The 144,179-nt window shown below is 38.5% G+C and overlaps 1 protein-coding gene and 1 long non-coding RNA gene across 2 annotated transcripts; one reads left to right on the forward strand and one right to left on the reverse strand.

Annotated features, from left to right (window-relative positions):
• Positions 1-12,779: 12,779 nt before the first annotated feature.
• On the forward strand, positions 12,780-88,158 carry LOC139128380 (uncharacterized). Its single transcript, XR_011551276.1, has 3 exons — positions 12,780-12,996; positions 22,325-22,452; positions 87,572-88,158. It is a non-coding gene; the product is annotated as an uncharacterized lncRNA (long non-coding RNA).
• On the reverse strand, positions 46,078-47,943 carry LOC139128392 (glycosylphosphatidylinositol-anchored high density lipoprotein-binding protein 1-like). The gene is made up of 4 exons (XM_070694169.1): positions 47,906-47,943; positions 47,667-47,790; positions 47,293-47,386; positions 46,078-47,045 (listed from the first exon to the last, which is right to left on the reverse strand). Exons 1-4 carry the CDS (start codon positions 47,941-47,943, stop codon positions 46,912-46,914), a joined length of 390 nt encoding a protein of 129 aa, XP_070550270.1. The 3' UTR covers positions 46,078-46,911.
• Positions 88,159-144,179: the final 56,021 nt, after the last annotated feature.

A 144,179-nucleotide genomic window follows, 5' to 3' on the forward strand; every position in this document is an offset into this window, starting at 1 on the left:
TTTACCCCATTTAAGGTGGAGTTGCATGCTGCCAACACAGTTTTTTTCAAAGCAATATTTCTCATCAAAGATGACAAGAAAACCCCCTTATACTATATATTTTCAAAAAGCAGAGACTCTAAAGTTTAGTATGGTAGCAGTAATTTACTCGAAAGATGAAGTGGGTGTATATTTGGGCAACAAACTTAATTTAAGTAAAAAAATGGACACTATTTCCTGAAATGTAATATTCAACTTGAAAGAAAAGTATATGTAGTAAAAAACGACTGTTTTATTTTGCATTATCTATGCTCATTCAAAACTGGCAAGGGTTGAAAAACTGACACTAAGAAAAAGTGATTAAAACGGTGATTAGTAAAATTCAAATGCCTCTTATTTAAAATGTAAGAACTCTATTGCCAAACAAAATAGTCGTTTTTTAAAGAACATTTAAAAGACACACTTTAAAAAAATCAGAAAATTTGACCCAGCCGGAGTGGAGTTAAATTCTTTGGAAGTTTTGAAATCAAGGGGAAAAAGAAGCCAGGAAATCGGGTGATTTGCATCGATTTGCATAAATTAACACTTCTTTATCACGAAACTGACGACTGCTTGACAAGCTAAAAGGTGAACCCCACCACATTTTAATCCCTGGTTAAGGTGGTTGGAAAGGCTAGAGCGTCAGTTATAAACTTCAAAAAAAACTATTAAATAAAAGCAGTCAACATTTTCTGTGGAATAAAAAAAACTTGACATTTGGGCACAAAGGCATTGCAGAGTTACAGCCTGTTGAAACTTCTGAAAAAACTGACCAAATAGAAGAAGTTGGGGAGTCCTTAGTGTATTAACTATGGTAGAGGTCCCCTAGCTTTTAATAAAATGTTTAAAAAGGGAAAGTCATTATTTGCTGTTTTTCAGGAAAGTTTGACAAGGCGGTGCTTGCATTCAGAGTGAGTAACTGCTATTGTAAATGCATTTTTAGATTCTTTGAGTGTCAAAGAGGTGTCAAAAGTGAGATTTACCAAAAAGACTGCTCTGTGACTTCAAAAGAGGGGTGCAAATATGGCTTGTTTTCAACATTTTTGACAGAATAACAGTTTTCCTACATAATTATATACCAATTTAATCCAACCTCTGAAATGAGATATGGACATGGAATTTTTACAGCCTATTAACAGGGTTACAGATAAGATATGTATGGCACAATTTTCCTGTATTTGAAGTACTTTTTGAAAAATCATATTTTGAAATTTGAAAGAATTTTTAATAATTTTTTGATATGTAAACCCATGTAAAATCATAAAAACAAATTTTATTTACAAATCCTGCCATACAAATCTTACAATTAATAGTGTCAACATATTTATAACTAATTTGGTAATATTAATACTATCCAATTATTATAAAATTCAAATATGTAAAAAAATATGAAAATTAAATTTTAATATTTACTGGTGTCATATTTCAAAATCATGGCTGCAAATATACAATTTTTATATTCTTTGGAGAAAGTATTAACTAAGAGAGTTATCCTGAAAATTTGAACTAAATATCTTGATTCTAACACTTGAAACTTGACATTAACTCTGAGAAAAGGATTGGTGCGAAAATAGCCTTTCGAGCCACCTTAACATATCATTAAAATTGAATGAATATTTGCAAAAACGTGATTTTTGAGCAAAATATGCTGTGTTGGGTGCGGCGCCCCCTTAAATACTTTCGATGTGAACATATCAATGTGAAGAAAATCACACAATGCTCCACCTACACAAACATACACACACACACACACACACACATATACATACATACATACATACATACATACATACATACATACATACATACATACATACATACATACATACATACATACATACATACATACATACATACATACATACACGCACACACACACATACATACATACATACATACATACATACATATATACATAAAGACAGACAGACAGACAGACAGACAGACAGACAGACATAAAGGCAGATATAAAGGCACACAGAGAGATGACATACATGTTTCTAGCCTGTAAGAATAGCTTCCATTGGCATAATTACACATGGTATATGGGAGCTAAAAAGATAGCGCATCACCCAGTATCTTCAGACATTTGTGCACTAACAGAATAATGCAGACCCCACACTCATAGGATCGCTCAGGTTTTCTGTTTATAAAAGTAAAAGCTTTAGAATTAAAAGGTTTAAGCATGGTATTTGGTAACTGCGGATGTCTTTCTTTCGGATAGGTTATGACTGTCCAAGTATATTTTTTACCAAAAAAGAGGTACGAGGTGTCCTTCTCATCTGCACCGAGTGTCATGGACGCACATAGGCAAGCGTCTAAGCAATCCAACTGTTGCCGGCTATTTTAACGGTTGAAGACTTCAGCTGGGAAATTAGCTCGCTGAGAGGTATCACTTGGATACAACTACACAGTGACGCCGCAAGTTGAAGTGGACGATGTTTATTGCAAACGCTGTCAGCTTGACCGACCAGAAAGTCATGCTCTTACATCAGAAAGTCATGCCGAGGCCAGGGGAAGCCTAGACCGACAAAAGTCTAAGCCTCCCCCCACAAAGTCTTGAATCTAAAGTCTAGAGTCCAAAAGCCTCCTCCAATAGTCTCCAATCTGATATACTCCGAAAATCGGAAACTCTGCAAATCTGAAGATCTGAAAATCTACCTATACACATGAAAACTTGACATTAAATAGACAATTTTTCAAGGCGTAACCTGAACATGTAAAATACATCACAGGAAGTTACTGTACATTGGCTAAAAAGTATGACAAGTACAATGATTGGATAAGAAATAAAATCCCAAATACTTGATTGGAAGAATGTTTCTAAAATATTCAGAATTATTCTGCTGAGTTGGCATCTCAACTAACGCTTTTAATATTTATAATGTTCTTTTGACAAATGCCGACTTCTAAAAATAATAGTTACTACCGTTCCATGGTCAAGATCTGTGGAGCCAGAATTTGATTATGTATGTATGAGCCATTGTTTCATGCCGAAGTCAATTAAATGATGACCACCGTGATGTAGCCATATCGGTGTCATACTTCATTGTTTTAGCTTAATTGTCCATTCGAGTACCAGTATCAATGTCAATGTCAGTAAACATCTTTTGTTCGTATTCATCTGACTGGTAGTGGCATTGTATGTTCATTAACACATTGGCAATGACACTTGAGTTAATAAAAGAACTACCGGTAGTAATACTCCAGTAAACAAAAGAAAAGACCCTCCACGTTGTACCGTGTGAAATTGTTTATCGTAGTGAACGTTCGTTATGAGTTCAACAAAATTGTACATATTCCCTGTAATACTTTTACTTTGAAAATTACAATCGTAACACTCCCCTTCTTTAAAGAAATCGTCCCGATTTTCAATAACCACTTCAAGTTTTTTTGTTTTGTTGTTTTTTTGTATGTTTTTTTTTTCATTTGTAAAACTCTTTGTGAAAATGAAAGAAAATAATGAAATAAAAAGCTTAAAGTGAATGTAAAATACAATAAAACGAAATAATAAAATGCTTAGCTAAAAACCCATACTAACTGTAAAATACAATAAAGTGGACGTAAAATGTCAAAATACACTCAAAAGCTTTAACTACTCCATTGCCAAAATACAGTAAATTCAAAACAACTGTAACTCTATAACTTTTCAAAACTGAAAATGCGAAGTCTGTAAAAATTGCGGAATGATAAAAGTGTGAGCTATACCTTTAAAACCCTCCAAAAATACCATCACACAAATAAAACACTCCCCTCTTCTTATGGGGTAGTACCATAATTTAAATGCATAAACTCGTACTCTTCACGAAAGGTATCTATGTTACCACTTTGTAAATCTTCATCCTTATTATGGCCTCCCGTGGCCTTCATCAACATATTATCATCTTTGATAGCGCTATCGTTTACTATTTCTCCTTTCTCTATTTCAATATCTTTTATTATTTCTCCTTTCTCTATTTCAATATCTCAATATCTTTTATTATTTTTCCTTACTATATTTCAATATCTCTTATATCATCATTCACAAACAGACGTATTGTCTTTGGTTTTGCTGACTTTGATAAAGTCATAGGCTTAACTGCAGTATCCTTAAATCTAACTCTTATTTTCAGCTATAAATCTAACTTTATTACCTTTATCATCCCTTGTTCAAGAGACGGAAATAGTGATTTGCCCCAATCGATAACATTTGAGTACCTTTGTGGATTCTTTCTGTTTCTTCAAATATATTACTTAGACTTTGAAAATTAAGGACCCGAACGAGGAAGGGCGGAACATCATAATCTACCGAAGTTCTCATAGGAGAGGGGGAACATCATAATCTCCGATAGTTTACTAAAGAAGGGAAAGGAACTAATCGTACCCCATAAGTAAATCACTTAATTAAGTGATTATGAATCAAGCTTAATTTGAATCGAATTGATCAACAATTTTCTATTCATGTCAACATTCACACACACTTACATTGTACTTCCTCACACTCTTCACATTCACACGTGCATTAGATGCTAAAACATTAAATGTTGAATTGCTGGTTAACTCGATGCAACAAATTATGAGTTGATCATTAAATTACGTAAGGCTTTTAGGAGAACGTCTTCCAATTATCCGCACTGGATTTTTCCTTAAATAATCTTTAGCTACTTCATTTAAATTATCTTCATCCTCCCAGGTGTTATGTTTGCTAGCAAAGTTTTTCCACTTTACCAAGAATTGTAATTTCCCATTTCTATAACGCCCTTTCATAATTTTTTCTACTTCGTAATATTCATTTGCGTCTGATTCACCTTCGCTTGTTTCATCAGTCTGATTAGTCAGAGTCGTCCTAGGAGTAAAATATTTTGAGTTCAAACTATTTTCTGTCAGTCTATGGTATGAACTCTCAGGTCGATTATCATCGGAATTTTCGGAATTTTGGAGATCTACATTTTGGTCTACATCAGGGCTGGTATTAGCCGTTTCATCTTCATTGACAGTTGTATGTCCATCATTGATTAATTCATTTTCACTATTCGATTCAGAGGTTTTAGAATCGAATTCGGGGCGACTTGCAGCGATTTCGAAGCTGTTATCCTATTGTTGGCTGAATCTTACCAATATAATTAAAACAATACAAATAAACTCCCTAAGTTGCTGTGAATAGTGACAATCGACCAATCAGATATAACCTTGCAAACACGCTGCGAGTCAGCCGTCGAATTCAGATGGCCGTAAATGAGTCTCTCTTAAGCCGGTTAAAATGAACAATCCTTTTGTAGTTCCTATCACTATTGTAAAATCGGAGCTTATAATTAACTGGACCTATTCTCTCTGTGATAATGTATGGGCCGGTCCATTTATGAACAAATTTCCGATTAACTCCAGGTTTAATTGATGGTTTATATAGATAAACTGGGTCGCCAACTTCGAAATTTTGTTTTGCAGTGGCTCTTCGATCATATCTTTTCTTCATTGCTTTCTGATACTGAGTAATATTTTTCTTAGCTATCTTAAATGCTATATTACGTTTTGCCGCCATTACTTTCAAATGAGTATCAATATTACGTGTTCTACCTTCTACAGGCTGAATTTCAACATCTAAAGGGAGCACTGCTTCTCTGCCAAAGAGTAAAAAGTATGGACTGTACCCAGTTGATTCCTGGGGACTCACTCTATATGCAAATAATACTGAACTTATAAATCTATCCCAATCTCTCTGTTTTGCATCAACAAACATTGATAACATGTTAACTAACGTCCCGTTAAACTTTTCAGTAAGGCCCGACGTCTGGAGGCCTGTACGGACTGCTTGTTCTTCTTTCAACATTAAAATATCGACAAGTTTCTTGAACAACTTGAGATAAGAAATTAGATCCCATGTCGCTCATTAAGACCCTGGGACTCCCATACACGGCTATGACCTCATCAAATAGTATCCTCGCTACTGTTTCAGCTCTAGCATTTCTTAAGGGATAAGCAAGGGGAAACTTAGAAAAGTAATCAGTAAAAACCAGTATAAATTTGTGACCATCATAAGTACGAGGGAGTGGCCCAACTATGTCACAACCAACTCTTTCCCATGGTCCCGATACTGCAATTGGCAACAACTTCGCTTTCATGGCGATGTTCGGACGTTTTCGAGTGTGACAATGAGCGCAAGTTTTAACATATGTATTTACATCCCTAGCTATCCTTTCCAAATAATACCTTGCTCGTAAAACTCCTAAAGAATACCCTAAATGACCTCCTAAAACACAGTCATGTGCCCTTTTAATTACATAATTCCTTAAAGATTTAGGAATTACTACTTGTCTTACACAATCTCCTTTAAATGTAGTTTTCCCAGTTGGTTTCCAAAATATGAAATAAAATCCCATCGACTATGTCAAAGTTTGGAGCTATACTGGTAATTTTACGCGCTAATTTAGTGTCATCTGGTATATTTCCATGCTCTAGGTAATTAAACAATTTAATTAAATAAGCGTCTTGTCTTTGTTTCTCACCATCATTATTATTTATAACAGTCTCATCTATCTCAACATTACTATTATCGTTACTTTCATTTTCAGTACTACTAATAAAACTTTCATCGTTAGTCTCAACAGAATTATTTTCCTGTGTCTCACTTTGAATAGATTGACTATCTGTGCTCGGCTGATTGACATTACCTTCAGAGATTGAATTGGGCTCAATTAACATAAGATCTGTATTGACTGATTTGTCAATTAAGGTTTCCCTATTGTTTAACGTTTTACTCATTTCAGGGGTATTGTCTAAGTCAGTAACATCAGACTTGTGTCCCTGACGTGATGAATATGGGCGTCTAGACAAAGCGTCAGCATTCATGTGTTTTCTTCTTAATCGTGCAACATGCATGCAAATAATGAACAGGGAAACGAAATTTCTCCACGTCTCTCGTGTACAAACATAGCCATTGACATCGGGCTATTATCATATCATTCTCCAATATACATCACACTTTATAATTAAAAACGCCGGAATCTCCGTATAAACTTAAATACTTAAAAACTTAAATAAAAACTTAAAAACTTACCCATCAATATCGGGATATTGATACTATTCCTTCTGGTCATTCAGAAATGACGGAATGCAAAATACTCTTTAAAATATACAAAACAATACTTAACTTTATCAACTTTTTTCTTCTTACTCAAAAAAAATCAGTTACACAAAACAGAAAGAAACCCTTGCAGTGTGTTTACAATTACCGTTGAATAAAGACATTCTTCTAAATCACTAATAAATGATGATTTCTTTCGTTGCGGACACACGCTATCAGAGAAATGACATCATATTCGAGTATTGGCCAATTTTAACGGTAATATGTCAGTTTAACAGCCTGACATGAAAGGATAATATACTGCGGAGTCAATTTTTTTTTTCAGTTCATTAAAGTACATGTACAGTGTTATCTTCTATCTTGATTTTACTTTTTCCATCTCCAATGATTTAACAGTCGCTTCGCCAACAATGTCATTGTAAATTGTCTCACCTTTCATCTGTGGAGCTGTCTTGCAGCCGGATGCCACGGTGTCTCTCTCTGCAACCATGTCAACATCACGCTCAATGGACGGCTCAGGCTGCTCCTGGTGCGTGGAAGTACTAATATCAAAACCAGCAAACTGTTGAATCATCATCTTACATACTCCTCTCGAAACCATGGTCAGAAATTCTTCGTTAAGTTACCCATCATCTTCTGCTTTCGCAGGACGCAATTCAGCCTCTTCGGGTGATGACATCAGTGCGTTGTTGTATGGCCATCATTCTGTCTTTGTTTGTTGAGCAAGCCATACCGTATACACTGTTTCTTGGTGTCGTTTACCAGAACTTCCGACGTTTGAGTAGTGCCCGAACAGTTTCTCCACCACGTGTTGCCGGCTATTTTAACGGTTGAAGACTTCAGCTGGGAAATTAACTCGCTGAGAGGTACCACTAGGATACAACTACACAGTGACGCCGCAAGTTGAAGTGGATGTTGTTTATTGCAAACGCTGTCAGCTTGGCCGACCAGAAAGTCATGCTCTTACATCAGAAAGTCATGCCGAGGCCAGGGGAAGCCTAGACCGACAAAAGTCTAAGCCTCCCCCACAAAGTCTTGAATCTAAAGTCTAGAGTCCAAAAGCCTCCTCCAAAAGTCTCCAATCTGATATACTCCGAAAATCGGAAACTCTGCAAATCTGAAGATCTGAAAATCCTACCTATACACATGAAAACTTGACATTAAATAGACAATTTTTCAAGGCGTAACCTGAACATGTAAAATACATCACAGGAAGTTACGTGCATTGGCTAAAAAGTATGACAAGTACAATGATTGGATAAGAAATAAAATCCCAAATACTTGATTGGAAGAATGTTTCTAAATATTCAGAATTATTCTGCTGAGTTGGCATCTCAACTAACGCTTTTAATATTTATAATGTTCTTTTGACAAATGCCGACTTCTAAAAATAATAGTTACTACCGTTCCATGGTCAAGATCTGTGGAGCCAGAATTTGATTATGTATGTATGAGCCATTGTTTCATGCCAAAGTCAATTAAATGATGACCACCGTGATGTAGCCATATCGGTGTCACACTCATTGTTTTAGCTTAATTGTCCATTCGAGTACCAGTATCAATGTCAATGTCAGTAAACATCTTTTGTTCGTATTCATCTGACCGGTAGTGGCATTGTATGTTCATTAACACATTGGCAATGACACTTGAGTTAATAAAAGAACTACCAGTAGTAATACTCCAGTAAACAAAAGAAAAGACCCTCCACGTTGTACCGTGTGACATCCGTGAACGTTCGTTATGAGTTCAACAAAATTGTACATATTTCCTACAATACTTTTACTTTGCAAATTACAATCGTAACACAACACTATCATACTTCATGGGATCCTCACAAAATATGGGCGTAAATATCTGTGGCCATTTCATATGAGCGTCAAGTCCAAAAGAAAAAGACTGATATAGTTAGTGCCTAGGCGTCTTTGTGAAATAACCCGGGTCATGATGAGACAGCTGCTGTCGCCATTTCCAAAGTACAAAGATGATACACGACATTGCAGTACGACGACATGGAATTCTTCGACCGCATCGTCACTGTCATTGCAATCCCATAGCATAGTACTCGTATGAGCGTCATCGCATGCCATGGCCAAGCGCAATTTTGTTTACTTCGATAAAAAGATTGGCAAGCGATAAAGCCAATCGTTTGAGAGCAGCCGTCATAACTCGCGTCAGGGATCACCGACATAGCGGAAAGTTAGGTGGCATACAGGTGCCTGGAAATGCCAGTATGCAACACTGACAATTCCAGGCACCTGTGAGCTGGCGTACGCATAGCTAGTAAGGCCATAAACGCATGCGGACATAAAAACTGAATATCTTTTAACGTACTTTAAAGAAACACTCATCTAGTATAAACAGTGACATGCAACTTTCAATTGAAATTACTTTTCCGATCCTTCTCTGTCCAGCTGCTCAGCCCTAATGTTATATCAATTGTCTTCATGTATACTAATAATTACCATGATATGTTCTATTCTATTTTGTGCTAACATCAATCAAGAGGATCTGAGATTGCATTTAATGACATGGATGGATGGAGTTCGCCCGTACTCGGAGAGTTCTTGGACTCACTATGATGAAACACCACTAAGATACCTACCATGGGCTAGTGGACATCCAACGCACAGTGCGAGAGGTGCACGATGCATAAGGACCAGCATGTGAGCATCAACCCTCGTTTTAACAATCGCTAGATCACTTTCCACATCAAATGTCTTTCCCATTTCTTCTATTGAATACCCATAGAAGAATGGAATGTTCTGTCATTTGTAAACTGACATTCACTGTGTTATGGGGTAACATTATACAATAATTACAATGAGAAAGTGAGTATCTCTTGACATCATTTTGGTTAGATTTCTTTTGTGTGAGCTACTATTCTGTTGATTCGCTCACTGAATCATGCCAATTTTCCTCACAAGGTTTCTACTCCCTTCCTGCTTGTCGATATAAAATCATATGCTTTGATGACGGAATTCAAAAATAACAAATAACGGGCAGACCATTAAGGTTTGTGTATGGGCAAGGGCAAGAGCAAAGCAAAAAATAAGGGGCGAGGCTTGCCGAGCCCGTTAATTTTGGCTCCCCCAGAGCCCGCGCCCATGAATTAACGTTAATGGTCAGGGCGCAGTCTGTTATTTCCATTATATTATCAACGAACCAAAGAAAACCGTCAAAATTTGAGAAAATTTCCCAAGCGAACGACAACTGGGCCCCAGAACTGTTTGGCTCCCCCAGAGCCCGCGCCCATAAATTAACGTTAATGGTGAGGGCGCAGTCTGTTATTTCCATTATATTATCAACGAACCAAAGAAAACCGTCAAAATTTGAGAAAATTTCCAAAGTGAACGACAAGTGGGCCCAAGAACTGAACAATACGCGACGCACTGTCACGCGCGCTGTAAAAATTTGGCAAATCCGGAGATGTTTTCAGAAAAAAAGTATCTCAACGTGGCCCACAAGTGTTCCATTTTATTTTGTGATTGATTTTGATTTACGTTTAAGCTGTAAAGTTACGAAACTTTGAGTTTTTGATTTTATTATTCATATTCACGGGTATGTAAACAAACCATTACTGTGTATTTGTGGTCAGTCACATGGTTCAGCTAGACCAATCAAAATGCGGCGGGCAGGGCATGGTAATGTAATATATCATACGCATACTTTCAGGTAATTTGTAAACGCAAGGTGTGAGTGGACCCCTGGTGGTTGATAATCATGTTTCAGTGATCATAACAACGTATGATATGTCTAACATGAAATAAAGGTAACCGAAATACAGATCGCGACTTGACCCTGCCCTGTAGTCAACATATAACTTATCGAATAGTCTCTCGGTTTTGCACATGACTCATGTCGGCTTATCAGGGCATTGCCAGAAATATGACCCGTCGAGGATTTATAGCCTATTAATACTATACTGATTTCTGTCTGGCAGGCTTACGCCATATGAGTTCCATGATGTCTACTGCGGACACCAAGCATTCTTTATATGTCAGTTCAGTAAGTGATCAACTTCAAAGTTAGCTGTTTCTGACTCACAAGCATTATTTGATGTTTTGGTTGCTTCTAACACACAAGAGCTTACATGTTTATTTCGCTATAAAGCAATTGATGACAAATGGAAAGAGTGGATATGTGTATTTTAGTGGTTGGCTTAAAAGTACATCGTAACAACCAAAAATCGTCTATTTTCAGACTCATCGTATGAACCTCAATTGCCTTCAGTGAGTTCAGTTGTACACGACTTGGTGCATGGTGATGCCCAGGGATGCCAAAGAGATGTCAATATGACACACTCTTCAACAGAAAAGACGGAACCTGAAGGAAAGACATCACTGGCCCAAAGGAACAGTATTGAGATGGTTAAATCAGATGACAGCACTACAGTATTTAATTCGAAAGACAGCACTGGAACAGTTGGTTCGGACGGCACCACTACAACAGTTAATTCGGACGACACCACTAGAACAAGTGTACTTGAGCTTACATCAACGACGAAGACAAAGGAGAATGCAGAAAGTACATTCGACGCCGAAATTCTATCGAAATTTTCTCTATCAAAGGACGGAGGTTTGTCCAGTACACTTAATTCAAAATCGCACCGAACGTTTTACCATTTGATATAAGTGATCATGTTTGGCTATTTTTACAGAACGTTTGTCTTGTGGTTTCCTTACACCTTCTATATCGATTCCATAAATTGTAATTTAATGCCAAGTATTTAGCATATCAACACAACCTATATGAGTGTTATGTACAATGTTATTGTTGCAAATAGTATTCAAGTCAGGACTAGAATTCATTTGTAAACAATAAAATATGATCACTGCACACATACAAGCTGTGTTGACAAAAAGGAATACTCGAAATTTCGGCATGACAAATGGGATTAGAGCCAGACACAGTAGTTGAAATACAGAAGCAGAATACTGAAAAACTTGCCACAAGTTACAGCTTATGTTCATTTAAAAAAGTTCCGAGTCATCCCACAAAATTTACCGTAAATCAGTATCATTTTCAATTTGGTAGCTCTACCAGTCAATCTTGACCAGACATTATGATACTTAGTTAGCGCCTCGATTGGTAAATTTACCGATATATTAATCTTAATTTGCTATATTTTTTAAAAATTAATGCGTATGTAGTCGGAATGTGATGTGTGTGATAGTGATGAGTGCCGTAGTCTCTGCAGCCTATGGCTATGACTCATCTTGTAATTTAGTCGGATTTTAAGGCCAATAACGAGCTTTAACTGGATATAATCTACCATATTTCAATGATCCTTGTGTACTACCTTCCATGTGCAAGGCTAGTGACTTACCTGACTTTATCTTTTACTGACCTTTAAATTCGGCCCTCATTCGGAAAAAATGAATATATCCTCATTAAATACGACATTTGTGGCTGATATCTAGATATTATTTCATAGAACATGAATAGATGTAAAACAAATTTATAAATTGACATGGTATCTTTACTTTATGTACAAATATGAATTTGAAACATATATAGATATATATATATATATATATATATATATAAGTAGTAAAGAAAACGTGGTCAACTAGGATTAATAAGAATTTTTACACCCATTTTATTCATTTATCTACATGGAGCGAAGGAAAATTTAACCATCCATGTAACTAAAGTGTGACCCTGACCTATATATGAACTCACGCGCAGCAGCTTGCGCAGCAGTGCATTGTCCTGTACTAAGCGGGGAAATTCCCTGCTGAGTCATTCACATTCCAAATGGAACTTGCGCAATACACTAGCTATGACTCACTATCAGTACATCTGTCGGAACAACATTATCGGATCATTTGTTAGATAGATTCCGACTGTGCTGCAGCTCTGTACAGCTCCTTAAGGGTTCCAGTGCCCGTTCCAGTGCTGATTTTTGTCTTCTGGATGTAAGTATATACTCGTTTACTATGTTTTTCCTACGCCTATCGGAACGAGATTTTCACCTATTTTAATCCCTACCGAACCAATGTTGCGCAATACCTTTTCAGCAGGGACTTTTCGCAATACCGCTTTCGCAATACCGGACTTCAGTTGCTTAGCAACTTGTCACGTGGTTTCAGAGGTCTGAAAGTCTACAGTTTTCAGAAACATTTTATTCAGAATTTTTTCTGAACGACTCTAGTTCCTATCGGTACGAACTTGTTCACCCGATAGATAAAATTTTAGAATTTTCCTCCGAACTTAAAATATGTCTGAAGACCATTACTTCAAACAATATGAGACGTTTTAGATAAATGGTACTGATATCTAAAGTGTAAGTAGTTGTATCTTTTTTAACAAATGAAATGTTGCCGGAACTACTTTCTTCCGGAGTACGAGTAAAAATATCTAAATCTTTTTTATCTTTATCAATAGTTATGAAAATAGTGCAAGGTGTTCTTGAATCTGTTTTTAAAGCAATATTTCCAACTAAATCATCAAACTCGTCTCCTGTACCTAATTTTATACATTTGATAACAACTGTACCATGCTCAATTACTTTCATATTATCAGTCATCTGTTGATTGGACTGTCTGTAAATTTAATTCAGCCACCTCCTCCCCACACTTTTCAGCCCAGTTTCTTTAAAGTTGTGTCCCAAAATAATCTTACTGGAACTCCGCTAGCTGTATACGAGCAATAATTCTCCCCCTCGTTTATCCACCTTCTTAGTGTATTATCTGCCTTCATTATTGTATTAAGAGGACTAATTTTAAGGTGAATCGGTATACCAAGAAGTGCAATGTATGGATTCTTAGGAGTAAGCCAAAGACGAAAATCTAGCAACTTGTACTTGTTAACATTGCTATCGAAATAAATAACATTTGGAGTTCCTGGCAGTTCAGCAACTCCACCACTAATTTCACTATCCAATATATCTAAGATGTTACGCGGCACATTATAAGGCATGAATTTCTGACTAGCCGAATCCCATGTCAGAGCAAAAGGAGTAGGATCATTCGAAGCCTTTGTGGCGTCAATTACAGTTTCATCAATGTCTTTAAGTTCGGAAAATTCTACAGCATGTTCGTGGGGTGGCGCCGCGGCATTGGCTAAAACGAAATATTTTTCGCGGTCTTTATAACGAAGGACTAATCCTTATTATGATTAGCAGCCATCTTAGTATTATTGTTAACTTTAACATCACTCAGATCTTCAAGCTCAAGATTTTGTACACGAATTGCACCTAGACCTGGACCAGACATACGAACCTATATACAGTGAAAATTAAAATAATACCTTGTAATATACACAACCATGGCTTCAGCATAGGAATGACAGTTCTCGGTGCTGTATTAAATGCAACGGCATTCACAGGAGGAAATATTATCGGACAAAAGCTTTCTGGGAATGGTGAGGCTCTTATTGAAGAGAAAATTAGACATGATAAAGCATTAGAAAATTTGAACATGATCGCAACGTCTGGTCAGAAAAAAGATTACTACAGGCTGACTGGGAAAGAGAAAATCAAGCAAAGGATGCGCATGCTGCGGTAGAATTAAGAGATACAGATGCAGAAATCCTGGAAGAAGCAGAAGCGGTGCAAAGCAACTCTACGTCAAGTCCAGTTCAATTCTCAGATTATTATCAGCCCAGTCCTGAGCAAAAGAAATATGAAATGATTTATATTGCTAGAGGATTGGTTGTGGGATGGTTTATCTTCCGGTAGGCCCCCCTTCGGAACCGTTCCGACAGGGCTTTGGAACGGCTACAATAATTCAATACAAAAGGTGACGGGCCAGTTATTGAAATCGATCATCTTCCCATCCTGATCTGTTATCCAAATACGCATTGAATCCATCGTCCCCCCTCCCCCCCTTTCTCAGTGGCACGGAAATTGAGCCGTTTTTAAATCATAGGTGAACCTTTTCACTTATTCGTTTTGTTTCCCGAATGGGAAGTATTTGTAAACGGTCCGATACTTTCCCCTGTATGTATTCGCCAGAGCCAAATGAAACATAATTTCCAGTAACATCAACGACATCTGAATGAACTATATATTTAGTGACTGTTAAGAAATCCGCTTGACCTGGACTATAGTACTTTTTTCCACTGGGTTGTCCTCATTTTTTTCTGAAAAGCCGACGAGGTTAGCGAAGTTACCTGTGGCATTAAAAAATACTCTAACATCTTTAGCCAAAGTTAGAAGAACGCGGTTTGTCGGCAGATGTTCTTCAAAATTAATTTTTTGCTTCAACCCAATGGCTTTGTTGAGTGTATTGATATTGTAGTTACCTGGACGTATTGTTATAGACTTCTTCGGTTGTCCACCTTCTTGATATTTTAATATACTATTCGTCCTCGTTATGTTATACCATGAGTAAAAGAGTGAACACTCGAGCAGTCTTATCTTCGTAAACTTTGATATGTCAATACAAGGGTTAAAATACATAGTAACCGGTTTGCCTGTTTCGCTTTCAATCCAAATGATCATCGTTGTACGTTGTATGTATATATTACTAAGTATAAGTGTTCGATGAATATTATTATTATTCCGAAGGTACCCATTACATAGTATAAGGTTCTGCAGGAATAATATTTTTCTGTTCAAGGAGATCTTTGGTTGCTACCGCGGCGGCAGTAGCACCGCCTAATTTTGCCAATCGAGTCAAATTTGGTCGACTTGGATCGCCAACCTCTATTTTCAGAAATTTGCTGGAGATCATTAGATATCCCATCGCAAGTCCTGCGATTACAATACCATCGTACATTGTGTTTACAATTGTTTTAATATCCATGATTGCTGACTAGTATATAAAATAAAAATAAAAATAAAAAATATGGGGAGTTAATCCATCTCATACAATGTAGAGGAGCTGGCCCCCGGAAGCCGCTACTGGCTCTGTTTTTTCCGCTTTCTTATTTTGGGGAGGATCTTTCCGATCTGGACTCGATCGATTAACGGGACAGGGGGTATGCCGAGCACGCCCCCAATATAGTCCTAATGCAGTCAATGAAACTCCCACAATTCCTAAAACAAGATAACATTTATTATACCAGCGTGAATTATTATCACACTGTTCTTTCATTGTAGGCGGTAGGTCTGCTTCAGTCGCTACCGCATCGCTATCATGAATCATTGCTTTTAGTTTCTTCTCCTTGTTTTTGCCTGTTCCATTCCGCTAATTTCTTGCCCGCAGCAACTCTCCCTGGATGCTTCGTCGGTAACGACACTTTCTCTATGTTGCGCTGTGTCGGAATCGTTTCCGTTTGCGGTGTGGGGGTCGTCGGCGGGGCTTCTGACGGAGTCGTTTGCTGAGTCGGCGAAGTTGAATCCATTTATTTCAGGTACTATATTAAACCCGATTTTTTTAAAATTTAAATGTTTACCCGTAATTAAACCGGTGGAAACTAGAGCAAGTATGGGGCCCCACGTGTACGCTATCCGTCCTGATAATCTTTTTATTTCACTGTTTAGAATAAAATCTTTTTTAAGATCAGTGGCATAGTTTGTTCGATCATCGATTGGAACTACCTGACTTATTGCGCGGGCTCCTAGATCTATGAAACTTTGAGTGATATTATCACTTATAAGAGAACTGTATTTCGCTTCATAGACTTTAAATGCTTTATTCACCGTTTCATCTCCCCATTTTTCTCTACGTCAACACTGTAATCTCCTTACCAAAAATAACTTGCTTTGACCACTTGCGATGACACAGAGTATTTTTTCACGTTTCGTCTCTATTATGGATCGATTATTGTCCACGCTGCGGTTGGTAGTGCCACAGTTGTATTTGCCGATGTCTTTATTAAATTCTCCATTGTTTGCAGTATATTATCTATTCTTAGTAAAATAAAAAATTCGTTTAAACCTGAATCCGAAATAAAGTATTAACATAGTCTGGAATGTTAGTACCCCTAACGAAATCGTTCCGACAGGGATTCCGGGAAAATTCTCCTCCATTTAAATCTATATGTATATAGAAACACGAATAATGAGTACAGACTTATTCCCAGTTGCTTTTCAATTGAATAAGACGAGCATACCAACAGTACAGCATTCTGATACCCCCCTTCCAACCGAACGGAGGAATAAAACCTATTCTCATGGACTTAGAAATATATGTAACGCCGACAGAAAAATTTACTTTTCATCCACGGGATATATTTAAAGATAACGTAATCACTCATCGATCAGCAAAAGAAAGTAATATATGGCTGGGCGGCCCCAAAGATGAAATACTGGGACCAGCAATTAAATTTCGCCGTATGGTGCAGCACTACTGGTTGCGGTATATCATTCGCCCATCTCGTCGATAAGAAATTTCCTCCGCAAATACGATCATTCTGCCGTTTCCATGTATATTTTACAATACGTAGGATCCTTCACGAAATGGGCGTTGCACTTCCAGACGATACCCCCACCTTCAAAGCGGGGGACAATCCGTACAATCTCGTCCAATATGAACTCTCTGTACAGAATTTGGAAATATAAGCCCAACGAAGTCCGACTTTCGTTATCGAAAAGGTCAAAATAAAGGTCTTGGTTATGGATATGAATATTACACTAATCGGGGCCCTGTTCGACAGCCAAAAGCGATATACAACGGTCGGACTTTTTCCTCTCCGCCGACGGAGGCGTTTTCTATACACATACCATTTTTGGAAAGAAAAAACATGTACTACCCGACAAAGACGACCACACTACTATTTCTTCCGAAATGATGGATCGGAGGGACAATATAATAGTTTCATTCCTCTGACAGGAGACTCGGGACTAACAAAGGCCGGTCTCGCTCGCCTCAATGAAAGCCTTGAAGCCTACGTATATTGCATACTCGGCGCACAAGCAAATATTCGCAGTACCATAGTGGGTGATACTGGCAGTGCAGAGCAAGTCCGAAAAGAATTCGGTGTTCTCCTCGAAGATGAAATTCGTAATACCGACAAAGTAATTAGTTATAGGCGATATCAAGACACAATAATGAATACTGGTGTCAAACTTGATATGGCAGTTTCACCCAATTTACTTCTCTTACCGTCTGAGATGGTCATCCTTTCGGGCCCGGCGATCTCGGGTTATAATAATGAATTGCAATACGCAACAGAATCTATGGTCTTCGGGGTGAACGGTGATATAAACACGGAAGTTCGAGAAAGTGCTATACATGAGATGGAAGGAGGGGGTCCGGATCCTGTGAAGTGGCAGGACGAAGCCGGAGAGTCACCTCACAATGACACGACTCGGATTCCTAAGGCAGCAGCCGGCGCAGACCCTATTCACGAATATGGTAAAATTGGTTTGTTATCTTTAGCAATATTCATTACTATTGTAGGTACTGGAATAAAGTCACTAACTATATAGTTCATTCAGATGCTGTCGATGTGACTGGTTGTTTCATCTAACTCGACCAGTAACTTAAAAGAACTAGAAGAGATTCATTAATGTACAGTATATAGATCCGATCCAGATGGCAATGTTACGAACCCCACCATTCAACATGATTATAACTGGACCGACATATTCTGGCAAAACAGAATTTATGTTGGACCTCCTCACCGGTCCGTACTTAAGGAAATTCGAATATGTGATATTCATTTGCCCAACATTCATGAATAATAAAGCGTATAATAGAAGATTCATTTTCACCGATGACAACGTGTTTATATTTCCAGTCGGACTCGATGCTGTGGATGATACACTAGCCTACGTGCATAAAGAATGGGCCGGTCAAACACTTTAATAGTACTCGACGACTGCGCCTCGTCCAAAGATATGAAGAAGCGCAGTAACGTTTTAGTCCAACTTGGTTTCAGCGCAAGACATGACGGATTATCTGTCTGGGTTCTGACTCAACAATATACTAGTATTAGTAAACCATTTAGGGAAACATACAGATGTTAGTACTATTTTACACACCGAACAAGATAGACAACAAAACTATTATAAAAGAATATGGAATGGAGGTGTCAGAACGGGAAGCCGTGGGCCTAATCAAGCAATTGAAAAGTAGGCCATTCAGTAAACTAGTATTTCGTTTACGGAATCCGTACGACATAAATTATTCGTATAATATAGCAATTATGGAAGCTGAAGCCGAAGGTACTCTTAGAGAATTATATTACAACCCGAAAACTGTTTTGGAGGTGTACAAAAATTATATGACGCAGCGCGCGCCAGCGGACTGAAAGTGACCAAGAAAGAGGTGCAGGAGTGGTTAAAAACTCAGCTAACCTATAATCTACATAAACCGGTCCCTCGTACTCGTGGCGGCCGGCGCGTTTTTGTAACATCGATAGACTCTCAATGGCAAGCGGATCTCGTGGAATTCCCTCCCCCATTCGCAAAAGAGAACCGTAACATTCGATACATGCTAACAGTAATCGATGTGCTAAGCAAATACGCATGGGCCAGGCCTATACAGTCAAAAACGGCTGATGATACGTTGCAGGCGCTACAAGACGTGATTAAGAAATCCGGGAGAAGGCCCGACAAACTTCAGACAGATGAGGGGCGGGAATTTACTAATCGAAAAATGCAGGGGTGGCTCCAGGAGGTGGGAATTCACTGGTTTCACACCTACAGTGACAAAAAAGCTAGCGTCGTTGAACGTTTTAATCGAACCCTCAAGACGATGATGTGGAAATACTTTACATATAAACAGACACGTTCCTGGCTCCCCATTCTACCCCACCTTCTCGAGAATTACAATAACACCGTTCATGGAAGTATCAAAATGAAACCCAGGGACGTAACAGAGGAGAACGATTGGCAGGCATTTTATACACTATTCGGTCCTGAGTTGGCAGCCGGGGGAGCCAACCCTGAATTCAAGCCGGGAGAACGAGTCCGAATTACAAAATACAAGACCACTTTCAAGAAAGGATATTTACCAAATTGGACAGAGGAGATTTTCGTGGTTTCAAAAGTTGTGTACGCAGCTGGCTTGGGAACGCCACCAGTTTACAAAATAAAAGATCTGAATGGAGAGGAAATACTCGGCACTTTCTACTCCGATGAACTTCAGAGCGCCCTTTCGGACGAGCTGTACAGAGTAGAACGAATTTTGAAGACGAAAAAAATTAGAGGAAAGAAATATTATCTGATAAAATGGAAAGGTTATCCAGAAAGTTTCAATAGTTGGGAGCCAGAGGAAAATGTTATTAGAACTTCGTAAGTTCCTGTGCTGGTACTTGTCAAGTACTACGTAAGTTCCTGTGCTGGTACTTGTCAAGTACTAACGTAAGTATTTACGAAAGTTATTCAATAAGTACCATGGAAAAAGTCTTAATTTCTTGAAAGCCGAAAGTGTCAGTTTACCACCCCACTTCCACCCCCCACCTGGCCAAGTATTTATCATGTACTGTCGTAAGTAATGTTCACTTACTGCATCTTTTCGGCAGTATGTGGATGAGGTGGTACCCCCTCAGTTCCTGAACATATTAAGTTTGCAAGATCTTCAAAACGACTTCTCATGTTACCACAGTCCGTTCTTTCGAGTCCCCTTTTTCAGCTTTATCGATAAGTTCTGGTTGAAGTATAATGTACACAACTGACATGAGCCATAGACAAGTAACTTCAAAGTCCGGTGTTACAGAACCGTAGGGTTTCATAATGTCAAGTGCTCGTAGGTCAAACGAAGCATTATAAGCACACACAGATTCACAAGCGTTAAGAAGTTTGTGTAGGTTCTTTAGTGACACTCGAGGTTGTTCTAGTTGTTCTTGACCAGGTGGGAAGTACGCTTTTTCAAGTTCCTCCTCCTTGAAACCGTCTATTAAAAATCCTTGGCTGCCGCCGCTCCATGCAATTCCAAAGTCAAAAGCTCGTGGATATTCTACTGGTCCGACTGTCTCGGTATCAATTGTTGGATTAAGTATATTCTTGAGAACGAGGGGGGTAAGAGCGTTCCGAATTACCAAACATGGAAGCCTATAGTCGTGGCAAATTTCTAAGAAAGTCTGTTTGAACTTGTTGTGAATCTCTTCTAGTTCTTCTAAGGCGCCTATTTCGTACGACCTGGCTCGAGTCAACACATTCCGCCTGCAATAATCCCAAGGCATATCTTTGAATATGATAATGAAACTATGTAAATGGTCAAATGCTCTAGAAACAATCTTTTTTTCTTCCGACTCCGTGGAAACGCCCCGGATTCGAGAAAAAGTCAGATGTTGAATTATGGAAGAGTCACAAATAATGTATTGTTCTGAAGGGAGGGCCCCTCCTCCCTCCTCCTCCCAGCCTGACATTGTAAACTAAGCGTATGTTCTATAAACTGGTTCTGAAAATCGGCAATCGAAACGGGGGAGCGCCCATTATAAAAGTCGGCAATGTTGCTGGAAAAACTAGTGTCAAATTCTGGTACGTGATACGGATCCAAATTTATTGCATCGTAACTCTTACCACTTCCAGTTGGTCCATTTATGAATATGTATGACATTTAGGATACTATATCATAGAAAAAATTTTTTTAAATTATTTTTTATTAAGATATATACGATAAGACAATGACAATCCTTTCTATTTCAACTGCAATAAAAATACTTGAAACCGGAGAAGAGAATATTCAAATCAGTGACGGCAAACTCATATTTGGTGAATCTTTGGTAGATCCTATTATATATCGTAGACAGTGAGCTAGAAGTGGTTTTCAACATCGGACCTAAATATGGATCCAACGATCCTGCTACATGCGATGAAATGTGTGTTCGTTGGCAACCGAGTCTTCAAAAGTTTACTGATTTAATAATATTCCGTACCCTAGGTGAAAGTTTCGATGCAAGCACTGCTAAAAGTTATGCTGCAAGCCTGGCCGCTAACTCCAAGAATACTACCGGATTTTACAATCCATCTAAAGTTTATCAGAAGCGAGGGAGCGAGGGGCCTCAGCCAGTGGCGTATTTTAAATTTCAGTTTAAAAGAGGGAGAAATCACGATTTCGCTACATGTATTGATATGGTTCAAGAAATTGACTGCGGTTTTAAAACAGTGAGCCCGTTACTACCAGTCCGAGAAAATCCTGCTATTGTACCTCGTAATATCAGGAAAGGTAGTAAGATAGAATTCTTAGCATTTAAACCGCGCTTAAGTAAGCGTGCTCTTTCTTTCACTGTTGAGAGATTAATATTTTGTGCTGCGCCTAATAAACCAGAAATTCAAGATGCGGAAGAACTAGTCGACTTAGAAAGATTAGGTGAGATATATAAACAAATAAATGCTGACAAAAATATTATAGTGGATTTTGATGACCTATCATAGAATAATTATTTTTTCATTTTAAAAATTTTTAGGATAGTATATATCATAAAGATTATTATGGCCCGTCGATTACATACAGCATTCAAGGGAGCAGTTTTACGAAAAGAATTTCCTGAAGTCAAGCGAGTCAAGGATATCGGGGAGCTGGTGGATATTGAAGGTATGGTCAAAGGGGAAAGATGTACTCTGTTTATACCGAAATGGAAGTCAAATTATCGGATCCGAAAACTGGTAATACACAACCGCGTACATTGTATGTAAATTAAATGAACATACACAAAAGATGTAAGAGGATCGGGATTGGATGTGGGGCAACAATTAATAGATCGCTACGATCGTATGCTTGATACAATTGAAAATGTTGAGGGTTCTGGTCTCGTTCTCGAGGAGATACTTAATTTTGAAGTAATTCTAGTAGAAGTTTTACTCGGGGCTGGGGACTGGCGCAGTCCAACTTCCCGGATGGTTAAAAAATAAGCATTGTGTTAGCGATCTGGTGCTACCTTCGGGCAGCGAGAACTGTTTTCAATACGCCATCGTAGCAAGTTTAAAGTTGGCCGACCCCGAGTTTCGTGAAAAGAAATGTGGTCAGGTAAGGAGAAAATGGAATACGTACGCCCCATTTATGGCTGACTACTGTTGGGAAGGTATTCCCTTTCCTACGCCCGCCGATCTGACTGTATTCAGGCGCTTCGAGCAGCAAAATCCGAGCACGAAACTTCAAGTGTTTCAGATCCACGAGTCGATACCGCCCCGTCCGACATAACTGTGTTATATAGTGGTTCCGAAGGTGGAACGGATCAAATAGCCAATATATTACTGATAGTTGGTGGGGAGGGTGGGGGTCACTTCGTGCCAATTACTTCGTTAAATCGCCTTTAATTCTCGTACTAATCGAAAGAATGAGCGCAGACAGAAGTGTATTTGCTGGTTTGTAAAAGAGGTTTTAAGTCAACAGAAGAATTAGAAATACATCAGGTGTACTGTGGAACAGACGACGCCCAGCCAGTTTTTCCTAAGGAAGTGTGTCAATTCGAAGGACATCGGAAGAAGGTCCCCGCCCCCTACGTCGTCTATGCAGATACTGAGGCAATTATTGAGAAGGGGACCGGTCGACACATTCCAATTTGTCTTTCGTATGTTATGGTGGAACGGGGGTGGGGCCCGGGCCGACCCACTGTTTATGGTAAAAGAACATTCACAGGTCTCTCCTGTGTTAACAGACTTTCTAAAGGATATGAAGAACGGGCCGAGTATTATTCGAAATCGTATTATTGGAAAATAATACCGATGAAAGATAGATCTAATTACCAGCGTGACGGATGTGATCCAGTCTGTATTGCATGTGGAGAGCCGGCAGGATACCGAGTAGTGAAGGAGGGCGCCCGTCGAGAACCATTCCTATCTACTTTCACAATCTCAAGGGATACGATGGTTCTTTTATTTTGAAAAAGTTACATGAAATAGATGGAGGGGTTCCGGACAAGAGCCAAATTTAATAGCTAAGACGAGCAATGGTGGAATTATGGGTCTCTCGAAAACATTTATTTTTAGTGGCTCAATTGTTGTCGATGGGAAGAGGGAGATAAAGAGACGTTATTTTCTATAAAGTTTATGGACAGTGCTCAGTTGATGATGGGGTCATTGGCGAAGTTGGCAAAAACTGTGCCGGAGACCCACGGGTGGACGGCGGCCCCACTTTCGTACCCGGACATTCAAAGGGCGAAAGGTTTCTTCCCCTACGAATATTTAGACTCGGTTGACAGACTGGGAGAGAACCAGCTCCCGGAGAGGGGGGAATTTTATAGCGAATTGACGGAAGAGGGGATTTCAGAGTCCGATTACGAACATGCTTTGCGAGTATGGAACGAAGTTGGATGTAAGACGATTCGTGATTATATGGAATTCTATTGTGAGACGGATGTTCTCCTTCTTGCTAATATATTCGAAAATTTTCGCGACACATGTTTAGAAGCATATAAGTTAGATCCGGCCCATTACATGTCAGCGCCTGGCTTGACATGGGATGCTATGTTACTTTACACGGGTAATAAGTTTGGGCTCATTCAAGATGCTGAGCAGATGAATTTCGTACAGAGGGGGATTCGAGGCGGCATCAGCCAGTGTAATATTCATTATTTACAGACAAATCATCCTGCTTACGCTGGCCCCGCCGGCGGGAATTACGATCCGGAGAAACCGGTGACCGAAATAAAATATCTCGATGCAAACAATCTCTACGGCTGGGCAATGAGTCAGGCAATGCCTACGGGCGGACTTCATTGGATGACGATGGAAGAGTGGGAGGAATGGGAAGAAGGGGGAGCCGAGGGGGGAGCGGGTTCCGGAGGGTGGGGACCTGGTTCCACCTTTCCACCAAGTTTTCTAGAAGTAGACTTAGAATATCCAGCCGAATTACATGAAGAACACAGCGATTTGCCATTAGCGCCGCATCACTATGAATTTCCGAGGCAGGGCGGTCGACTGATTACAAGTGTGATGGATAGAGAGAGATACGTCTTACACTACAAGTTGCTGGAATTCTATCTTCGGATGGGAATGAGATTGAAAAAGATTTATCGGGTGCTTGCTTTCGATGAGGCTCCATGTCTCGCGAAATATATTGACTTTAACACTAAAATGAGAACAAAGGGAAAGACAGATTTTGAAAAGAATTTCTATAAGCTGATGAATAATGCAATGTTCGGTAAGACAATAGAGGATGTTCGAAAGTACAGAGACTTTAGATTTGTTTCGGACTGGAACGGTCACGGATAGCGGCCGTAAAAAGATTCAGAAGTATAATCCAAAGATGAAACATATAACTTTCATAACTTCCGAAGAGGATGGCGATTCCTGCGACAGTGCCCTACTGGAACTGAAAACGGATGAGCATAGATATGTAAAACCAGTTTCATCGGCGCCGCAGTACTGGAACTTTCTAAGCTGCTAATGTATGAGACGCATTACAATTACTTTCGGGCCCAGTTCCCTGGAATACGATTAGCCTACATGGATACTGATAGTTTTGTTTACAGTGTGCCGATCCCGGATCCGGACGTAACTTTCAATGATATAGTCCGAGAAGATGTTGAAAAGAATGGTGAGAAGTCTATATATGATACTAGTGGGATGAGCGGTGTGATAGCCCCCAACTTTCCGAAGATTAATAAAAAAGTGATAGGTAAATTTAAAGATGAGTTGAATGGTGAACCTATTCTTGATTTTGTCGGCATACGCTCGAAAGTGTATGCTTTTCGAACTCCAACTTCGGAGACGAAAAAAATAAAGGGGTGAAAGATGTTTGTGTTAGAAAACATTTGAACTTTGAAGATTATAAAGATCTGTTTGAAACTGGGAAGAAGCCGGAGCCGGCACAGTTTGTACAGTTTGTACGGAAAAAGGCTGGAGAAATCCGTAGTGAAAAGCGTAGTAAAATTATGATGGCGCCAAATGATATCAAACGTGTGCAGTTATACAATCTGGACACGGGCGAATGGCTGGCAGAAACATGGCCGATAGGACGGACGACGGGTCATGGTTAAAATTGTAAAGACATTAATCTACTATTTTCAACAGAGACCTGGGCATCGCTAATAACATAAACGTGGGCAAATATATTATCATTGTGAGCGTCATCGCCACCCCACGAGGCATCTTTCTTCAGGATCTCAAGCTGTATTCCGTCCTTTGTGTTCATTACTCTAAGACCATTTCCATGAAATTCAATATCTTTAAAACTACGCAGATCGATAAACAGACAGAATTTATTCTTCAAATAATCAACTTCATCTATATCAATTTCACACCAATCTTTATCTTCAGCAAAATACCGTCGCACCTCTCGCCAAAATTGTCTTGGTATCATCTTCTGAGCGTACACTTTATTTGCAATGCCTTCAATCATTACAGACACAGATTCAATGGATGGGTTAAAGAAAAGTTCACTGTTCAGTTCTGACTGATTCTGATTTTTAGTGAAGAGTATAAGATACCTCTAATGCTACGTCGTGGTACATTTATATTTTCATTGATAACCGTGTCCGATTCTTTGAATGGGATTGTTCTAAAATAATGTATATGCTCGTAAAGGTAACTTTTTCCACCGTTGTAATAACCAGCAGTTGACCCCGCGAGTTTGGGGTCAGAAATTGTTTCGTATTCCATTTGAATGTTTTTTAATTTATAATTGGCTTGTAACAACCTGATTACTGACAAGTAATTGGGAGGCGGGTGCAAGCGTAATTTCCCATTCGATATGACTCCCTAACGCTGATGGATATGCAACTCCATGGCCTGTTATGAGGGGATGAGTGAGACGAATAGCATATTTTGTTTTATATGTGTCGAAAAGTAACTTATCGCCCACGACGGCGGCATCTGCATCGGTCGCGCCACTTCTCAATTTTCTTAGATTTTCGTTCTGAATTCCGTACAGTGTCATGTTCGTTCTCTCCTTTTTATGTTTGAAGAGATCGCGATAACATTCAATGAGGTTATATTTATTCAAATTGAAAAGTTGCTGCCCCTCAAATGTGAGAACCATACGCTCCACCAAATTTTTTGCAACATTTTGTACTACTCGGTTATATTCATCTCCCATTACTTCGAGATCAAAAACCAGGTCGAAAGTATCTGGAACTAAGAGTACTCCGCTTTCTAACTTCGGACATCGTATGATAAGTGTCTGGCCTGGATCTGCCTCACTTGGATTATGAGCAATCACATGATGAGTTCTATATGACTTCGTTCCATTCGGTATTCGGTTGCTGAAATTCGGTAATAATGTTCTATCGTACCCCATTTTCGTGTAATGTATATAGTAGAAGAAAAAAAAGAAAATTAATCACATCTTAAGTTTCACTTCGTGTATATAATGACTTAGAAGAAAAAAAAAATCACATCTTTACGTAAATATTTCCGTCTGCCTGAAAGATAAATCGATTGCCTGTGTCGCGAATCAATCGAAGAACCCAATATTCTTGGAGATGTTGGACTTCCATTTCATCATTGTCAATATCCTGAAATACGTTTATGAATTCTAGTCGCTTAAAGAAGTTGGTCTTTTGACATTCCTTCACGAAAGCTAATATGTTATGATACAGATTATCATCCTTTAGTCGGACACCTGGATTTGCTCGAAGGATATGGCGATTTACCCGCCGAAGTTTGCACCATTCCAATTCGACAGAGAAACCAAACAGGTCTTTATTTTTAGAAAGAAACTTTGCAATATTCTTTTCACCAAACATGTCGATGCCATAGGGGGCCATATATTAATACATAATTTTATTTATAATGACTAATGTTAACCAGTTAAAAATATCCATAGCTGTTCTCCGAAAATCCGACCACCGATCCTGCTGTTTTAATAGAAAACTGACAAGGGAGCCGATTAAACCTGGTATTGCAGCAGCACTTTTTGCGGCCAATGTTTTTAACCATTCGCCAAATTGCTTTACAATTTCTTTCGCTTTTGTATAGCTATCGTTGAGCCTTTGGGCGGACCTGAACCAGACCCGCCAGTTCCTGCTCCTGCTCCCCCTCCTCCTCCTCCTCCCCCTCCTCTAGTCACAGCCAGGGCAATTGTTGATATTGTCATTCCAAGGGCAGTCAGTATTGCAGCGATTGTAATACCATTTCGTTTAAATAACTCTGTCAGCTTCAGTCTCAGTGATAATTCTGGATCAGAAATTACATCACGAAGAGACCTAGTCGACGCCAGTCTTTCACGTGCCCCACTGATCATATCATGTTGTACTTCAATTCGATTATTAATTTTAGCTAGTCTTGTTCTGAGTTCGGGTGTAAGAGCTTCCGCAGGCTCTGACATAATTTTATCTCTTTCGTTTTTAAGCTCATCAAGACGCATATTTGCCATCTTTAATTCATCAACAAAAGCTCTATATTCAGGGTTTAGATTGTTCCATTGTTCGATTTTATTTTCAAAAGCTTGTATTTTATCTGCATTACCAGAAGCATCTTGCCGTAACTCTGTCAGTTCATCTTTGTATACACCCATGTCTTCTGGCGTCATCTTCTCAGCCGGTATTTTATCAGCTATCACATCTTTAGAATGTGATGTATGACTCACATTTTCGGGCTCTGCTCTTTCGACTCCACTCCATGTGTATACTTTATTTATAAATTCAGGTCCTCCTTTCCTCTTTCTTAATGTGGATTTCTCTAAAAATCTACTTCCTTTATCTGTTGTAACTCTGATGTCTTTATAATACAGTTCACCATCTTCAATATTAGCATATAAAATCAATTCGGTTCGTGCATCCGTATTAGTAATCCTATATTTGTCTAAGAGTCCTTCAGTCATATATTTTGTAAGTTCTCTTCTCTGTTTAATTAAAATATCCGCCTGTGGGCTATCCACTGAAGGATCTGGGTTTGTAAAAGTATCATCGGTAAAAGATGTTTCAGCAGTAACATCGTCATCATTAAAATATGATTCATCGAAATCCTGGAGTGGTATATCTTCTCCTCCTTCTGCCATATTGTCTTTCTATATTACTACAATTATTTTTTATCCCCCTTACATATACAGTAAAAATGCACATCTCAGTTGTTGAAAGCGTTGAACAATTGGCCGACTATATAGAAAGAACAAGTGCTGCATATCGACGAAGTTATAAATTAATGGGTCGAATTGATATGGCTCTCAATATTACTAAGGGAATTCTTGTAAGCTCTGCTGTAATAGCAGCAATTCCAACAGTTCCGGTACTATAGCCTTAACTCCTATACCAGGTGTTTTATTGATGTAATACAAGGAAAAACGGGTGTAGCAAAGAGACGAGAGAAATATAAACATTATTATGTTCAATATAAACAGCTGCTTACACAAATACAAGAAAAAGGTGCAACAACAGAGGCTCCGGGGTCAGAACTTATTCAGAACATATTTCATCAGGCGCTAGAAATACAAAAACAAGAAGGATTTAGTCCGCCGCTGGAGCGATATCTACGATATTATGGATTGAATGGATATGAAAGTTAGTTAACTAGAGTCATTCAGAAAAAATTCCACAGAAAATTTTCTGAAAACTGTAGAGTTTCAGACCTCTGAAACCACGTGACAAGTTGCTAAGCAACTGAAGTCCGGTATTGCGAAAGCGGTATTGCGAAAGTCCCTGCTGGAAAAGAGGGTTGCGCAACATCCCTATGGTTCCGGTAGGGATTAAAATAGGTGAAAATCTCGCTCCGATAGGCGTAGTAAAAACATAGTAAACGAGTATATACTTACATCCAGAAGACAAAAATCAGCACTGGAACGGGCACTGGAACCCTTAAGGAGCTGTACAGAGCTGCAGCACAGTCGGAATCTATCTAACAAATGATCCGATAATGTTGTTCCGACAGATGTACTGATAGTGAGTCATAGCTAGTGTATTGCGCAAGTTCCATTTGGAATGTGAATGACTCAGCAGGGAATTTCCCCGCTTAGTACAGGACAATGCACTGCTGCGCAAGCTGCTGCGCGTGAGTTCATATATAGGTCAGGGTCACACTTTAGTTACATGGATGGTTAAATTTTCCTTCGCTCCATGTAGATAAATGAATAAAATGGGTGTAAAAATTCTTATTAATCCTAGTTGACCACGTTTTCTTTACTACTATCCCCGGTCATATATATATATATATATATATATATATATATATATTATATAATATATATATATATATATATATATATATATATACATACATACATACTATCTTAATCATCAAGTCAACTGATGTCAATCTTTGCGGATTTGCCGTCAGTCGGTCGTACAAGATTCAAAAGTGTTTTTATTGGACTCATTACTTTATTTGTTATTTTTAGATACAACAATCTCTCTACAAATGAAACAAACCGACAACACTTTGACATTTTGATGCACTTCTCCATCATGATAAATAATAAATAAATATTCTCTTCATTGTGTTCTTTTTGACAGATGGAGAAAACAACTCGTTTGGTAAACCAGGACAGTACGCTCTGATAGGTGGCTTAGTAGGAGTTCTATCTTTAGTGTTGGCCTTTATCTTGGCATCTTGCAGAAACCGTAGTACACTGCATGATACCAGTTCCATCGATGGCACCTTCACTGTGCCCAGCCTGTTTGACTAGTTATGTTTACCCAAACATGCATGATGTAGGGTCAATCATACCAAGCGGCAAGCTATGTTTGTTAAAATGTGTTTAGAAAGCGGTATACTAGTAATGTAATGACAACTTTTGTGTTAAATGATTGAACCCCTGCAACGTTTTTTCTTTACAATATAGCATAGCACTTTGATCAGAATATGTCATCATAAATCACACCTTGACTGTCTCATAGGTGCAACTGATCGTTGTGTGAGATAGCTTTGTAAAATCGTATCGAAACCAATGGTATAACAGTTTCGCCTACACTAATCCTAAACATCGACCTTCTCAAGCTAGTTTAAAAATCATTTAATTTAATTGTAGTTTTTGAGTATAGTTTATAGCACGTTTTAAGTAAGTCCTCATTTATGACACAACTTGCTAGGCAGCTTCAGAGTCTTGTTTATGTATTGCAGAATCGCAAGCCTTGTTTAAATTCTACTTGAACGAACAAAAGTTACAAGACATTGGATACAAATATCGTCAACTCTATTAAGCAATGGAACAGTATGTGTAGAATAGGTTTGTCATGTGTATTGCTCATTTCCATAAATAGTCAGATTTCCATTTGTTCGAAATTCATGTTATCGTCTATGAAATGATGATGCACTAAAATGAATAAACCTTCGGTTGTACATGCACAAAGAACCAGATGTGAACTGAATGAGCTCCTGCAGTTTACAACAGGTTCATTACATGATAGTACGCTTCACAGAACAATCAGATATCTGTCAAATCATTTTATGTAGCAGGTTTTATCAACTTTCGCACAGTACTCTCAAAGTTAAATCACTATTACAAAACTTTATTATTCAAATGAGCTGTTCATTAACTTGACACTGCTTAATGCTTTTTGGGACAATTAGATATCAGATCAACTTCTACAGCACGTTCCATCAAATTTAATGCTGTAATTTTGGTGTAATGTCACTAATTGCAAAGTTCATTCAATGTGCAAATTAACATTTAGTTAACTTGACACTACTCAATGTTTCATAGGACAATATGAAATTTATCAGATCATATCTAAAGCAGGTTTCATTAACTTTTGTGCGGCGTAATTTCAGAGTTATATACCTAATTACAACGTTCATTAGAAAAGCAAATGAACCCCTTAATTAACAACACACTATACTAAATGCTTTACAATACAGTCAATATTTGTCGGATCAGTATCTGAAGCAGATATCATCAAAGTTGGTGCAGTTATTTCGGAGTTATATGACTAATTACAAAACTAAATAAAATGCGAAAATGGGCTATTTATTATCTTGACACTGCCCAATGCTTCTCAGTAAATTAAATATATATCAGATCAATATTTGTTGCGGGAATCATCAAATTTGGTGTAGCAATTTCAGAGTTATATCACTAATTACAAAAGTCCATTCAACATGTAAATAAGCATGTATTTGACATAGCAATAACAGCATCATCATAATGTTTTGTGATTGGCATCTGTGAAAAGTTTCATCATATTTTGTGCAGTATTTCTTGATATATGTCGAAACTGTCATTACTGTCTCAATAGGAAACCATTATAAGGAAAAATGATATTTCATAACTTCATTAATATGACAGCCACACTGAGCGAAATCTAATCAATTCTTGCAATTAGAGTATGGTACCTGTCTACTTAATCGGACTTTAATACGTTAAGAAGTTTTTGAGTTATCGTGTTAACAGACACACACACGGACAGACAGACAGACATCGCTATGACATTAGCTCACGTGTGTGAACACAAGAGCTAAAAAAGATGAGAATATACTAAATATTGAAGTGTCATTTATATAAAACACGATTGGAACTAATTGGGAAAATTGGATGACAGTAATTATAAGGAAAGTGTAGCGGAATCGAACTTTTTACAGCTGAAATTTTATAAAATGATTGAAAAGTGTAAATAATGAAATATAGTTCTCATCGAACAAAACAACGAAAACACAACAATTATTTCATACCTCTTTCATCGGATTCATTTTTATGAAAAAAACTTTATTTTTGTGTAAATGTATGAAGAAACGAGATAAAATTTATAAAATTTCCCTAATTGATGACTTTTGAGTCAGGGCACTTTCGAAGTGTCCCTGACTTTTTTGTGAATTTAGGGCTTCATAAACACTAAATTGAATCAGAGCACATTTCTAATGACCCTGACTGATTTAATTGTAAATCAATCGAAAAACTTTATTTTGGTGACAAACTGAGATTATAAATAGTGTTTCAGTACTGGAGTGACAACAGACAAGCTAACACATTTTCATTCAAATATAAATATTGTTCATATGTTTTGGACATATTCCATTAGATATACACTGATTCTTACCCGTAACATTTCAACAGCATCGTAAATTTTGAAGAAAATGTTAAAAATAATAAGCAAATATGCTATATTTTAAGATGAATTCCTAAAATGCTTCAGAAATTGTGCCAATCCAATTATCCCAATTTAGTTCCAATCATGTTATAAATAAATGATGTAAAGATATACGCTATAAAGCGGAGAGGAAAAGTAAATATATTCTAGCTTGTAGACGAATGGACGCAGTTGCATAAGTCAACAAACAATATAAACGAAAGAATAATAACACACATATAAAGGTACGCAATTCGTGGAATGTTCTGGGTACACGATGAGAAGGCGTTTTTTCGAAAACCCTGCACTTCATCTGCTATATATGCTGTGTAATGTATTAGAAGATTACAAATATTCTTAATTATGTTGTGGCCAGTCATATCGATCTAGGTATCATGATTGTGATTATCGTCATCATCATCATCAGGTATTGTCTATGTATAGCTAAGATATGTCACTTTCATTCTTTTATGCAAAACGATGCATGTGTTGGCACTTCAAGTGAAAGGATGCGCTCTTTATCTGTTGTCCGTTTCTGCATTGTCCCCAGTAAACCTCATGCACTTGTTTTATATGAGTTTTTGTTCCATTTTCCGTTTATTGTCGTCTGATTCTTACACATTCATTGAACGCTGTACTGAATTGCCATAGAGTCAAACTTTAAGCAAAACTTCGGGTATTCTGACTCCTGTATTGTGATACCGCTAAAATATATGTACTCGTTTAAAAATAGTTACAGTAAAAGCATATACTTTTCTTGCTCGTCCTGTTACAATATCATATGATATCATAGAAAGCCCTCAGCTCCACTGTCTATGAATATATAAATGTCAAATACAGTGATCAAAACAAAGTCCCAAGATAATTCTCATTTATATTCATGTTTTGGTTTGTTTGCTCACACTATTTGTGATAACGTATGCTTTTTAAAAATACGACAATCCATATCCCATGCACGCCTATTAAACCAGTTTAAGCTGAATAAATCCAGAATGTGGTCAATGATTTAAGTAAGACGAAGAAATAGTACTTACGCAGGGCTCGAAATTAACCTTTTCCCTGGTAGTCAACTTTGGCTACCATTTTCCTAAGTTGGTAACCCAGTGACAATGGCTGGTAGCCCATGCAAATTTTAGTTCAGGGAACTCTATTTTCGTTCACCAGACAAGAAAAGGCTATTTTCAAGATTCTGCCGATTAAGTGAATTTTCTAGACATTTGATGTGAATATTGCACACCATTAATACCCAAGGAAACAGGTATAATGGACGTTATGCAAATTTTAATATTCGTCATGAGAACGACAAGACCCGCTCAGCACTGAGAAATACTATAAAAGCAGGGCTAAAATAGACCATGGGCTTTCCGTAGAGACCAGGCAAAATTTCTATGAAATTGTGATTGATACATTATGATGAAAAGGCGACAAAAATACATTTTCATTGGCTATCATTTCCTGTGCCTGTCATTCAAGTACGGCAGTTCAGATATAGAAACCTTGTTGCAAAGTTCCACTGCACGGTGGTCTTCGTTATTTGCATAACAAAGTCATAATCTAGCGTTTCTGTGTCTCGCTGGGTTTGACTGCATTTAACTGGTCCCAAAGTGACAGGCCGGACATGGTCATGCCAAGTACTGATTGAATTAAAAAAAATGAATTGAAAAAAAATTGTCAAGCGATTACTCATAGGCATAGCATCTGGGATAAATTGAGATATGGAGTGTTTACGACAAGCGTTTACATTACTTTGGAAGGTGGACAAATGACAAACTTTATAACCAGAGGTATTCTTTGACAAACATAATCCAGAGTAGACAGTAAATTGTTAATTTTATGCTTATGTATATGGTTGTAATGAAGTCAGTTTCAGATATGATATCATTATTTCAGAAAAAATGCAGTGCTTGGTTCTACTTTTATGTTCAGATTTCTTTTCTCTAAAGACAATACGATCGTTCTTTCAAACAGATCATTTTAGTCACCAAAGATAGCAATATTGACTGACAATGTTTATTTGCTTTGACAACTAGAACAACTGGATGTTAGAGTCGATATATTGTCAGGTGTAGCTACAAAGGATGGGACAATGGAGAAGCCACATTTACCAGATTCAAGGTCAATAAAAATCATTATATATGTAAATCAAGAACGCTTTCTGGACGAATTCTTCGGAATATGGGAATGTCTTCTGAAATACCTCCTTCTGCAGCCATTTTTGGAAAGTGCTGGCCAAGGAGAATAACACGTAGAAAACTTCCAAAATTTGGAGTTAATTCCCACGTCATGTAAAGTTTGTGAATAGCCCATGTTTGTGGATGTCCTAACTGCACATAAAATCTTGCCAAGGCGAACAAAATAATGATAAATGGTTCTTCAGTACACAATGCTGTTGTAATATTGCCCAGTCGGCTGTTTTGAGGAATGGAAAATCTGTCTTTAAAGCGAAGATTACAAGCGTTGAAATGTGCATAGTTCGATGAATTTCTGTAAAGTCGGCATTAGTGAGATGCCTCAGAATTAGGTACATTCAGATATTTTTTTTTATTATCGCCTTTAAAGACTTTTGTGAGATAAACACATTTAAAGCTTCACGGGGCATATTGAACATCTATAATTGGACTGCATAGGCGTGCAAGATATTATGCAGCGCTGGTTCACAAAAGGTAACATGTTCGTACGAAATTAATCCTGGACCGCAGGCTTTTCCACGCTTTAATTTGAGTACAGCGGAGAAATTTCATTTGGAATATTGGTTGACAAATGTGTTCAGGGGTAAGTAACTACAAACAGTAATTGTTAACAATTATTTTGAATTCATGAGAAAAGGCGTGGTCTTCCAAATGTTCATATAGTTGCCTGAAGAAATCTGCAAAGAAAGATCTACAACGTCTTAAGGATCGGTGATGTTTTGATTATGAATTTAAGAACTGGATGATTGACGTAACCCCGGGATGCAACTTGATTATCAAGCTGAAGAGCCATTTGGACAATCAGCAGGAATGTATGTAAGAAAAATTTTTCAGCAAACTATCCTCAAGGTATAAATCCATCGTGACATTCATGGGAGCAAATTTATTCAAATTATCGGTACAGCTAATTTTCAGGCCATTGATACGATCATCGTTCAAGATACAGTAAAAATTGGCCGACTAGCGGGAAATACAATACTTGTTAAGATAAAAACTGCAAAGTTAAAACAAATACAGTAAAATACTAACCGACCAGCGGGAAATAAAACACTTGCAAAGCAGAGACTAAAATGCGCAGACGTTTCGGGTGCAACCCTTCGTCAGTACTAAAACTCGCTAGAGAAACGTGAAAACACAAGAAAGAAAAACAGCCAATCAAACAAGAGAACGATCAAACGCGTTAAAATAAGCATTGTCCTCCTTGCATCCTGATGTCACTTCCCGTGGCTTCAGATTGGCCAAATACACATTTGCTAAAACCCATTTCTGTAGTCAAGTCTCCTTTCTTTCTACCTGCCATCGTAACCGTTGCTTGCCCTCTGGTTTCAATATTCACGTACATTCGTCCATTTTTCAACCAGGTGATTCTCACTATCGACAACGTATCCAATTCCTGTCAAAAAAATTTATTGGCAGTATTTTAGAGTTACTCTCAATCACATGCGTCAACGTGTTTCATTTTTTACAACTTCTATTTGTCAAACGAAACGCACTCTTTCCTCTCTTGTAGCACCCACCACTTACAGGAATATCATACAATACATAAGTAAGGAAAATGAGTCCCTTCACAACTTTTAACATCTCTAAAGTTAAAAAAGATGCAAAACTTAGTTGACAAGTTTCCGACAATTACTCGACAAAACACCACGCCGAATTCATCGCAAATCACACGTGTTATCACCATTCCTCCCGACCTGCCCCTTCCTGATCCTGAACGTTTTGTTCTTTCTATAGGGTTGAAATTAATTCCTCTCCAATTCAACCGACGAATTCACTTCACGTCACGATGTGCATTCTTTCTTTCGCGGTTTACGCTTGAAGGATTTTTTTCATGAACGTCAACAAGATACTACTAATGATTCAACAGTTAATGGTTCCGATAATGGACCCAACCCATACTCTACCAACATCAAACGCGAGTCTTTTTGGACTACCCCTTCAGGACGTAACCCCACACTCGATCTCTACATTAACATTTGTCAACACAGAATTAATCGCTTGATCCACAACACCAGTAAATCAAAAACACAATAACTCTGAGGCTGAATACAAGGCTCTGCGCGATTTATCTCGCAACAATAACATAGTTATTAAGCCTGCTGATAAGGGAAGGGGCTGTGGTAGTATGGCATAAAGATTTGTACTTTGCTGAGGCACAAAGGCAGCTTTCTGACACATCCTTCTATAAACATCTCGACACCGACATCACCAATAAACACAGTAATATCGTCAAACGTACTATCAGTGACCTAGTTTCTTCTGCCCGACAATGCAAAATCATTGATCATCTCACATCCACGCACGTCTCGCTCTTACTTAATTATTACCCCAAATCCATAAAACCGGTAATCCTGGCCGCCCTTATTGTCTCTGCTTGTTCCTGCCCTGTCGAACTCATCTCAACATTTCTCGACAATATTTTCGCCGGCATCGTTAATAAACTCCCCACTTTTGTCAAAGACACATCTCATGCCATCAAGATCTTCAACAGCTTTAAGTTTACGGGTACCCATAGATATATATTTACACTTAATGTTAAGGCCCTCTATATTTCCATCCGTCACAAGGATGGTCTCCAGGCACTCGCATATTTTCTTGACCAACGCGACGTTATGGATCCACCCACAAACGTTTTAATTCGGTTAGCTGAATTAGTGTTAACTTTAAATTGCTTCTCCTTTAATAGTGAATTCTACACACAAGTTCGCGGTGTTGCCATGGTACACGCATGGGACCTTCTTACGCTTGTTTATTTGTTGGTTACATCGAAAAACAGATAATACAAACATATACCGGTCACATTCCCGAGCTCTTTAAACGGTATATTGATGACTGCTTTGGTGCAGCATCTTGTTCATGCACAGAATTGGATAATTTTATTGATTTCATTTCACACTTTAACCCCACAGTGGAATTTACTGCCACTGTTTCAGACACATCGGTTGCATTTCTTGACATATCAGTTTATATCAATGGGGACTCGCTGTCTACTTCCATAGATTATAAATCCACAGACTCTCATGCATACGTTCTATTCAGCTCATCTCTCCCCGTCGGTGCAAGGAATCCATTCCATTTTCACAGTTTCTATACGCGCTCGGCGCATTTGCTCCAACTAAAAGGATGTTGAGCAGCAGCTAGACACTACTAGCACTTGCTTCTCTGCTCGGGGTTATCACCGCTCTGCAGTGGACAAAGCCAAAGAGCGCATTGAACCACTAACACAGGAGGATGCGTTAACGTCAACCACCCGTTCTCAATGCGATCGCATTCCTCTTGTGTTAACATCACCATTCTTTTAACTATAGAATCCGCAAATCATCTTTGAGGAGTTTTCCATCTCAACCAACTCCCCCATTACACAGCATATTTTTTCCGCACCTCCCATTATGCATTTCGACGTGACACGAATATCAAAGACCGGCTGATGCGTTCCAGTTTACCTAATCGCGTCGACAGCGTGCGAAAATCACGCTAACCCGATGGCCCGAGACCAGCAGTTTTCATGCCGGACCAGTAACTCTCGAAAGATGTCCTGCTGTTCCTAAAGACGCTGGCCAGTAACTTTCCCTATATAAACAAAAGTTTATCAGAATGTTTTGCTAAGCTAAATACCTGACAAAACTATTCAAAGATACAAAATTTATTCTTTCAAGAGATTTGCAATAATTGCAAATAAAAAGTGAACAGACTAATCGGTACTGCATCAAAGCGAAACTTAGACCTTGCCCCACGTTTTCTCGCGAGAGTATAGTTGTGGTATTCAATATGCTCCGCATTTGTTAAGCATGTGTTAGGTTAGAGATCTCGTCGTGGTCATAAAAGAGTGATTGTTCAGGGTCCCGACCGTATTGCATGTGTCGAGGTAAACTGGATTTCGAGGACACTTCAACATTGACTTTTATATGATATCGGATAATTTACAGCTACTGGACAACACAATATCGACATGAGAGAAAATGCGAGAGAGTTTGAACGGTTGACCTCGCTGTTAATTTTATGCAGGAAATTACAATAACAATGCTTGGTCGAAATGACGCAGTGCCTTGAGGGTGGGATCGCCAGTGGTATAGGGGGAGGAGTACCTTCCCGATGGTGATAAGTGGTGAGATTACCGTCGCCTAGGTGACTGGCGTTGCAAATACCTGGACTGAACCCACGCGTGGACTGAACCATTTGGTTTTTTTTGGGTGTCGATGGTACTTTGACAATAAAAGTAAAGATGCACAGATATCGAGTTTATTGTCTTGTTTATGAGCGGCCAGTATTTCCAACAGCATGAATTACGTGCATTTGCCCTAGAAGAAATAAATAATTTCGAATAAAAACATCGCGAATATAACCACATTCCTTAAGCTCGACGTACCCCAAAGAACCATGAAATCGCCCGACTTTCGATTGAAGAGATGAGTTTTGCCAAACCGCGTATACAGAAAAAGTGGCAGATGACTTTATTTTTAGAATCATAGACAGTATAGCGAGATGTAAAAAATGTGAAAGAGGCTCCCCATCTAACTATCCTAAATGTTTTTGTGTCGAGTTTGTGTTTGATTCGTTTCGAAAATGTGTTCCTACATTCTTATCCGATTGTGTGTGTTAATAAAAATGTTTGTTTCGCTTTGGATATTTGTAGAGAAGTTTGGATTAGTGTGTACGGTAATGTTTTGTTTGTGTGTGGGAAAGCTTATGGCGAGACGCAGCCGGACCTATGTTGTTACAAAAGTTGATAGAGTCGCCCTTTGACGCTTGCGTTTCGAAACCCGGTTGTGGTTTCTCATCAGTCGCGGTGTAGATTCTTTCCTTAGTTTGTGTTTGTGAAATTTATTTTAATGCATTTTAGTGGTCTTGCTTTTCGATTAGTGGGGCAAGTATATTAATTTTTGGTCACGTTGTGAGTCCGTTTGGTGGTTCAGTTTGTTTGTTCTATGTTTCTGTACTTCGGTAAATTTTGTTTTGACTGGTGTGTCTTTTAGATTTTTGCGGAGGTTTGTGAATTTTTAGGCAATAAGTACCACTGGGGGTACGGATTTTATGTTTATTGGATCAAGATACTCACAAGTATCCTGGTTGATGTGCTTGTTCTCGTACATTTTGATTCATAGTTCGTTACTTTGTTTACTGTTTGTTCTGGCTTGTTGTGTATAATACTGAGTGTTGCGTAATTGCCTTTCGCATTCGAGTACGTAATCGTTTGTGTTGACAATGACGAAAACCCGACCCTTGTCGAGGGTTTTTTTTCCCCGAAATTTGTCTATTGTTTGCAAGCTGGTTTATCGCGATTCTTTTAGCACGCGACATGTTTTGTTTCCTTGTTTGAAAGGGTATCTCTAGAAGTGCGAGTTTAGCAGCTTCAGATAGCTTTCAAGTTTTTGGTGTTTGTTGTTTGTGGAGCCCAATTTGACTTTTCTTTGAATTTGTGTTGTTGCGATTGTTTGTGTCTCACGATGTAGCGTAGTCACATTTTACGACTTTATTTGTTGAAATCCTGAGGTGGTTTTATTCTGTTTGGTTTTGTTGGCGTCCGAATTAATTTTAAGGCCTTTGCCTAGTACTATTTTTCGGAGTTTCATAGTTTGAGCGATGATAGGTTGTTGTTGAATTTCATGTTGTTGTCGGCTTTTCTTTGGAAATAGCTGATTTATTTCCACGGCCATTTTTTCTGTCACGTTATTTTTATGTGTACGATTTTTGTTATTTCTTTTAAGTGTTTGTGTGTTCTATGTCATTTTATGTTTTTTTGGGGTAGTTCTCTTTTTGGAGTGTTTGGTGGCCCTGAAAAGGGCCGCTTGGTATGGGTTTTTGTTAGCGCTTGGCGCGTTTGTTTTGGCGATGAGCCTATAGCTTTTTTATGCTTCTTTTCGCCGATTCGATGTGCTTGGTAAGTAGGTGTTTGCCGCCTTCTTGTCACTGTGTGTGCGTACATGGACAGTCTGCATAGCCCTTGAATGTGGTCTCGATTTTGATCAAACCATGGAGGTACCTCCATGATCAAACTTACAATTTAGGAGTATATATCAAAACTGATAAATGATTTATGTTTTCACATGGGTTCACAAAAAGTTTCGCCCCGGTGTTCATTTTTGGCCCAGGAATTCCATCTACCCACTCTTTACAGAGTAGTAAGCTTAGTGGGCAAGTAAATATGGATGCGCCGGTGCGATTCAACGATCAACCTGTATATCGCATCGAAAGTCAACAATTTTACGGCACGGACTATGATTTTATAAGTTTATACACAGTCCCTCGTGGATAGAGAGACTGTGGTTTATATAAAAATTATAAGGCGCGGGGTATTATATATTGACTGATTACTGTAGCTATAGATAGGCTACATTCAGGACGGGCAGCGACGGGCAGTAATTAGTAGGCAAAACCACGGTCCCTCCACAGAGGGACCGTGGCAAAACAGGTGGTTTTCACCGTGGGCAGAACTCGGTGCAATGATACTGAACATTAATAGTTAGCCTGTCACCTTGAAGGTAATGCTGTAGGTGAAACAAGTAAGCTTACTTCAAACGCACGATGGTACAAACATTCCTACCTCCATGGTACAAACAACACCACAAGTTAAACGTACACATAGAAATACACGCGTTCCTACGTTGTGCCCACCCGGGCCACGCGATTAAAATATGACTGACACTGCTGGATAGTGTTAATTGGGTCGGTAAACAGTCAACTAATAGTTAATTGACTACCTGGGTGATTGGCAGGTCGTGTCCAACGACGCATATGCAAAACAGGCCAAAAGACAAAAGCCCCCAAAGTTATTGACAGCTGGCCAGGGGTCACCATGAATACGTAGTGAAGCTTCACTACGCAGAAAACTGCGTAGTCAAGCCCTTCTTAACCGGTCAAACTCTCTCGGCATTTTCCGGCATGGAAATTGTTTGGTCATATCGTAGACCCTCGAAAAAAACTATGGTCATGTGAGGTGGTGAAATCTCCGATATTGGATATTTACCCATCGTTTTAGATAAGTTTAGTATCGTATAATTTAAATTAGACTCGGATTCCCAGATATACATCGATTATTTGCTCGTGATTTGACAAGTATAGTATCGTCTAGTATCGAAGTCAGAGCCGAAATGATGAAGTCGGCATGGCAAGATCTGTGAGTTCGCAAATCTCCGACATAAAGATCGGACATTTGTCTCGAAATCGCTGATAAAAATCTGTGATTTTACATGGACCAGACGTGCTCGAGACACGAGGCGAGTCATTCTAGTAACGATATTAGGGTCCCCAACGCCGATAAATATTGAGTAAATATCTGTGATTTCACAGATCCAGCGTGTCGAGACGTAAGGTAAGTCACTCCAGAATTGCTAGGTATCGTTTACCATAAATACATGTAGTCTCCAAATCGCCGACATATATATCAGCCTGAGGTAAAATATCAGCAATTTCTCAAACACGGCGTGCCACAACAGAAGGCAAGTCATTCTTGTATCATCTAGTATCGATATTAGACCCGATATATAGATTGTTATGTATGACGGAAATATGTTGGACGTCAAACTTCGATACTAGAATGTTAATGTCCGATATTTAAACATTGTGCAAAGTACCGTCATCATTGTATTTTGACCTTGATGGTCATTTGCCTTGGTCACTGTAAAGATTACGCTTACATTTTAAATTTGTGAATCGTCTTTTAACGTGGGTTTCGACACTTCAGTATTATTTCTGTTCATCACTGAGTTGCCCTAATTTTTGTATTCCCATTCTTGAATTTGGTGGGTCCCTCACAGAGGAGAAGCCAGAGTCGTTTTTGGAAGAGTCAAGAGTTGTATTAACTCCATTTATGTGTGATCTGGTTTTTGTGCTGCCAAAACCTACCCATCCCTGTTCGGAGTTCCGGATGCTTAGCATTTCAGTGTTTGGACGACATATTTCAAGCCCAAACCGCTGCACATTTCAGCTTGTATTTTGTGTGTGGATGCATCCTTGGCTATTGATGGAATTTTGTTCAAATGAAGTCTGCATTGCAAAAATTATGCAAATGGGCTTACAAAATGTGAAAATGGTCAAGAATTAATATCTCAAGAACCGCTGTTTTGATTGCTTTGAAAATTTGTGTGCAAGTACCTTAAGTAAACCTTATACACTTTGATGGATATTGTGAAGATATCCTTAATTTTGTATTTTTAATGAATTTTTGATGATATTATTCATTTTCAGTTAATTAAAAATCGTCAAGGTTGTAAATATATTTCCTGTCATTGTGGCGTTTTGTAATACCAAGGGATGGAACATTTGATATTCAGGAGGGGGTAGGGTCTAGAAGATTGATGAGGTAGCATGACTTTTTTACCAGATCCCTTGTACATTTTTTTACCCACTCCCACCTTTTCTTCTTATCAAACCTCTGTCTGTTTTTTGTTGTTGACATTTGCTTATGTATTTAGGATCTGCTTGTCCCATGGCTGTAGAAATTGATATGCATGTTCCTAAAGATGACCTCCAGTACCTAAGTTGGAGACCTTATTTGTCATTCTTGGTTTTCCTGGTTTAAATATTTCTCGAGGGACCAATTCAAACCGAATGTTAGCACACTGTCCTGGACGGTATTTTTTAACACTGGGATCAGTTGCCCCAACTTTTGGTTTTGATAGTCATCTTCATTTGAAGGAATTAAAAAAGAATGAAAGAATTAAAAGGCACAAAACAGTTTGATGTTAGGATTTGAAGAGGCGTCTTTTTTATTTTTACAATCGCATATTCTTGGCCCCAATACTGAGCGCGGGGTAAAAAATCTCCACTATATTTGGATTTGACCTGATGATCGGACCAGTTAATTTCCTTCAGGGCCAGTTACTCTTCAAAGTTGCTGGCCCGCTTGGCCAGGTGAGATTTTGCGTGAGTTTTGCACATCATCATGTGGCCGTCGAGTGTGTAACACCTGCCCGCATACTTTTACTACCAATTTCATTCAGGGCCCGCGTGGTAGAGTCAATGTTTCCGGCGTGTTCACATGCACGTCGGCTAATATCATTTACTGCATCAAATGCAAACGCTGCAGCATGTTATATATTGGCGAAACAAAGCGTCGCCTAGGCGATCGCTTTGCTGAACACCTTCGCACTGTGACCGACAACAAGCTTGCATACCCCACAGTACAATAAATTACCCACAATTCTCTTTGATTTGTATCCATGAAGGTTACTTTTCTAAAAACTTTTTCAGTTCTGCATGTAAGCACTAATGTTCAGCATCAGAATAATTGTTAAATAATATCCAGTAAAAGTACGTTTAGAAATTTCAGCAAAAGTTTCAAAATAACCATTAAACAACCATGGAAGTTATGTTCTGCAGGTACTACAAATGCCATACTTTTTAGGCAGCAAGTTATGACGAATCAAAAAATGTCCGATTTTACACTAAAGATGTGCCTTGAGTAGTTGGCATCCATTGGCTCCTTGCATTTGCAGCGTAACCTATCCGATTTGGATCAAAGAACTCTAGACTTTTCGAACGTATACAAATTCAGTTCGGGGAGTGGAAAGCTGAATCGGAGCCAAGGTGATGTGTGTGAAGACAAGTAGTTTTGGAAGTTTCCATGAAAATGCCACGTTGTAGTGTAAATGAAGGCACTGAAAAGAAGCTTCTGCTTTGATTAAGCTTATTGAATGGGTAATCATATTACAAGAAGACAATCAAGTGTTTTTGAACCGTTTATCCTTCACAATTTTGGGTAGCCGCAGCCTGCAATACAAAGAATTCAGTTTCGTTGGCCTTCTTGAAATTGCCAATACTATACGTGTGATGTCAAATGATATTTTTGAAAACCGAATCGAATTTTAGTCCGAATTAGAATTCCTTGCCAACGATATAATTCCATATTGTATCCTGCATATTGTATGAAAATATGACCTGTCTGTTACTCAAATGATGAGTGACAGCATACCAAATTTTGACTCACAAAAGTAATTTGGTGAATTCACCAAATAACAATGGATTTGTCGCTTTGGGTCAATCTTGACGGGTGCGGCTAGCTGGCAGAGTACGCTTACCCATTCCGGACACCTGGTACCACCACTATTTCGTGGTTCAAGATGACCCCATTGCCTTTGTCATTTTCAATATGTTCCTTGGACCTGGTAAATTTCTTAGTTACCTTGAATGATAACGATTATTGGACCTGATTTGATGTCTATTGTATGACGGAAGGCTAATTACATGATTTTTATTAACTTAAGGAAGATAAACGAGATGTTTCACAAAAAACACGATTGGAACTAATTTGGGATAATTGGATGAGAATAATTATCAGGAAAATATAACGAAATCGAAATTTTTACAGCTGAAATTTTACAAAATGATAGAAAAGTGTAAAATTTGAAATATTGTTCATCGAACAAAACAACGAAACACAACGATTATTGTATACCCCTTTCATCGGATACATTTCCATGAAAAAAATTCATTTTTGTGTAAATGTACTGAGAAGAAGAAACGAGACAAAATGCTTAAATTTCTCTAATTGACAACTTTTGAGTCAGGGCACTTTTGAAATGCCCCTGACTTCTTCGTGAATTCAAAGCTTCATAAACATTAAATTGAGTCAGGGCACATTTTAAAAGACCCTGACTCACTTTTCTGTAAATCAATCGAAAAGCTTCATTTTGGTCGGGGGAAAAGTGACAAACTGAGATAATTACTAGTGTTTCAGTAATGAAGAAACTACAAAGTCTCATATTTTCGTTCAAATATGAATAATGTTCGTATGTTTTGAACAATATTGCATTAGATACTGTCATGCACTGATTCTTACTCATAAAATTTCAACAGCATCGTAAATTTTGATAAAAATTTTAAAACCGATAAGCAAATATGGTGTAATATAAGACAAATTTCTAAAATTCTTAAGAAAATGTGCCAATCCAATTATTCCCAATTTAGTTCCAATCGTGTTAAAATAAAATGTGTGTAGATGTTATCAAAAGTTAGAGTAATTGTCATTATAATACATTCTACTGACAGAGAGATCAATATCAAATATTGGCATATGTATTCTCCTAAAACTGAATGCAGCTTGAGGCACATATCATGGTAAAGAGATTTCCTTGACGACAAGACGTAGCAACCAAATCATCTGAAAGCATGAAATTCTTTTTGCGTGTATTAGCATATAATCTGAAGTAAACAGGAGTATCGGCATTGCAACATGAATTATCTACTGAGATCCCATACTGCCACGTGTTGGGTGATGGTTTTGTGACGATCTTTGTTAACTTTCGAAGAAATCGAAGTGACCAGAATTGAATTTTTGCAAGACCAAGGCCATGGTTGTCTGAGGTATACTATGATAATGAGCATGCATGTACTGTCGCCTGGAACCATCATGACTGCTAGTACTGTACATTTAAAAAAGGCGTGGTTATAGCGTCAATAAGCTTGTCTTACTTGGAAGATCTGAAACCATAGAATTTTCCATCTCAATCGGTCCCCAAACATCGTCACAGTTCCTCAAATGCAGTGACAATGTTATCATAAGAAGTTAGGAACTGAAAATATATTATTGCGTTGCAGGAAGCGTTATATCTTTCTAGAAGAAGACCCGATTTCGCTCTTTGTCTTGAAAATGATGTGTACACAGTACATAACTGCTGGTACACGAAACCTTATCAGAGGGATTCTAGTGTCATGGTAGATCTAACAGGCTGTCCTCAAACACCCTATTCTATCATTCCAGTGGGTTAACACAGTTCTGGTCTTTGCTCTCCCATCGAGTGGGAAGACTTTTAAAGTGTACAATATATATCAATTTAGTTGTTAACTATTATATTATTTTGAAGACTTGCTGATTTGAAACAGGCGAAGTCTCCCATAGCAGAAATCCTCTTGTAAGTCTTGTCTCAGTTTCGCGCGCGTCATAGGTCGACAACAATGTCGCACTTTTTCCGTACACTAGACACTACACGTTTATGGATTTGTCATTAGGATGGAAGATACCGCAGAAGTTGCCATGACGATGACAGAAGCAATCACATGACCAGCGCTGCCTTGATACTTGTCTGCATTGCAAAGTATTGAATCGCAACACGATGTCACTGTGCCTACGGAGAGAAAGGGAAAAAAAGAGAATTACTAGTAAATGCTTGCGACATCTTTGTACATTCAGAACTTCACTAATATAGTGAAAGAATTTAAGGAATTACGACATACATAATAATTATCGGGTCTGAAAAACTACCAAGACGATAATGTGAACGTCTGAATTAGCTCAGCAACAAAACGGCTTTCTTGTTTGTCAGCTATGATACGTCAGTAATGTTGACCATTATGATATACAAATAGACATACCTGTACCATCGAAGGTTTCATCATACGCTGTACACACAGGATTACATTCCCTGATGACCTCAGTGACATGTTCATCCACATAACTCACCTTTGTCTACAGGTATAGGAAATTTTAAGAAGATTAACATGAACACTCACTATTGTACTCTGTAGTTTGCCCGCCATGAGCGTGCCTTTCTATTAATGCAAAAATAATATGAAAGTACGTATACGTAAATACAAACATGAACATACATACATACATACATACATACATACATACACTACATACATACATACATACATACATACATACATACATACGGAGTCTCCCACATATACACATGCACAAATTTCACACACATACATAAATTTCGAAAAGTCTGTCAACTTACAGAACATTTACTACAGATTGATTGCACAGATTCAACAAAAGTGGCGCTGTTTGGCTCAAGACAGCTGTTATCGTGTGGATATGTACACACATAGCATCGATTGGCTTGATCAGAATTGTGTAACCTGAAACACAGAGACGACAGGAAAAGGCCGCGTATTCAGCTTTGCGAAGGAGAAAAAGGCACAGTAGAAAATCTATTGCATCTGTTTGAAAACGTATTAAGTGAAAGTTTAAAACATGGCCTTCACAAAGAGGAGGGGCCGTGTTTGAAACATCAAGTTAGTTCAACTTCTATTTCGGCGAGTCCATTTGGAAAGCGAGAAAAAACTTGATTGCATTTCTGTGAAAAAATAGAATTCTCAAAGATAAAGGTATTGGGCGTTTAAAGGTCAGTATGATTAAGTCTTTAAAATTCATCATGATGTGACAATGCAAGTAATCTTGCTTTCCTGTTAATGAAATTCCAAAGCGTTTTCGATATGGATTGGTGCAGTCTCTGTCGTTGTCAAGAATGTATTTTGAAATCACACATTGGGCTATTTGAAGTGCGTGATACTGCAGTCTTTCTTTTTGATCTTTCTCAAATACCACACATTGAAATAAATTACTGTGTCGCAGATACCTACTCAACACCGAAGCATCCTGATTATTGCAGAGATTTTCATTACAACAGCTTGTCTCCGTCCCTGATGATGAAAAATAAGCTTACATCGTGAAAATCTAACGGTGACTCCCGCACTTAACTAAACACCAAAGTATGAAACAAAATCAATGTTAAGATAGGCAAATGTACATTATGAAACAAAATTCATGTCAAAATTCTGTAATGTAGTATTCAAATATCTACAATTGCATGGATGTGATTCGGATCTGAAAGTCTGTATTTTGTAAAATGTCTAGCGATTTGGTACAAACCATGTGATAGCATACCAACGGAACGTCTACCGGTACTCTAAAATGAGAGAATTAGGTTATAAATGTTTGCTTGTAGCCTTAAGCAAAATATTTACTGTGAATTGGGTCCTTCCAAAAACAGTATAGTTAAATGTTTGTCGAACAGGTACTGGTGTCATGCAGCAAGAGGTGTATTGTGTCATGCAATTTGATTTATAGCAGATGTTTCTGATAAAATGGGCCTCCATATGGCACATATTGATATAGGACCTGCCTGAAGTCATACTGAATTGGCTGTTTAATCTTTGTGTTTGTTTAAAAATCAAAGTTATTTTTATATCATCATATGAAGAAGAAAAACATTCATTTATTTTTGTGACATTTACAATATTCAACAACAAATATACGCTTTTCTGGGAATCTAACTTTGGAGCTATTGACGACAGTAAATCAAGCGGATTGAGAACATGTTTCGTAGTGTTGCTGCCTTTTCCGTGCATTTTGCAAGAGAAGTCTTGTTGTTAAGAACAACTTTTTAGGAAACTCAAGCAATTTTGAAATAATCTTCATCTGTTTGCTCTTCTTCCCCATGTAAAGTAAGTCTCTAGTCGTCAAGTTCCCCGACACTTACCTGATCCCAATACAAAACCTTTCCCTGTCTCTCTGCATGGGTTTCCACAGCCACGAGTGACGGCCGTCAGGTGATTTGCAACGTATTCAGCAACAGTCTGTCATAAATGTTTGAGGTCTAAAAATTAGTAGGGTTAAGTATTCTATTGATTAAAAGTACATCTTAAATAAAGTCCAGAAGATGACAACCTTAGAGAAAGAAGGCATTAAGGTAGATCGCGCCTCGGGTACAGATATTCAGACTCTAACTTTTACAATTCTTTTCTGATCTACCACTTGTAGGGGCTCATTTTGAAGCTCCTGGAGAGAGAAAAACTTTTGCCAACTTAGTTTTCGAACCTCGAAAATTATTTGATTTGTCCTCCACAGAGTTGACACAGGGATGGCAGCCATTTTGAATTTCAAATATCGGTAAATCTTGGGTAATTTGTTTATGTAGTACAGACATTTTCACGATGACCACTGATTTTTATTCTCGATTTGAATGAGAACAGTTGAATGATTCCTTAAGGAAAGATTGAGCAAACGTTTAAGTCTTTCACTTTTAGGCCCATACTACCTTAATATATGTTGCCAATATCTTGCAAATGCAGCCGGGTGTTTTTATTTCATGGAATCAGTGAAATTGAGATATGGTGTACTCAAAGATCTTCAACCTTACAAAATCACATAATAATGCACAGGCGAAGTAGGCGTTATTTGTGTTGATTTTTCCTGTTTGATCAATTAAATCATTAACATGAATGTTCACTCCCCAGGGTTTGGTTTGAAGCAAACACGTTATATTTACAAATACCTACAAAATTTGGAGATATTACGAAAATCTGTCAAGAATAACTGTATGGCTGCGAGTCTCGTATTTTGCCTGAACCAATTATGATTACCATTGACTTTATTGAGATGCCTGAAACACGTTATCTATAGCACCATCGCTGAGAAGACCGTGCTTATAAAACGTTTACGCTACCATAATCGCACCGCTTTAGAGAACTCTGACAAACCTAGGGAGTGATATAATGTTTCTTCATCTGAACAACTACTGGGAATTAATTGTGATAAATCGAAATTATTCGATCAAAGTTATGAGTTTGTCCGAAAATGGTCCCATCAAAACAAACAATATTTGACTGTCAGACTTCTTGTCTATCCATGCCCAAGTAACTGGTTCGACCTGGCCGTTCATATTAAGATGAACGTATACAGTTGGGTTAAGTGTCTTGCGATTATGGGTATGCATGAAACTTGCGTTACAAAAATCAGTACTTTATACTTGTAGTTATCTGATGTTCATATAGGTATAGCCATTGGACACTGGTGACCTATTATAATCTACGATACTATTCGAACATACTGTTGTCGGTTTTGTAGAAGCGATATTTTGAAAATAATGATAAAATACACGACTTCCCAAGGTATATTAAAATATCAGATGTTGATGATATAACGTTTACACATAATTCGTGGTTGGTAAGGGTTTCACCGTGTGTAATCGGAACGCGTTATGTGGCATGAGAGGTCGGACAAGCTGAAATATTCCCAACGACGGTAATAAAAATTGTGTTTCTGCACGGCAGTGGAATCGAATCTTAAACTAAGGACTGTAGATATTATTCTATTTTAATGTCATTTTTATATTGGGCGTAAGTGTATGTTAACTTTGTATCTATCATGTACAATATATTATTTCTTGTGATACAATGGGATACCTTGTGAAAGGCACTAATACTGCACGGCCGGCCAGAAAAAACTATAGACAGTAGAAGCGAATATCTCGCTTCTAATGTCTATGATAAAAGAGAAGACAATGAATATTCAGAATATAAATCGAAACAAAGCAACAACGACAAACATTTACGATACAACCATTCGTCATTTTATAAAAGGAAATGAATATACTCAGAAATACAATTTCCATTATCACACCGAGCACAATCGCGTCAATGTATATACGGTATACACGTCACTTTTGTCATTCGTGACTTTTGTCATTATTGTCATTCGTTATGTTACAATGAACATTCGCCGTGTTCGGGTGAGTTCAACGAATTTGTGCCATCTACAAACTTGAAATAAGTATCTCCATAGCACGCACAACAAGTGTGAATGCCGGTGACAGTTTTCCGGAATCTCCTTTAAATTTTACAAAATTCGCTTGGCCTACAATTTGCAGGTGCTCATTTTAAAGCCTCTGGACACTTTCACCGTCTTTGTTTTGGTTTGTTTTTGAACATTGGAAAATGTGTTTTTCTTGTAGCGATAACACAGGGATGGCGGCCATTTTGAATTTCAAATAACGGTAAATATTCGGTAATTGTGTTTGTGGTATCAAATTTGCACGGTGACCCCCGATTTGTATTCTTGATTTTGAAATAGAATGGTTGAAAGCTTAATTGAAGAAAGTTTGAGCAAAAATTTAAGTCTTTCATTTTCGAGGCGCGAAGTACCTTTATCGTGCATTAACGTGTATGGTGCATACAAGGATACATGCACAGAAATGTTTTCTTCCTATTTGCATATATGTTATCATAGTCTATCTTGTAACAGCAACATGGATGAGTTTCGATAGAGAACATTTTATGTAAATACTGTATGCAACCGCCTACGCTGATATATTTTTAAACAAAATACGTGCATATGTCTGGGCCCCAGTAAGCTTTGATATTGCGACCGAGGCAACCATCAGGAAAAATGTTCAGCAACTCGTACCTAGCACTGCCAAGCACATGATATAACATCAATGTCCTCACCGAAGTTCGCACAGTTCTCGTTCGACGATGACTTCGAGTCACAGCTATAGCAGTCCAGGCTAAATCATCTTGCTAAAATGCAAAGGACAGTACGTCAACCAGAAAGCAGCAGGAACTGATATGAAAATAGAAACGTACGGCTACTCACACAGCTGTCGTGTGACAGCAGCAACCGCCATATTTGTGACAGCAATGATTGTGGTCGTCCCCACACACACACAGCATTTGATGTTCCCCAAGCGAGTGCCGTGGTGTAATCAGCGGTTCTGCACAACATTATGTATGGTTATTCTTTATTATAAACCTGTAACACCATTCGCTTTTGCTCAGTCTACCTAAAACCACGCACCTATGAGGTCCTTTTCTGTTATCATTTCAAATTATTATCGATGGGAAAATGTCGTGTCTTAATATTCCAGGAAGATAGCACAAACTGCCGTATGTTTAATAAATATCTCATTGCTATTACATCCCAACAAATTACTTACCCTCATTTCCGGACGATACATGGAAAATGTTAAGCACAGTAACAGCGAGTGTTAACACAGATAAAGCGGTGTTAAGTGTATAAGATGTTGCCACCTGACGTATCTACCTGACGTATGCTACACCTAAAACATTACCTCACATCAGTTTCGTGGCTTCTCTGATTTGTCGTTGAGCACACACACTATCAATGACAAGCCACAGACCAGTACAATGTACTTACCACAGATGACTGCCAAGAGCAAGATTGACATAGAAGTCTTCCGCAGCAGGTCCATCGTCACAATCGCTGTCGTCTGGCGAAGGAAAATAAATACCAGTAATATAACATTTCAGACACTAAAACGTAAATGTATGTCAGGGAAATTGTGTACAGGAAATTAAAAGGGATCGTTATGTCCTATTAGACTTACTAATTCATGAGTAGAATGATTTCCGTCGGCAATTACACTCAAGATCCGCGCGCCCCTGGTAGGTAAACGGCTGATAGGCTAACTGATTATTCGTAACGGCTAAGTGATGTGTTGACAGATGGGTCAGAACGTGGGGACGAATCACGTGGTGGCGTAGGCTGACGTCACATTTGTTGACTCCAGTAACGGTAACAGATTTTATGGACTACCTACATTTTTAACTTTTATTTTTATTCTTGCTTTTATAATAGAACCGCTACCCACTTGGATAAATAAGATAACGATGTTGAGAAAACGGATGAGTGTTCAGTTTAGAGGAAGATATGCGCATCTGTCTTCACACGTATACATGTACACATGTGCATGTATTTACTTACTTAAAATACACACATTTCAGTACTCCTTACACAAAGACAAACAGACAGACATGACATATATACAGACACTCAGACTGATTGATATTCATACATGCATATTATTTACATTCATATAGATAATAGATAAATACATACTGCTCTTGGGAGAGAGAGAGAGAGAGAGAGAGAGAGAGGAGAGAGAGAGAGAGAGAGAGAGAGAGGAGCTTCTTGTAGATCTTTTTCCTGAATAGTGAAAAAAATGTGTATTTAATATCCTTCTAATTCTCATGCTGCCCGGCTATGATAGATATACGTTCCACTTATCATCCGACTGTTTCACAGAAGAGCTAATACTGGCGATTCAATTAATTATACCTCTATACATTATTATAATGTGGGCAACATTGCGAAAGGCCACAGTACTGGAGTAACGTTGCATAATTATCTAGTCTGACAGCATGGGAGACAGCGCCCTCTATTGGTCATGCTTATTGCGCCAATCTTTTATTTGAGACCAGAAGTCGTGGACAGCTGTCTCCGTTTCTTCATATTTTTATGGTATAACAATGAACACATCGGCAGCAGAACAACAACTCCTAGATCTAGGACTAGAACCTTCACCAAGTGGAAAACAGGCCACAGCAACTCGACGAAAGCCAGCGACAAGAAAAGCTGGGAAAGGAAAGCTGGCCACCATGAGCACAAGGAGCAAAATCAAAATGGCTACACCCCGCCCGAATGGCGGGAAAGGTACGGTCATCAGCAAACCTACTCCAGTCGCATGTACAAGAACAGAAGGAGAATTGTTGAGACTTGAGAAAGAAGAATTGGAGGCAGAAATAAAAACGTTGCAAGAAAAAAATGAAGTGGAGGCCTTAAGACGGGAACTTGAGAAATTACGCACAGCAAAACGGGAGGAGCCGGAGACAGCTGCACGCGACACGATTTCTGGCACTAAGAACCTGACGTTACCGGACCTCCGACACATGGCGCAAGAGGACTCTCATCTACAATGGTCCCTGCAATCAGGTCTCCCATGGTGTCAGCCAGAGCCAGGCGGTGTTAACTTCAAGCAACACATCGACTCTGCAAACCTCAAGTCCCCATTGGGAAGTATGATGGCGACCGGCGCCAACAAAGCAGGTACGTTGAAATCCATGCGTTTCTACACGAGGTCTGATTACGTACAGGCACAGGTTTTGTGGCCGCACATGTTCGTACGACCGAGAACATTTACTTCCGCAACACCAAAGTACGACGATCTATCTATGGCAGAGTTTATGGAGGGGAACTTAGCAATATTGCAATCAGCTACCATTCCTGACTCCGAAAAAGCTATGCGATTGCAACATTTGCAGGCCTTGATGAGAGATGCGGCCATGTTCCCTTGGGACGCAGTATTGAAATTCCATGGTGCCTATCTCGCTGATATGGAGACTGGAGTGAAGACATGGGAGAGCGACATAACAGATCTGAGAGAGCAATACTTGCTACCGCGTATCGGGGAAGTTAAAAGGGATAATAAAACGACGACTTCGTCCGGAGGAGGCAAACAGAAGAAGAGAGACCAAGTCAACGTCTGTTACAAGTTCCAGAACGGCAAGTGTGAAAAGCAGGAAGAGTGCACATTCAAGCATTAGTTCTGTAACTTCATGCATTTGTGAGAATACTATGTACGTTAGCTTTTCTACAGTGTTTATTATTCTCCTGTAAGGGCCTGCAAGAGCCTCTCTTCCAGTTACCTCATTAAAACATTACAGGCTCTTGCCTACTGACTGCCAAACTAGTGTCCTTGTCAGTTATTTCACTTCATAATTATGATTAAAATGGCAAAATCTATTCAAAGTGAGAGTCGTTATTAATGAGCTACTTAATTCTTGACCTCGCTTCACTGACATTTTACAATTATCGGTAGTAATTTTCATCATAGTAATTCTGATGAGATTCTCTTCTACATTGAACTGTCAATAGCTTCATTCCTTCTTTATGTACAATTGAACGATTACAGGTTAATGTCTGCTATTTCATTTATGGTAGAATGCGCCTAGGAGACAGACATTCAAACTCCACTTTTCCTCAGTAGATTTCTACTTTTCGGGGATCATTTGGAAGCTATTTGAGAACGTTTTCGCGGTATAAGTAGTGTGAAAAATGAAAATTTATTTTCCAACATAGAGTTAATACAGGATCGGCGGACACTTTGAATATAAGGAAGGTAAATTGTGTAATTTGGTTATCTTGTTCCAAAATAATGAAAGATGACCCTGGTTCTAATCCTGAATTGGTAAGAAAAAGGTCGAAACTTTACTATAAAAAATCAGTAAAAGTTGGAGTATTTCAGTTCCGCGGTGCATGTACTAAATCAAATTCAAGACCGATCATTACACTTCAGTGTGAATAACTGCAAACATTACCAAAATCGGCACAAATAAATTTGTTGTTTTTCCAAATGCAGAGGAGATTGGTCACGTGTCATTTATATTATATGGAAGATAATAATACAAATAACAAGGGTAGGCTGATGATTTCTAGTATGACCTAGGGATGGTGTTCATGAAGGTAATATTCATTGAGCGCGCCTAGGCAACCACTCCACGACAATTTGTTTTGCACACAAGGTTCCTCGTCGCGGAAAAATCGCTGTGTCACGTGACTAAATGTCAGCACATGACGATTATCGTATAAAATCTGAGGTGTAATACAGGCCGATACTTTCACAGACCCATGAATAAGACAACCGATATGGCGACGACAAAAATAATAAACATTACCACGACCATCATCATCATCATCCTTGCAAACACATTTGAATAACAAGAACACGTACCTATCCTTCAACGTCCAAAATTTACAATGGAGATTAAAAGGAACAAAAACTCTTTCCATTGATATATGCTATATATCAATAATAACTTTATAATTAGTTCTTGGATGTGTAACGTGTACATCATGCGCATGTTTGTACTGTCATACCGAGGTGCATTATATGATATGGCGCCAGTTAGCCTTACAGCTTGAAGGCAGGGTGGTATCCATAGATGAGTAGATATTTTTCCTGTCGTCATCATGATGTGAAACAGAGCAGAAAATGAAGACAAGCTGGAATCAACAACGGTTTCGCCGCTACTTACAAGTGGTTGCAATCATTGTGATTATATCACAATTTATTGAAGGTAAAATGGTCATCTACACCTTACATATCTGTTTTTCTTTACAATTCTTGGCCATGTTTATCTTTCAGTGTACACACTAGGGTTATCGCTTTACATTTTGTATTTTGTTAGTCCCCAGTTTAATGATGCCATTTAATTCGTAGCAGCGACAAATTTGGGCTCACCAACGCGTGTGTGTCAGTGTGCCCGATGCATGTCCGATGTCTAGCTTATCTGATGAAAAACCTGCGTGTATCATGTTTTGATCTTTCAGCCACATCATCGGCAATTTCATCAACAATGAAAATCCTATTCGATTCACTTTCATCTGTGATAGCACTTCAATGGCACATATTTATCCCCTTATGGCTATGCTGCTTTACCATTTTGTTGCATTTACAAAACCGCTATATGAAAATGAATGCATGCGTACGTTTCAAAAGTTCACAATACTAAATACTATCAGTTAGCTAGAAACTTATCACCTTCTTTGTGACATTTGATATGAAATTATGAAAATTAACAAAGCGTAGCAAACAAATATTCTGTAAATATACTGCATTTTTTCTGAGGACAATTCTAGGAAAGCAATCACTATAGCCTGTGTGTAGTTCGCATATTCATTTAACTGTGTGTTATTCTACATTTTTTCTACCAAGGTAAAGAGTTAACGGCTTTCTCGTAAACCTGTTTTATTCACTATGAATATAATTCACGGAATTTGAACAAAAACGCTGTTACTCTTTTCACTCTAAAACAAAGCCAAATCAATTTTTTATAGAGATAAAAAATGCAATTAAATATAGAACAGGGAAAAATTTTGACTGAAAATGTGCTTTTAGATGGAAAATCAAAATGGGTGTGGTCTTGAATAGAGATGGCCATACTTCATTCGTCACAAGGACAGGTTCAAAGCTTCAGGTTGTTATCAGTTGCAGGTAAACAGATATGGCGGAACGACCTGCACTGCGGAACACATTTCCCCCTTTCTGATGGTAGCTCATCACAATGTAACCCAAATAGTGCGTATCCCTGCTGTTCACCATATGGTATGTGCGGTAGCAGCGGTGAACATTGTGACTGTCCTACTTGCATAGACTATAGAGGTGAGTAGGCCCAGAACCATGGGAGATTTAAAACGGAAATTCAATACATTATGATTGTTAGATTTATACGTCCGAAGTCACGGATGTTACAAAATAATTGGTAGTTTTAGCGATGATGAATAATTCTGACACTTGCTTGGTGACACTCGGGGGAGTGGTGCTTCTATATATTTTGAATTAAATACGGAAATGTTTTCGAATGTTACGTGTACATTTATAAATTTCCAAAAATTGCAAAACGTAAAAGGTTACCCATGCAAATGTTTTAAGGAAAATATGGAAAAAAATTATATCAGAAACATTTGTGACATGTACCTTTTTCTTGTAAAACCTCAATATATTACATTTGATATCTGCAAGCAAGCAAGTTTTGCTTTGAAATTATGCATTTACAAATCACTCAACAAATCCCTGAACTACGTACTTTCATTCATCAAAATGCCGTGGCATGTGCAAGACATACTATATGTAACTTTGTATAGAAGCTGCTTGCCAAGCGTTGACAGTAGATTATGGACGCTATGTACATACATGTTTTGTTGTCAAATGGTTATTAGTATATTATTATATGTAGACCAATGAAACTTTCTCCTCCAACCATGCAGCTGTCTTGCCTACTGAGATAATACCTCCTACACATATAATACCTGGCTCTGTGATGATAATATATGTTACCTCCAGCATAGACTGGTCAACTTATACTGCTAGTGTCATGATGGGACCGTGGTTTGAATATAGGCCTAGATAAATGAAACGTTTTTAGATAAGTTGAAAAAATGAAATAGTAGGCTTCGAGATAGTAGTTTTTTTATGAAAGAAGAGAAGGGTATTTTTGGCACTGGAACAATTTCTCGGAAAACTGTAAAATCTAAAGATAGTACGTTTTGGATGGCCACTTGCTCGATGATAATGCAAAACACTCACTGGGACAACCCAGTTTCCATGGAAGTTTTCATTGTAAATGTAGTAAGGTCCGTATAATGCATATTGCTGTATGAAAAAATGCAAAACGTAATTGGCTACCCATGTAAATGTTTCAAGGAGGATATGGAAAAGTATTTAAATCTGAAACATTTGTCTGTGACATATATACTTTGCTCGTAAAAGCTCTGAATATATTACATTTGAAGGATGTAAATGTTTCAAGGAGGATATGGAAAAGTATTTAAATCTGAAACATTTGTCTGTGACATATATACTTTGCTCGTAAAAGCTCTGAATATATTACATTTGAACGTAGTTATCTGAGTGTCATAATGCGCTAAATTGGTACTGGGCAACTTTGTTTGTTTGCAGGTAGATTAATTTCTAATGAGAGTGTAAAGGAACGTACAAATTATTCTACTACAGAACTACTTGGACTCGAGCGAAAGAAGTCTGTGAGAGTGATAATGCTCATTTGCCAAGGTTTCGTGACCAGGAATCCCTTAGGAGCATTTCGTCATTAGCATTCTACTTTTATCATCCAGGTACAAATCAGTAATTTCACTGAAATTTCTTATCCATCAAATTATCTTTACATTATTGCCATGTAATTGAGATGTTTGGCCACACGACGTATAAACAATTGGCAATCCAAGTTTTACTTTGTACTTTCCTAACATTCCACTTTTGTGGCATTATTTCCCGCCGTGAATGCGTAGAATGAATGTGCTCAAACAGATTCAGTATCCGTGATATCAGTGACAATTATCACTTTTACTATTCATACTTCCGACGACTGCTCGACCAAGTTAAAAAAAAGTTATAAATATGGTCAACGATCAACAGATATACTGGAGAAATTTTCTTCCAATCTTCCTTGGATTTGTAACATGGCCGCAATAAAAAGAATGACCACAGAAATCTGAAGTGTAGTTTTAATCAACCGAACTCCAAAGAAGTGGTCGTTTTGTCACAATCACATTGAAATATGCTGTTCAACCCCAAACCCCCAAGTTAATGCATCTCATATGATCAATAAATTGTGTGATTACATCTTTCTGTGAAATATCGACTTAATTTTGATTACCTTTGACCACCTGCTAAATATTCTCAGTGAAGGGGTTTCTGGCTAAATCAGGTGGTAATTGGAAGAATATAAAAACTGAAGGTAGAGAACGAATTTGTTATGATATTACCAGATCTCTTCAATTGTAATGAGACACCGTGTTATGTGGGGCAGTTTATCAAGCAAGCGTAGAAGTATCAATAACACAAAACATAGGAATAACACCGTTGTTAGACTTGCTCCAAGTCTGTGGGCATATAAATATTAAGGCACAATAAATTGATAGAATAAACTTCAGCAGACTGCCTCATTTTATCGTGGGTAAACGTGTTGGGCGTTGCCTGCCTGCAACTGCAGCCAAGAAAATCAACAAGGGACGGGGGCTCATGTCGCGGTGAAAATATTCAAGTTTCAAGCAAGACGGGAGAGTAATTACTTCTAGATGATGTGAAAAATAATTTAGAGCGTGAAGTTAGCTATATCCGTACAGTTTACTAAAATGTTAACATTCAATGTTTACTACGCTTGCAGACCAGCTTGTCTGCATATCAGTCCAGTTCAGCACAGCAGCTGCTGCAGTACACAGCCTGCCCATATGGCTTGCAATTTCGAATCTCGATGCCTAAAATAGATCACGGTAGATAGTGCCTCGAGGAGAGATATTCGGTCTCTCAAACCTAAACTGTCGACAGCCCCTCGTGCCCTCAGTCTTTTACACACCGACGTATCCACATTGGCAAGTGCCGTACAATTATTATGCTTTGCCATACAACCAAGTGCTGAACGCCAAAGGATATTTTTCGAAGGCGCACCCAAGCGAAACGTCCTAACCGCACTCCTCAATGGCACATGGGGCTTTCGACAGTCTATCAACCACTTGCTGGGCTCATTTTGAAGCTCATTGAGTGATGAACGTTTTACTGGTTTAGTTTTGTGGAAGTCGTCAATTTATTTGAGTTAACAGGGACGATGGCCACTTTGAATATCAAGATTCTGTAAATAGTGCGTAATTTGTTTCTATGGTACCAATTTTGAGCAGTGAACCCAAAATAACATTCTTCATATCGAAATGGAAGTTTAAGCAAAAATTTACGTCTTTCTATTGCGAGGTGCATACTATAATAATGTGCTACATTTTATACCTTTAAAAGGGTTCTCCAATCCATTCAATGTTATCTTGCAGTTTTTTAGTTACGGAGTGTCGCTGGGAAATTGCACTGATTAGTTTTTCACAAAAATAAGCTTGGCAACGAAAATATGCCATATTTACTATAAGGAAGGATAGAGTGCGAACATTGAACAGCTCAGATCCAATATCAAGATGTCTCGATTGGCATGTAGTTCATGTACGTTTTTCTACCGTTTTATTATTGAAAACGATACCTCAGACTACGTGTGGATTGATGCCAACGACAGAGAAACTGAAGGTCACTTTAAACATTCGATGGTTCTGAAATGTGCATACAACTGTGGGACATTGATGAACCAAACGACATGAACGGCGAAGACTGTGCAGTAATACGGTAAGTCTCTACTCTTGTTAGCCTATAAGTTTTTTTGACTATTCCATCGTTGAAGGCGGCCAGCCTACTCACGCTTCATGACCCCTTTATTCGATTCCGATGCCTGTCTGTCTAAAAGATACCGTCTTCGACAAAGTCTCATTATCAGTTCGTTGCCACTCTTAATTTGGAGGGTCGTTTTCGAACGACTGCGCTTGCCCAGATCTCAACTCGATTACGTCACTGACTTCAAAGTCTTCGTGTTTGCTTTGGGACATCGGCTAATTTCGGCCTTTGTTTTAACGCTATGCAAGGCCAAGTTAGGAAAAAATCGGTCATGGTTAACCTCGTGACTAACCTCACTACAACATCATGGCAGCAAGAGAGCATGGTAAATAGTAATTTGCCAACTTTTCGAGCTTTCTGTTTGACGTAGTGCGATCGTCACCTCAATGTTTTCAGTATCGGCAGTGACAGGTCAAGCACCTGCAGTTCAAAAAAGTCCCATTTTCGCGTACTTATGTGTTTGTGAGCAATGTCATTCGAGTTATTCAATCGATAAATATAGATGAACAAAGGATGGCAATGTCATTAAGCTACGTTGGCGGGGGACGTTAGGGACATTTTTCAAAATCGGTTACCCTTCCAAATTGAATTCGTTTAGCCTGGTCAAGCCAGCGAAATTGATAAACGCCGAACTGTGGATGGTTCAAAGACTTGGAAGTGCAGATTTTTGATAAAGAGCTATGTTTATTGACTGAATGTTTCAAAGTTGTCTTTCCCGGGGTTGATGCATTTGACAAACTTCATAATATTATTTCCAAATACCCACACTAGGGTAGTACGTGGGTAGGGGCTGACATTGACTTCGTACTTTCCACTGTCCCTATACACTCCCTCCGCCTGTTCTCGGCCAGTATCTATTCTCGGCCAGGGCATGAAAAAGAGTTCCGTAGTTAAACCACTATCGTAATAATATGTTGAAGCTTCAGCATGCTCGATATACATGTTTTAATACAGATACACTGCTGTAACTAGTCAAACACGTGTATGACCTAGACACATTGGGCATGGAGTAAAATCAGTTACTTTGCACGTCGCCTTCAAGTTCAACTTAATTCGCATTCCGAAACTTCATCATTTAGTACATACAGTGATAATACCAATGAATTGTCCCCGGGAATTCACCAATGAATGGGCGCTCAGTTATGAACACAGAGGAAAATGTACGGCAAAGCTAAACTTGAGGTCTAAATCGGCTTGAAATTGGTGTGTAAACAACCTATTTATCTTCGCTAAGTGATCGGTCCCGGCATTATTACCACTTGCCCGGCTGCACTGTGGCCGGTCACCGTCCATTTCGAGTGAGTAAAGTTCAATAGTTGATTTCCGCTGTAATCTGTGTGACGTAATCGGGATTGAATAGGCATGCGCGTATCAAAGTTCACGAGGTCGTACAATCTGCGATTGCGCGAACGAACCTCGGAATTAAGAGTGGCAACGAACTGATAATGGAGGGAGTCAGCGTTTGAATATTTCAGTGCTGCAGCTTTCGATTTTAAACTGACATATGAAAACTGTACGTAGCATATCCACTTTTCTGTTAGTTTGCACGTAATGGCATTGAAAGGGTTAGGCGTTTCCACCTTGGCATCACAAACAATAATTACATTTCACTGTAAGAAACATTGAAGTTATCGTTGCGTAAGTGTAAAACTGGCTCAGTTGGATTCATCAAATAATGTTAATCAGAAAATATAGCGGCTTAAAATGTAAATTAAAACATCAATGTTATCGTCGCCCTAGATGCAAAAATCTGCAACAGATAAAAATACTCTTTCCTATTCCGAATGACATAATAGGAGAAATAATTCCTATTATGTTACGATAAAAAGGATCTTCATATCGTTAGGCTTAATAGTTACCCGGGTTCTTAGCTAATTATGGGCGACCAATTAAGGGTATTTTATTCGTAACTTTGCTTGTATTGAACAAGTATGAAGTTGAAGTAGCCCGTTCCGTTACTTAGATCTCTGTCAAAACCTTCAAGCAGAGGCCCTTTGCCGAGAATCTCTAGTTTTTGGACAGTTTTATTGGACCATTTGGACGAACGCCTGGATCAGTCTCGCATTCTATAACTATTGTTGCGCTATGCAGTCAGACGCACGGTCTCAGTCACGCTCGATGCTGCCATTTTACATTGATAACCAACGTATTGTTACACATGTCTTATGAAAATAGTCACTACTCTGCCCGTTTTATACCCCGCACAAGAATGTAAGATGTAAAAACATTATAATGCTAACACGACTGTAAGGCATGTCAGAGCTGAGCATCATCCTCTGCTTGGCGTCGGACAATAGGCTGCACTAACTTTTATAACTCCATAACATATTTATTATTACGATGAATTCTATTGACCAACAATTAAGTAAATTCATATTCAGACAGGAATTTATAGATATAATAGTCTCAGATACAATTTAAAATCAATTAAGAAATTTAACCCGTGTGATGAATCGGCAACACAAGTCAAATGGTATAGTAAATTTTGCAAAAGATTCGGATCCATTACATCATTTTCCATACGATTTGTACAGGACCTCACTGACATGGAACGACGAACGCTGTGAAAACCAATATCCTTTCTTCTGCCAATACGAAGAAATTGATTCTGGCGTATTTAAAAGTAAATATTTCAAAATTGTTTTCCTGACGTTAATTATTTCTAATTTTGAATTTAGGGGATGGATTTTGGAAAATCGACCACTCTTGGGAACAATGACATTCGAATTGAATCAAATATCAAATGGCCTCACACGACAAAAACACACATCAAGGATTGTAGGATTTTTGCTGAACTAGTTTGAAGGCGCAAAATTGTTTAATGACAAATGCTCTCTTACGGCAACACGACTTGGTACAATTGCGAACGAAATCTGACAAATAAAATTGGACTGATAAATCCATACATACATAGCCTAAGCGTATGCTTTAGTATAGGCCATCGAATGCATGTGCTTGATCTTCCAAAGAGACTGCAATTAACAGGCCAGTTGCGATGGTTAGTTTTAAAGTAATTTCGGTTGCCTTTGATGCTTCAAAATATTTTTTGAAAGACATCTGCAAATGCCCTGAAACCACCGCCTTTCAGTAGACTATAACTTACATTTAACTACTAACAATACCATTAAACCAGCCTTAATAACCATGTTGTGTTGTCCATCCCCACAGTCCGGCTGTGATCAAATTGTCGATACTCTAATTGTGAATATGAATAAGTCTGTGCGGTTTCAACCGGATTTATGTCGAATTCCTGTTAATATTTTGGAAAACAGATGACATGGTTGACCTTGGTGGTAACTTGCATTTGTCCAGATTTGTTTCAACTTCAAACTATGCTTATGATTATTGTTCGAGTTATGGAGGAGTCTTATTGAGAATACCCGATAAAGAGACAGCAAGATATGTATCAAACCTCCTGGAGACCTATTTACTATATCATGATGATATGACTGTTGGTGAGTACTCGTGTGCATGTAAACGATAAAAAGAGAATGTTCCAAGTTTTATTTGCCATTTACTTAAATCGACGTCATTTCTATGAACAAATATACTAAGAAAACACCAACAAAGGATTTCTCTATTATATCCAGTGCTAAAGGAAAATTCATAGTTGCCTTCCAGGACTTCGTAGTGATTTTTTTATTTGTACCTGGTGTAGGGATAATTTTATTGTACCATTGCTAATTTCGTCGCATATTTGAGATAGAAGGTGCCACGGAGAGATATACTGACTCTCAATATTTTAAAATTCTCTTCTAATCTACAACTTGCGGGAGCTCATTTAAGCTCAAGGAGAAAGAAAAAAATTCATCGCATTAGCTTTTGCAAAATTGAAATTCTATTTTCCCAATGGGGATAACAGAGAAATAAAGGCCATTTTAAATTTTAAACACAAGATTTAAATTTAATTTTAGATTTTAAATTTTAAATTTCAAGAACCACCTATAGTTTCCTACTCATACACAAACTAACAATGTCTTGAAAAATTTCAACTTTCGATTAAACAACAGCAGAACTTGCAATTGCTTGTCATCCCCCTTTTGCTATAAACCATTTGGTCACATAATAACTGGTGACCTGACCATCACCACCAACAGTAAACTTCGGCAACTCTTTCAATATGGCCCAAAATTTCGAGAGCCACAAAATATTAATTGGAAATTTAACTTCAGAATTATCATGGATGCCGCCGAAAAAATATGCAAGACAGTGGGCTGCAGTTGAGAAAGTTGATGTGGAATGCCTCTCTGACTGGCTGAGCAAAGTCAGAGATAAACAAGTCATCGTTGATGACACAGTCCCCGCTTGTCCATTTTGTTATAATCTTTGGTGTCTAGGTAGCTGTGGTCTATGTAGCTGTGGAATGACATTGATGCAACGGGTGCATCAGGCCTGTGACTTGCATAATAAAGTAATCTGAGGAACGTTCAATAAAATTGACCCATGTCTGCCGGTAATGACCATGAAGGAACTTTTGATTACATCACACATAACGATGCCCTCACTGCCTCTAGTGTCATGATGGCACATACTATACACATGGTTTGGTGGAATTTTAGAAATGGTATGGGATCGGGTATGTTGTTGTAATCAGCCATTTCGGATCATATAATGAAACAAATTAATGTGCACAAGAATGCAGCTATATCACGTTTAAAAAAAATCAGTCCATCGAAGGACAGTGACCTATGTTTATGTTTCAAAGACATAAAAAATACCGTCAAGGACAGTGTGCTCACATTCAGTTTGAATTGGTAAATTCAAGAAATATTTAAACCAGAAAAAACAAGAATGACAAAAGCAAATAAGGTCAGCAACTTAGGTACTGGAGGTCATCTTTAGGAACATGCATATCAACTTCTATAGCAATGGGACAGCAGATCCTACATACATAAGCAAATGTCAACAAAAAAATTAGCCAGAGAAGCTTGACAAAAAGAAAAGGTGGGAGAAAATTTATCTAATAACATCCCTCAGGACTTTTGTACCAAATTACAAAGCTATCAGACAAGTAATTTGAGAACAAGTTTTCTTGACCAAAAATGACAAAATTGTCTTAAAAATACAAATTTGTATATTTCAGGACAATTTCCACATATCTAAGTATTGTCATCCCTGGACATCCTGTACACCAAATATAAAAGCTGTCTGTCCAGGGGCTTTATAAAGAAAGTGTTTTGACCAAAAATGACAAAAATTGCCCAAAACAGTAATATTTCCAATTTTGTCGTAATTTCAACAAAAAGAAGGGTAACACCCTTGCAAACATCCAATCCAAATTTGAGAGCAATTGGGCCATCAGTTTCAGAGAAGAAGAAATTTTACTTAAAATGAGAAAAATAACCGAAAAATTCAGCAAAAATACAAAATTCGAGATATCTTCACGATATTCATAAAACTGATTTTGATCAACCTTAGGAACCTGTATACCAAATATCAAAGCTATAAGATTAGTAGTTTTTGAATAAAAAAAAAATTTGACCAAAAATTCAGAAAATTGCCCCAAAATTACAAATATGAAAATTTCAATTCAATTTGTATAAACTTGACTGAGGTCATCCTGAGGAACATGTATACCAACTTTCAAAGCAATCAGATGAGTGGTTTCAGAGAAAAACATTTTTTGACTAAAAACTGAAAAAATTACCCCAAAAATAGAAACATGCAAATTTCATCCCAAATTTAAACAACTAATTTAGAATACCTAAAGAAACCTGCAAACAAAGTTTCAAACCTATCTGACCAACAGTTACAGTTTTAGCAATTTGCAGGGTTTTTCCTTTTTCCCCTCATTTGCATATTTTCGACATTGACCAGTTAATTTGAAAAAATTCACATCTCCACCCCTAAGTGCACCTGTATACCAAATACTAAGACAGTAGGTGCTGCGGTTTAGGTGTTTTGGACGTGAACGGACATACATATATATATACATACATACATACATACATACATACGTACATACATACATACATACATACATACATACATACATACATACATACATACATACATACATACATACATACATACATACATACATACAGACATGCAAATTGGATGCAAATATACTGATTCAGCTTATACGATAACCTCACATTGGTATACCACAATTTGAGCTAAAAAATCACACCAAAATTGAAATCAAAGGCCTGTCTATTGACCATATGGATCATAGCACAAAATTAGTAGACATGTGTATGTATGCCATAGTACTTTATCTTTGTACCAAGTCTCAACAACATTGGATAAGGAATATTTGCATATGATTAAGCCTCAAAGACATGAAGAAATCCAAAAAATGACCATCTGGCAGCGATATTGGGGAAAAAAGACAATCTGGCAACCATATTGGAACATGTCACGAAGTACATTGACATGTATTGCATGCCATAGTGCATGATCTTTGTGCCAAGTTTGGACAAAATCGGTATAATGACCTTTGAATTAAGCTTCAAAGACATGCAAAATTCCAACAAAATGGCAGTTCTGCAGCCATATTGGCTCCTATTGCAAGGTTAATTGATACATGCATATGTATGCCATATTGCTTTGCCTTTGTGCCAAGTTTGAACTAAATCGGAACAACAATGTTTGAGTTATGGTTCAAAGACATGAAAAAATCGCAACAAAATGGCCGCCTCACGCCCATATTGGATCGTATCGCAATATAATTCGACATGCATATGTAGGTCATAGTGTTATGCCTTTGTGCCAAGTTTGAACAGAATCGGTTCAAGGATGTTTGAGTTATGGTTCAAATACACGAAAAATCGCAAACAAAATGGCCGCCTCACGCCCATATTGGATTGTATCGCAATATAATTCTACATGCATATGTAGGCCATAGTGTTATGCCTTTGTGCCAAGTTTGAACAGAATCGGTTCAAGGATGTTTGAGTTATGGTTCAAAAACATGAAAAATCGCAAAAATATGGCCACCTTGCGGCCATATTGAATCGTATCGCAAAATAAATCGATGTGCATCTGTAGGTCATAGTGCTATGCCTTTCTGCCAAGTTTGAACAGAATCGGTTCAGCAGTGTCTGAGAAATGGCTGAGGACGGACGGACGGAAGGACGGACGGACGGGACCCAATCTATATGTCCCCGCCGGACTTCGTCCGCAGGGACTAATTAAAATCACGTATTTCACATTTTCGTTCTCACAGTAAAGATGTAAATACTTACTCAGTATTAGATGACCCATCGGTCAAAGCATGCCTCGATGCTTTACACAACGAATATGTTGTAGTTCCTGCAGTTAAGCTTCAAACAACATTAGCTTTGTCTGTAGGAATTATTATATACAGTGTATAATAGATGAATTAAACCTTCATTCAGATAAGAGTAATACAACCTACACTCTTTCCTCCCTCACTGATGAAGACATTTTTTCAAATCATTTTTTCAAATCAAGTGCTCAATGAATTTGGCATTCCTTTGAAAGAGAAGGACAAAAAAAATGTTGTATTGGATACCTTAACTGCACAAGAACCCTTACAAACAACGTTTTATTGGAGGATCAAGCAATTGCACTACATAACATCTGTCACAATTATTGACTATAATTTTAACGACCATCAAAATGGTCTTTTTCGATTTTGTGACAAAGTGTATGAAACAAGTGGGTTGAATCAAATGTGGATACTAAACAAATCAAGAAAAACAAGTTCAGCTCAATCGGAACATTTGACTTTTCCACATTATACACCAAATTTCCCCACGATAAACTTAAAACAAGGCTGTCACCTCTTGTTAAACAAGCTTTCCTGCATAAAAATGGCAGTAGAAGGTACCAATACATTACCATCAAACATAGGTCAGATGCCCAGCACAAATACACAGATTAAGAAATTATTAAAATGCTTAATACTTAATCGACAACATATTTGTTAAGTTTAGCGGTATGACATTTCAACAATCTATCGGCATACCAATGGGTACAAATTGTGCACCCCTTCTTGCAGACCTGTTTCTGTATTCATATGAAGCAGAGTTCCTACAATCTCTCTACAAAGCAGGGTCTAAAAAACTTGCAAGGCGTTTTTAAAAACCGGCACAGATATATCGATGATCTGATTAGTCTAGACAATCCAGACAAATCAAATTACCTACATCATATTTACCCTGATGAGTTGGAAATCAAAGAAACAACAGAGGGTAGGAACTCTGCTTCATATCTTGATCTGTTCCTACAAGTGGGTACTAATGGGCTACACACTAAGCTGTATGACAAAAGGAATGATTTCGATTTTGAAATCATAAATTATCCCCACTTATCAAGTAATATTTCATCTGCTCCTGCTTATGGTATGTACGTGTCTCAGTATCTCAGGTATTGTAGGGCACCCACACTGATTTTCAACTGAGACACAGCTCATTGGCATCAAAATTACTGAGACAAGGATACACAACAAAAAGACTCGTTAGGACTTTCAAAAAGTTATACGGTCGATATGACGACATTGTGGCCAATATGATACCTCGGTCACTAAAATGATTAACGACAGCATTCCCGGCTTTGACTTATTATAGTGATTCATATCCTGTATCTTTTCATACAATATTTAGACAATTTTGGGACCAATCCTGACGGCTGTAGCATGCTGGCAGGGTACGCTTACCCATTCCGGACACCTGGTACCACCACGAACTATCAGTGGTTCAGGATGATCCTACTTGCTGAAGACATCTGAACTTGCTTATCCCAAGAGATGTACATGCCAACTTCCAAAGCTGTCAGATCAGACTTTAAAGAGCATGAATTTTGCACTGAAAATCATGAAGTAAACTTCAATTATTAGGTAAAATCTGAACAACTTACACACATCGAAACTGGGCCATCCCTACGAGAAAAATAGCGTCAATGACACTGTCGCTCCATATGGATGGTATCAAGAGTGTCGAGGGAGTGAGAAATTTGTGAGCAATGCTTGGTTTGTGTGTGGGTGCCTCATGAGTTCTACACCATGCAGCGGATCTGAGTCAGAAAAACTGTAGCAACTACACTATACTATACTATAGGACGCTTGGTGAACCACTACTTAAAAGTGAGCTTCATCAGAGTGGTTTGACTGGGATGTTTGTGTTAGGTGATAGGGTAATGTACATTGAGAGTTGGAGTTCCTCCCAGAATTTATGTAGCTTGTAGTTCATTGATGGAATGCCAAAAAATTATGTCTACAATTGGAAATGATTATTATTTGACTTTATGGTGATGATGGGAAAATCTGGTCCAAAACCAGCAGACGGACTATGCACATATCCTCATCTAGGTCAACCATTAGGGATTGTGGTGTTGTGTATGATAGGTGGTGTGGTGTATGGGTTAGGTTGGGACTAAAAATTTGGCAAAAATGAATGGATGACCCAGCAATTAGTCAGTAGCTGGATGGTTGGTGAGGTGAAGTGTGTGGAAGTTGGTCAAGTTTTTGACATGGACAGACATATATACATGCATTGTACACACATAAAGAAATAGGGAAAATTGAGAATATAGTATTTAATGAAAAATATAGTTGACAATGACAGAAATGAAACTTTGTATCTCTTCACCAAACGGTAATCAGCAAGTTATCGATCACTTAAAAAGAAAATAAAATGTAAAGTTTCAAATCAAGTAGGTTGTAAATAAATAGTTTAAAAGTCGAAAAAAAAATAATTTTCAAACTTAACACAATATTCTGCACTAAGTGGTATGACCTAGCTCTCACTGTGACTTTCATGTGTAACTTTAACACTATACTGCTTGGTGCCAGAAACACAGACTTGATCCTCATAAACACACAAACAGATTGTGTTGCCAACTTTTGTAATGACAGTGGTGGTATTACATGCCATCGACATTTAATAGTTGTTCTATATTGTACATGTTTTTTGAGATGGCATAGGAGAATCTTTGCTTGCTTGGGGAAAATTTTGTACCTGATTGAGTGAATGGAATCTTTGGGGAACAAAGTGTTACATAATTCATTTTAAAACCTAAGGGTGAATCTTCACCAAATGGTGTGACTAAATTTTAAGCTTTGGTAACCTTCACTCTAACTTCTTGGTGAAGTTTGTCATTACAGACATTAGACAGTTCTTTTTGCAATTGCTGCTCTGTGTTGCTCATGTTGCCTAGTTGAGATGGTGACGAGAAGAATCTTTGCTTGCTTGTGGAAAACTGTGTATGTCGTTGACTGAACAGCATCATTGAGGTGCAATGTAAAAACTACACTCGACTCGCTTGTTAATTTCCACACTAACAGCCAAAACACAACTCCGACACTAAACACACCAAAGCACATACAAGACGAGATGGCTGATGTGTGAAGCCACTTTCCCTTTATTACACCACGACTATCAAAATTGACATGCAACTCTGAGAATGAAACGGGTTGTCAATACAATGATAGGTCACCAAACTTTTTAGTGTCACTGTCGTCAATTATACCAGTTTCCTTTGGGTAATAAAGGTGAGCAAGTATTCACATCAAATGACTAACAAATTCACTTTATGGGCAGAATCTTCAAGTTGAAAAATAGCTTTTTCGTCTCTTGAAAAAAATCCCTAAACTAAAATATGCATGGGCTACCAGCCATTGTCACTGGGCTACCAACTTCAGAAAATGGTAGCCCATGTGGACTACCAGGGAAAAATTTAAATTCGAGCCCTGACAAAACCAAGACGACCATGTTCCTTCAATGATATAGATCGATGGAGTTCACCCGCACTTGGATAGTTCTTGGACTCACTATGATAGAACACCACTAAGATACTTACCATGAGCAAGTGGACATCGCATGTCACGGCCAAGTGCAAATAAAAAATATGCAAGCGATAATCGTTTGAGAGCAGCTGTAAAGACTTATGTCAGGGATCACTGACATAGCTGAAAGTATACTACCTGCTCTCAGCTAGCTGGCGTACAGGTGCCTTGAAATGCCAGTATGTCTCACTGACAATGCCAGGCACCTGTGAGCTGGTTTATGAGCTGGCGTAGGCATAGCTAGTAAGGGCATAAACACATGCGGAGATAAAGACTGAATATCTTTTAACGTATTTTTAACGAAACATTCATCTAGTATAAACAGTGACCTGCAATTTCAATTAAAATTACAGTTCCAATCCTTCTCTGTGCAACTGCTCAGCCCTAATGTTATATTAATTGTCTTGTTCATGTATACTAATAATTACCATGAATTGTTCTATTCGATCTTGAGCTAATATTAATCCAGACGATCTCAGACGCCTTTCAATGACATGGATCGATGGGGTTCGTCTGTACTGGTATACTTCTTGGATTCACTATGATGGAACACTACTGAGATACACGCAATGGGCAAGAGGACATCCAAAGCATGGTGTGAAAGGCGCACGATGCATAAGGACCAGCTGGTGAGTTGTCAATCAACCCTCGTTTTGAAATTGCTTGATCACTTTCCACTTCCGATGTCCGTCAAATTCCTCATATTGAATACCCATGGAAGAATGATATGTCTGGTCATTTTTAAACTGTCATTCACTTTGTAACTGGACAAAATTATACAATAATTACAATTTGAAAGTGAGTATCTCTCGACAAACCTTTTTGTTCGGATTTGTTTCATGTGAGCAAATATTCTTTTGGTCTGCTCACTGAAACATGCTAAATTTTCAGTCATCAGATCTCTATCTGTCCTGCCTGCTTGTAGATATAAATTTAAGATAAATGCTCTGAGGATGTAATTTATATTATATTACCATGCCCTGTCAGTTGCATTTTGATTGGTCGACCTGAACCATGTGACCGACCACAAATATTCAATAATGGTTCGTTTATGTGCTTGTGAAATATGAATAATATCGCAAACATCGTAACTTTTCAGCTAAAACATAAATTGTAATTAGTACAAAGATCATGATCAAACACAAATAAAATGGAACGCTTGTGGGCCAATTTTAGACACTTTTTTTGAAAAAAATCTCCGGATTTGCATAATTTTTACAGCACGCGCACTACTCACTGACAAGTTCTGGGGCACCGTTCACGTGGGAAATTTTCGTAAATTTTGATGGTTTTCTTGGGTTCGTTGATAGTATAATGGAAATAACAGACTCCGCCCTGACCATTAACGTTTATTTATGGGCGCGGGCTCGAGGAAAGCCAAAATTAAGGGGCTCGGCTGTTAATTTTGGCCTTCCTCTTGCCCTTGCCCATAAATAAACGTTAATGGTCAGCGCGTCGCCCGTTATTTCTATACTAAATACCAAAACGCAATATCATAAGCATACTTTCAGGTTATATGTATACGCATGGTATAAGTAGACCTGGTGATTGATTATAATAAAGTATTAGATAATGTCTCACATGATATAAAGATAACCGAATACAGATTGTGACGAGACCCTTTAATCAACAACATTACTTATCAAATAGCATCTCAGTTTTGCATAGTGCTCGCGTTGCCTTATCACCGAATAGGGCCCTCAAGAATCTACAGCGTATTAATATTATATAATATTGATTTCTGTCTGTTAGGACTGGGCCATATGAATTCATTGACGTCTACTTTGGATACCAAGCATTTTTCATATGTCAGTTCAGTAAGTGTTTAACTTCAAAATTAGCTGGTTCTGACTCACTAAGTCATGAAAAGCATTGTCTTGAAATTTATGTTGAATCTACACCACGCTAGAGCTGACATAGTTATATCGCTATAAAAGCACTCGATGGCAATGGTAAGACCGGTCATGCATATGTTTAGTAGTTGGTTTATGAAATTATGAAGTACATCGTAATAATCACAAATTGCCTATTTCAGACTCATCGTATGAACCTAAAGTGCCTTCAATGAGTTCAGTTGTCCACGACTTATTGCATGCTGATGTCGAGGGTGTCGAAGAGATGTCGATATGACACGCTCTTCAACAGAGAAAACAAAACCTGAAGAAAAGACATCACAGGCCAAAAAGAATAGCATTGAGATGGTTAAATCAGACGACACCACTACAACAATTAATTTGGACGACAACACCGCGACAGTTAATTCGGACGACACCATTAGAACAGGGGTACTTGAGCGTACCTCAACGATGAAGACGAAGAAGACTGCAGAAAGTACATTTGACACTGAAAATCCATCAAATTTCCTGAAGGTTCAAAGACAAGAAATTGACCGTTTAAGCTAACAATTCTCTAGAAGCCCCGTAAAATATATATTTACGGAAAGCCTAGATATAGGGGAACATTTTGTTTACCATAGTGTCACATTATTTACACAACTATCACGTGACAGGAAATTTGCATAACCTTTCAAAAATCGGTTTTCCTGTGTTTTGTTTCAATGCTTTGAGATATAAGGCTGGAATTTGTCTGAGCGCAAGTTGTTCTGAGGATATTCCAAACCTTCTAAAAATGTTATGCCAGAGAAACATCCAGAGTGGTGAATTTAATCCTAGTTGATTTCTTCAAAAATTGTGTTCCAAAAAAACTAAGCAAGATATAAAAAATCTGTGACACTCTTTGGAAGGGCATTGTGACAGCTTGCATTCCAAAGTTTGAGTCAGATATTTTGAAGAATTGAAACAAAACATAGGGAAAACCAATTTTTGAAAGAAAGGTTATGCAAATTACCCGTCACGTGATAGTTATGTAAACAATGGTGACACCGTTGTTACTAAAATATTTCCATATAAATATAGGCTTTCAGAAAATGTACAATTTACGGGGGGTTCTGAGCTTATCAATCACCAGAGAATCGTTAGATTAAAAAGTCAATTTCTTGTCTTGGAACCTTAATTCCACATCGCACAGGTTTCACCATATGGTATAAGTGATTATAAAGGTTGCCGGGAAGTCACCCTTCAAAATTTACCGAAATTTCGTATCATTTTAAATATGCTAGCTCGACCGGTCAATTTTGACAAGACATAATGATGCCTATTTAGCACAGTGACCTCGATTGTACTTTCAGAAGTAGTTCAAACATACCTTGCGGGGGGGGGGGAGAGAGAGAGAGAGAGAGAGAGAGAGAGAGAGAGAGAGGAGAGAGAGAGGAGAGAGAGAGAGAGAGAGACCAACAACTATCGACAAATGTCGAGATGCAATTGGTAAGTACGGTCATGTTAAGCTCAATATTTGGTATATTTATAAATTCATAATTAGTATGTAGTAGGACTGTAATGTGTGGGGTCTGTAATGTGTGGGTATAGAGATGGGTGCTCTAGTTTCTGTAGCGTATTTATATGACTCATCACGTTATTTGGTCTGGTTTTAAGGCCAAGTATGAGTTTATTATAATTTATCTTCGTTCAATGATTCTTGTGTACACCCTCCCTTTTTGCCAGGCTATTGATTTGATATACTTCCCGGTCATAATCTCGCATTACTGAAGAGTATGAAATATTAAATATTCTTCCCATTAATAATTATTCTTTTCATTGTGTTCTTTTTGACAGACGGAGAAAAAAACTCGTTTGGCAAACCAGGACAGTACGCTCTAATAGGCGGCTTAGTAGGACTTCTATCCTTAGTGTTGGCCTTCATCTTAGCACTTTGCAGATATCGTAGTACACTACATGATACCCGTTCTATCGATGGCACGTTCACTGTGCCCAGCCTTGATTGACTAGTTTTACTCTCTCAAACATGCATAATGTAAGGTTGAACAAACCACGCGGCAAGCTATGTTTGTGAAAATGTGTTTAGAAAGCGGTATAATGTAAGGAAAATATTTTGGTCAAATGATCAAATCGCTGTAATGTTTATTTTTCCTTTTCAATATAGCATAACACTGCTGATCATCATTAATCATATCCTTTATTACCTCAAAGATGCAACTGATCATTGCATTGCTTGAAAAGACTTTTTAAAAACGTGTCGAAACCAATGGTATAACAGTTTCTTGTAGGCTATAGTCCAAAAGACGACCTTCTTTAGGCAATTGAAAAAAATACCATCAATGAAGCTGTAGCTTCTCCAATGTGTGGCCAGGTCCAGGTAATTGTTTGTGGGCATGGAGTTGTTGGCAAATAGTTGATGATGTAGCAGCATAAGGTGGATATTGACCCAAAAAACCAAAAGACGATTAAATATATAAATTACCATCAATGAAGCTGTAGCTTCTCCAATGTGTGGCCAGGTCAGGTAATTGTTTGTGGGCATGGAGTTGTTGGCAAATAGTTGATGATGTAGCAGCATAAGGTGGATATTGACCCAAAAAACCAAAAGACGATTAAATATATAAATTAGAAAATCTAAGCTACAGTATAAAGTGCCTAAAGATAGGTCAATGTGGAAAGAAGTTAAATAATTCAGAAATAATGAAGCAATTTCCAAAGAGTCCTTTGAAAATGATGAAAAATGCTTATCTGAGCTTTGTGTTGTAAAACCTCACTGTCGATAATTTTCATAGTATGAAAAATATTAAAAGGGATGAAATTATTTTTAATAAGAATGTTTTCCTTGAAATACATGACCCTGTAAAGAATATATGCTGGAAGTGTTGAAAAGTAATGTAATCTGTGACCAAAGGAATTTTATTGAGTTTAACATATTCAAACATTGCAGTTTGTTCAATGTTGTGCAGTAGAAAGTTTATAAAATGACTGAAAAATACAAATTTTGGCAGAATTACAGTCTTTGTGATATAAAATTATGGGTTGACATAAAAATAACGGTTAATCTGTTTGAAGTACTACTTTACTATAATTTAAAAAAAGAAAAGTTCATGCAGAAAAGGTAAATATTGTAAGCAATGTAGTTTTTATTGTGACTTCATTTCAAATATGCCTTTGCTGGATACCAAATATATAGGGCGAAATATTAAAATCAGCCATGTTCAGCAAAATGCACACAAGAGCATTGATGCTTTTCTTATTTGATTTTATTTGCTTATGTTATCCTTGTATGGCAGTTAGTACAATATGGAGCTTGAACATAACATTGTGAATAAATATGCTGTAAATGGAATTATGTGGCTGCATCCACATGCAGCAATAAGAATGCCTGTGTCTCTCGCCCATCATTTCCAGCCTGTCCAGTCCCTGAAAAAATAGTTTAGTCTTATATTTATAATGTTAATAATTTCTGTATTTGTTAAAATGTGCGAATCTCAAAACTTTTGATGATAAATATTTTCATTGTTTTTACCCTCATTATGACTTACCAGTCAGTAAAACTGTTTACTGTGAATATTTGTGCATTTTTCCTCAGCATTTGACATTTTCAGAATATCTTCTTATCCAATTTGCCATTTCCTAAAAGTAAAAAGGCTTCTTTGTGTCGGTCAAGCTTTCCTCAGGCAGAAAATGTGACAGGTACTTCATAAAGAAAGGTCTGCCTCTAGAGGGCGGGCATCAGTAACGGTGTTTGTTTGTTGTTTCCTCCGCATATGCTTGCATTAAACATGGCCGCCGTAGACGCCGATGTTCAATTTTCCTGACTCAAATTTTCACTCATTTTCGTTTATATGATATATGACTTTGAGACTCCAGGACATGATTAGGAAGAAAGGGTTACCTTGAAATATTGAGGTATTCGCCGATATTTTGCAAAATTAATGAGAAAAAAGCTATGAAACTGCCGACAGGCTTACAAAATGAACGCGTTTTCAGAGGCATATGATCCATCTACAGATGATGCAACAGGCAGTGTTTGCCCAGAGTGCGTTCTTGCGTCTTTTGACGCAAAAAATTGAGCAATGACCCCCTTAAATTAGGGACATGGTTCACGGGGACGCACTAACAATAAAACATTTGCCCCATTCAGTCCGACATGTCACGCTGCCGCTCGTGTCACTTGTCGAGTCTTTCATCACGCGTAGGCAATTAGAAAACGTACACCTGACAAATTTCACGATCGCGATCCGGAGTCAACGCTCAGTGAGTGCCATGTGTCGCGAGGAAAAACGTTCAATCTGTTACCTTTTGTGGTACATGACGTAAATTTGATTGGCCAGAACACACTATAAACAAAACTGTTACAAAATATTCCCAGGCACGTATTTTTTATACCGGAAATGATTTAAATTTGGTTGGCCAGACAATGTGTATTGACATCTTGTTGCAAAATGTTCCCACGCCGTGAACGACAATTTCATACCGCGTGGCATTGCTATTCATTCGTTGTCGGACGTTGCATCTCACACATTCAGTGAGCTCCATGGCATCTCAATTACGAATCACTCGGTTTTTCGTAGCTGTGGGTCCATAGCTGTGGTGTTTCAGACGGGATTCATGCCTTTTACGGGCTGGTTTTGACTTTTACGATTTTAACCCCGCCACCACAGCTATGGGATATTCCATAGACTAGCGTCCAAATCCGCCGCAAGCACCCTTTGCGCAAGTTTGCTCGACGATATTTCGAAAAATTTTCCATCCAAATTACAAATTGCCAACACTCATCGACAGCTTGGTTATTAGGGACTCACCAGACCAGAAATCCGCTCAAAATTCACTGAAATATCGCCTTTTTTCTAAGTTTGCGCGACATGACTACACGTAGACCGCCATTTTGCTAGCGTAAAACTGTTGGTCGAGGATCCCTGCAGTACGTCACTACAGTGACGTAGGGCCGTGACCTCTCAACTTCTAAACACAAACTGAGAGATTCATCGTGTGATATCGATGACCATCGTTCGTCTTATGGACATTCCCAGTCTCACAAAACTGAAACCAAACTTTTACTTGGGGGAAAAAAGTTCAGTCCTAGGATCTATAATTATTCGTGGCGCGCCGCGCGGATGCTGGCCGTAAGTTAGTTTGTGTTCAGAAGTTGAGAGGTCACGGCCCTACGTCACTGTAGTGACGTACTGCAGGGATCCTCGACCAACAGTTTTACGCTAGCAAAATGGCGGTCTACGTGTAGTCATGTCGCGCAAACTTAGAAAAAAGGCGATATTTCAGTGAATTTTGAGCGGATTTCTGGTCTGGTGAGTCCCTAATAACCAAGCTGTCGATGAGTGTTGGCAATTTGTAATTTGGATGGAAAATTTTTCGAAATATCGTCGAGCAAACTTGCGCAAAGGGTGCTTGCGGCGGAATAGCGAACTTGCTAAATGCATGGACGAAACGAAACGAAAGGAACGATACATGCCCTATGATTGGCTAGACGCTGCAATGTTCGTTCTTTTCGTATGCAATCCTTTGTTCTGATTGGCTGAACGAACACGACGAAAGAGCTTTCGCTCCTTTCGTTCACATTCTTTTTCTTGATTGGCTGAACGAAAGTGACGAAAGATTTGCATATTCATTTTGTCTGCATGGAAGGGCGAGCTGTTGTTAATCAAAATGCTGGCGCCTCGCTCTCATTATATATTCACCATGATGTAATTCCGCCGTCTTTGAAATACAAGGAATAAAATGACCAACGGGTTCATGAGACCACTGAGACTAACCGAAACACGTTGACACTTCGTTTGACGCGCTACACGAATTACACAATGCTTGAAAGGGGGGCCGCGACACCATATTATGGTGTAGATAGTGACAATTTGTATGATTGACGTGCGGATTTGTGAGACCACTTTCATGCTTTTACACACCGCAACACGTTGAAGTTCGTAAATTATGCAAAGAAAACAATGGGAGCCATAACGTAAACCGCGACTTAGCCGAAACCGCGACTTATTGAGGCGCGACTTAGCGAGGGTCCACTGTACTTTCATGACAAGAGTTGAATGGAGGTCATGGTGAATGAACTTTGTTCAATCTGCGTTCACTGTTATTCCTTGTATTTCAAAGACGGGAGTTATTACATGGTAAATATATAATAAGAGCGAGGCGCAAACATTTTGAGGAACGACAGTTGCTCGTTCTTTCCAGACAATCAGTAAAATGGGTTATGCAAATATTTCGTCACTTTCGTTAACCAAATCAAGAAAAAGAATGTTCAGCCAATCAGAACAAAGGATTGCATACGAAAAGAACGAACATTGCAGCGTCTAGCCAATCATAGGGCGTGTATCTTTCCTTTCGTTTCGTTTCGTCCATGCATTTAGCAAGTTCGCTATTTGGACGCTAGTCTATGGAATATCCCATAGCTGTGGTGGCGGGGTTAAAAATCGGAAAAGTCAAAACCGGCCCGTAAAAGGCAGGAATCCCGTCTGAAAACACCACAGCTATGGACCCACAGCTAGGTTTTTCGTTAAACCAACCACGTCTGTTGCTGTAGAAATATCGGATCAAACAGCCGATGAGCCGATAACAAGTGACAATGACCCTGAACTGCCACAGCCACGGGATATCTCTGCCTGTGAACGGCAAGACAGTCCACCTGTGAGCCACCCGCAAAGAAACCCAAATCCAGAAAATTCAATGACGGATGGTTGGAAAAATCACAATATTCTGAGTGGTTGACTCGGGATGGTAAAGGAATGGTTTGCAAGCACTGTAGAGACACAGGAAAAACAAATCCATTCACAAGTCCTGGCGGGTGTTTGAATTTTCGCACATCGACGCTCACCGTCATTTGTCTGGGGCCGATCACAGGAACGCCGTGCAGGAAATTGCACTACGACGGGAGTTCATTCAAGCAACATCGCGTACACTGACAGCGAAGGAAGAGGCTATTATTTCTGAATTCGGAGTGTTTATTGGCTTGCCAAGGAGGACATTTCAACACGGAAACATTCATCGTTACTTCATTTGTTACAACTACAAGGCATTAATTCATTGGAGTGTCTGAAATCTTGTGAATATGCCACATACACATCGCAAAAAGCCGCCGATGAGATGCAGGATGCATGCCATGGCAACCGTAATTCTTAGGGACATTGACAAACAGTGATAGTGAATTTGTGAGCGTGTTGACTGATGAGAGTACGGATATTTCAGTCAGCAAGAAGTTAGTCGTCTACGTTAGATTGATGGATTGTGATTTCCTACTAAGAACACGTTATTTAGGAAATGTTTCTATCAAGGACGGGGCTGCATTGGTTATAACGGACACACTGGAAAAGATGTTATTTGAGGAGAGGCAAATAGAAGCGAAACAGCTTGTTGGTTTCGGCAGTGATGGAGCTAGTGTGATATGAGGTCGAGTGAATGGGGTTGCAGCCCGATTGCGACGTGAAGTAAATCCGTATTTATTGAGTGTGCACTGTGTTGCGCATCGACTCGCGCTCTGCACTCGTCAGGCAGCTAACTCGGTGGATTATCTGAAGAAGTACCAGCAAGTCTTAACGGACATATACTACTTTTTCAAACGTTCAGCTGTTCGCGTTGAAGACGTGAAGGAAGTCCAGAAAGTTTTACAGGATCCGCAGTTGAAATATAAAGAGGTGCATGAAGTGAGGTGGTTTTCTTTTTACATAGCTCTAGAAAAAATTAATCGGACATATGGCGCTCTTGTAACGTACTTCGAATCTGTCTCAGAGAAAAATCCGATCGCGAAGGGATTAATGAAGAAAATGACCGCCTTCGAGTTAGTTGCTACGATGCATTTGCTAATGGACATCATTCCCATTATGACCAAGTTGAGTCTAATTTTTCAAAAAGCCGATGTCGATCTTGCAGTCGTCCAGGTTTCCATGAATAGCGCGATTTCGCAGATCCAGGAAGTTGCCACCGAAGGTGGAACGTTCTTGAAAACATTAAACTCTCTACGTGACAACAAACGGCAATTTGTTTACAAGCAGCATTCTATCAATGCAACTCCGGAATGCGTGAAAAATTTTGATCGAATTTCAAAAGAGTTCACGACGAACATTTTAGATAACTTAAGTGAAAGATTCCCGACGGACACCAGTAATGTCATCACTTCGTTCGCAGTGTTAGCCAATATCATTTTATCCAAAGCAGACCTCAGTGCGTACGGCAATGCTGAAATCGACAGTTTAGTAAACCACTTCGGCGTCGATCGAATGTCCGATGACGGTACTTGTACCGCCATGATAGATAGTGCAGAAACTGTGCGTGAACGGGGCATCATTAAACCGTTGGTGCTACAACAGATGTACCCACGTGATAGCATGGCCACACTGTGGAAAATAATTCACGATTATCACAAAGATGCTTTCTCCGTATCGATAGCGTTTTACAGGTCATGTGACCTCATATTAAGTCAAGTGACACTGTTGTCCCGTTTTCGATAGTGTTTTTGGTAGAAGCTATTGAGTTCGCTACGAGCGGTGATCACAAATTGTCGTCTGATACCGGTCCAGTGACACCGTCAACATACTGCCGTCAGGTCAAGTAACTGAAAGTTTGACTAAAGTCCTGATTTAGCATTGAATTTTGAATGTTGGGGAGAATAATGATTTTGAAAATATTCTTTCCATTGTTCGCTACGATTGCATGTAGTTTTAACGAAAACTGCGCAGTTTTTTCGAGAAAAAAAGTACATTTAATGAACGTAAGAATTGCACAAGTTTTCGGACGGACAATATTTAGCATGTACGTAGTAAGTGACTTACCGCGCAAAAACTTGACAGGTAAATAATTCCATACGATGAAATATACTCGCTATTTTTATAAAATAATGCCTGTGCGATTCTAATACAAACAAAATATGCAATGGAAACAATTATAAGTAATACTCACTGAACAAACTTAGCGAAGTTAGCCACACCGTACGATACAAGGTGCCGAAAGCAACACACACACAGAGACAGCCCGTGTCCGATATCTAAGCCATATACACGTGGAAATATAGTTGAGTCGTCCATGGATTAAACATAACTTATTATCATGAAATATTCTTATATACAGTTTTCTAACCACATCGAAATTAAAAATCGGTGGTTTGAAGTTTCAAATTATCAATACTTAGCTCCTAATCACATTCCAAACACGACGTCCGATTTCTGGGATTGCAGTCCGATTACTACGCCCTCAACATGGGGTCAAAACTTTGGCAACTTTGACCCCGAAATACCACTCCCGTCGTGTCAACTGAAATTGAGGATAACCGCAATAAAGTTTCGAAAGGTATGGTAATAAGATTTCGTATTGCTGGTCATTTACGAAACGACTTTGGGCGAAATTCACTACCCTGTCCGAAAACTGTCACACTGAGTGTATCCTCCCCTAAATTAAGTAAAACTAGCATGAAATAGCACAAATCTTACATTTTTGGAAAGCTCAGATACTGCTCTTTCTGAGAAACACCAACTTTAGCAAAATTAATTTGTGTACATAGAATGGGATGACTTTACAATGAATTTGACAGTTGACAATTTTGAAATTTTCTTACCCAAAACACCATGTAACAATTGTGATTTACATTTTATTAAGCAAAATTTTGACAGCTTTTTGTGTTTAAATTATTTATTCCGACATATTAAGCAAGAAAAAAGTGTTAACATTAGATATTTAACTGTACACTACTTCTCTGGAGTCAATTTTGAATTGCGTGTATCTGTATGGGGTGTGCAAAAGCTAGGGTAGGGGTACAACATTCTTTCCTTGATGAAGTAAACGGCCTTGAAATGCTTATAGTTTTAGTAAGCTTAGATACTGATCCTTCTATAATGCATAAGTGTTTTAGTAAAAAAATATGACGTCATAGAATTGGATGACTTTAAATCGATTGTTTCTGGTAATTCAGTATTTTTAACCGGAAGAAAATACGATAACTATTGTTTCCTCCCAATAAAGCAAATCAAACAGATTTATCTATGTCATTTACTCATTGCAATGTGCTGAAGAAGACAATAAATGTCAAAATTGGGTATTTACAATGCATTATTGTCTCTAGTCACTATGTTTTGCTACATTGGTATATCGTGAATGGGCATTTTATTGTTACGCAATGAACAAATGCATAGCCTTAAAAAGAAGACTTCAAAACGTGCACACATAGTCATATTGCCATTTTCTCCTTAAGTTAATAGATTGTTAATGACTGTCTATTTCTATAATTTACTTCTTAAATATTTTTCTATAAAATGATTTTGATAAGACATATTTGGAAAATTGTCTATGCCTCCGTGTCTTTTTTATATAGCAAGCATTACTAACAATCTATTATGCCATGGGCTAGAGGGGCGTCTATAAGCACCTTCCCCACCCCCACAGGATAACAAACCTGTATTTTTCAGAAGCCTTGGGATCCCTTGAATAAGACAGAATTTTAACAGACAAAAATAAAGGGACTCAATAGCTGTTACGGTCACGTTTTGAAGGGTACCGCAAAATCACGATTTTGTGACCCACATGGATTTTTGTCAAACCTGTCTTCTTGTACGTCATCTGCTGAGCTTACTGTTTAACATGACCTAAATAATGGGGTATCATTAGCAAGGTGATTAATTCTTCTTGAAAATAGTATATAGAAATATAAAATATCTTCTATAGTTTTCATGAAATAGGGCCATAATTTACCCCATACCCCAAAGTTTATGTCGCAAATTTCTGTCAAAACTAATCTAAATTCTACCAATTATTTACCTAGACATAACAAAAAGGGCAATGCTGTGTATTAACTTTGTGTTATTTGTTACAGCCTGGTACCTGTTAGAAACCTGAAATAAACTTCTGACAGAAAAAAATTGGGATCCTCTAGCTAGAACAGTCATATTTTGAAGGGTACCGCAAAATCACAGTAATACTGCATCACATTTTTGTTAAACCTGTCTTCTTGTAAGTCTACTGCTGAGCTTATTTTGAGCATAACGAGGCAAATGCCGTATCATTAGTTTTACTCTTCTTTAAAATGACATATTGCAATATCTTCTATAGTTTTCATGAAATAAGACCAACGTTTACCCCTTACCCCAAAGTTTTATGTCGAAAATTACAGTCAAAAATAATCTCAAATTCTACCGATTATTTTCCTGGACCATTACAAAAGGCAATGCTTTGTATAAAATATATTTCTATATATATAGGTCTGGCCTAGGTCAGGTGCCGCGGGCAAGAGGAAAGCCAAATTAATGGGCTCGGCAAGCCTTGCCCATTAATTTTTGGCTTTCCTCTCGCCCTTGCCCATGAATAATTGTTAATGGTCAGTGCGTCGTCCGTTATGCTATAATAACATATTCAATTTGATTCTAAAATGCAATATATAAACTTATTTTGTTGTTTGTCGCCATTGGCAAAAAGATTAATCTTGCACAGCTCAAGGACTGTGAGGACATTTCTTTGTGGAAGGCATCCATCATAAACCACTTGTACTGGTCAGCTGCCAGCACACCTGATGCAGATGGTGCACTTATAGTGGCAAAGTGGCAGTCTGTCCTGTATCATCTACAGAACTATCATACAGAACTACCTAACCCACTGTTTACACAATGTGTTCATGGCCCTATAGATGAAGAACAAAGAAATAAACTTTGGTTGACACCAAGTAAGTCAAAAGGTCGATAGGCTATGATATTAGCCCTTTGAACACCAAACTCAAATTTTGTGCACTTTAAAATATTATAAGATTTTTTCAGGTCGATTTTTTAAAATTTTGGTAAAAAATGCAGCAAATGAAATGTGATGTCCATTCTGTCGAAAATGAAAGAAATAATTTACAGAAACATTCACAAAAATTAGTAAATGTTGCACTAAAATTGACACTTGTGGAAAACTTATGAAGTCAAAGTTTGTTTTTAACATTAACATTAACATTTAACATTTGTCAAGGTAGTGCGTAATTTAGCACACCTGTTGTTCTGGCTACTTTTTTCTATTTCTATTTGTAGTCAGCTGTTCATCAAGTTTTCCTTTAATTTATCCAGTTCTGTTAGTCAGCTTTTACACTGCCATGTGTTTTACTTCGCGGAGACAGAGTACTGCTGCTTTAAGAAGAAATTTTAAGCGTTCTTTCTTACGTGTTGGAAGTTGGAACATCCAAGGTGGTTTATCAAAAAAATGTGATGATGAAGATTTTCTATCAATTGTTAACCAATTTGATATTATGTGTATTCAAGAAACGTGGCTTTCGAAGTCAAACACTTTTGCATTAGATGGTTATAGTATATTTCGATCTGATAGAAGTTTACAACATAAACGTAGTAAACGTGCTGCTGGGGGATCTGTGTTGTATTTAAGTCGTGCCTTAAGACAGGTATTCATAAGATAAATTCAAAAATTTCTGACTTGCTCTGGGTAAAACTTGATAAGGATTTTTTCTCATTCAGTAGTGATGTTTTTATGTGTTGTGTATATTTACCTCCACAAGGGTCTGTAATGCATGTAAATAATGATTATTTGAAACTCTTCATTCTGAGATTCTTGAATTTTCTAGTTTGGGAGACATAATGTTAGTAGGAGACTTTAATGCCAGGACAGGTAATTTGCAAGATTATATTCAACATGATAACATAAATCACTGTCCTACACCCAATGATTATATTCCTGACTCTGTACACAATAGAATTTCAATGGATAATGGTAGTTGTAGTATCAATTCCTTTGGGAGACAACTTATTGATCTTTGCATTCAAAACGGCTTACAGATTTTAAATGGTAGAACTGCAGGGGATCTTTATGGAAAACCAACTTGTTACAAGGGAAATGGATTTAGTACAGTAGATTATGGTATTGTTACAAAGAATTTGGCGAACCGTATAGATTATTTCAAAGTATATGCTTTTACACATTTCTCTGATCATTGTCCAATAGGTTTTTCTATGAATATAAATAATATTGTGAAGCAGTCAGTTGATGTAGAGTGTAAACCATGTTCAAGTAAATATTTGTGGAATGATAATGCTAAACAAGATTTCTTAAATACTCTGCAAAGTTCATCAATTCAAGAAGACTTTAGAAATTTTAATATTGAGTGTCACAGTTCCCATTCTTGTGATAATATTGTAAAAGTATTTGAAGGTATTATTCACAAAGTTTCAGATCGCTGTTTACGTAAGGTTACGCCGAAATTGAAAAAGAAGAAATCAAAACGTGTTTTTCAGCCTTGGTTTGATAAGTCTTGTTTTCACTTCGTAAAGATCTTAAAGATTGCTGTAAATTGTTGAATCGCTACCCAAATGATCCACATATTAGAGGGAGATGTTTCACTCTAAAAAAAGAATACAAAAATTGTTAAAATATAAACGGTCAACTTTCAGAGAGAGTCAATTAAGGAAATTAGAAAGGGTTTATTCCGAAGACCGTAATGATTACTGGAAATTGTGGAAGGATATTTCAGGGAGTCGTGTGTGTAAGAAAGTTGATTCATCTATCTCTCCTGCTGAATGGTTTTATCACTTTAAGCAGTTAGGTGATTTTTCTTGTGAAGAAACTGATAATGTTTCTAAACGTATCATATCTGAATTAACAAAAATGGAAGCTGCCAATGAATATGATGTGAATTTTATTCTTAATTCCACATTAGAGAATCAGAAATATTTAAGGCTTTGCGTAAATTAAAATCAGGGAATCCCCAGGTGTCGATGGTATTTTGAATGAAATGCTAAAATATGGTGGTTCTTCCATACTTACTCCATTGTGTTCATTATTCAATGTCATCCTCAGATCAGGAACATTTCCTAATGCTTGGAAAAAAGCATATTTGGTCCCTGTGTTCAAATCAGGTGATACATGTGATCCGTCAAATTACAGAGGGATTTCTATAAATAGTTGCCTTGCAAAACTGTTTACCTCTGTGTTGAATAATAGGCTTATAAACTTTCTTATATAGCAATGGTATTCTTTCACCATTTCAGTCTGGTTTCAGAGCAAAGAGGAGAACTGCAGATAATCTTCTTGTTTTGCGTTCTGCTATCGATCAACATGTCTATGCGAAATTTTCTCAGTCAAGCTGTAGTCCCAGTCGTAGGTACCTTTATTGTTGTTTTGTAGATTTTCAGAAAGCATTTGACAGGGTTTGGCGTACAGGTTTACTTTGGAAATTACAGAAATATGGCATTAATGGTAATTTTTATAGCTTAATTAAGTCCATGTACGACAACATTAAGTATTGTGTGAAAAGTAACAACTGCTTTACTGAAGAATTTGACTCCAATTTAGGAGTTAAGCAAGGGTGTAACTTAAGTCCAACTTTGTTTAATATTTTATAAATGATCTTCCCAGTACATATGGTTCCAGTCAGGACTGTCCTATCAAACTTGGTAAACTCCTTATCAATTGTCTAATGTATGCTGATGATCTTTTATTGATTTCAGAATCTGAAACAGGCTTACAAAGCTGCTTAGATAAACTTCATAGTTTTTGTCGTGAATGGAAATTGTCTATTAATATAAAGAAGACGAAAGTTATTGTGTTTAACAAAAGTAATCATCTTGTAAAAGGAGTTACACACACTTACAATGGAGTGACTCTTGACTTAGTGAAAGAGTACTGTTACCTTGGTTTTGTCATTACCCCAAATGGTAAATTCAAAGGTAATTTTCATAATCTTAAATTGAAGGCAATGAAAGCTCTTTTCAGCCTTCGTAAGGGCCTTCAGAATGGTTCACTTTCTGTAAAAGTTGCATTATCACTCTTTGATAGTTTAATTGTTCCTATTATGACATATGGCTGTGAAATATGGGACATGAAATTAATGACAAATGTAACTTTCTCAATGATGTTAGTATATCTTTTTATAGATTTATCCTAGGAGTCTCTAAACATGCACCGTCTGATGGTGTTGTTGGAGAGCTGGGTAGATATCCAATTCACTTTATGGTGATAAAGCACATGCTCAAATACTGGCATAGATTAGTTTTATCAGATGACATCTTACTGAGATTTGCTTATACATCCAGGTTGAATTCAGATTGGTCTAATTATATACAAAGCATTTTGAACTCTTACAGTGGGAGTGATATATGGTCTTGTGTTTGCAATATCAATTCCACAGTTAATAATGTATATGATAGTTTATGTGAAACTTATGATCAAACATGGTTGAGAAATATTCATAATGATACAAGGAAGTGTGGAATGCAGAGGAATAAGCTCCGAACTTACAGACTATTTAAGACAAAATTTGAATTTGAAAGTTACTTGCTAGATATAAGATCTTTTACCTATAGGAGGTGGCTGACAAAACTAAGAATTTCGGATCACAACCTACAAATAGAACTGGGTAGAAGGTCAATTCCAAAAGTTCCTGCAAATGAAAGATTCTGCAAGCATTGTAAGTCTTTAGTTGAGGATGAATTTCACTTTGTAATAGAATGTCCAAAATACAGAGCTTATCGAGATAGTCTATTTCATCCACTAGTTTGTATAATCCTGGCTTTCTTGATTTGAATGATAGAGAAAAGTTCATGTATATCTTTACTCACGAAAACAAACTACCTCTTGCCAAAATTTATTTCTTGTACGTTAGTTCCTCCCCCAGCAGCAGCTTCATCCAGTGTTTGCTGAGTTTTGTAATTTTTGCCTTACCGCACTCCTTGAGTGTGTTGTTGAGCAATAAAGTAAAGTAAAGTTTAACTTTCACTTGGAGATAGCACATTACCTCTTTAAACCTTTAATTTTCAGCAAAATTGATGTAGAGCTTAGTACCTACGATAGTTTGCTGTTAGGAAAGCCCTATAAGCGCAAGTGCAGTGCGCATTACAAACTTCTTTAGGTATTGGGTTCTTACATCACTTCCACCTATAACCAAAGGTGTTTAAAAAAGGTACCATTGCACTATCACTAAGTCAAAGTCATTAACAACAGATTTTGCACCAGTTTGTCATAAATTGTGCATTGATAAACGCTGACCTGTTGGGTTACCTTCCACTTTAATAGACAGTAAACTTTGTGCTTTGTCAGCATATGAACAGACTGCCCATATACATACTGTCAGCATGTGTACAGACTGCCCATATACCGGTACATACTGTCACTATATATGCAGACTGCCCATATACATACTGTCAGCATGTGTACAAACTACCCATATACCGGTACATACTATCACTATATATACAGACTGCCCATATACATACTGTCAGCATGTGTACAGACTGCCCATATACATTCTGTCAGTATATGTACAGACTGCCCATATACATACTGTCAGTATATGTACAGACTGCCCATATAGATACTGTCAGCATGTGTACAGACTGCCCATATACATACTGTCAGCATTGATATTGTTGAAAATTGTAGGTTTTAATGCATTTCCAGATTCAAAGGCATCAGTGACGCGAGAAGCAATTGTGATGGATAAGAACTTACTAAAGGACATTGCAAAGTTGTCTCCACAATTTCAAACTTCAGGCTTGGAGGCATTTCAAAGCCTTGTCCTGATGTTTACCCCAAAGCATACTGGATTTTCCTATATTGGGATGATGTGCAGGTACTTGAAAGAACGTTAATACTTTCTTTTTGCATTACTCAAGCCTAGTATGATAAGAGTGTGTGAAAATATGCTTTCAAGGTGCTGCAAAATCAATGAAATGGGGGTCTTAACGTAAAAGTTACCCAAACTGGTATTAAAAGGGGTGGGTGGGCAAGTGTGATTTTAACATCCATGTCTCCTTAGAGGGCGGTTATAAAATACATGTCATTTTGGCCAACCACAAGTAACATGTTTTCACAAAAATCCATGAGAAAAAACTACTTCCTTAGGGCTTCATAGTGTGTGTGTGTGTGTGTGGGGGGGGGGGAGCTGCAAAGCTAAGTGGAGCTTTGTATCACGTGATTGTTACAGGTATTCATGTAAACAATATATATGCAGTCAACAGTTTAAGTGTTATAGGGTCAACAGAGCTGGATGAACCATTAGCAACAATGGTTTGCTCTCAAGCTCCACTCAGCTTTGGAGCTTTCTCCACACACTATGAAGCCTTAAAAGGAAGTATTTTTTTTCGGGATTTTTGTAAAAACATGTATCTTGCGGTCGGTCAAAATGACTTGTATATTAAACCGCCCTCTAAAGAGACATGGATAATAAATCACGCTTGCCCACCCCTCCCTTTAATATAGGTATGTGCATTGCTCATAAACTGTGTTTTTCTCCCGGTTTATGGTATCACAGAGACACTTATTGGATGATGCATGTTAAATACCTAACCTGAATAAGAGCATCTAGTGTTCAAACTCTATATGGACTACTGCTTTGAAGTATCAGATGACAGTGCTGTGTATTCGATGTTTTAGTCAGACAATACTTCTAACATGATTTAACATGGTCATATGAAAACCAATCTCACAAACCAAGGACCTGGGATAAGATTTTTCACAGGATTTGGGGGATCTTATTCTTAATTCCTGGACTGTGAGATTCTATTAATATCAATTGAAACTCCTCATGATATGGGTAACAAGTCATCGTTGATGACACAGTCCCCACTTGATATGGGTGCTTTGATTACAGGTCCTCAGAGAGGATGGAGTCCTCTTAATTAGGTCTGTGATAAAAATGCTTTTGAATAAATTCGCTTGATACATGTCTGAGTTGTAGTTCAGGACATGAAAAAAAATCGTAATAAAATAGCCACATGGTGGCCATATTGGATTGAATCACAAAACAAATCAATGTGCATATGTATATGACACAGGTCAATGTCCTTGTACCAAGTTTGAATAAAGTCGGTCGAGATATGCCTGAGTTATGGCTTCGTACATGAAAAAATCATAACAAAATGGCCGCACAGCAGCCATATTGGATCATATCACAAAACAAATTAATGTGCATATATATGACATTGGTCAATCTCCTTGTACCAACTTTGAATAAATTCGCTTGATACATGTCTGAGTTATCGTTCCGGACATGAAGAAACATAACAAAGTGGCCATACGGTGGCCATATCGGATCGTATCACAAAACAAATCAATGTGCATATGTATAACATTGGTCAATGTCCTTGTACCAACTTTGAATAAAATCTGTTGAAACATGCCTGAGTAATGGCTCTGTACATGAAAAAATCGTAATAAAATGGCCGCCTGGCAGCCATATTGGATTGTATCACAAAACAAATTGACGTGCATATGTATGACATAGGTCAATGTCCTTGTACCAATTTTGAATAAAATCGGTTGAGATATGCCTGAGTTATGGCTCTGTACATGAAAAAATCGTAACAAAATGGCCGCATGATAGCCACATTGGATAGTATCACAAAACAAAATGACGTGCATTTCTATGACATAGGTCAATGTCATTGTACCAATTTTGAATAAAATCGGTTGAAACATGCCTGAGTAATGGCTCTGTACATGAAAAAAATCGTAATAAAATGGCCGCCTGGCAGTTATATTGGATCGTATCACAAAACAGATCGACGTGCATCTGTATGACATATGAAGTAATATTTGTACCAAGTTTGAATGAAATTGCTCCAGGCATCTATGTGATATCTGCGTGAACGGACGGACGCACGCACGCACGCACGGACGCTTGCACGCACGGACGCACGCACACACGCACGCACATGACCAAACCTATAAGTCCCCCCGGACGGTGTCCATGGGGACTAAAAATCAATGTCACACAATAATAATGGATAATGCTTGAAGTATACACTGACAACAATTATGAAACTTGTGTCATAAAATCATAAATTATCATTGTGACTGGTATTTCAGGCTGTATCTAGCTGGACTACACTACAATGAAAACAGTGATAGATTGCAGGCCATAGGCAAAGATGGAGAGTACCATTATGATGTCTGGTTTCCAAGTTTAAGAAGGGTGGTCATACTGTTCGTGTGATAAAGAGTAAGCCAACATATGGTAAGAAATCATTTTCTGTATGCATATAACTAGTTCGTAAAATGTACATCTGCTGCATTGTTACAAGAATACAGGGGGTATTCTTGTGATAGATCATTGGACTGGATACCTGTATGATTCAAATTTATCAATGCCTTGACCTGTTTTTTGTTTTTACTATTAATTGATCAATTGCAATTTGGATGCAACCTGGTCCAAGTTTTATTATCAATGCATAGAAGGAATGTCTGCAAGCTAAAAATATGACTTGCGCCGTTACTTACAGATGTATAAAAACTAATAACCTATTGGACTTTGTTAACAGCAACGCTTTAAAGGGACACAGTCGCTCATTTGTGACACGATTTCGATTATTAATATTCTTGTGAAATATTATTTTTATTGTTCTGCTCATACCCTGTACATGGGCAGAATGCATGATTGCTTCCATCATTTAATTTTTGGTATGTACCAAAAATTGTTTTATAGACAAATTCACAAGTTGTAATCATACACAGGGTGATAATTGAACTATTACTGGTGATTAAGTATATTTCAATAAGGCCAGGAAGAAAATAAATTGTTCGCCCTCTTGCAGATCAGTGTAACTATTGCTTGTATCCGCCATTTTATTTTAACAATGCGCCGCACTAACATACTTTACATTTGTAAGGTGAACACTGGGTGATTCAACATGCTTTGGAAGCTGATCAAGGAATAAAAGTAAATTCATAGAAAAACAAGGCAGTATTGCTGAAGGCAATGAGTACTTGGGCCGTGATAGAGTAATTTTGAGGACAATATATACTACTATTCAAATATGGTCTTGAATTTCCTCCTGTCAATTAGGCATTTGATTAACTGGTTATTAAACGAAGCAATGGCATGACAACAGCAAAATATGTCTAGCAACTTTGTGGAGTTTGAGGCAGGGGTTTCTTTATTTATAGTGGAAATTGCTTAAACTCCTTATATATTCAAATTACAGCAAATTTTTTGTTCTCGATGGTAGATGTCTAATATTTAGATGGGTATATTTAGATTTCTTCCCTATAGTTATCCCTATGTACCAAAATCGGACATCCAGCTCTATTGGCTTGCTCAGAATTAGACATGCGCATAATTAATGAGGTACAATATGTGGTGTCATAAGGTGTCCCCATCATACCAAATATGAAGGATGTAGCACTTGTGGTTACTGAGTTGTGGACCAAATATATATATATATATATATAATTATATATATATATATTATATATATATATATATATATATATATATATAATATATATATTTGAGGTCAAAGGTCATAGAGGTCACGTCACATTTTGTCATAATAATTGTATTGCTAAGTTATTCCTATATACCAAAAATCAGACCTCTAGCTCTATTGGCTCGCTCAAAATAAGATATGCGCATAATTATGAGGTACAATATATGGTGTCATAAGGTGTCCTATATCATACCAAATATGAAGGGTGTAGCACTTGTGGTTACTGAGTTGTGGACAAATATGTATATTTGAGGTCAAAGGTCATTGAGGTCATGTGACGTTTTGTCAAACAAATCATATTGTTAACTTATCCCTATATACCAAAAATCAGACCTCTAGCTCTAGTGGCGTCATAAGGTGTCCATCACACCAAATATGAAAGGTTTAGCACTTGTGGTTACTGAGTTATGGACAATAATGTATATTTGAGGTCAAAGGTCACCAAGTCACATGATATTTTGTCAAAGAGGTCTGAGATATCTGCGTGAACCTATGGACTCACTGATGGACTCACGGACGGATATGACCCAATCTATAAGCCCCCTGGACTTTATCCGTGGGGACAAAAAACTGTGTCACTGCATCCTTTAGGCAATACGATGAGAAACTAAATTTTTATTTTTCTTGGCCTTATACATGGGAGTCTATGGAGAACTGCCTTATACATGGGAGTCTATGGAGGTGTAAACTAAAAAGTCCTCTAACACGGCCAAATTCGATCGCATTGTGAAACAAATCGACGTGCATGGGTCGGCACGTGTATGGGGTCGGGTACTATTCTTGTGCAAAGTTTGAAAGAAATTGACCAGGGCATGTCTGAGATATCTGCGTGAACGGACGGACGGACGGACTGACATGACCAAACCTATAACTCCCCCAGGACTTCGTCCGTGGGCACTAAAAACAACGCAACAGTTATTACAGCGGTAGGTTCATATCCAGAGCCCCGTACGGTCTGCCGCCGTCGCTTGAAAACAATCTCATAAACCTGGCAACTGTGTATGGGCAGCTGGATGCTTTACTTCCCGGAGAAGGCGAGCTGTCACGTTCAAGCTCAGGATTATTTGTCGATCAAATTTCAGTAAATTTACCTTACCTAGATGAAATTTTGTCTATAGGTTGAAATTTCTTCGAAGTTTGACAAAATTGCATAGATTTTTCAGGTTCATATCCGACATTTTTGAGTTTAGAGTGCAGACAGAAATAAGTTTTGAGGCAACATGGCTGCGACCCCATGTTGACCCTAGCCCTGTGTACGATACTATGTGCTACAGCTAACACACAGCATCGTACGCAGGGCTAGCGAGAGAGTTGCCGACATCGACGGTTATTTACGAGAAGTGAATAAAAGACTGTCATTTTTGGAAGCGATCGAGTAGCTGAGGTAGGCTGGGATACGACTTGGGCCCAAGAACGCTGAATTTCGGCAGTAATTTGGCTTTTTACGTCAAGTCCCAAAATGGATTTGAAGTCACCGACCCTACGTATGGGTCTTTGCAGGGCTGTGGTGAGCGGGGCGATTAGCTGTAGCGGAACACACAGCATCGTACGCAGGGCTAGTTGACCCCAAGTGAAAATGTGTTCGCGATCAAATCTTCCTATATTTTTTTCAGAATTTTCGACAAAATCATTGCTTCTTAAATCTTTTGTAAAATATAAAATACTAAAATAAAAATGCGATTGCCATGTCTCCAGATTTCTAAAAATATCGTTCGTTGACCGTTCGACGGAATACTCATTTCGCAAACTTGTGACGCAGTTGAAATTCAATACTGTCCGCCAAATAATCTTAATGAGACGAGATCATTCTAGACATCCTCCAAATTATCCAACCATTCGCGTTAGAGTTCAGCTCGCTTAGAGTATCATAACATTCTTCGGCCTTCGTTTAGATCGACCCTAATCTCTCCCATTTAGGAAATAAATACACAAGCTACCTTGACAAAACTTCGTGCACCATCAAGGACCAAACGCACTACAAATCTGTCTTGACGTCATCATCTCCTTACATGGTAATCGGCATACCGTATTTTTTAGCAAAGGAGACACAGAATACGTCAGTTTCAAAATGTTTACATTGTGTGATGTTGTCAAAAAAAGGTAATGTTACTGCAGTGGTATAAATTACAAAACACAAAAGTTCAAATCAGTTTATTTTGGACTGGCTTTACCCAACATTTCATATTGTTTCTTATGCCAGATTTGACCACGTGCTTACTGGCGACCCCTTTACATGCAAATTTTGTGTCAAATGGTGTGTTCTCCTGGAAAAACAAACGTACGATTTCTATATGAAGGAGGCGAAATTTGCCCTCAAAACTCGAAACCACCCCTTTATGGGGTGTACCTAGCTATTTGAACGAGCTTCTCGAATCTGCAGCTCTATTTCGAAATGATGGTCTGGTTTTCTCAGCTCAAGGATAAGTGTTCTCCATCGCTGTGGGCATTACTATTCTCAACTGGGGGTGCAGTTTCCAGTCGTAATGTTTTTCATTGTGTCCGGGATATAAAACCTTTCCTTTTTACACTTTTGCTTTGATTACCACTAGTCCACATCTTGTCAGCGATTAAACATGTTTCAAGTTTAAATGTTAAATTCTGGTCTCGAGCCCTCTTGTTCGACCAAACTGAAATTACCCTCCCACTTTGGCTCGTCCAGTGGGTGTAGCAAGGGTCGTGCCATCGCCTAGGAAACGGAGGGTGCATTATTGTTGCATTTCGATGCACATTTTGATTATATTCAGAAGATTTTGTGGCAAAAACTCAGATAGAGAAGCATTAATATTCACATCTCACTTATTCAAGACTGGCTGAGAGCAGCACTTCCATTCAGTTAACATCATTACGCCATTTATTATGCCAAGAAAGATGAAGCCAAGACATTTTGCCCTCCCTGGTCTCAGCCAGAAATGGTTATACCTTACAGAGTTTTTTCCCACAGAATGAAAACAAATGTACTTGGGCTGAGGCCCAAGTACAACAAGTCATCGTTGGATTTCTTTTCAACAAACATTGTCTGTATGAAAACACTCAATAATAATGATTATTTTATAACATTGTACTCAACTGCATTTTTCTGCTGTTTGTATACATTGCTTGTAAGGCTATGGCTTTTAGAGATAGGATAAACTGTGAGGATTTGCCCAATGACTGCAACATGGGTATATTAATGGATATGGCTGTCAGTGATTTCCTGCCATCACTTGAAGATAATCACAGTTTGAGGAATACACGCCACTGCTTTAATTGCTATCAAATACATGCCAGCATTTCAAGAATTTAAAGGTGTTGTCCCTAAGACTTTCTCTCATAGAAACAGTGAAGAAATGAAAAGAAAGTCTATAGTGGTGAAAGACCAGCAAGTGCAAAACTGATGTTTACAACGTTCATACGTTCAATAAAGTACAATAATGGAAGTTGACATGCATATCATGTTGACATTAGTGTTAGATTGTTTATTATAATTGCATGTATGTTTTGATATTTTTCAAAATTATTCATTTATGGTGAGTTTTTGAAATATTGTATTAATTGCTTTCAGACAAAGAAAAAAGGTGTGTTTCCAGTAACCTGATATACCTGTCTTAATAAATCATAAATCTTTTGGGTCATAAATTTTTTACAAATTGAGGGAAAATATAAGCTTATCAAAATCATGCTTGACTCTGTCAAGTCTTGCAATTTTTTCTATGATCATGTCTATAAATATTCCACCCACCTACATGTACACTGTATTCTAAAAAATTATGTTATAGGAAACACATGTTTTAATACTAGTTTGTTTTTAATGCCTTAGTCGGTGGCTGATGAAGTAACTGCTTTCCAGACTTTTCCCTACAGAACTCATACACTGTTGGTCCAAGGACAAAAAGCCATAGCATACATATGCATGTAATATTTGGCAATCTAAGATTGCTGTAAATCATTATCAGTGTTCTCTCCAGGGGGTTTTACCATGGCAGTTAAACCCTGCTTTTTTAATATCACCCCACTTTCTCACTTGCCCTACTTTATTTTTATTCTGCCCTCTTTCCTAAAGTTGTTGTCAACAGGTGGTTCAACGTGTGGAGCGGTCTCAGTCAGAAAAATGTAACAACTTAGCCGGCTATTGAACCACTCTTTTTTTGGGAGTGGAGATTTAGCTGAGCGGTTCTCTCTGTGGCCTCTCCGCTAGGCGACTGATGCCGTATGTTGTCGGTTCGAACCCGATTGAAAACTAGCCGTATTTTTTGAACCTGAGGGAACACTGATTATGTATATTGTTGTTATTACTTCAGTTTGCATGAAATACTATTGCTTTAATTACTATTAAAATGAATAATAATAATTATTATTATGCTTATTACTATCATTATTATTATTACCATGTAATTGTTCTTATAACACACCACATGCTCATTCCGTGTCATGATTCGCCAGAATACGTCACGTGACGAGAAAATAGATACGACTAGTCCTCGCCGGATCGACAAAAGTGACGTCAGAGGGCATTTTTTGAAAAGCTATTTCCCTAGGGAAATAGTTCTGACCAAATTTGGAAAAGTGCTCGGTCACGTGACCGTAGTGTCGTCTGCAGCTTTGTAACAATTGCGGATGACTAGAATGTGATGTGCGTCCGGGATAGGTGACGGCACATTCTCTAAAACAAATTTTCCAACATTTTCCAACATTCCAACAGCGTAGGAACTTGAACAGCTCATCGACGGAAGAGATTGAAGTGCAACTAAGGATGTCGCAAGGTATGCTCAGAATATTTTTTGAAAGAAAGTGGTACCACGTACAACTGAAACCGCTGTGGAAACATCGCCCAGTAAACTTGTCACAATGGATTGTTGCGGTGCAAAATATCAAAGCACATTAAAAACTATATAACAATACAACATGAGCATGTGGTGTGTTATAAAACACCTATAGCCTGGTCTTTATTCGGGCTATAGCGCTCGTCTATTACCCCTCGTGGCCGTGTGTTACCAGAAACACATCGCTATACCCCTCGGCCTACGGCCTCGGGGAATAGCGACGTGTTTCTGGTAACACACGGCCCCTCGGGGTAATAGACGGGTGCTATAGCCCTCATGACCAGGCAATAGGTGTTTACTATCACTTCTTTGATGCATGCTAAGAAGCCATTACATGCTTAGTAGGCATAAGTGTGACCAAGCTGTATATTTATTGCAATTTTTCAGCTGCCACTGGGTATCTTTGATAAGAACGAATGTAAGACAAATGACGTTATTGAAATCATGCTCCATCTACGAAAGTATGTGCCTGGAGTGCGAACCAAAGATGAATTAGAGAGCGTAGAAGCAAGGTATGTCTTGTTTGATGCTTTACTGATTTGTGAGCACACCTACACTGAAATGAACTGATTATTCTAATCACAGTCCCTTCACACACCCGTTTTTGAAACGCCTGGTTCCCTTTTGTTACAATGCGCCTTATGATTTGATAAGATGTCTGTGTTTGTAATTGTAGGGCTTCATTCCGATTTGAATACAATCCACCCCGCATAAAGAGAAGCAATACAGATCCCACTTGCCAATAAATGTGTGATGCCTTGAACTGAAATGTTTTATTCACAGTATCAATGAGAGGTGAAATGTTTGGCACTGTATAAAATTTCCTTATGTACAGATAGTGGACCTAGACAGAGTCTGAGTCACTCAGTTTAGTTTGATACAATTTTCTTTGCCATAACATTACAGGGAAGTCGTGGCATCATCAATGAGAGCAGTGCCACTGGGTGGTGTTCAGCTGACATGTGAACGGATACGGGGTGCTCATATGGCCAGACTTGATGATGATACACCTGAGGAATGCTTGGAGGGAACATTTTCAATGTTGAAGATTTTCATGAAAAATGAATTTATTACAGGTTGTGGTTAATATATTATTCCTTCTCTTTATGTATCTCAACCTGTTTCAAACCGACCTGCCATTTTGTCATATTCTAATATTTGTCCTGAATTTTTTTAGTCCCCATTGTATTTTCACATTTGATGTGATTGACAACAACACTTCATCTACTTAAGATAAAATTATTTCCAGGATACATTTTTAACACAGTTTAGATAATTCACTGTACACTGAGTTGCTAAAAGTAACTTTTCCAGTTTTATCAAGTATACAAGAGACATGTATGACTGGCTTTTACATGAGATATATTATCCATTCATTTATTTAATTTTTATGTTTCTTCATCTACTAAGCTATTATGGACAAAATGTACACTATGAGCAGTGCCAGAGAAGGGGGAACTTTAAGCCAGTTGAGAAATCTGATCAACAGGAGAAATGTGGTTGCTGATGTAAGAAAGGATTACCATGCTGTGGCTGATTTCTTTGACCTTGCTACAGATGTCCATGTTCTTGTGGCTATCGCTGAACATCTTGGCATGGACAGTCTGGACGCAAAGGTGAATTTCCAAAACGAATGCACCTTAAACAAGAAGAGGAAAGATATGTCTACCTCAAGCATGTGATTGGCCAGATAGTTGACAGATTTGTGTACAACAGAATGAGCCAAAGTCTGCAATCCATTGAGAATGATGAAGCCAACAGAAATGATACAGAACAAGACTATGTATACAATTATGCAACTGGATTGATGAAATATGGACTGCTCAGACGAGTTGCCATCATGACCACAGCTGCCGGTGATGGCGAAAGGTGTATGCGAAATTGGCGTTACTCTATGTTGGTGTTTCATACCACTCACAAGACAAAATACAGACTGGAAAGCTTCCTACTACAAGCTGCCACAAAATCCCTTCTTTCTCCAAGGCTTAGTAAGCAGGTCATGTGGAACAGATTTATCAATCTGTCTGGAGGTGAGGGAAATAACCTGGATGGTAATTACGTAATCGAACTCTTGAATAGACTTGCCAAAAACGTATCATGACTCTTGGACCAAATCACACAGCACAGGCTGTAATGATGATAGGGAAAACTTTAATATGTACGAATGATATTGAGAAGCACATGCTTCGAGAACTGAATTTGGCACCTGTGAATCCCGTGTTCATAATAAACAGAGTGTGTCTACTGGTCTTGGAAAAATGTTTGATGAATTAAAGAATAGGTCAAAGGTACTTAACTTCATTCCAGGTCGAAGCCATGGACACTTTGATAACTTCAGTAATGATATATTTTCTGACATAGATGCTCACCTACTTCATAAATGGATTAATGGCAAGAAAATTGAATATTCAGGTGGTAAATGGGCTTTTTAAAGGGACGCTGTCTGGAGTTACAATTATGTAAATTTTTCAATAACACAAAATTCAAATTTGTATTTCAAGTTGATTTCAAATATGGACACCAATCAGCATGTCAACTTTGTGATATTATTATTGGAAGTAATAAAGGATTAACAGTAATTTTATATATATATATATTTGGAAGCTTTGGGGATGTTTTAGGGATTTTCTCCCATGTTTCATAACATTATGAATAAATAAATAAGCCAGGTAAGATGCAGTTTATGTGTTTCTTTCAGTGACTACTACACAAACATACACAGCTCTTTCAACATGGCACATCATACAGCTTACTTTGGCACTAATCAACGTTTTCAGACTAAAATAATTATATTCTCTTTTGCTTTACATGGGCAATAAATATATTTGCTTGTCCATACAGCATGTGCTGTTGTACAAGACGTACACTGGTATTTGTTGAAAAAAGAATCCATGTTCAGACTAAAATTATGTGACAACAATGAAAACGCACTTCACACACATTGGCTGGTGTTGATAAACCAAATATTGTGTATGTCAACATTTTTTAAAGAGTATACCAACACACTGTAGTTCGAATATTCAACAAAAATGCTGAAAATATTAAGTTCCTTTGCTGTCATAAGAAAAAATCAACAGTAATTTGTATTATTTGCTATGTAAAACTCTAACATGATTTCAGTGAGGTGTCGACATGAGTGGAAAAATTTGGAAAACCAATTGAGTAGGCCAAAGTCTTCAAGAGAATTTTCTAGTTTGATCTGATTGTTGGAACATATCAAACAGCTGTTGATTGCCATAGCACTCTGGAATCACAAAACATAGACTTCAACACTCACATATCACACAAGACAAAAACTAATACAGTGTGTTGCACAAACAGCAGATTTTGTATTAAAGTCCAAAAATAAATATACATGTACATATGATTCTGAAAAAAATATTTACGACAGATTTTTCACGAGAGTTGCACTGAAAGTTGTGTGTGTATATATATACTCTAAAAATGAATGCACTGTAAGACTAATCAATGTAATTGCTGATTATTCTCCAAATCTCTGCTGCAACACCACAGTCATAAACATATTCTGTTAAAAGATCTTCCTGACAATGAATATAATGGACATTTTGCACAATGTCAGTAATTATGGCATCTGTCAAACCTGTAATTAGGGTAGGTGAAATGAATCCCTTTTGTCCTTGTGACTCTCTGAAGGAGATAATGTCCTTTTCAATTGCACTCCTTTGTTCATCATTAATGTCATGTGTTTGCCTGTCAATTTGCAAGCAGCTGCAACAAGATCATCATCTGTTAGTCTTTGAGGAATCAGACCTGGATATGTTGGGCAATCACCACATCCACACTGAGAATGACAAATGTCACAACAAAAATGCTTTGCAGATTTTGTACCAGCAATATCACTGATACAACACAAATGATCAAGTAGTATTTTCCTCCTACGCCCCGGCGAAGAAAAATTCATGACTTTATGAACATTCAAGAACATTCATGAACTATTCATCTTAATTCATATGAAATTCACCTGTCAGTTCATGTATTATTTTGGCCTGTACCACAAACTCCTGTGCATGAACATTTGATGAACATTGATGAATAAGGAAAAATGTGCATGAACCTTTGATGCACTTTTGTGAATTGCTCTTCAGTACATTAAAAATTCATGAACATTCATCTCATTATTGATGAATATTTCCAGACCTTTGATGAATTTAATAAGTTCATGGTTTATTCATGAAATTTCATTGTGAATTTTTCATGAACTTATTAAACTCATCAAAGGTCAAGAGTGAATAAATCATGAACTAGATGTGTTCATAAAAAAATCATCACACATAAAGATGAACTTATGATGAATTTTTAATGAACTATCAAGTGCATGAAGCAAGTTTAAGAATTTTGATGACTTTGATTTATTCTTGAAAATTCATAAATAGCTCATGAAGTATAATGATGAATTTCTCATGAATGTTTAATGAATAACGAAGTGCATGAAACAAAAAGATCATGAATATCTGGTGAACCTGTCAGTCTTGCAATTTGTTGAAACATTGATGTCATTGTTGATGAACATTTCAAGACCTTTGATGAATTTAATAAGTTCAAGAATATCACAATGAGATTTCATGAATAAATCACGGACTAGATGTGTTCATAAAAAATTCATCACACATAAAGATGAACGTTATAATAAATTTCAATGAACTATCAATTGCATGAAGCAACATTTTTATGAAATTTTGATGAATTCGATGTATTCATGAAAATTCATAAATAACTCATGAAGTATAATGATGAATTTCTAATGAATGTCAATGAATAATGCAGTGCATGAAACAACAAATTCATGAATATCTGGTGAACTTGTCAGTCTTGTCTGTGAAAGTGGAAGCTTATGTAGCTTTGAAAGCAACGTCCGTCTTGCCCTTATATCCTCATTGAAAACAAGCTACAGGGGGTCATAGACTTTTGTTACTGCAAATTTCTACCTTTAAAATATCGACAGAAGAGATTATTTCTTTGTAGAAACAGACATTGCTGTCAATGCATAAATGTCTAGTACAAATAAGCCCCCCCCCCCCCGGTGATGGAGATAAGTATAGACTACTGCATGCCGGTCGTGTTTTACACCCATGGTCACTGCTACTGTATTAGATGTAGATCCCATAGCCCTGCGTGATCCCAGCGTTGTACGGACACAGCATCGTAACTCAGGGCTATAGATATCACAGGCATTCGACTCAATGCTAGCAAAATGTCACTGATGCAACCATTACTTACAGTACTTTGTACTTACTGGTTGCATCAGTCGTGACTGTTTGCATGCATTGAGTCGAATGCCCGTGGTGGATATATAGTCAGAAGTATCACTAGCCCATTGAGGTGAAGGTTTTTGTACTACATGTTTTCAGCATGACAGATTATTGCCGAGCATAGATGAGAGGGTTAGAATTACACTTCATCCTGAGCTGCCGTACGAAAATCGAGTACGGCTACTTTGCCATCGCGGCTCAGGCCCAGCTGTTTGCAACCAACACGTTACTCTCCACATGTGGCCCAACATGAACCAACGATTTAGGTGCCCATGCTACACGACTGGTCGTACGACTGCTTTTTAGTCGTGAAATCAAAGTCGCTATTCACGTACTACAACCTGCCAAACACCATATACAGTTGTTTAAATTCGCCTTAAATGCACATGCGCTGCGCTCATACATCGTACGAGGCTTCTGGTTTATGACGATGGTCAGGGGAGGGGGGGGGGGTGCTTATCATGTTTAACCGCAAAAAAAGTAATCAGATTGCACAACCACGTCAATAATTTATATGTTTCATCATCATCATCATCATCATCATCATCACTCAACATTTCTACACTGTAATCAGTTGAGGGTCATGGCTATAGGCCTAAAGTTTCTTGATTTTTTTCACACATTTCCCCTCCACGACCCGTCGCGGGTCGTGGCTAGAAGGGATTGAAATTTTTCCCGACGAGTCCTCCATGAACGGTCGCGGGTCGTGGCTAGAAGTGTTTGACATTTTCCCTACATTTCACCTCCACGACCGGTCGTGGGTCGCAGTTTTTATTTTTGATACAAGATATTTTTTCTCTGCGACCGGTATTAATAATGTAAGTTTTTCTCCACGATCTGTCGCCAGGATGCGGCAACGTACGAAATAATCGTTGTAACACTGCAACGACAATTTCAGGCGCCAAATTTTATTAAACCTTCCTGTTGAAGGTCAAGCGCGCTGTGATGGCGCCCTATAATCGCGCCAATATTGCGTAATGATATGTGCGTAATAGCTGTGGAAGGCCTATAAATGAACTTTCGCGCTTTTTATCGTCATTCGACGATTGGATCACGATCATAACGATGATTGTTGAAGAGGTTCCGGAAGACTTTCCGAATCATGGGCCAGAGATTGGGCTCTGCAGGAAAAAGAAATTTATCTCGAGAGCAGATTTTCGCCTCCGGGTCCTTTGTAAGGTAGAAGGCTATCTTCAAGGTTATAAAGTTAAAGTCCTTTCTTCAAGACCGCCACTTTTTGCGGAGAGGTACGTATATTTTATTTAATGTGTTCGAACATAACGCGCCAATTTAAACCGCCAACTCAACTTCCATAGCATTAATCAAACATTTTACAATATAGAACACGGCATTGTCACAGATGTTTCCACATAATGCATCATGATCTTGTTGAGAAGTGCATTTTTTCTGACCGAAAGTGATTTTAAGGTAATATAGAACATGGCATTGTCACAGATGTTTCCACATAAGTCATATCACATAAGTCTGCATCCTGATCTTGTTGAGAAACGCATTTTTTCTGAACGAAAGTGATTTTAAGGTACTGGTATCGGCTCTAACGCTAGAGATATTTTTCATCAAGTGATTTTAGTTCCCTCCGAATCTATGATTTCTATAATCGCAGACTGCAATGATTTGCTGATTTGTTTAATCTAAACTTTCAAATGTTTGATTTTTTCAGTAATGAATTTACGCGCCAAATTCACGTCCACTTGTCATGTATGATGTCACAATTGCATCATTTTTATCAATGGTCACATTATTGTGTATGTTGCATATCGATGTATTTCATTGCCGTTTTTCGTTTATGAATTTTATGAATAAAAATGCCTGGCTTGTCAGCATATCGTATGTATTGTTGCGGAATTGCATAAGAATTCTGGTAGTGGCAGAAATATATACCTCAGCAAACTGTATGATATTGAAACCTTAAAATTGTAGAAAATTTGACCAAAAAATCTTAAATATAATGATGTAATCGTTAAAACAACAAAGGAATTGCCACTATCTCGAAATCGCGCGCAATCGGACATCCGCTGCGCCTTTTTCGCCCCGGGGGTTCACCAGTTTACCGCGTAAAAACTACAAAGACTCATCTTGTCAGTGATACCATAGGCAATGACCCCCTCAAGTCATAGTGGGATGACCCACGAATAGGTGATGATAGACGATTTTAACTACTGACTTTTGCTTTTGGGGTGATTACGCTATTAAAGTAATCCAAGGGTTTTGATTGTATTTTGATGTAGTATTTAGACCTTAGATTTCATGATTTCTGTACGAAAGCTCTTTTATTTTAACTATTGACCTTTTTGCTGATAGAAGGGTTAAATCAGTTCAAACAAAGGAGACGTGTGTGTATTTCACCCAAAGTTTGGCGGGTGTAATACGGCAAAGGAAACTTGATCATGAAGAACTTTGAATATGGCCGGTGTCCGATAAAGTCAGTGTGAATGGAAGTCTCTACAAAATCCGAACCATCGGCGGAATCGTGTGATGAAATCGCATTCAAAGGGGGCGCGAGGGAAGCTGGATGTTAACTGACATTATTTGAGCTTGTCTTCGTGAGATCCCCGCGTGTGACGTGGTAATTCTTCGACCCAATTGAAAGTCAAGTCCGCTGTACTTGAACGAAGCGTGGGTGCTCACCGAAATCGAACACTTTTTGGAGACATTGATTGCAGAGATCCGACGATTAAGGATGCTTGCACAGGTTTCTGAACGCTGATGCTTCACGTCTTAGATCACGTCACGCTTCACGTCGATCGATACAAGTCGCATGAAAATCGGACTCAATTTGATAACGTTACGGCCATTTGAAGTTCTCTGAACTGGGCGTGAGGAATGCAACGACCCGCATAACTCAACGCCAACGGATAAACTGTCGACGGATCATCTTACAAGTGATGATTAATCGACCATATAAGTGATTATTCATTCGCGGAACTGATCAGGGCTTTGTTGTCGAGTTTAACTTCACGTCTGAAGGAACTCGGAGCATTGTCGACAAACGAAGGTCCCAGTGGAACTCATACTCAACGAATTAGCGTAACGTTCGTGGGTTATAGCTGAGACGTGCGTTACTGACTCTTATGCCCATTTACATCTACTGAGAGCTGTTTGCGGGACGACGCCCTCATCGGTGAAAGCCGACGTTGGTTCTCGCGTTTGTTTATGAACTTTTGAACTACACCTGAAGTGACTCTTGGCAGGCGAAGCTACGCTCGTTTTCTCCAGGAACGTGTACCTGCGATGGAATGCTAACGAGTCACTGTGTTGTCAACGTTACCACATAGGCGTTTGGACAATTAATGCAACGGACACTGTACTGTTTGTTTGTTTGTTTGTTTGACAAGTTCAGAGCCTTTGCTCTGATTCGTCCGCCAAGTGAAAAGCAACGAGTGGCAACAGCTGAGCATTGTCACTATAAGTGTTACTTGTTCTCGACGTCACATGTTTTTGATATCATTTTGCACTTCTGAATCAATGTCTTTTATTTTTATAGCATTTAGACATATCAAGTGCTGAATCGATTTAGGGATAGTACGTTTTTTTTTTGTTAATGATATTGTAACTTGATATTTTTTGCTCGGTACCGGTACATTTGAATTTTATTGGATCGTTATTCATTATATTTTGTTTATTATTCTTTTATTTTACTTCGAAGTGTCTGTATTATTTGTCCAGTCCCTGCACTCGTCTTGGTTTACACCTACTTGCGACGCAACTGCATTTTCCACGAATTCCGCGACCCAACTCACACGAACGAATTCGGTGATTGCCCTTGTTGAGTTTGCTCCTAAGCAGCTAGCCTGTGAATAACACCGAAATAAAGCAAGGGTAACATCTGGCGCCCAGCAACGTGGGGCTGGATTGGAAGGTTTTCCCGGGGAGGTTTGTCATTTTTACCGTTTTGTACAAATTGGCAACAGGGAGGGACAACGTTTTGATTCGGCCCATTGAGGTTTGGTTTTTGCAGTTGAAAACAAACGACGAGAAGGGTTGGACGAGTGATACGCTTATTGATCGAACAAGAAATTAATGATAGGTACTGTTGCCTCTGATTTATTGAACACGACCATTTGCAGTTTGCAAACACTTGTCAGTTTTGTCTGTAAGTATCGTTGTAGACTCAAGTTATCGACAGATTGCCTTTGAATTTAAAACATGGAGGATGTATCAGAGTGAAGACGGAGGGAGGCGATGAGGTAAGTATCGCAGCGAATGGGGTCACCCATCCCGACCCAGGGGACAATGAAAATGAAACTACTGAGAGTATTAAAGGGGCCATGGCCAACGAATATGGGGCGATGGGTAGGTCACCCATTGGGGGAGAGGGCATGTCTAAGCTACCCCAGGGGACTGTACCAAAACGAGGAGGGGGCCGAGGCGTATATACTCCGAAAAAGGGCTTATCAACCTATCAATGGAAACCGATAGGAGCGCGATTGCAGCCTATAAAAGATGGTAGTTTGACTGAAAGTGCAGCGCAGTTTGACTATGAGCACGAGCGGATAGCTGAATTGGAACATGAACTGAAATCTCTTCATGAACGCGAGCGCAGACGAAGTGAGGAGATTGAACGCGAGGCTTCGTTGCAGCGTAACGGCAAGCAAAGGAAGGAACAACCTGAATATGGGGAGTGGACACATCGAGCTTTGGCTGAAGTATGATAATACTGCGCCAAGGGTACGACCTTTACTGGCGATTATAAAGGTAAGGATAGTATATCGTATGAATCGTGGTTGAGAGAGGTACAGAGTATGAGACAGAGTGGTATTCACAGCGATCGGGTACTGAGACAGGCCATTCGGAAATCCATACGAGGCGAAGCGAGTGAGGTTATTCTAGGATTAGGAATTGACCCAAGTTTCGAAAAGATGTTGGATAAACTTGAAACTGTATACGGTGTAGTTGTGTCAACGGCTACATTGAAACGGCAATTGTACAACGATTTTCAAAAGGAGGGCGAGACAGCTGCGTCATTTGCATGCCGCGTTGAAATAAACCTCCGGCGTATATTTGATCGTGGGGGGGTACGTGAGAGCGAAATGGATTCAATCCTGTGCACCACTTTGTGGGAAGGATTGACTGATCTGCGAGTAAAGGACGTCGCCAGGCACCGATACGAGAATGCTAGGAACTTTGATGAGTTATTGCGGATCATCCGCGTAGCTGAACAAGAAGTACAGGGAGTACGTGGCCCTAAAATAGAAGAAAAGGCTGAAGATCGACGAAAGAAGACAAGAGGACATAGAGCTGTGAAGCCACGCCAGGAAATGTCTGAGTCTGATTCTGATTCCTGTGACAACGAAGAGCGTTCAAAGAAAAAGAAGCAACGTGATCACGAGACAGACGAAGTGTACACTAAAATGACAGCGATGTTGAAAGCGATGCAACTACAGCAGGAACAAGTGAAGCTGGCTATAGAACAACAACGAAAAGAACACGCTGCTGGAATGGAAGAGATCCGGAATGCTCGTGCAGCAATGATGGTTTCGCCACATGATATTGCCGCACAGATTCCGCAGGAACCAGCCCCAAGACAGGGAGCACCGCATAAAAGCGATGACCGAAATGAAAAGAAGAGTGAAGCTAAGCCGTTCACTTGCTACAACTGCAATGGTGAAGGTCACATGTCGCGTGATTGTAAGCAGCCATGCGGTAAATGTAAAGAAGAAGGACACACATCAGCGAAGTGCCCAAAACGGAAACGCGCATCTGTCAAAGCCCAGAGTATGACAGGTAGACGACGACAGGAAAAGAACCCGCAAAGAAAGGGTAAGCCGAGACCCATTGATGGACGGGTCGTTGGTCCGTTGAATGAGCAGTATGCTTTTCTAAATGGAAGGAAATGTTTGGCTCAAGTGGATACGGGGTCACAGGTTACCATGGTCAGCGAGGACTATTATCATCGATACCTATCCGATGTGCCGTTTACGCCGTTGGACGAAGTTCTTGAGATTGCGGGTGTGACAGACGATGTTTTGGACTACATTGGTGTAATAGAAGTTGAAGTTGGTTTCCCTATTCACGTTTTCAACGATGCTACCACTTTCAATCTGTTGGCATTGGTGGTGAAAGGAACAGAGTACAACGATCGCGTGCCATTGTTGGCGGGGACCAACTGGTTGAACAATTATATGACGATTAATATGCTGAACGGTGGCGGTAAGACAATGAGCAGAATGAAGCCAGTAGCGAGAAGAGCGATTACTACTCTTCGTGCTCATGAACAGTTATAATGGACCAAATGGAAATATGGGAGTGGTGCGAGCAGCAATTAACGAACGAGTGACATTGAAGCCACATACTGCACATACCATTCCAGGGAGCATTCAATTCAATTCAATTCAATTCAATAGAACTTTATTTATCCAAACATGGGCAATTAAAAAGCGTGGCTCAAATACAACATCAAAAAAAATATATAATACAAATTTACAAAATGGTAGGAGACGCAGGACTATACAAAAAACAGTTAGGAATCATTTAAAAGCCGCACAGCGGTTGGAATGAATGACAACTTGCGCCGGTTTGACCTGCAAGCCGGTATCTAAAACGCCGACCAGAGGGAAGTGTGTTGAACTCTGCTGATAAAATATGATCACAAGACAAAAGAATTGAGCGGGCTTTCCTGAGTACTTGCTGATTATAAAACGTAGAAAGACTTCTCTGGGGTATACCAATTAGTTTTGAGCTAAGTGAAACAATTCTATCAAGTGAAGTTTTGTTTTTAACAGACAGATTTTGATACCAACAAATGAATGAAAATGAGATAACGCTTTCAATGTAAGATTTATAAAAAAGAGATAAAATTTGTCTATCAACCATGAATGAACGCAGTTTCCTTAAAAAGTACAATCTTTGCTGCCCCTTCTTCAATATAGCATCGGTGTTATGATCCCATTTCAATTTGTTGTCAAATATTGAACCAAGGTATGTATACTTCGAAACAATCTCGACTTCTTGATCGTGAACAATGGACGTAGGAGGGTTGCGTTCTTGCCTCCTAAAATCAATACGCTGAACGGTGGCGGGTCGTTGGTCCGTTGAATGAGCAGTATGAAGGCTGGTCCTAAAGGAGAGAAACATGAAGTACTGTTAGGTGATGATGACGACTGGAGTGGACACAAAGGGTTGACTCTGAACCCAACGGTGACGATTGCTGAGTGTGGGAGACGTTCGACATGGCATGGTTTATATGGATGATGTGGTCATCTTTTCAGAGACCTTTGAGGAACATCTCGATCGAGTCGATAAGGTTCTTAAACGACTCAGAGAATGTGACCTGAAGATTAAGCATACCAAGTGTCAGCTTTTTCGCGAGAAGATAAAGTACTTGGGACATGTTGTATCTTCCAATGGTGTTGAGACCGACCCCGACAAGACTGAGGCTTTGAGGACATGGCCCGTCCCGACCAATGTAAAAGAACTGAGGACATTCCTGGGATTTGCGGGGTATTACCGTAGGTTTGTACAGGGATATTCAGCGATTGCCCGGCCGTTGCATGCTTTGACAGCAGGGCAGCCGACAAAAAGGAAGAATGGGGGAGAGAGAAAACGACCACCCCCATATGAATGGACAGAGGAGTGCCAAGATGCCTTTGAGCTGATTGTAGACAAACTTACTTCTGCTCCGGTTTTGGCCTATGCAGACTATACACAACCCTTTGAGCTGCACACAGACGCAAGCTTGATGGGACTAGGAGCTGCTCTATACCAAACTGTCGAAGGTGCAGATGGACAGAAACAATTGCGACCAGTCGCATATGCGAGTAGGAGTTTGACTGCCAGCGAGAAGAATTACCCAGCTCACAAACTGGAATTTCTCGCATTGAAATGGGCCGTTACAGAAAAGTTTCATGACTACTGCTTCGGCAATGATGTCACGGTATTGACTGACAATAATCCACTAACGTACATAGCGAGTACTGCAAAACTGGATGCAACAGGGCAACGGTGGTGGAATGCTTTGTCTCAGTACAAACTGAAGATTCACTACCGACCTGGTTTAAGGAATGGTGACGCCGACGGGTTGTCACGACGACCCGATACCACAGCTCAAGGATTTGATGAGTCAGAAAAGCGGTTCCAGGAAACCGTAGCGATGACTCCTGACCAAGTGCAGGCAGTGGGGAGCCACTTATGACTGATGGCGATGAAGATACACCATGGGTGGAAGCCCTAGCTGCCTCAGTGCGAGCAATACCCAAGGAAATGGCTGAACCACCCGAAATGCCAGGTGAAGCGACATTGCCTACGATTACGTTAAGTCAGTGGGCAAAATTACAGGACAGAGACCCTACCATACAACGCATACGAACCTTGGTCCACACGAGGACCGATGGGAAGGATAAGATGACTAGGAAGCAGCAAGCGAATGAATCACAAGAAGTGAGAATAGCACTGAGGGATGGGAGTAAGTTCTCTTTCCGTGATGATGTTTTGCATAGAGCCAGGACGTCATCCAGTGGAGAAGTCTACTACCAATTGGTGCTACCGCACGAATTTCGCCAGGAAGCCATGAAAGGGGTCCATGATGATTGTGGACACCTGGGACAGGATCGAGCAATTGACTTATTGAGAGCTCGGTTTTATTGGCCCCTGATGTCGGCTGATATGAAGAAGTACATTCGTACGTGTAAGAGATGTACTCGAAGGAAGGACGAGGCAGGACTGAAGACCCGTGCTCCGATGTTGAGTATTGAAACTTCGCAACCGCTAGAACTCGTCTGCATGGACTTCTTGAGCCTTGAAGAATGTAAAGGCGGGATCAAGGACTTGCTGGTGATCACTGATCATTTCTCGAAGTTTGCTGTAGCGATACCGACACGCAACCAGACAGCTAAAACGACAGCCAAGCACCTATGGGAAGACTTTATGCTACCATATGGATGCCCGGAACGACTTCACTCTGATCAAGGTAGGAACTTTGAGTCACGAGTAATACGGGAATTGTGCCAGTTGCTGAACATCAAGAAATCACGTACCATGCGTATCTTCAGTAAGGGAACCCACAGACTGAGAGATTCAATTGTACACTCCTTAATATGATGGGTACGCTTGAGAACGAACAGAAGGCCAACTTGAAGGATTATGTCAAGCCGTTGGTACATGCGTACAACTGCACGGTTCATGACACAACAGGTTTTGCGCCTTACCACCTGTTGTTTCGAAGGCGAGCGAAGATAGCCTTGGACATACGATTTGGAATATCACCTGAAAACAGGGATCCTACAACGCCAACGAAATATATTGCTGACTTGAGATCCAGAATGGACAAGGTATTCCAGATGGCAAAAAGAGCTGCAGGGAAGTCAGCTCAAGCAAGTAAGGAACGATATGACCTGAGAGTCCGAGAGGTGATGCTAAAAGAGGGTGATCGAGTTTTACGTAGAAACGTTAATGTACGAGGTCAACATAAAATCGCCGATTGGTGGGAGGAGACTCCGTATGTTGTTGAGAGAAGACTCAGCCCTGATCTGCCAGTATATGTTATACGCTCAACGAAGACTTCGAAAACACAGACGGTTCACAGAAATCTGTTGAAGCCTTGCTGTGATCGACCATTGTCAAGTTATACAGAAGATGACATGAGTGAATGCCTCCAGGATAAGGGTATCCAGGGGACTACTGGAGTTGAAGGGAGTTCAACTACACAAAGTGAACAAGACTATGTGCTGAACCCGGAAGCGTCACCCTTTAAGCCTAGGAGTGTTAGACCTGTACGCTTAGAAGATAGAAGTGGGCTCAGCGCTGAATCTATGGACAGAAACGACTCAAATGATCGTGTCGTTATTGAGCAAGATCTTCCGGAACCAATCAGTCTTGTTGTGAGTGATTCTTCTGACCATGTAAGAGGCTCAGATACCATTGCAACGAGCATGCATGAAGATAGTAGAGAAGTAATATCTAATGAGATGTCTGATGGAATTGCTGAGAAGGCTGATGTGGCACCACAGACCATTCTGCCAAGTGATGTAGTTGTGAATGTCACAGATGCGTCCACTGATAGAGGAACTTTAAAAAGCGGAAATGAGAATATGGGGGAGAAGCAACCAGAGATCACTTGTAGTGACCCAGCTAATTCCCATGGTGATTGCTCAGATGCCGATGAGGAATCATCGATTTCCGAGGAGAGAGAGACCATGGTTCTCCCTCCGCGTCGATCAACTAGAACTCGAAGACCGCCCAAGTACTATGGTTGGTGTTCGCGTTTGATCAAACGAGGCAAAAATGATAGAGGCATTTCAAAGAATCCTGGTGTTGGAAAGAGGTTGTCTTTTGATTCAGTGAGGATCAATCAAGAAGATGAAGTTTCTCAAGGAAGACTGACTTCACCGAACAACAGGAACCATGACATAACCATGAAAATACTTGAAATCATGGCCAATGGAATGTACATGTAAGTACGAATGAATGTAGATGGATGCGTGTGTATACAGTAGGTTACCATAGCTACACTTTAACTGTGACTCATCTGCGTATACCATGCCATCGATGATGTTACAGGTAAGTTGGTCTGGAGGGCCGACGGTGATTGACGTGAGGTAAGTGGTGGTGCGTGTCGACTACTGCGTTGTGCACCTTTGCAGGCTTGCTAGTGGATTTAGCCATGTCCCTTGGGTCCTGCGTGTCTTGCGTTGCCCAGCGGCTTCTGCGCACTTACCTTTTCTGATTACTCTTTCAGGATTATAGAGACTCTACTCCTACTGCTATGACAGGAAAGTGGCGGTGTTTCATCGAAGGTGCATCTGAGGATGATTTGAGTCACTCGTTTTTCAGGCGCCATGCCTTTGACAACGAGAGCATTTCGATGTTAAGAGTCTCGTTGATGTAATGTTTATGCTTATGTTTGTGTTCAGTAATTCGTATCTTTGGCAAGTCGATATTTTAGTGAATTTGCTTTGGTTTTCAATGTTTGATCATTTGCTTATTTAAAAAAAAATCTTAAAGTAAGCATAGTAGGTCGTCCCTATGCTGACTTGGGGAGTGTGATACCATAGGCAATGACCCCTCGAGTCATAGTGGGATGACCCACGAATAGGTGATGATAGACGATTTTAACTACTGACTTTTGCTTTGGGGTGATTACGCTATAAATTAATCCAAGGGTTTTGATTGTATTTTGATGTAGTATTTAGACCTTAGATTTCATGATTTCTGTACAAAGCTCTTTTATTTTAACTATTGACCTTTTTGCTGATAGAAGGGTTAAATCAGTTCAATCAAAGGAGACGCGCGTGTATTTCACCAAAGTTTGGCGGGTGTAATACGGCAAAGGAAACTTGATCATGAAGAACTTCGAATATGGCCGGTGTCTGATAAAGTTGGTGTGAGTGGAAGTCTCTACAAAATCCGAACCATCGCGGAATCGTGTGATGAAATCGCATTCTAAGGGGACGCGAGGGAAGCTGGATGTTAACTGACATTATTTGAGCTTGTCTTCATGAGATCCGGCGTGTGAAGTGGTATTTCTTCGACCCGATTGAATGTCAAGTCCGCTGTACTTGAAAGAAGCGTGGGTGCTCGCCGAAATCGAACACTTCATTGGAAACATTGATTGCAGAGATCCGACGATTAAGGATGCTTGCACAGGTTTCTCAACGCTGATGCTTCACGTCTTAGAAGCTGATGTAAGTACGATTCGATCGATACAAGTCGCATGAAAATCGGACTCAATTTGATAACGTTACGGCCATTTGAAGTTCTCTGTACTGGGCATGAATGCAACGACCCGCATAACTCAATGCCAACGGATAAACTGTCAACGGATCACCTTACACGCGATGATTAATCGACCATATAAGTGATTATTCATTCGCAGAACTGATCAGTGCTTTGTTGTTGAGTTTAACTTCACGTCTGAAGGAACTCGGAGCATTGTCGACAAACGAAGGTCCCAGTGGAACTCATACTCAACGAATTAGCGTAACGTTCGTGGGTTATAGCTGAGACGTGCGTTGCTGACTCTTATGCCCATTTACACGCTACTGAGAGCTGTTTGCGGGACGACGCCCTCATCGGTGAAAGCCGACGTTGGTTCTCGCGTTTGTTTATGAACTTTTGAACTACGCCTGAAGTGACTCTTGGCAGGCGAAGCTACGCTCGTTTTTCTCCAGGAACGTGTACCTGCGATGGAATGCTAACGAGTCACTGTATTGTCAACGTTACCACATAGGCGTTTGGACATTAATGCAACGGACACTGTACTGTTTGTTTTTTTGTGGTTTGACAAGTTCAGAGCCTTTGCCCTGATTTGTCCGCCAAGTGAAAAGCAACGAGTGGTAACAGCTGAGCATTGTCACTATAAGTGTTACTTGTTCTCGACGTCACATGTTTTTGATATCATTTTGCACTTCTGAATCAATGTCTTTTAATTTTTATAGCATTTAGACATATCAAGTGCTGAATCGATTTAGGGATAGTATGTTTTTTTGTTAATGATATTGTAATTTGATATTTTTTTGCTCGGTACGGTACATTTGAATTTTATTGCATCGTTATTCTTGCCAATACTGATGTGGGGATATCGGGCGTCAGAATAGTCTTGGACAAACTATGGAATGATTTTTCTGTTGTTAAACAATCGATCCACCTTTATATGTCGAAAATTAAAAGAATTTGTTTGGAACACGCCACACTTTATATCCCACACTTGGGTATTCCAGCTAAGTTATGAACGCGTCTTTGTATGTGGCCGTGGGTAAGCGTCATACCGTATACCCGGAACTGTATATATCATGTCATCCCACGCGTATCTACCCTGCGATCTCATTGCTGCAGTTCTGTAGCCCCCCGGTGTAGCCCGCAGCTTTCCTCGACGAGTTGTGTGTGTCATATCGTATGTGTGTTCGGAAAGGTGGTGCGGAATGAGTTCCGAACCCATTCTGGCAAGAAAATTTCTAGAATATTTGGGGCCAAAGTCCATAAAATCGCCGTTAAAATCGTGCTACATGAAATGTAGCGCGAGCGCGAGCGCCAATTCCGATATGCGGTTTACCCGGGTTGGTTCTGCGGCGAGAAAAGTTGCGGGTTACGGAACTGCAGCAACCTTGCGATCCGGCTGCATATATCTTAATCAATTTTAACTTGTTAACTCCGCTAAATTGGGAGGGATAACCTATGTTTCTTATCCACAAACGCAAATGAAATATGATTCAGATCTGTCGCTTACCGGTACTTTCAAATATGGACAACAAAATAATGGAGTAAATGCAGAAAAATCGGTTTGAACAGGAGCAACGACTCTTCAGAACAATTTGTCATGCTGGACGTAGACTAAAAATGAGCATCCGCTTAGGTATTGCGCAATGCAATTGAAAGTCAGATTTCTTTCAAGTTTGGTGTGCAGGCTCTTAGGGATTGTATTAGTGAGATATAATCAAACTGTCATGAGATAAAACATGTAAAGACCTCCAGACATCTAAAAGTTGCTTGACACACATGTCGTTAGGGATTTCATCCATATCAGAAGTATTGATAATAGGAGTATGAAAGTGATTTCATAAGAAATATTGCACCTATAGTGAGCAAAATACTTTTTACATTTCCAAAATCGGATAATTTTTTTCAAGTAAACAGCTAAACAAAGTTGACAAATCGGGTCACTTTTTTAAGAATGTGGGCGATAGGATTACATTGTTTTCCATAATCTGATATTGACCCCAATTTACACTTTTATAAGTAGCCTTTGTTCAACTAATTAAGTCATATCTTTAGTATTGATGAACCGATTGTCTTGAAATTTGGACCAGTATAGGGATTGGCCAGACAAATTCTTTCCAATCAAACATTCTGGACAAAATATCATGTTACCATGGCAACATAAACAAACAAACAAACAATTGCGTAATCTTTTTATTGTTTATTGTTTGAAATAATCAACCAGAATGTGCTTTTAATCATGAGATAAACTCTTTCTTACTGTGCTCTATACCGTAGATTTCTCTTTGAGGAAAATTCTCAAAAAGATTTTTTAGCATTTTACTAATCTACAGTTTCCATGGCAACCAAAATTATGACAATTAACATTTGTCAATACTGCAAGTTCTCATTGGAGATTGGTCATACCAGCAGTGTTGCTATTAAAAGCCGGGTACCGGGTAAATAACCCGCCTGTTTTGCATTTTCCCCGCTACTTTTAACGTAATAATTTATTTATGGACCTTTCAATTTGGGATCGCTACTGCCAGCTATTAGAAGGCACGAATAGCCTACCGTACGATTAAGTTTCGCGACCCCTTTCCCCACTTGAAACTGCACAAACATGAAACAGTTTATAAATACCTTTGTGGCTTTTTGGGGCCGATCGTGTAATTGGCTGATGAACGCACGTGGCGTTGCCTTTGTTACGAGCATTGTGATTGGTTTGATTAGTGTGAAGGTCATCTTAGGTCATCTTTAACAATGGCGCGCGCGTCAAAAAGACTGGCGTCGGCCACTGGCACCATGCCGATGGAATATTTTTTCCCGAAGAAAGCTCGATCAATAGGTATACTTGATTCAAACAGTAAATTTAGTTTGTGCATGAAGTATTTCAACTTCGCTGAATTTGTGAGAGAAAAGCATTGAAGAGATGTGATTTTGATTGACGGAGTTCACGGGCCTGTCACGCCAGTCACGGTTACTACCGTCTTTTTTAGTAACCGTGAATAAACCAACTATGGATGAAGGGTGAAGAAGAATAAGGGAGATGTCCCCTCCCACGTTTAGAAAATTTTGTAAAATATAGAAATACAGAGCTCAAAGGTGCACTTTTATGAACTCAAAAGCAAATTAATTTATGTAGTCAGGGAGGACAAAGTATATATTTGCCCCCTCAAGTTAGCATGGGGGAGGGGAGGAGACAAGTCTTTAAAGATGGGGAGGGAGAAAAGAATGTATTTGCCCCCAACTTCAGCAGGGGGGAAGTGGCCCCCTGGTTCCTAAGCCTCAGATTTTGTTACCACTTGATCACAAAGAATGAAGATGTGTTCATAGCATTCAGATTCTGTGTTTTGCTATAATTCCATACATATCTGCTGTAAAAACTGATCCTCCTTCCAACATTGATTCATAAAATTTGACCCCCCCCTAAAAACTGCTTTGTAAAAAATCAACCCCCTCCCCCTAAAAACGAATAAGTTGCCGATATTTTTCATCGTACATGTACTTGTAGATTTTATTATTAATTTTTATTCACTGTCATTACATTTCAGTGAGTGCATACTAACAATGGACGATATTGGAAACACAGAAAGGCTCATCAAAAGCATTAACAACCAAACAAAACTCGGCGTAATTTGCTCCTTAAAAAAAGAGGAACTTTTTTCTTATATCCAGGAAAAGGTATCCTCCTTTTATAGGGATGGTGAGTACGTTGAAAAGTACAAAAAGTATCGGTTATCAACCAGATGAGAAAATTTTGTCCTTTCAAATGTGGTAAGTTTACTTAAATGGCATAAAAGCTCTTCAAAACTCATCAGCAATGGAAGGTCTTAACAAGCTCTTTTTGTGCACACAAATATCTGATAAAACATTTTTTACAACCAACTGACACATCGTATAGCAAACCATTCACTTTGCTTTTAGACTGATTAAAGCTCCATTAGCTGTAACTTTTTGCATTATTTGTCATTATTTTTGTTGAGTGTATCAAACTACAGTTTCTGTTTTGATTTCCTGAACCATGATTAAAAATCCAGTATTTAGCTTATCAACACAACCTGTGAGAGTATAATCAATATTGTTATTGTCAAAAGATTGTATTGTATTTGTCAACAATAACAATTGTCATTGCACATGCACGTGCACTGGTTGTGTTGACAACCAGATCACTGGGGATTTTACCATGCTATAGAAGGTAGAACAAGAATCTGTAGACAATATGCAGAACCAGAATACGGATAAACAACCAAACGTTACAGCTATGTAATAAGGGAAAGTGGCTTCACACATCAGCCATCTCGTCTTGTATGTGCTTTGGTGTGTTTAGTGTCTGAGTTGTGTTTTGGCTGTTAGTGTGGAAATTAACAAGCGAGTCGTTAATTTTCAAATAAGCCATGGCGAGACGTGGGCGTAGTCAGATGTGTCCTTGACAGCGGTGACTCTTGTTTTATCCCCACGTTTCGAAACCAGAGCGGTCTCTTCCTCAGTCGCCTAAGATATGTGTATATCTTTTTCTTTATGTCATGTCGATATTGTCGATCTCCTGTTCTTCTAGCAGTGAAGCCAGAATGCTTATGTTGGATCGTAATGTGTTCGTTCGTTCATTGACTTGTTTCTAATTCAATGGACTTTAGCCTTAATCAGTGTGTCGCTGATGTTCGTACTTCTTTTGTAAGCGATGATCGTTTGTTTAGGAAATAAATTCCTTAATGTTTCGTCCTTTTCTATGTGATCCCAGTTTTCACACAGAGCTAGTTTGATAGCTTGTGTCTTTATGTATGGGCTATATCTTGTTGTGAACACAAGTGTGTTTTCGTTCTGTTTTTTGTTCGCTGGTGTTGTAATTGCGTAATTCTGGTGGCGAACTTTGTTTGTGATGTAATTCTAGAGATTTCATCCTGTTTGTAGCCACGTTCAACTAATCTTGCATTGAATGAATTGACTTTAGCACTAAAGTCATTCTCATTGTTGCAAGTTCTGATGTACCTTAGTGTTTCGCCTTTGATCAGGCCTTTAAAGGTAGATTTTGGATGGCATGATGTCTATGTAGGAATTGAAACGTATCTGTGGTTTTCGTGTGCGTTCTTATGTCCAGTATTTTCTCACTGTTATGTCGTTGACCTTTGTATACCACAAGATCGAGGTAAGCTTATGTTATCTCATGTGTCGAGCTTTCAAACGAAAATTTGAAAGTAGGGTGCATTTTGTTGATGCCTGATGTGAATTCGTTCAGTTCGTGTTCTGTTCCTATGAAGATCATGAAAACATCGTCTCTGAATCTAAGCCAGAGTAATATTTTCGATTTGTATTCACGTATTATTTTCATTTCCGTTTGATGAAATGTGATATCAGCCACATTCGGTGACGACGGAGAACCCATGGATACTCCCAGGATCTGTTTATAGAATTCGTTATCGAATTCGAATGTGTTGTTTTTGAGAATAAGTGTTAGCATGGCTAACAGGTATTCTGTTGGTGCATTTTCATTGTTGTTCCCTGGTTGCTGTTTTGGGATCCTTCTGCGTCTAATGCTTCGCCTATAAGTTCTACACGACCGGTCGTGTAGCATGGGCACCTAAATCGTTGGTTCATTTTAGGCCAGGTATCTTACTCTCGGGTCACGCGTATAAAAGTAAGTTCACTTCGCGCATTGATATCAATTCTTCATGCTCAAAGAATTTATTCTCTTGTGAGTCTTAATATAAGAAATGTAACAAGTTTTATTGAACTAATAAATTGAATTCTATGACTAGTATGAAAACTAACGGTGTGAAGCAGATAGACAATCGACAATTCCAGCGTTGAAAAACAGGACTTTGTTATCAATCGCGTAATGATTTATAGATCGCCCTTCCATGGCGTCATAAGGCTTGAACGGCGCGAAGTACGTTCACGATTTCTGTATCGTCGGCTGCCAGCTGGGTACTAATATGACCAAAGGAGTTTCTTTAATATTTAGTGGATAGTTTTGTGATCTTTCTGTGGAATCGCTCGCCAAATGACATCATCAGGTGTCGCAAAAATGTGTACACAGTACCAGGGACGAGACAGAGTTCAAAATTTGTGAACGCGAAAAGCACTATAAAAGATAGTGGATGCCGACTATATTTTCTGAGAAGCACGATGTCTACATATCAGCGAGAGCGGAAACCTTCTAGTGTCTACAGTTTGGAGTTTTTCTCAAGGCGATATATATATATACATGAATACTGATGTATTGATAGAGATCGAACTATATGTGGATCGGACTATTTTGTAAACTCTAAAACCATCATACTTAGTTGATCGAACGGACATCGCATCACTCGCAAGTGAAAGCCGTGCACGTACGTATGCGTTGTACTGTACGCAGAGATGTATTGCCGTGAGTTGAAATTTAGTATTTCTACAGCAAAGTGTGAGCTGACTACAAACTTTACGCAGTGCATAAGTATGGTCAGATGTCTTTGATTAACAAGAGAACATTTTTGTGATTGTTTCTCTGAGTTTACTGCCAGTAAATTCCTCTGATCATGAATGACACAGTGTAGCAATCATTTGAATGTTTGAAAAATGAAGGACTCTCAGTTTCCATGTGTCACACTGACATATTTGCCGATGATGTGATGACATGTAACATACATACTGGACACTGTGTTGATCCCTTTCAAAAAAAATAATTATCAGAGCATTAACCACTGAGGGAGAATAATATATACATTATTTCAATGAAAGTATTAATTGACTTTCAATCGAATATTTCAAACTTTTATGTCTGATTTGTATGATCAAAATTTGGTTGAAACATGATGAAATACCCAGCATTAAGTTTGCCAACACATCCCACATGTGTAAAGTCACCATTGTTATTAATTGATGAAATCAACAATAACAGTGGGTTGCACACATTACACTTATGCAGGCTTTGTTGACTAGCAGATTACTGGGCAGTTTAGCAAGCTATAGGAAGTGGGACAAAGGACTGACGTTGATACACAGAATAATACTAAAACCAGATATGAACTGAATATGCTCATGTGTTTTATAACAGGTTCATCAATAGAAGTACCCTTCACAGAACAATGAGATATATGTTATCACTATATGTAGCAGGGTTTTTTTTTCAACTTCGCACAGTACTCTCAGAGTTTAGTCACTAATTACAAAATTTATTTAATATGCAAATGAGCTCTTAATTAACTTGACACTGCTCAATGCTTTATATCCATCAGCTCAACATTTGTAGCACGTTTTATTTAATTTAATGCTGTAATTTTAGAGTATTGTCACTAATTACAAAGTTAATTAAATATGCAAATAATCCCTAAATTAACTTGACACTGTTCAATAATTCATAGCACAATTAAATATTTATCAAATCAATATCTGTAGCACGTTTCACAAAATTTTGGTGCCGAAATTTCAGAGTTATATACCTAATTAAAAAGTTTATTAAATATGCAAATGAACCCTACATTAACTTTACACTACTAAATGCTTAACAACACAGTTAGATATCTGTCGTATCAGTATGTGCAGCAGTTTTCATCACATTTGATGCAGTTATTTCGAGTTATATGACTAATTATAAGACTTCATGAAATATGCAAATGAGCTAATTATTAACTTGACACTGCTCAATGCTTCTCAGTACAATTGGATATTTATCAGGTCAACATCTGTAGCAAGTTTCATCAAATTTAACGCTGTAATTTTGGAGTAATATCACTAATTACAAAGTTCATTAAATATGCAAATGAACCCTTAATTAATTTCACACAACTAAATGCTCTACACCACAATTAGATATCTGTCAGATCAGTATCTGCAGCAGATTTCATCACATTTGGTGAAGTTATATCGGAGTAATATCACTTATTACAAAGTTCATTAAATATGCAAATGAACCATTAATTAACTTCACACAACTAAATGCTCTACACCACAATTAGATATCTGTCGGATCAGTATCTGCAGCAGATTTCATCACATTTGGTGCAGTTATTTTGGAGTTATATCACTAATTACAAAACTTCATAAAATATGCAAATGACCTATTTGTTAACTTGACACTGCCAAATGCTTCTCAGTACAATTGGATCTTTATCAAAACAATATCTGTACCCAATTTCACTGACTTGGGTGCCGTTATTTCAGAGTTATATACCTAATTACAAAGTTCATTAAATATGCAAATGAACCCTTAATTAATTTCACACTACTAAATGCTTTACACTACAGTTAGATATCAGTCGGATCAGTATCTGCAGCAGATTTCATCAAATTTGGTGAAGTTATATCGGAGTTATATGACTAATTACAAACCTTCATAAAATATGCAAATGAGCTATTTATTAACTTGACACTGCCTAATGCTTCTAAGTATAATTAGATATATATCAGATCAATATTTGTTGCAAGTATCATCAAGTTTGGTGTAGGAATTTCAGAGTTATCTCACTAATAACAAAAGTTCATTAAATATGCAAATGAGAAGATAATTGACATGACACTCACAGTATCATCATAATGTTCTTAGATTGTCGTCTGTGAAAAGTTTCATGAAATTTTGTGCAGTATTTCTTGATATATGTCTACACTGTCATTACCGTCTCCATAGGGAAACCATTGTACGGAAAAAAAAGATATTGCATAACTTCATTAATATGCAAGCCACACTAACCAAAATCTAATCAGTTCTTGCAAGTAGCATATGGTACCTGTGTACCAAATCTGACTTGAATCCGTTCAGGCGTTTTTGAGTTATCGTGTAAACAGACAGACAGACACACACACACACGGACAGACAGACAGACATCGCTATGACATTAGCCCACGTGTTTACACACGTGAGCTAAAAAATAGACAAAAGTTACAGCAAAAATTTCAATTTCATAATTTCTTTATTTGCACATTGAATGAAGGAAATGTGTCTGTTTTTGTGGTTGATAATTGACTATATCAATCATTCTAATATGTTTACCATTGAAAAATGATATCAAGAGGATGAGCTAATGGACAATTATGTAACAAAATTTTGATTGTCCCTTTGTCACGTTACTGGTCAGATGAGCAAAATACATAGATAATCAGTGGTAAATTAATAGACGTTGTAATTAAATAGTTTTCAAGAAAGTAAGAGGTGACTGTGTGGATAGAGCAAGTGAACTGTTAAAGTTATTTTTTTATGGAGTACTATATCGAGTTTCAACATAGACACAATTCCTTGCATTGTGCACATTGCTGTTGCACCAAGTTCAACACCCATGTAAGATGTCAGTGTTAACAGGGAATTGTCTTCCTATATCATTTTCTAGTTAAGGAGACATTTGGACTAGAGAAATATTTCTGTGAAAATGATAATTACAGACCTCCATGGTGGCCCATTGACTTTCCGCTTTTGTCCCCAAACAAGAGCAAACGTATAATTGTTGATTCTTTTTGATGATTTGATATGGAAATGGACATCTAGTATACCATTATTATTATGTACTTCAGACTTATTGATAATGTGCATTACTTCATTTTGGTGCATTTGTCATATGTTAATGTAAACATGTTTAAAGCCACCATTCTCATCCCAGGTTCTTTGATTAGTGGGTGCTCCACCTTGTCAACATAATATCATTTATATTGTTTTGCGTCAGACGTTAATTGCTATAAGCGCTTTCGTTTGTCCAAGGTTTGGTTGACAGTGTGATATTGAAAGCATCCCCTGGTGTGACATTCTGTGTTGTCAGGTTGAATTGCACACCGAAACTGCCTAAAAAACTTGTCCGTTTGAAGTATGGCAACTCAATACACACTCTGACATGATATGTATGCTGCTATATTTAATATACTCATCTTTTAGTTTTTCAAAACAAACAACACAAAATGCAACAATACTTGATTTTTCTGATGATGTTGATTTGTAGGTTATACCATGGCTTTTCAATGCATAAATATCAACCTGAAATGTTCGCGAATTTTGCAAAAAGGGGTAAAAATCTATTTTGTAAAGGTTCATTAAAATGTAGTCACATGACCACTGTGCATATATTGGCCTCTGTGTTTTATCACAGATGTGTTTTGTGATCACACCTAGCTATCTGCCTTCCTTACATCTTCACTGTTGTCCGCTTAGCCAATCGGCTCTTCTACCCATGACTGTTATCAATCCTCCTTCCCAGCCAATCAGCCATGTTTGCACACGACACTACATACGGTAATCAAGCCTTTGTCTCATCGCTCCCATTCATTCATTCATTCATTCAGCTGCTGGTTCATGCCATACCAGCTCAGCCAATCTGAAATTGTCTACTATCAAACTGTACCTGGCGGGAATACGCTCCTATTACATCATGAATGGCCATCGCAATCCACTCGTGTCAGAATACAGCCATCCTACCTACGCCTCAAGAATGTTCTCAAGGGGATCCATCATGTACAAGGCTCAAGCACAAGACCACGCCTCCGCATTACAGCCGACATTCTCCGGCACATGTGCAACATCCTCAACGAAGGAGTATTCGGCCCATACGTAGACCTTCTGTTGCAATCGGCATTCCTCCTTGCCTTCTTCGGGGGTTTCTACGCTATAGCGAGTTCACATCCACCACCCATAAGTTTGGACCCTCAGCGTTTAATATACCTCTGCTTCGGGATGTTACCACCACTGCATCCAACAGACGAGTCTCCTGTCTGTCAGTACGACTGAAGTCATCAAAAACTGACCAATTTCGCCGCGGCTTCAACCTGCGCCTCTTTCCCACGGGTACCGCGATCTGTCCTGTTTCCGCACTACTCCATTTCATGTCTGTCTATCAAGCTATGTGTCCAAGTGCATCCGAACCCTTTTTCCTCCTGCCAGAAAGAACACCATTAGACCGCAACACGTTCACAGCATTTCTGCGGACTGTTTTATCACGTATTGGCCTTCGACCGGATTTCTTCGCTGGCCATTCCTTCCGCATTGGAGCAGCCACTTCAGCCGCAGCATCACAAAGTCCAGACCACCTGATCCAGACATTGGGCAGATGGTCCAGCAACTGCTATCGACTTTACATAAGAACATCAGAAACTTCCTTGCATCATGCTTTTCAACGGCTAGCCTCCTAATTCTCATGGCGCCACCCAGTTTAAGTCTGGACTCATTCTGCGAACACTCAAACACTTTTTAAAGGCTGCCTATTCATCATTGCAAGTCAGCCTCATTTTATTGCATTATGACTCATACGTTACATGTCTCGTCGTGTTTCACATCTGTGTTCTGTCACCTAACGTTCCTACATGTACGTTGTTTCCACCTGGGCTCGCACAGTTTCCCCTCCCCCTAGCCGTATCATCACCACGGTGATCCCTTGGGCGCGAGAACCTTGTCTTCGTTCCATGTTTCCACCCAGGCTCGCACAGTAGAACGGACGAGTCTCCTGTCTGTCAGTACGACTGAAGTCATCAAAAACTGACCAATTTCGCCGCGGCTTCAACCTCCGCCTCTTCCCCACGGGTACCGCGCGATCTGTCCTGTTTCCGCACTACTCTGTTTCATGTCTGTCTGTCAAGCTATGTGTCCAAGTGCATCCGAACCCTTTTTCCTCCTGCCAGAAAGAACACCATCAGACCGCAACACGTTCACAGCATTTCTGTGGACTGTTTTATCACGTATCGGCCTTCGACCGGATTTCTTCGCTGGCCATTCCTTCCGCATTGGAGCAGCCACTTGAGCCGCAGCATCACAAATTCCAGACCACCTGATCCAGACATAGGGCAGATGGTCCAGCAACTGCTATGGACTTTACATAAGACATCAGAAACTTCCTTGCATCATGCTTTTCAACGGCTAGCCTCCTAATTCTCATGGCGCCACCCGGTTTAATTCTGGACTCACTCTGCAAACACTCAAACATTTTTTAACGGCTGCCTATTTGTCATTGCAAGTCAGCCTCATTTTATTGCATTATGGCTCACACGTTACATGTCTCTTCGTGTTTCACGTCTGTGTTCTGTCACCTAAAGTTCCTACATGTACGTTGTTTCCACCTGGGCTCGCACAGTTTCCCCTCCCCCCAAGCCATCATCACCACGGTGATCCCTTGGGCGCGAGAACCTTGTCTTCGTTCCATGTTTCCACCCGGGCTCGCACAGTTTACCTGTCCCCGGGACCCCCTCCCCCAGGCCGAATCACCACCGCGGTGTTCCCCTGTGTGCGAGAACCCCTTTACTAACATCATTCTCAATTTCTTCCCTCCTTTTGGGGTCACTTTAGTCATACTTCCTTTGTTTGGGCTTTGGATTCCATCCTGACCCCTATTTCTCGGGAATTCCACTCCTTTCCCATATTGCGGCCTCTCAGAATGGATTCATCATCAAGGTCATTCAGACCTTGACCCAAGGTCACCAATGACCGTTGCTCGGTTGCTTGACTGAAGGGGCCCTCTCCCATATATTTTGCTTATATTTTATTGTAGTTTAGTTTGCTACTTCTATTTTGACTGTTTTGTATTGTAAGTTTTGATAGTACTTAGTTTGAGATCTGCAAGGGCACAAGTTCTATGCCCTTTACTGATTTATATTTGCCGTTTCATTTTTTGCTTTATTCTATACTTTGTTGGCATTTACGTTCTCCTTTTTGCAATAAACCCTCCTGTCTTTCCCTCAACTTAGCGGTGGTGTGTTCACAAAATGTTTGTGTACTGTACACAAATGAGTTCCCCTTTATCAGGGCTTTTAGAAAATATACTTTAGATGAAACCTTATCCTGGGATGTTCATATTGATAATTTATGCAAGAAATTGAGTATGCGCATTGGATTTTTATGTAAACTTCGTACTTACATTCCTTTTGATCAGCGGTTAGTACATAACTGTACTATGGTCTATTCCAGAGTATTCTTGATTATTGCTGTGTAGTTTGGGGGAACATAACAGTTAAGAATATTAATAAAGTGTTTATACTTCAGAAAAGAGCTCTACGTACGCTTTTTTGAACTTCCGTTTGATTTCCCTTCAGTGGATTTATTTTCATTACTTAATGTCATGTCTTTCAGACAAAGAATATGTTATCACCGCAATTGAAACATTTAAATGTTTGAAAGGGTATGGTCCACAGTATTTATCTGATTTGTTTACCGCTCAGAGTGATGTACATAGTCATCATACACGGTCTACTTCTCGCCAGGATTCTTATGTACCTAGATGCTTCTCTAAATATGGTCAACGTAGCTTTCAATACCGTGCTGCCAAACTGTGGAATGCTTTACCAATTGAAATCAAACAAACTACTGTTCTGTACACCTTTAAATCTGACTTGAAAGATTATGTGAAAATGAATGTTCCTTTGTAGATGTAATTATTGTAATTTTGCTTGAGCCCCGATGAAAATTACTGTACAAGTAACTCGGCCGCTCAATTAAAGTGTAAATAAATAATAAATTAATAAATAAATAAATAAATAAATAAATAAATAAATAAATACCTTTTTAAGGTGTAAAAACATTTATTCTTGGCAGAAAATTCCGATTCTAAAAGGGTCAATTTTGTAGCTCACATCCTTAAAGGGAAGGTCACCAAAGCTGATTTTGCTATGTGTGTCTCAGAGGTAGAAAAACTTGACAGGTATGCATTTTCATGGCTTTAAAATTCAAGTCTGGTACAGCTGGTGTTTGCATTGTTAATATTTGCACATACCGTACATGTACCAACTAGTGTAAACCTCTCTTAATTACTGTGGTATAAATATTGTAATTCATAATCACTGTCAACTGGTTAAAAGTTCACAGGTTTGTCTTCATGCATAAATGGTTGAACCCACATATATATATTTAAGAGTGCCAGAATTAGATTTGGAGCCCTGAAAATGTGCACCAATCAAGTATTTACCTCTGTTTTATGTTACATTCGATGAAAATGACTTTCCCTTACTAACCTTACCTCAAGGAGATACAGATAAGAAAATCAGCATGGTGAGCTTCGTCTTGAAACCCCTACTACAAGATGTCTTTAAACAGGAATATCCAGTCATGGAAGCTCTGAAGTTGAAAGCATTTATGTTTTAAATCTGTTTCAAAGTATTTCAAGTATCTTCTCATGTTAAGACACCCAGTATTTTTCAAAAGATACTGATAAGTTCTCAAATCAAAACATATAGGTTGGAATCAAGCATTTTACCAAACTGTCACATTATAGTCTGGTGCCGAAACCCTGATTTTTGGTCGAACCCAAAAATTTCGGCCCCACAATGGTTCTCGGTGGTTTCTGTATCTTCAAAGCCTACTGAATCAGGATCTGCATGATGCCACCCTGGCACCCTTGGGCATTTTAATATATTCAAGATGGCCGCCAAGATGGCCGCCAAATATGTAAATTGTGATATCTCAGCTCTGTGAAATGTTATCAAAGTGATTTTAGTGTCGTATGCCAGGTATACAGGGCCAAGGAATTCATTTCTTTCATTGCCGAACATGTGCAACCCTTAATTTGCATAAAAATCCAAGATGGCTGCCAAAATGACCTCGAAAACAGGTAAAATGCCATATCTCAGCTCCATGAGAAGCTGTTGGAGTCACTGTGGTCTCCTTTGCCAGGCAATTGGGGCTAAGGAACTCATATCTTTCATTGCCTGATATGTACAACCCTTAATTTGCATAAAAATAATCCAAGATGGCTGCCAAGACGACCTCAAAAACAGTTAAAATGTCATATCTGAGCTCAATGACTAGCTGTTGGAGTCATTTTGCTCTCCTTTGCAAGGTATATTGGGTCAAGCAATTCATATCTTTCATTAGCTGACATGTGCAACCCTTAATTTGCATAAAAATCCAAGATGTCAGTATGTAACAAGTCATATCTCAATACACTATGCCACTGATTTTGGTGTCTTTCGGCATGTTTTACGGGTCAAAGAATTGGTATCTTTTGTTCTATTTGCTGTAAAATCAAACAAGAAATTCTGAAATAGATATTTACAATCCAAGATGGCTGCTCAGCTGGTTTCCACAACAAATATCAATTTATATCTTAGCTGAAATTGCATCCTGGAGACTAATACATTAAGGGTTCAAGGCAGAAGGATAAGTTTCTTTCGTTATGTAAAATGTAAAATATTTCATTGAAAGCCAAAATGACCACCCAATATCAACTATGGCCACAAAGATGGATGCCACAAAAACATTGAGTCGCATCTTAACCAACCAAGCATTCTTGAGACCTATTTTGTTTTATTCCACAACAAATTTCAAGGTATATCTTAGCTGAAACTGCATTCTAGAGACTAATGCATTTCAATATTGGTCGCAGAGTTTTCATTTCTTGTTTTCATGTTATCCCTCTAGAGTTGTACCCTTAGCTTTGTAATCATCATGCTGCAAACAATTTTATAGTTTCTGCCATAGGGGCATCAAGAATATGATGTTTTGCACTTGACACCCATCCATGGCACTTTTAACAGTTTAATTGCAGTCAAATTATCCAATCTTTAATTGAATTGTTGTTGTTTTTATAATTAAACATATAGACACCTTGCTCCTCCGAAAGCAATCTTCATCACCAGTTCAAATCCACTACCTGACATAAAAAGGTCTATACTGATAAGCATGTGGAATTTTCCTTGTGTCTCGGAATGAAACCGAAAGTACATAACAGTGCTGACGTGTTTCTTATCACATCACTTCTCCAATAGATGGATTGCAGACTAACCTGTACTGTTTTGATGGCTTGTGCCAGCTTTATTGGACTATGATAAGAAACATACCAACAACCAAAATGTATGCATACAACGAGCCACAACTGCTAGGTGCCCATGCTGTGTCTTGTTATGGTGCAGTGGCCTAGTCATGCTAGCCATGGAAGCCGCAACACACTATAACTGCAAAATAACGGCATAACAACTGGCACACTCATAATATAAACGTAGACAAGAAAAAATGAAAAAAGTAAAATATTGATGAACATTTAATATCCGCATATATAGATATTCATATTTATCTCTTATCTAATACTCTTTTTTATTGATTTTGCAAAATCTTTATTCTACTTTATGATCAAGATCCAATTGGTATACCCTTCATATTCCACAGGAAGTTACAGATGCTCTTTAACTCAACTGGCTGTGACATCTGTATTTTCTACGAGTATAGGATAACGAGCAACTGTCAATAATAATGGCCCTGCTAATAACAAAAGCCATGAAGGATGATTTTGTGCAAGAATCTTACCGAATTTTACAGTTCTGGTCGAAAAATTGTAAATTAGTATTTGGGTACATTGTTACAGATAAGTATTATAAACGTGCCACCAAATGCCACCAAAATCAATTTCATTAAATACTCAGTCAGCTGAAGTATTACATATTATTTGATATGGCAGCTATTCCGGAGATCATATTTTCATTGAATTGATAAATGGTAGGTAAACAGTTCATGTAATGGGAAAAGTGAGTTCCTCGATACCTAGCATGCCGCCAAATATTAAGAATCAATCTCAAAGATGAGCAATGATAATATAAGTTAAGGCTACATGCCTGTTTTGCAACTCTTTTTAGGGCATCGATGATGTTTTGACTTCACTTTTGATATATAAGTTGCATTGAACAGTATTATATACAATTGACCCTTAAAATGTATCCAAAGACGCAAAACTTGGTCTCGCAAGCTACTTAGTAAATAGAGACATGATGTAATATTTTTGACACCATTATAAGCATTAAAAGATAAACTCCCTGTTTGCAATGTTCTTGAAAGTTTTTTTCAGGTCAGATAACAAGAGATTCAAATTCTGCGACTAATAAAACATGACCATACTCATCAAAATAGGTCTTAAGAATGCTTGATTGGCAAAGATGCAATCACACACCTCACTAAATCTAACATTGGTGTTTGTAATGCAATTAAACCGCTCAAAGTGCTCTGAATTGGTGCCAAATGCAAGAGGTTGGTATTCCTGCTGCCTATGAATGACACTTTAGCAGAAACTAGACACTTGTTTGCAGCATGACAGTTGCAAAGCTTAGGGTACAACGTCTGATGGATGACATGAAACCTGGTCGTCATTGTCAAATCAGAAAACCATACCCGCAGTGATAAAGGTATTCATAGAATGACTCTGTCACACCCACTTGCAGTCATATATCTAAAGGGCAGCAATATTAAGATCCTGCTGAATTGACCTGAGTGACTAAATTGGTGCAAAGATAAACGAGACAGATTAGTCAGGATTGCTCAAAGATGACCAAACAAGTCACTTCACTGCAAGTGCACAAGCATGCTCAGCAAAGTCGCCTCGAATAACTGAAGCTCATTTATTGTGGTTGATTGACAAATGATAAAATGACCCTTCACGTTGTATGCAAAGGTACAGTTCATTATAATTCATTTAAATGGATGGTTTGACAATTTATATGAATGAAAATGTGAATTCAATGACCTCTCAAACGGATCCAAACACATACAACCTTGTGTCGAAGATGCTAGATAAATCTTGTTGTAATGTTTTATGAAACCATTATAGCGGCAATAAGGGATAAAATCCTTCCATTAGAAGTAAGATTTTTCCAGCTCAGAAAACAAGTAATGAAAAACCTGCGACCAATAAAACCTGACCAAACACAACAAAATAGGTCTCAAGATTGCTTGGTTGGTTAAGATATGACTCAATGTTTTTGTGGCATCCATTTGTGTGCCCATAATTGATACTGGGTGGTCATTTTTGCTTTTCATTTGTGCATTTTTGCTGAAATATTTTACATTTTATACAACGAAAGAAAATTATCCTTCTGCCTTGAACCCTAAATGTATTAGTCTCTAGGAAGCAATTTCAGCTAAGATATAAATTGATATTTGTTGTGGAAACCAGCTGAGCAGCCATCTTGGATTGTAAATATCAATTTTAGATTATCATGTTTGATTTTACAGCAAATATAACAAAAGATACCAATTCTTTGACCCGTAAAACATGCCAAAAGACACCAAAATCAGTGGCATAGTGTATTAAGACATGACTTGTTACACACTTGAACAGATATTTGGATTTTTATGCAAATTTTATGCAAATTAAGGGTTGCACACGTCAGCTAAAGAAAGATATGAATTGCTTTACCCAATATACCTTGCAAAGGAGAGCAAAATGACTTCAACAGCTAGTCATTGAGCTCAGATATGACATTTTAACTGTTTTAAGATCGTCTTGGCAGCCATCTTGGATTATTTTTATGCAAATTAAGGGTTGTACATATCAGGCAATGAAAGATATGAGTTCCTTAGCCCCAATTGCCTGGCAAAGGAGACCACAATGACTCCAACAGCTTCTCATGGAGCTGAGATATGGCATTTTACCTGTTTTCAAGGTCATTATGGCAGCCATCTTGGATTTTTATGCAAATTAAGGGTTGCACATGTTCGGCAATGAAAGAAATGAATTCCTTGGCCAAGTTTACCTGGCATACGACACTAAAATCATTTTGATAACATTTCACAGAGCTGAGATATCACCATTTACATATTTGGTGGCCATCTTGGCGGCCATCTTGAATATATTAAAATGCCCAAGGGTGCCAGGGTGGCATCATGCAGATCCTGATTCAGTAGGCTTTGAAGATACAGAAACCACCGAGAACCATTGTGGGCCAAATTTTTGGGTTTTGTGGCTTCGGCACCAGACTATTATTTTACTATGCAATTAAAATTGTTTTAACATTTATTTTTTTAACTTACCTTATAGGAACAGAGACCACCATACAGGGAATCGTGTAGAATGTTGTTTAGTGTGCCTTTTGAAGAGGCACTTGATTTTGCACGAAATCATTTTGGAACTATTGCAAGATCATTTACATTTTAAGATCAATGAAACCAGCAACACCATAAGTAGAGGTCCCAGTGACAAAAGGTACATTTTTACATGCCTTTGAACTTTAAATACATACTAGAAATATACTAAGCAAGCTAAAGAAAACAAGTCATCGTTGATGACACAGTCCCCACTTGTTAATGGGTACTTTGATTACAAGTCCTCAGAGAGGATAGAGTCCTCTTCATTAATTAGGTCTGTGATAAAAATACTTTGATACAGATGGCGCTCAATGGCCAAGAATGAGTTCCATGGTGATGAAAACATAAAACCAATGTAGGCCACCATCCTAAAGTTCATAAAATGAGTCAACTAGGAATTAATCAACAGGATGTTGTAAAACATTTTTGCATACAATCCTAATACTTAACACATTATCACTGGTACAATATTTCATGAAGTTTGATGCAGTATTTACAACAAACTATGAGATCAACATCTGTATCAACTTTCATCAAATTTGACGTTGTATTAATTTGTGGCTATATCACTCTAATTAGGAAAGTTCATTACATATGCAAATTACTTAAAATGACACTGATAAATGTCTTTTTCACTGTTAAAGCAATGTGAGCTTAACATCTGTACAAAGTTTCATGAAATTTGGTGCAGTATTTCTTGACATATCAGCCTACTTACGAAACTTCAATAACTGACATGTTACTGCTACATGACGTGAAACAAATTGACGAGCATATGTATGAAATAGGTCAATGTCCTTGTACCAACTTTGAATGATACTGGCGGAAATATGTCTGAGTTATGACTCTGTACATGAAAAATTTGTAACAAAATCGCCGCCACACAGCGATATTTGATCTTACTGTTTAAAAAATAGTGACAACATCACTGTTCGCTCCCATATAGTTATCAAACAAGTCAACAATTGTATGAAACATGGACATACATATACAAACAGACTGACATACACAGACTGGCACAGAGTGATGACATTGACCCCAAGTGTGCCTTGCCCATGGAGAGTGATAAATATATAACAAACAGCGGAATGTAATGATAAAATAGTTAAGTATAGGCCTATACAGGCACTGAGAGTGAATATGTTACAGCAATTTGATTAGTTTCTTTTCCTTTTCTACTTCTGTGATAATCTTTAAGACAATCAATCTGCAAGGCAGTTTATGTATTGATAAATATGTTATCTTTTACAAGCACACAGTAAACTGTTCTTGATTTTTCATTTACATATTTGACATAGACTGAAATACATAACATGCAACCAATGTTTACACTTTGCCCATACACCAGATACATGGAGAAATTTCAACATACAATCTTCAACTCAGAAACCCTAAAGGGAAAAGTAAACATTGTTTTCTTCCAGAACAGCAGGTGCATCCACATCTGGAACAACTTACAAACTTAACCAATTACACACGGATGATGACACAAGAGATAAAGTTAAACTGTGGTGAACTTGACTATTCCTTTCAAATCCTTAGCTTGATATCTTATATTTATTCAAGTTGGTACAAGGACATTGACTTATTTATACATATATTTATACATATATTTACATATATTTATACATGTATGTCGATTGGTTTCACGAGATGGTCAAATATGGCCACATGGTGGCAATTTTGTTATGGTTGTTTCATGTCGAGAGCCATAACTCTGATCTTATTCAAAGTTGGTACAATGGACATTGACTTATGTCATACATATACGTGTTGATTTTTACGCTCCCATATATGCATATGTATATATGCAAATGGGAGGTATTCGTATAAGTTGGCAAAATGGCGTCTGTGTGTATGTATGTAAGTATGTATGTATCTCTGTTAGTCCGTCCACATCAAAAACTCATAAACCGTAGCACCTACTGTCTTAGTATTTGGTGTACAGGTGCACCTACGGGTGGAGATGTGAATTTGTTCAAATGAACATGTCAGTGCCAAAATATGCAAATGAGGGGGATAACAGAAAAAATCCTGCAAATGGCTAAAACTCACTAAGCATTGGTCAGATTTGGTTGAAACTTGGTATGCAGATTTCTTTAGGTATTCTAAATTATGTGTGCAAAAACTGGGATGAAATTTGCATGTTTGTATTTTTAGGGTATTTTTTCCGTTTTTAGTCAAAACATCTTGTTCTCTGAAATCGCTCGTCTGATTGCTATGAAACTTAATATTCATGTTCCTCAGAATGACCTCAGTCATGCTTGTACAAATTGTATTGATAATATATTCAGTGTTTGATCTAGAGTGCGCCATTGCGCATTGCTATGTTTACAGCCGTGCTCCATGACTGCACGAGGATTTACCGTAACGTGGTATATATCAATCACGACATCTTGCGACAATGACGTAAGTTGGGATGACGTATTTTACTGGACGTGTGCAGAAGGCCAAGGCGTATGCCAGCGACTATGCCGTGACTATGATCTGTAAAGCCGCCGGTTGTCTCCTCACCCACGCCCAACGCCTTTGCTTTTGTTTGGTACTATGTGTTGTTTAAAATTGTCGAGGAAATGCTTTGGTACTTCGCTATCATCTGTTCCATCCTCTTTGAATTCAAATGTTTCAAACATTATTTCACCCACTTCACCCATGGTGTGTAGTATTGTGTCACTTTTTGTGTGCCTCAGTTGAATCTTTCATGCAACGTACCTCTTAAATAACACTCCATGTGAATTCTCCACTTTTTCCATCTTTCAGTTCTCCCTTCCTTAGAGAAGTCTAATTCACTTGGTTGTTTTATATGCTGGGACATCTGTTTGTTACAGTTTTGGTCACTTATTTGACTGTCTTCCTTACACCGTCCAAACTTTCTTGAATGGGTTTGTTCTCGGTGCTTGTATAGGCCTATTCTTAACAATTTTATCATTACATTCAGCTGTTTGTTATATCTTTATCACTCTCCATGGGCCAAGGCACACTTGGGGTCAATGTCATCACTCTGTGCCTGTCTGTGTATATCAGTCTGTCTGTCTATGTATGTCCATGTTTCATACAATTGTTGACTTGTTTTGATAACTATATGGGAGCGAACAGTGATGTTGTCACTATTTTTTCTATATTTTTCCACTGTGTGGCAGCCCTGCAGGTTTCTTTGTCTACTCCAATGTTGCCATTGATTGGTATTAAACTTTGACTTTCTTTCTCCTTTTATTGCTATTTGTTTTAATTGGAAAGCATATTCTCGTATTTACAGGATTTATGCAGATTGTCTTCCTTACATCAGTAATGCGAATGAGAGTCACGCAACACTGTGCTCATCCTGGCTACCTCATCTACCACCAAGAAACTGCAATGTGTCCATGCGAAAATCTGCAGTACGATAAAGAATTACACATAATGTGGGTAACTACTGGGAACAGAGGTGCCCCAACCCATATAGTACCACTTCTTCCAAAATCACACGCAACACGACCAACTACACGAAGTCGAACTAAAATACGTAAGTTTGTGTACCCTACTATTTTGTGTGACTGAATTATACAAATATATTGAAATAAATAATGGACACCATAACTTACTGGCAGAGGTCCAGCACTGTACATGTGGGCATTTCAATAGAGTTGAACAAAGGGTTCTTTGTCCATAGAATACAAGAGTTTTTTAGTCACAAGAGATTTGGTCTGCTGTGTACCTCTCCCCTTAGACTAATTAACCCAATTGTGCCCTGTATGTATTGATAAAGAAGGTGGATATCTTTGATAGCTCATTTCAGGATGGCCTGACCAAAAAATGGGGAAAAAAATTCCGTAAAAATACAGATTTGCATATTTCATCACAATTTTAACAAATCTAAGTTGGGTTATCCCTAGGGACCTGTATACCAAATAACAAAGCTGTCTGACCAGTGGTTATGAAGAAGTAGTACATGTAGTACATTGAAGGACACAAGTTTATCTGACCTTATGATGGTCCAGCTGATGAGCCCACCAATTAGTGAATTTGATCCCCATGAAGCCATAAACTTTTGGTTAAATGACAAGCACAGGAGACCACAGACACGGACACAGTCAATGAAGGATATTCCTGTTCCCATCATCAGTGTTGATGCCGATGCCGATGCCGATGCCGATGAGAGACCAAATACAGAAGTGGTTGATTCTTTGCCTGTTGCTGACCCAAAGAAGGACTATCACTCTGATGAAGATTCTGGGGCAGAGGAGGGATTTTATTCAGATAGTGAATCTGAATCTGAGGACATAGACTATCGTCAAAATCATGCTATGAAAGCATATGCTTTATTTCAATCAATTACACTTCAGTAGAAAAAATACCGCCAATGGCGCTGTATAATAAAGTGAAAGTGGCTTCACACATCACTCATCTCGTCTTGTATGTGCTTTGGTGTGTTAAGTGTCTGAAATGTTTTGGCTGTTTGTGTGAAAATTAACAAAGGAATCGTTAATTTTAAAACAAGCCATTTGCTTGAGCAGGACTAGTAGATTTCATTTAGGACTTCTAAACATGGGGCCCGGGGGCACCGACGTCCTTTGTGCCTCCTTACTGTTTATTATTTGCCATAAATGTGAAATTTGGCAAAAAGTCAAATTGTTTGGACATAAATGAAAGTTAATATGAAAGTGAATCAAGAATAAGAGATGGAACTCAATAGGATCAACAATATCTAAACAGGAAACGGTGAACTTATATGATACAGAAGGGGAGAAAATTTAGCCACAAACTATTGTAATATAATGGACAATGGCTAATCTAAACCAAATTACTTAAACTGGATTGTTGGCATTGATTACACATGTATTTATTGTCCATCAAATAGAAAATAAATTTGGGCCATTGACTAAAAAACATTTGCTTGTTACACTCACCACACTTGTACTTAGTATTTGGAGTGTACACCTATCTACAATACAATGATAAAAAGTTTTGACTCTGAAGGTCAACAGTGCATCTTTAATGTATGAGACTAAATAAGCTTACCCCTCAAGTACGTATAGGCCAAAAACAATATTTAATTTTGAATTATGTAGTGCAGGGAAGGACATAGAATATGGTGAAAAGCAAACTAAATTAAAACTGAATATACAGTTATATGGAAATGTTGTTTTACAGTCATGAGTATCTAGTGTGTGCAGAGAGACAAATATTAAAATTGGACAGTATCATCCTGACCAGAGTTTGTCTGAGTGGTTGTTTCCTTCTGATTTTCTGACACGGTGATAGGTACAAAATAGTATGTTATTCACCATAGTTATGCAACATAGCTTGCATTTTGTTCACAGTAGAACTGAGTTTTACATGCAAGATAACTTTCTCATAAACTGTAAATTCTGGCTTGTGGCAGCTCAAACATCGCAATACTACATTTTTTGATATGATATGGAGTGACTTGCACACATATGCATATGCAGTGACAGTCGATATATTCATAGTAAGAGTCTACTACATTCAAGCATAGTGATGTTGACAACTACATGCATGCCAGTGCACGATTTCAAAGTAGCCAGGAGGAAATTCTAATGGTCTTTTAGTGGAAATATAGGTATTAAACGACAGTGAAACAAACAACATTAGTTATCGTGACCTTGCTAAAGTGCAATCTCGGATCATGTATGATCTGATGATCATGCCAAATTACCATGTCGGATTATGCCGTGATTCTGAAGTGCGCGTAAATCGGTCAACAAAAGCAGACATAGACTCTCGCCAGTCGCTTGTACTGCTTGGTCTCGCGTAGCTTTCGGTACCGTATTTATACAAGCTCGTGCCTTCGGCACTCGACCTTGCGCCTTCGGCGCTCGATCGCCTACGTTGGATTACTACCGCAAGTGACTCCGGATCCGGTCAAAAGAAGGCACGAGGACTGTCGACAGTCGAAAGCACACACTGTCTTCAACAATGATGTCAAAATCAATGCACAACTGTCGAAATTACCCAAAATAAGCAACAGAAAACTTAAGTTATCGCTGTATCGAAAGGACAGTACATCAACATAAAACGACGCTAGTTTGTTATGACATGGAGGTAGAAGGACAGAGCGAATTCCCTCGCTCTCACCCAGCTATTACTAACGGGCCGCCGGTGGGATTGCCTCGCTAAAGCAATGCCAATGGATTCGCCGGTAACGAAGGAGCGTTTCGTGCCAAAAAAATACATGACAGCAACAAAAATACAATCACTGTGAACTTCATATTTACAAAATATCATCAAATAAACGCTAAAAGCTTCAAACGTCAAAATTCGCACAAGACCGAGAAACAAGACAGCGTCGGTTTGATTTTTCAAAGTCCTTGCCAGGAGCTGGTCCTTATGCGCATGCGCATATTAAGGGGAGACCCATTTGATTTCAGGGGGGTATGCAGGAAGTGGGTATGGGAACTTTTTTTGTCAGAGAGACAGCATTTTTAAATTTCAACTGTCACACCTGCATCAATTTTTTTTATCAAATGGAGTAGCAGTGCAATTTTTCAAATTTAAGCCAGTGTTTCACATATCACAGGATGGTTTTATATATTCATTTTACATTCCAACGAATGAAAACAAAATGGAAAGTCTAGTATATATACAACTTTAAATTATAGAACACTTTTTTGGCAAATCAACAGTGATCAGTACTATACCTGCTTTTCTTTATAACAGTCAATTCCTTTTAAGTTCTCAGGGGAGATGTTATCTTTTGTGGTCAGAGAAACAAGGCTCACACATTGTACTTCATTATATTTGTTGTTCCTCAATTTTTCTTTGACAACTTGTAATCTTTCTAACATATTTATGTTGAGAGAATAATATATTGGTTTTTACACTAGTTTATTGACTCCTGTCTTGTGTTTTAAATTTTCACAATGTACAGAAGTCAAATAGTCCTATCTAGATATTGCCTGTACCATTGAGATATTGCAACAGAAATCCTGAAACATGATTTCTTGGGTCAGAAAAGGGAAGGAAAACATCGAGTGCACTGAGATGTAAAGTAGTCAATGCTTATATCATAAGTGCTGGGAAAAAAAACACATGAGAATTGCTTGTGGTAAAAACATTTGTGCTGCCTATGGCAGCATGCTAGCAAAGAACACATGAGAATGAAGTTTCCAAAATTTTGCTCATTTCAACTGCATAATGACAATTCCTTTTTTATTTCTGTCTGTTATGAGAATTTTTTTTCTCAAGCATTACAGGCTTATTTTTTATCTTTATTTCACCTGGTGACAATTTTTTTTCCTCAAAATCCTCCATACCCCCCCAGAAATCAAGTGGTTCTCCCTTAAGTGAGTCCCTGACCTATGCGGGCCATCGCCAGTGGATGGCCTCAGTAGAACTGATATGCCTGCCGGTACCATCATTCTTCAGTCGATCAAACGCGCCTTTCGTACCAAATAATACACGACAGCCGCAAAAGTGCATCACTGTCAACTTCATAACTATAGAACATATTGAAAGACACAGTGAAACGTTCAAAAAGTAAAAACTGTGTGCGAGACCGAGAAACAAGATGGCGTCCGATTCGATTCTTTAACTCAGATTTTGTCCTAGAGTTGTGCGCATGCGCAGACGGTAGCTTTAACGAAAGCGAGTCAAACTCAAGTAAATATAAAATAAAAATGGATAAAATATTTTTTAAAAATAATACAAGGCATGTATCACCAAATTTTGAACATTTCTGACGGCATTTCAACTATACGAACACCCATGCCAAATATCACAATAATCAAATCAGTGCTTTTGAGGAAAATTGAAAATAGTGGTTTTCACAAAAAAGCTAAAAAAGTGACTTTAAAATGATTCAATCAAAAAAAGAAAAAAGACCGTTTGAGATACATGCCAAAGTGACCACCAGACCAAATTTCAGAAAAAGTTACTGAAGCGTTTCTGAGATACCTGCGTCCACAGCATACGGCCCACTGTATGCAACAACAGAGGCCGCGTCATCACATTAGTACTTTGGGCCAAAGGCCCAAAGGACTAAAATGAACTGCTACTAGTCCTTCGGGCTAGTGGATGATTTGACCTTATGTCAAGCCCTGATTTATTACCGATATATTACAAGTGTTACACCCTTGTGTTTTAGTAGTTAGGATTATTGTTGTCTATTGAAATATATATGTCATAACACTACTTTTTCAACACTCATTATGCAGCTTGCATGAGCACTTGACTTGCCTTGTTACAGTGTAAACTTTATGTCTAACAATGTCTAACATGAATGTACTCTGTGCCTTATAAGTTCAGGCAGCAGTGGGGTCTATACTGATAATGCAACAGAACAACAAAAGAAATAGTTGATTATGGATTTATTTGGTCAGATTGTAACAATTATGACTAATTTAACCAATGTTACTGTCAGACAAATTGGGATTGGGGAGATATACTGTATGGGCTGCAATATTATTTGTTTAATACATCGATGAACATATCTAAGATCAATGCAAAAAATTTTGACACACCAAACTGATGAAATAAACGCAGGTTGTCATGGTGTAAAGTGACCACTTAGAGGTCAGTTTTGATTCTACAAATTTGGCTTGTGCATGTGATAATGATTTTACACATTCTTGTTGATTCAGATAGATTTGATATAATGTAGCTGCTCCTAAAAATGAAGTTCTTTTAACCAAGACAGGTATAATTAATGCATTATAAATATTGAATATAACATTTAATTCTGCCTTGTTTTCAAGCTTCGCCATAACATTCATACAGGACGTTTTACTTAAGGAAGCAATAGCTGTCCTTGTTGCAACAAAGCATGGTATAACTATAGAAGCTGCTGATAAGCTTTGTCAGCAAACATAAATATTGAAGCTCTTGTATGCAAAAGTGGGCAAGTCATGGACATGGTGAGTGAGCTATTCCATGAAATGGTGCCATTTTCTAGTCATCTGTTTACTGCATACTGGCAGTATTCGCAATTTACAAAAATCTCATACAACCCACCATCCAATGCTGCAGTACTATGCATGGATTTTGCAGAACTACACTTGCCAAATGCAAAATGAACTACAATCAGCTCATTGGACTCAAAGACAGACTCATCCAGTCATTGCCTACTACAGGGATAACAGCAAAGTGATATGTGAGGCTAGTGGACATCATCTCAGATGACTTAAATCATGACAGCTATGTGGTGCATGCACAGAAACTGTCAATGAACACCTGAGAAAGAAGAGAAACCTTGATGTGAAGAAAATGATAATATTTTCAGATGGCTGCTCTTAACAATACAAATCCCGAATACCATTCGCTGATGTTTCGCATGAGAAGATTTTAGATGTTCTGTAGAGAGGAACTACTTTAGCTCTCGCCATGGAAAGGGGCCATGTGATGGAGAGGGTGGAGTACTGAAAGTGGCACTATCGAGAGCTGTCCAAAATGAAGAGTTGATACCAAATAGCACTTATGAAGCGTACAATTACTGTTTGTGAATACACCACCGCTAATTTGAGGGAAAGAGAGGAGGGTTTATTGCAAAAAGAAGAACGGAAACACCAACAAATTATAGACTAAAGCACAAAATGAAACAGCAAATCTAAAGCAGTAAAGGGCATAGAACTAGTGCCCTTGCAGATCTCAAACTAAGTGCTATCAAAACTTACAATGCAAAACAGTCAAATAGAAGTAGCAAACTAACCTACCATAAAATATGAGCAAACATATACCATATGGAGAGGGCCCCTTCAGTCAAGCAGCCGAGCAGAGGTCATTGGTGACCTTGGGGCCAAGGTCTGAAATGACCTTGATGATGAATCCATCCTGAGAGGCCGAAATGTGGGAAAGGAGTGGAATTCGCGAGAAATGGGGGTCAGGATGGAATCCAAAGCCTGGACACTTGAGAGAAAGGGAAAAAGAGAGGAGGAGAAAGGGATGGTGGATGTTGGGGATGGTGGTGGGATTGACCGAGCTAGTATGATCATGAACCCAGCGGCTGAATGAATGAAGGA

This window comes from Ptychodera flava, unplaced genomic scaffold (genome assembly GCF_041260155.1).
Source record: "Ptychodera flava strain L36383 unplaced genomic scaffold, AS_Pfla_20210202 Scaffold_51__1_contigs__length_905262_pilon, whole genome shotgun sequence".
NCBI lineage: Eukaryota > Metazoa > Hemichordata > Enteropneusta > Ptychoderidae > Ptychodera > Ptychodera flava.

Bases quoted from the DNA above. Each gene is read 5' to 3' on its own strand.
- LOC139128392 (XM_070694169.1), bottom strand. From the start codon at position 47,943: ATGTTTCAAACACGGCCCCTCCTCTTTGTGAAGGCCAT. The intron at 47,791-47,905 runs GTTTTAAACTTT...TCTGTGTTTCAG, and splicing joins CTCCTCTTTGTGAAGGCCAT to GTTACACAATTCTGATCAAG. The intron at 47,046-47,292 runs GTATGTCTATTT...TTCTCTCCGTAG, and splicing joins TGAAACCTTCGATGGTACAG to GCACAGTGACATCGTGTTGC.